The sequence below is a fragment of the Pantherophis guttatus genome, chromosome 3 (genome assembly GCF_059756535.1).
Source record: "Pantherophis guttatus breed Tessera chromosome 3, ASM5975653v1, whole genome shotgun sequence".
NCBI classification, from domain to species: domain Eukaryota; kingdom Metazoa; phylum Chordata; class Lepidosauria; order Squamata; family Colubridae; genus Pantherophis; species Pantherophis guttatus.
The window spans coordinates 1800756-1941186 of record NC_142065.1 but is presented as its reverse complement, the minus strand read 5'-3'; the positions used below and the strand labels follow the sequence as shown (position 1 = coordinate 1941186).

The following is a 140431-nucleotide window of genomic DNA, read 5'->3' as shown; positions in this document are numbered from 1 at the left end:
AGGAAGGAAGATGGATGGTGGAAGGAAGGAAGGAAGAAAACGAAAGGAAGGAAGGGAAGGGAAGGGAAGGGAAGGAAAGGAAAGGAAAGGAAAGGAAAGAAAGGGAGGGAGGGAGGGAGGGAGGAAGGAAGGAAGGAAGATGGATGGTGGAAGGAAGGAAGGAAAGGAAGGAAGGAAGATGGATGGTGGAAGGAAGGAAGGAAGAAAACGAAAGGAAGGAAGGGAAGGGAAGGGAAGGGAAGGGAAGGGAAGGAAAGGAAGGGAGGGAGGGAGGGAGGGAGGAAGGAAGGAGGAAGGAAGGAAGATGGATGGTGGAAGGAAGGGAGGAAGAATGGGAGGGAGGAAGGAAGGAAAATGGATGGTGGGGAGGAAGAAAGGAAGAGGGATGGTGGAAGGAAAGAAGATGGATGGTGGAAGGAAGGAAGGAAAGAAGGAGGGAAAGAAAGAAGGGAGGGAGGAAGGTAGGTGGATGGTGGAAGGAAGGAAGGAAGGAAAGAAGGGAGGGGGAAAGGAGGGAGGAAAAAAGGAAGGAAGGTGGATGGTGGAAGGAAGGGAGGGAGGGAAGGAGGGAGGGAGGAAGAAAGGAAGAAATGGAGGGAGGAAGGAGGAAAAGAAGAAAGGAAGGAAGATGGATGGTGGAAGGAAGGAAGGAAGGAAAAAATGGAGGGAGGGAGGAAAAAGGGAAGGAAGGAATAGCAAGAGTGGAAGGGAGGGAGGGAGGAAGGGAGGAAGAAATGGAGGGAGGGAGGAAAAAGGGAAGGAAGGAATAACAAGAATGGAAGGATGGGAGGGAGGGAGGGAGGGAGGAAGGAAGATGGATGGTAGAAGGAAGGAAGGGAGGAAGGGAGGAAGAAATGGAGGGAGGGAGGAAAAAGGGAAGGAAGGAATAGCAATAGTGAAAGGGAGGGAGGGAGGGAGGAAGGAAGAAAGGAAGGAAGGTGGATGGTGGAAGGAAAGAAGGAAGGAAGAAAGGAAAGAAGAGAGGAAGGGAGGGAGGAAGGAAGTAGGTAAGTAGGTAAGCAAGTAGGTCCCAATATAATCCTTTTTCTTTTTACCCCCCAGCTTTATTGGTGGAAATATGCAGATCACCGTGGTTGCTATACTCAAGGCGGGTGGCACGATTTCAAAATCTCCCGATGGCCATGTGACTTTCAAGGTGAATGAGTGCAAAGTGGTGGTGAAATCCTGTAAAACCAACCTTCCCAGCAGGTGAGAAGTTGCAAGATGTGTTATATTTGAACACGGGGCCCTATCAAACAAAATTAAGTTCTGTGGTGAAAAAAAAAAAGGAAGGTTCTGCATTTAGGCAAGAAAAACCAAAATGCACAGGTACCTTGCTCAATAGTAGTAACTATATGCAAGAGGGATCTTGGAGTCCTGGTGGACAACCATTTAGATAGGAGCCAGCCGTGTGCAGCAGCTGCCAAAAAAGCCAACACAGTTCTTGGCTGCATCAACAATCAAGATCACCTGAAGTGTTAATACCACTTTATAAGGCCTTGGAAAGGCCACACTTGGAATCCTGCGTTCAGTTTTGGTCGCCACGATGTAAAAAAGATGTGGAGACTCTAGAAAGAGCACAGAGAAGAGCAACAAAGATGACTCGGGGACCGGATGAAGAACAGTTGTGGGAACTGGGTATGTCTAGCTTAATGAAAAGAAGCCTAGGGGACCTGGAACGGATACATTTCCTAACAGTTAGAAGAATTGATCAGTGGAACAACTTGCCACCAGAAGTTGTGAATTCTCCAACACTGGAAGTTTTTTTTAAGAAGAGATTGGACAACCATTGAATCTGAAATGGTATGTGGTCTCCTGTTTGAGTAGGAAGTTGGTCTAGAAGACCTCCAAGGTCCCTTCCATCTCGGTTATTCCCTCAAGATGGGAGGTGACCATATTGGTTTGGGGAAAGTTAGCCTTAGGATTCAACCAAGGATTCTGTTGGCTTTCCAGAAAGGGGTCAGAAGGTTGTTGAGAGTGTGGTGGCGTGACAACTTCCCCAGTACCTGAATGAAGCTGTCTTTCTAGATCTATTCCAGTCGGGCTTCAGGCCTGGGTACAGCATGGAAACGGCATTGATGGCATTGGTTGATGATCTCTGGAGGGCTCGGGACAGGGGCTGTTCCTCTGTCCTGGTCCTATTAGACCTCTCAGCGGCTTTTGATACCATCGACCATGGTATCATGCTGCGACAATTTGAGGGGTTGGGAGTGGGGGGCACCGTGTTACGGTGGTTCTCCTCCTTTCTCTCTGACCGGTCGCAGTCCGTGTTGGCAGGGGGACAGAGGTTGACCTCGAGGCGCCTTGTTTGTGGGGTGCCACAAGGGTCAGTCCTCTCCCCCCCTTCTGTTCAATATTTATGTGAAGCCACTGGGTGAGATCATCTGTGGTTTCGGGGTGAAGTTCCACCAGTACGCTGATGACACCCAGCTGTACATCTCCACCCCGGACCACCCCAATGATGCCCCTGACGTGATGTCCCGGTGCCTGGAGGCCGTGCAGATCTGGATGGGGAGAAACAAGCTCAGACTCAACCCTTCCAAGACCGAGTGGCTGTGGTTCCCGGCGTCCTGGTATAGTCAGCTGGTTCCATCGCTGACTATTGGGGGCGAGATCTTGGCCCCCTCAGAGAGAGCTCGCAACTTGGGCATCCTCCTGGATGCACGGCTGTCTTTTGAAGAGCACATGACGGCCGTGGCCAGGGGGGCTTTTTATCAGGTTCGCCTGATACGCCAGTTGCGTCCCTTTCTGGACCGGGATGCCCTGCGCACGGTCACTCATGCCCTCGTCACGTCCTGCCTGGACTACTGTAACGCTCTCTACATGGGGCTCCCCTTGAAGAGCACCCGGAGGCTTCAACTGGTCCAGAATGCGGCCACGCGGGGGATTATGGGGGCGACATGGCGCACCCATGTAACACCTCTCCTGCGCGAGCTGCACTGGCTCCCGGTGGTCTTCCGGGTGCGATTCAAGGTGTTGGTTACCACCTTTAAAGCGCTCCATGGCTTAGGACCTGGGTATATACGAGATCGCCTTCTGCCACCGATAGCCTCCCACCGGGCAATACGTTCCCACAGAGACCGGCTCCTCAGGGTGCCGTCGGCCAAACAATGTCGACTGGCGACACCCAGGGGGAGGGCCTTCTTCGTGGGGGCACCTGCCCTCTGGAATGAGCTGCCCCTAGAGGTCCGTATGATCCCCGACCTGCGTACCTTCCGCTGCGCCCTGAAGACTCTTTTATTCCAACAAGCCGGGCTGGCCTAATAGGAATTTTTAAATTGGGTGTGTGTTAGTTTTAAATTTCATGGGCCAAATTTTATATATTTGTTTTTAAATTGTTCTTAAATTTTGTGGTCTATATGTGTTTTAATATGGCTGTACACCTCCCTGAGTCCTTTGGGAGAAGGGCGGTATAGAAGTTCAATTAATAATAATATTTTCCAAAGTGTCTGAAGGCAGGACAAGAAGCAACAAATGGAAACTAATCAAGGAGAGAAGCAACTTGGAATTGAGGAGGAATTTCCTGACAGTGAGGACAATTAACCAGTGGAAGTTGTAGCTGCTCCAACACTGGAGCTTTTTAAGAAGAGACTGGACAGCCACTTGTCTGAAATGGTAGGGCAGTGTTTCTCAACCTTGGAAGCTTGAAGATGGATGGACTTCAGGGAGTTGAAGTCCACCCATCTTCAAGCTACCAAGGTTGAGAAACACTGTGGTAGGGGGTCCCCGCCTCGAGCAGGGGGTTAGACTAGAAGACCTCTGAGGTCCCTTCCAACTTCTCTTATTCTGTAATTCTGCAAGGGTCTCCTGCCTGAGCAGGGGGTTGGACTAGAAGACCTCCGAGGTCCCTTCCAGCTCTATTCTGATTGACTGATTCCTTGATATTTGGGCCATTTGTCCCACACAAATTGAAATAGTGTTTAATTAATCCAATCAATCAATCAATCAATCAGTCACTAAATGGTTAGGTAATCTTTTTTGGAAAAACAAGGCAAAACTAAAATGGAGATTCTCAGCTTTGAAATGAATAACAGGTAGGCCTCGACTTACAACAGTTCATTTAGTGACCGTTCGAAGTTACAGCCACACTTCCAAAAAGTGATTTATGACAGTTTTTCAGACTTAACGACCGTTGTGGCCACCTCATGGTCAAAAGGTGATCGAAATTCAGATGATTGACAACTGACTCATATTGATGATGATGGCGGTGATCCCCTTTTTGCGACCTTCAGTGGGGAAGCCAGATGTCAGGTTTCGATGCTATCTCAAAATAAATGAACTTCCAAGCTGCCAATCTTTAAGGAAATTTTCTCTTTATTCGAGCACAGCAACCGGACCCTGGCTCTTCGCGGTCAATACTGACCTTTGCCCCCCAATCCCTCCCTTTCCGATCCCCAATTCTCTGCTTCTCATTGGCTATCTTCCAAGTCACTCTCCTGATTCCTTTTCCCGTCAGTTCACAGGAATGTTTCCCCCCTCCTCATCTCTAAGGAGACCGAATCTTCAAAGGGATTTAGCAGGCAAAAGTTCAGGCTTCATCCTCCCTTTTCTATGTCAGCGCTGAGACGCTGACACCAGATTATTATTTTTTTTTAATTTGATTTATATGCTGCCCTTCTCCGGAGACTCAGGATGGCTTACAATGCGCTAAGCAATAGCCTTCATACTTTTGTATATTTATACAAAGTCAGCTTATTGCCCCCACAATCTGGGTCCTCATTTCACCTACCTTAGAAAGGATGGAAGGCTGAGTCAACCTTGAGCCTTGGAGAGATTCGAACCAGCAGAAATTGCAGGCAGCTGGTCTTAATAACCAGCTTAATAACAGGGTGCCTTAAACCCCTGTACTACCAAGGCTCTTGCTTAACAACTGTGTGACTCACTTAAGAACTGCCGTGATCCCCCTTAATGACCGTGGCATGAAAGGTCCAAACTTGCTGAACCACGGTCTCACTTAGCCACAGAAAATTTGGACTGAACGGTGGTAGTCCTTGTCCTTTATAATTCCTTGCGTTTGCTTGTCTTCTCTTTCAGCATGCTGCCGAAGATAGTGAATAAGTTTTTGGATTCTACACTTGGGAAAGTCATGCCTGGTGTGGTAAGTCTGAGGGCTTTAAGATGGTTGAATCATGGACCTGGAAGACGGGGCGGTGGCCAGGATCTTTGAGGGACCTCTTTGAGTCTACCTGTTGTTTTGACCCAGCTCCCCAAACACGGCAAACTCTCTGCAGTTGAAGCAATGATTCCTTTATTAGGAGCGCCAGCAGCCCCGGCAAAAAGTTTCTCTCTCACTGCAGGCTGACAAGGGAGAAGAATAGTTGTCTGCCATATCTATTCATCTCCGCCCGCTGCCTTTTATCCCCAGAGCTTGGGGGGGGGGGCTTCGCTAGCAGCGGTGGCTCTTCCGTCCCAAGGACCGGCCCATAGATTTCCACTGCTCTCCTCTCCTCTGCCTTCTGAGCATCAGGCACTGGACCCAGCTGTTCCTCCTCCTCCTCATCAGCCACCTCCAGACCTGGGGGCTGTTGACTCTCCATCTGAGGGCTGATGGACTGCCCAGGCTCTGCCTCTCTCTCTCTGTCTCTGTCTCTCTCTCTCTCTCTCTCTCTCTGCCAGCTCTTTCCCCTCGGAGCTCTCAGTGTCAACACTTCAACCTGCATTTACTCTAGTGCTGACATAAGAAGGAGAAGAGGGGGCAGCTGGCAAGAGGACGCTTGACTTCTCACCTACTTATTTTCCCTGAAGATAATATCCCCTAGGAGATGAGATGGGAGGGGGGACATTCCTGGGAGCTGAAGTAATAGATATGGGGAGAGTGATTTGGGAAGAGGGCCAATGAGACGCAGAGAATTGGGGAACGGAAAGGGAAGGTTTGGCGTCAGGAAGTCAGAGTTGGCTACGCCACGATCGGGGACAGATTGTCATGCTTAATAAAACGAAAGATTTTACCGAAGACTATTCGTTTGGAAATGCAATTTATTTTATTTGAGATGACATTGAAACCTGACACTCAGATTCCCCTGATGTTGACCCTGACTCCCACGCCGCCTCCTCCTCCTCCTCCACCTCCTCCTCCTCCTCCTCCTCCTCCTCCTCCTCCTCCTCCTCCTCCTCCTCCTCCTCCTCCTCCTCCTCCTCTGATTCAGCTATAGTTCGCTGCAGTCAACAGGCCACAACACCTGTCCCATAGGTTGGGCAGGAGGAACACGCTTCAGATTCCATCTAGTAATTTCAGGCACGTACAACTAGACCCTTGCATGCAGAGTTCAAGCTAAGTACTTTGGTACCACTTGTTAAATAAAACCTCAGTAAGGCCACACCTGGAATCCTGCATCCAGTTTTGATCCCCACATTACAAAAAAGAGGTGGAGACTTTTGAAAAAGCGCAGAGAAGAGCAACTAAGAGGATCAAAGGCCTGGAGACTAAAACATACGAAGAATGGCTGCAGGATTTGGGTTTGGCCAGTCTAGAGAAAAGAAGGACTTTGGGGGGACATGATAGCAGTCTTCCAATATCTCAGGGGCTGCCCCAAAGAAGAGGGAGTCAAGCTATTCTCCAAAGCACCTGAAGGCAGGAGAAGAAGCAACAGATGGAAACTAATCAAGGAGAGAAACAACTTTGAATTAAGGAGAAATTTCCTGACAGTGAGGACAATTAACTGAGAGGAAGGACTTGCCACCAGAAGTTGTAGGTGCTTCATCAGAGGAGGTTTTCAAGAAGAGACTGGACATCTATTTATCCTGGATGGTATAAGGTTTCCTGCTTGAGCAGGAAGTTGGATTAGAAGTCCTCCAAGGTTCCTTCCAGATCTGGTCTGATTGAATTGTTTGAATTGAGTTTACTTTATTGTTTTCGGCCTATAGTACAGGAATCTCCCAAGACTGGCAAGTTCCTCTTGGAAGCCATTAGATGAAGCCCCAAGGAACTTAGTGGTGGTGGTGGGGATTTCTTAGCCCTTTTGTTGTGAGGCAAGTTGTGTGATTCTCAACAAGTAGGGATTGTTAACATCTGGGACCCAGGAGTTGTGTCTGTTCCCAAGTTCTGCCTCCCCCTCCTCCGTGAGGTTCTCTACTCTCTACTCACCACTCCCTACTCACCTTTCAGAAAGGCTTGGAGTCATGGTGGCCAACAGAATACAGGTAGTCCTCGCCTTACGACCACAATCGAGCCCCATCATTTCTGTTGCTAAGCGAGACACTTGCTAAGTGCATTTTGCCTCCCTTTTGCAACTTGTCAGAGTTGCTGAGTGAATCACCCAGTCGTTAAGTGAATCTGGCTTCCCCATTGACTTTGCTAGACCCAAGTTTGCAAAGGGGGAATCACGTGACCTGGGGACGCTGCGACCGTCATAAATACAAGTCAGTTGGCCGAGCTTCCAAATTTGGATCACGTGACCGCTGCTGCACCGGTCGTAAGTGTGAAAAAGGGTCCTAAGTCACTTTTTTCCAGTGTCGTTGCAACTTTGGACACTAAACAAACTGTTGTAAGTCGAGGATTATCTGTAACTGAGCCCAATTGGTGAGCTTAGGTGGCCTTATCAACCCACAGCAGTCAAATAAATCAATACACCTCAGAGGTTACCCATTTCTCTGGGGTCCAGCTGCTGCCTTAATCTTGGGCTCCAAAAATATTGGGGGACTCAATGAGTTTTAGGGGAGATTTGGGTGCTCATCCCCTTCCAATGCTGGCTTGATGCTAGCTTGCTGGCTGATGTGCTGGTGTGCACAGAGGTTGCACAGGGGGAGAGTGGTCGGCCTTAAGGATGTCTACAAGGTAGGTTTTGCCATCCCTATTGTCCCCACCTGCCTCCCGCCAATGAAGATCTGTCTCAAGGCCCCCCTTTGATGCCAGGAATCTGCTGTTCTTGTCCAACAATGTCTCCTTTTTGCCTCCCTTGCCTTCCAGTTGTGCCCAGCAGCCGACATGATGATGGAAAAACAAATGGCAGCATTTAAAAATATGCTGGGTGAGTATCTTTCTTTCCATCCCCAACTTAAACCTCTAAGCAGAAAGGATTCTTGGGACCGTCTTTTGAGAAAGGTATAGTTTCTTAGAGATCGAGTGTGTTGCAAGAGTGCAGAGCCGGAACTGAAAATCGCGTGCCAAAATCCCCACGTTCTACACTTCCTTCCCTATTTATTTATTTTATTTATTTTATTTTATTGAATTTCTATACCGCCCTACTCCCGAAGGACTCAGGGCGGTGAACAGCCACGAAATAAAACACATACATATAAAAATTTAAAATCGAATAAAATGAATTAAATAATTTTGGCTGAATTAATACCCATAATTTAAAATACCCATATTTTAAAACACATTAAAATTTAAAATTTGCACTTAAAAGGGAGAAGATTTAGGCGAGGCCAGCTTGATGAAATAAAAGAGTCTTTAGCTCGCGGCGGAAGGTGCGCAGATCCGGGATCCTCCGTATCTCCGGGGGGAGCTCGTTCCAGATCGTCGGTGCCCCCACAGAGAAGGCTCTCCCCCTAGGGGCCGACAGCCGACATTGTTTGGCCGACGGCACCTGGAGGAGCCCCTCTCTGTGGGAGCGTACTGGCCGGTGGGAGGCTATTGGTGGTAGTAGGCGGTCCCGTAAATAACCAGGTCCTAAGCCATGGAGCGCTCTAAAGGTGGTAACCAGAACTGTCTCTCTTTGCCCACCCCAGTATAACCAATCAGGTCCAGACAAGATGTTTTCATAACAGTCAGCCCAAGTGCAGTTTGGTATGCGCCCCCTCCCCTCCTTCTTCCAGCTGAGTGACTTTGAGGCAGCATCTCAAGGAGATGCAGCACTTACTTTCATTTCCCCAAGCAGTTCCTGGGGAAATGAAAGTAAGTGACTGTAACTCAGGGGCTGCCCCAAAGAAGAGGGAGTCAAGCTCTTCTCCAAAGCCCCTGAGGGCAGAACAAGAAGCAATGGGTGGAAAGTAATCAAGGAGAGAAGCAACTTAGAACTAAGGAGGAATTTCCTGACAGTGAGAACAGTTAAGCAATGGAACAACTTGCCTCCAGAGGTTGTGAATGCTCCAACACTGGAAGTTTTTAAGAAGAGATTGGACACCCATTTGTCTGAAATGGTCTAGGGTATCCTGCTTGAGCAGGGGTTGGACTAGAAGACCTCCAAGGTCCCTTCCAACTCTGTTTTTCTTTTCTTTTCTTTTCTTTTCTTTTCTTTTCTTTTCTATTCTATTCTATTCTATTCTATTCTATTCTATTCTATTCTATTCTATTCTATTCTATTCCCTTCCCTTCCCTTCTCTTCTCTTTTCCTCTCCTCTCCTCTTCTCTTCTCTTCTCTTCTATATTCCTCTTCTCTTCTCTATTCCTCTTCTCTTCTCTTCTCTTCTCTTCTCTTCTCTTCTCTTCTCTTCTCTTCTCTTCTCTTCTCTTCTCTATTCCTCTTCTCTTCTCTATTCCTCTTCTCTTCTCTTCTATATTCCTCTTCTCTTCTTTTCTCTTCTCTTCTCTTCTCTTCTCTTCTCTTCTCTTCTCTTCTCTTCTCTTCTCTTCTCTTCTCTTCTCTTCTTCCTAAACTTTAGAGATGTTGGCTTATTGACTTGGTGGCCAGAGATCTTATTGCACAGAAGTCAGTTTAGGTTCCAGAAAAGCTCACATGGTTGAAACTTTTTTCTTGAATGAAAAATCAGAGAACCAGTAAATTTATTTATTTATTTATTATTTATTAGTTTGATTTATATGCCGCCCTTCTCCGGAGACTCAGGGCGACTTACAATGTGTTAAGCAATAGCCTTCATACTTTTGTATATACCTGCTTAGTAGGGCTTTTGGCATCCTCTAAGCGGTGTTCTTTCTTATACAAAGTCAGCTTATTGCCCCCACAATCCGGGTCCTCATTTTACCTACCTCGGAAGGATGGAAGGCTGAGTCAACCTTGAGCCTGGTGAGATTTGAACTCGCACTAATTGCAGGCAGCTGGCAGCTAAATACTACTTTAACAGTAGTTTAGTCCACTGCACCACTCAAGCTCTTTGTAGGTTCTAAATGAGAACCCACAAAGAACATCATTGGTTCTTTTTCAAAAAAAACTGAAATGAGACCCATATCTCAGAATGTTGTACATGGCGTCCTCCTAGTTTCTCCACATTTCTCCACTGGACAACACGACTCGGTTGCATGCAACCTTGCAACTCCCAATTTGTAGCTGCCAAGATCTCATTGGCAGAAATAGAGTCTTCTGGAAAACACAGTAGTTATATCTGGTTTGAGAAATTGCTGGAAGAAACCCTATTTTAATGCAATGCGTGGACACAATTTCTGTATCTTTCATAGCAAAGAAACCTATTGGGACTGTTGGATATATTATATATGAAGTGGCAGAAAAACCAGTTGTCCATAAATCTGACATCAACATTAATCTCAAGGTAAGAGTGGTTGGATAGGTTATTTATCACATCTCCATATTTTTTTTATTTTTTTTTACCAGGGGGAGTTAATAAGCCACATGACAAAACTCTTTGAAGATAAAGCTGGCAGCAACCCAGACTTTACTCACACAAAACAAAGATTAGACTGCAAGCATTCCGATAAAACAGGCAGAGTGTCAACAATACAAGGATTAATCCAAATGCAGTCCGATAAAGCAGGCAAAGTCCAGTAACACAGAGATCAAGGATTAGTTCTAGTTTTTGCTCGTCACAAACTGAACTGGCCACCACACCCACATTTATACCCTGTGGGGTGTGGTCCAGTGACTCAGCTAATCTCTGGCACGCCTTCCCCTCTGCTGCGCACGCTTCTCCCTGCGCCTCTGCCGAGGGTCCAGCCAGCACTTATCTCCTTCGTCGCTGTCCACCTGTGGCTGCGGGGATGTGCTTGGCTCTGAGCCTATCTTTTGGCCTTCGGTGTCCTCCGGAGGCATTGCCAGAGAGGAGGGTCCTGGAGAGGGAGGCCTTGCCAACTCCTCTCCCTCACTCTCAGAGTCTGATCTGTCGATAGCCCAGGCTCAGGCAACGGAGCCACAACATGGTGTATGAATTTGGTTCTGATGATTAGAACAATTAACCAGTGGAATTGGCTTGCCTTCAGACATGGTGGGGGCTCCATCGCTGGAGGTTTTCAAGAAGAGTTTGGACAGCCATCTGTCTGAAATGGTATAGGGCCATGAGGGCGAACCTATGGCATGGGTGCCACAGGTGGCGCACAGAGCCATATCAGTGGGCATGCGAGCATTGACGTAGCTCAGCTCCAGCACGCATGCGTGCGCCGGCCAGCTGATTTTTGGGCCTTCCGGTCCCACCGGAAGTTGGAAAATGGGCTGTGTTCGGCCTCTGGAAGGCCTCCGTGGGGGTGGGGAAGGCTGTTTTCACCCTCCCCAGGCTCCTAGAAAGCCTTTGGAGCCCGGGGAGGGTGAAAAATGGGCCTACTAGGTCCACTGTGCCATCACATGTTAAAAGTGTGTGGGGGGGTGCGTGCACACATGCGTAGGGCGCATTGAATTATGGGTGTGGGCACGCACGTGGGTGACCTCCCTGCGCTTCCCCCACTTTTGGCACGTGATGGCAAAAAGGTTAACCATCACTGGTATAGGGTCTCCTGCTTGAGCAGGGGGTTGGACTAGAAGACCTCCAAGGTCCTTTCCAACTCCTCTTCTCTTCTCTTCTCTTCTCTTCTCTTCTCTTCTCTTCTCTTCTCTTCTCTTCGCCTCTCCTCTCCTCTCCTCTCCTCTCCTCTCCTCTCCTCTCCTCTCCTCTCCTCTCCTCTCCTCTCCTCTCCTCTCCTCCCTTCCCTTCCCCTCCCCTCCCCTCCCCTCCCCTCCCCTTCCCTTCCCTTTCCCTTCCCTTCCCTTCCCTTCCCTTCCCTTCCCTTCCCTTCCCTTCCCTTCCCTTCCATTCCATTCCATTCCATTCCATTCCATTCCATTCCACTTCATTCCACTTTCTCTTCTCTTCTCTTCTCTTCTCTTCTCTTCTCTTCTCTTCTCTTCTCTTCTCTTCTCTTCTCTTCTCTTCTTTCTCTTCTCTTCTCTTCTCTTCTCTCCTCTCCTCTCCTCTCCTCTCCTCTCTTCCATTCCATTCCACTCTACTCCATTCCACTTTCTCTTCTCTTCTCTTCTGTTCTGAAGTCAAGTTTCTAGGATAGGGGTGTGAAATATATGTTGTCACGGTGGCATCATGTGACTTATTGGGTCTCCCTCCCCCCCTTTGCTAAGCTGGGTGTGGGCATGGCCAGCACATGATGCATCCGGCCTGCAGGCCGGGAGTTTGACAGCCCTCTTCTAGGGCTACTTACTTACTTACTTGCTATACAACACGAAGAGTTCTTCATTAGCTTGGCATGGGGAGTGACCTCAGTTGGTAACTCTTGAAAGCTCTTCCTTTGGACAACTGGGGAATGACCTTCTGTCCTTCTCAAAAGGTCAGGGTAGATGGAGTCAGTTGGGCCTCCTGGTGTCTACAAAGTCCTATTGCATAAGCCTCTTGAGCAGAGGTCTTCAAACTTGGCAGCTTTAAGACTTGTGGACTTCAACTCCCAGAGGAGTTGAAGTCCACAACTCTTAAAGCTGCCAAGTTTGAAGACCTCTGCTCTTGAGCTTCCAATGGAAGTGTGGTTGGATGGGAAGGAAGGTTCCCTTAGAAGATGTTCTCAGAAATGTGGGAGCCAGAAGATCAAAAGCACCAGGTCAAATGTCCAATACCCAGAGCTGATGTCGCAAGACCTGGTCCCCAAACCCCAAACCTCGCTCTCTGAGAAGCAAGAAACAAAATTATGGAAAGAATGATTGCATTGCAGGCTTTGGTCAGAGGTGGAGGGCAGGAGTCCAGAATAAAGTTGGAAGTGGAGATCAGATCTCCAAGTACAGAAAAAAATTGGGGGTGGCCTCCCCACTCCTCCAATCCAATGTGTACTTTGGGGCAAGTTGCAATTGCTGTTGAAATGATGAAATGCTGGTATTTATGCTTCCTTTTCTAGCTGAAAATAGAAAAGAAAAATGGAGAGATAATACCGTACGAATGTGAGGCGCTCCCCAACAACCTGCCACCCGGCAAAGAAAAGATGTCTGTGGTCTACTTGCCTGGAAGTGCTCTCAACGCTTACATGATCTTGATGCAGCCCCACCTCAACAACGTTCCGACCAAAGTTAAGGTGACTGAAGAACTCCATCCTGAACTCTGGATGGACACAAGCCCCCTTGGATGCATAGATATGTGATGGTTGTTGTTGTTAGTCACGAAGTCATGTCCGACCCATCGCGACCCCATGGACAACGTTCCTCCAGGCCTTCCTGTCCTCTACCAGCCTCTGGAGTCCATTGAAGCTCATGCTGACTGCTTCAGTGACTCCATCCAGCCACCTCGTTCTCTGTCGTCCCCTTCTTCTTTTGCCCTCAATCGTTCCCAGCATGAGGCTCTTCTCCAGGGAGTCCTTCCTTCTCATTAGGTGGCCAAAGTATTTGAGTTTCCTCTTCAGGATCTGGCCTTCCACAGAGCAGTCCAGGGTTGATCTCCTCTGGGACTGACCGGTTGGATGGCCTTGCAGTCCAAGGGACTCACAGGAGTCTCCTCCAGCACCAGAATTCAAAGGCCTCCATTCTTTGGCTCTCAGCCTTCCTTATGGTCCAACTTTCACAGGCATTCATTGCAACTGGGAAAACCATCGCCTTGACTATACACACTTTTGTTGGCAGGGTGATGTCTCTGCTTTTTAGTAAGCTGTCTATATTTGCCATAGTTTTCCTCCCCAGGGGCAAGCATCTTTTAATTTCTTGGCTGCAGTCCCCATCTGCGGTGATCTTGGAGCCCAGGAAAATAAAATCTGTCACTACCTCCATTTCTTCCCCATCTATTTGCCAGGAATTGAGAGAACCAAATGCCATGATCTTAGTTTTCTTAATGTTGAGTTGCAAGCCAACTTTTGCACTCTCCTTCTTCACCCGCATCAAGAGGCTCTTTAGTTCCTCTTCACTTTCTGCCACTGGAGTGGTCTCATTGGCATATCTGATATGTGATAGTTCCCTCTTATTCTTTGGCTTCTTTGGGAGGTTGAGTCTTAGTTTGGGGTATGGGAGACAAAACCAAAAAGGGAGGAAGGGAGGAGAGAACAGAGGGAGGAAGGGATGAAAGAAGGAAGTTTGATCTTCAGGAGGGAGAGAAGGGAGGGAGGGAGGGAGGGAGGGAAGGAGGGAAGGAGGAACAGAGGAAGGAAAGAACAGAGGATTGAGGGAGGAAGTAAGTAAATTTGATCTTCAGCAGAAGGGAGGAGGGAGGAACAGAGGAAGGAAGGAAGGGAGGAAGGAAGGTTAGAGAGGAAAGGGAGGGAGGAGGCAGGATAGAGAAGAAAATAAGGAAGGAGGGAGGAAGGTTAGAGAGGAAAGGGAGGGAAGAGGCAGGATAGAGAAGAAAGTAAGGGAGGAGGGAGGAAGGTTAGAGAGGAAAGGGAGGGAGAGAGGGAGGAGGCAGGATAGAGAAAGAAGGAAGGAAAGGAGGGAGGGAGGCAGGAGGGAAGAAGGGAGGGAGGAGGGAGGATAGAGAGGAAGGAAGGAAGAGGTAGGAAGGAAAGGAGGGAGGAAGGTAGGAGGGAAGGTGGGAGGGAAGGAAGGAAGGAAGGGAGGAGGGAGGATAGAGAGGAAATGACGGAAGGAAGGAAGGAAGGAAGGAAGGAAGGAAGGAAGGAAGGAAGGAAGGAAGGAAGGATTTGGAGATAAGACTGTGAAAGCTTCTGCAGCTAACCATTCTCAGGACTCAGCCTAGAGTGCTCCACTCTCAGGGCCACCAACTGTGGACTGTGGTTCCTCTCATTTCAGAGAGATTAAGAAATAAGCATCAGGAAATTTGAGAGATTAGGGCCGGGCTCTCCAACCTTGGCAACGTTAAGACTTGAGGGGGGACAAGGCCTTCTTCGGAAAGATGGGTGGGGAAGAGATAACAGGATGGAGCCCGGGGCATTCCTGATGTGACCCTGATCCCCATGTTGATGCATTTCACCCACTGGCAGAACTCTGAAAGGAAGGATTTACCTTTACTTATGGCAGTTCGTTTAGTGACCGTGCAAAGTCAATTGCTTACGACCGTTGCAGCATCCCTATGGTCACGAGATCAAAATTCAGACACTTGGCCAGTGACTCACAGTTACGACGGTCACAGCATCCTGGGGGTGTGTGTGTGTCACATGATCCCCCGATGGTGACCTTCTGAAAAAGCAAAGACCATGGGGAAGCCAGGTGCACTTAATGACCGTGTGACTCACTTAACAACTGCAGTGGTTCGCTTAACGACGGTGGCAAGGAAGGTCATAGAAAGGACAAAACTCATTTAACAAATGGTTTATTAGCCACGTAAACATTGGGCTAAATTGTGGTCGTAAGTTGAGGACCTCCTGTAGTGGCGTGTCCCGTACAAATCCAGAAAGGAATGGGCGCATGGGTGAGGTCTACGTACGTACCTTCATGGTTGATTTTTATGGGAAATAGAATAAAGTAAAAAAACTTGCCTACCGTGGGGTTTAAGGTCCTTGCTTGCAATTCTTGGCTCATTTTTGTTACTAATGTATTTATCTCTTTTTCTTTCTTTTTTGGTTAGGGTTCCGTTCCAACCTCAGACCAGCTCAAAAAAATATTGCCCAACGTAAGTTCCTTGTGCTTATGGGGTGAAGTTGTTTAGCTTCCCAGGAAGTCGTTCTCGGAAGTGTGAAAATGTTCTCAGGGCTGACGTTGATCTGATCTGACCTCGGATTCCTGAAGCAGAAGTTATCTCTAGAACAAGGAGGGAGTTAGCTTTATGGGAAACAGAGAGAGAGATAGAAGCTTCCCTTTGTTGTGGTCTTTGTACATGCCCTGGTTTTAAACTTGTGTGTGTCTCTCCCCCACCCCCATTTTCTCCAGATCAAGCTGCCTGCTGGGAAAAAGCTCAAAATCAAAATAACTCACAAAGAAAACCCCAAGGTCACCGTGTCGTCTTCCGCCAACTCCATAACCACCAACATCGAAGCTTCCTTCATGGATGTTAAACGTGGCAATCAGCTCCTCTCCATCACGATGGTACATCTTCCCTTCCTCTTTTGCCAGAGACCAGAAGTCTTCACCTGTTCAGGCATCCTCACCTTCCCAAAATCATCTTTACAGGATGAAACTCTGGCTCAGCCAGAGGAAAGGGATGGACTGTGCCCCCACTTTCTAATCCATTCAACTGTACCCCTTCACCAAGGCTTTTGTTTGTTTGTTTGTTTGTTTACTTACTTATTACTTATTTATTTATTTATTTATTTATTTATTCAGGCATGTATAAGATAACAGATAGAAGTTTTCGTAGATTTTCACGGGTAGAGGTATGCAAGTTTTGGTGTATTCGGGTCTTTTCCCGTGTAAGATTGAGAGTATCTTGGCGACGTTTCGACGAGGTCCCACTTGTCATCTTCAGGCTGGTGTCTTCGGCTTCGTGCTTGTGCGAGGAAAGCATGATCAGAGCTGCCGTCTCTCTATAAATACTGGTGGGGAGGTGTGGGGTGCTGGCTTTGTTGCTGTGAGCGGGTTGGTTGCCTGTGTTGTTACATCTTGATTGGTTGATGGAGTTGATGTTTGCAGATTAGTCAGCTGTTTTGTAGCAGATAGAAGTATGTACATGATTATTAATACATGAAATGGATATCAAGAAAAGGGGACATTAGGACAGGGACAGAAGGCACGCTGGTGTGCTTATGCACGCCCCCTTTATGAACCTCTTAGGAATGGGGTGAGGTCTACAGTAGCCAATCTAAGGTTAAAATTTGGGGGGTGTTGGGGAAGAAACCGCAGAATCAGGTAGTGCATTCCAGGGCATTGACCACTCTGTTACTGAAGTCGTATTTTCTGCAATCGAGTTTGGAGCGGTTCACTTTAAGTTTGTCTCTATTGTGTGCTCTTGTATTGTTGTGGTTGAAGCTGAAGTAGTCATTGACAGGAAGGACATTGTAGCAGATAATTTTATGTACTATGCTTAGGTCAGACCGAAGTCAGCGTAGTTCTAAGTTTTCTAAGCCCAAAATTTGGAGTCTGGTGGCATCAGGTATTTTATTGCGGGTAGAGGAATGGAGGACTCTTCTCGTAAAATATCTCTGGACTCTCTCGATTGTATTTATGTCCGATATGCATGCAGGTTCCAGACAGATGAGCTGTATTCAAGAATTGGTCTAGCAAATGTTTTGTATGCTCCAGTTAGCAGTACAACATTACCAGAGAAGAAGCTACGCAAGATTAGGTTAACAACGCTTAATGCCTTTTTGGCAATGTTGTTACAGGGGGCTCGGGCACTTAGATCTTTAGAAATGAGTACTCCAAGGTCCTTGACAGAGTGAGGGTCATCTACTCAGCTTGTACTTTGTGTTCTGATTCCTTTTGCCAATGTGTAAGACAGAACTTTCTTCACGGAGACCTTTAGATTCCTACATAGATAATTTGGGAGCATCTATTTAACTCTTCCTACTCTCCCAAGGGTACCCCCCAGTCTGGAGGAACTGAACCTACAACTCCAGAAATAACCAGCCACGATGGCCAGGGGTTTACGCAGTAGGGACATCCTTCCTGATGTTCTTTGCAATCCCAGTGTCTGAACATAATCTCCAGGAAGTTTAAGGCCTGAAAAGTTGTGGTCGTAACAATGTTGTTTAGTATTGAAAGCTAGCCAAGAGCCTGGGAACGTATCTAAGTCCACAGCCAGGAAAAAAAGAGGATGATTTGAAAATGCAGATGCGGAGAAATGTTAGACGGGCTTCATAAAACATCTGCCACAATCAGTATGAAGTTCTGAGGGCAGAGGAGAACTTTTCAACTTTAGGGCAAGTTGGGGAGGGAGGGAAGGAGGGAGGGAGAAGGAAAGGTGAGAAGGAGGGAGGGAAGAAGAAAGGAAGGAAGGTGAGGAGGAAGGAAGAAGGGAAAGTGGGAAGGAAGGGAAGAAAAGAAGGGAGGAAGAAGGAAGGAAGGAAGAAGAATGGAAAGTGAGAAGGAAGGACAGAAGGGAGAGGGAGGGAGAGAGAAGGAAAGGTGAGAAGGAGGGAGGGAAGAAGAAAGGAAGGAAGATGAGGAGGAAGGAAGAAGGGAAAGTGGGAAGGAAGGGAAGAAAAGGAAGAAGGAAGAAAGGAAGAAGAATGGAAAGTGAGAAGGAAGGACAGAAGGGAGGGAGGGAGGGAGGGAGGGAGAAGGAAAGGTGAGAAGGAGGGAGGGAAGAAGAAAGGAAGGAAGGTGAGGAGGAAGGAAGAAGGGAAAGTGGGAAGGAAGGGAAGAAAAGGAAGAAGGAAGAAAGGAAGAAGAATGGAAAGTGAGAAGGAAGGACAGAAGGGAGAGAGGGAGGGAGGGAGAGAGAAGGAAAGGTGAGAAGGAGGGAGGGAAGAAGAAAGGAAGGAAGATGAGGAGGAAGGAAGAAGGGAAAGTGGGAAGGAAGGGAAGAAAAGGAAGAAGGAAGAAAGGAAGAAGAATGGAAAGTGAGAAGGAAGGACAGAAGGGAGAGAGGGAGGGAGGGAGAAGGAAAGGTGAGAAGGAGGGAGGGAAGAAGAAAGGAAGGAAGATGAGGAGGAAGGAAGAAGGGAAAGTGGGAGGGAAGGAAGGAAAAGAAGGGAGGAAGAAGGGAGGGAGGGAGGAAGAAGAGAGGGAGGGAGGAAAGAAGGAAGGAAGAGGAAGGAAGAAAGAAAGGAAGGAAGAAGGGAAGGTGAAAGGGAGGAAGGGAGGAAGGAAGGAAGAAGGGAAAATGAAAAGGAAGGAAGGAAGGAAGGAAGGAAGGAAGGAAGGAAGGAAGGAAGGAAGGAAGGAAGGAAAACGTAATGCTCCTCCTAGGCCAAAAACCTTCTCAGACCTGAGAGGCCATTTGCTCACTCCCTCTTCTCCCTCTTTTCAATTCCAGAAGCACCAATGCAGTGCCAGTTTTACCATCAAAAAGGAACACCTGGCCATCTCCCTGAAGGCAGGATCTTGCAGGTACGCAACCGTCTGGCTCTAAAGAGCCCAGCTGAAGGAGGGGGCCTTGGGGTCTTCTCAAAGCTCTGGGCTGCTTTCCAAAATGAGGAGCTAAGATACCCCCCCAAACAGGTTAAAAAAAAAGATTATAGTCTTCTTTGGGGGAAGGAATGGATTCTATTGGGGGAAACATAGCAGCAAGTAATATGCATTATGGGAAAAAATGTTAATCTCTGGAGAACGTGTAGATTCAAAGTTTCGTGCATGCAGATCCTTCCCACTCAAAAATCAAATTGGGATGGGAATGGAGGAACGAACAGCTAGGAAAACAGAGAGGAAGGCTTGAATGGGAGAGAAAAATCGAAGAGCTGATCTTTATAGGTTTTTCATTTTTGGGAATAAAGAATACGACGTTTTTAGAAAATAGCTGCCCCTTCCTTCCTTCCTTCCTTCCTTCCTTCCTTCCTTCCTTCCTTCCTTCCTTCCTTCCTTCCTTCCTTCCTTCCTTCCTTCCTTCCTTCCTTCCTTCCCTCCCCTCCCTTCCCTTCCCTTCCCTTCCACTCTCCTTCCACTCCCCTTTTCCTCTCCTCCCTCTCTTTCCTTCCCCCTCCCTCCCCTCCCCTCTCCTTTCCCTTTCCTTCCCCCTTCCCCTCTCCTTTCCCTCCTCTCCCTTCCCTCCCCTTCCCCTCTGCCTCCCCTCTCCTTTCCCTTCCCTCCCTTCCCTCCCTTCCCTTCCCTTCCCCTCTCCCTCCCCTCCCCTTTCCCTCTCCTCCCTCTCTTCCCTTCCCCTCTCCCTCCCCTTTCCTTTCCCTTCCCTCCCTTCCCTTCCCTTCCCCTCTCCCTCCCCTCCCCTTTCTCTCTCCTCCCTCTCTTCCCTTCCCCTCTCCCTCCCCTTTCCTTTCCCTCCCCTCCCTTCCCTTCCCGTCTCCCTCCCCTCCCCTATCCCTCCCCTCCTCACCCTTCCCTTCCCCTCTCCCTCCCCTCCCCTTTCCCTCTCCTCCCTCTCTTGCCTTCCCCTCTCCCTCCCCTCCCTCCCCTCCCTTCCCCTCTCCCTTCCCCTCTCCTTTTCCTTCCCTCCCTCCCCTCCCCTTTCCCTCCCCTCCCTCCCTTCCCTTCCTCTCTCCCTCCCCTCTCCTTTCCCTTCCCTCCCCTCCCTTCCCATCTTCTTCATCTTTGGGGGAATTTAGGAGAGTTGAATCAAAAGGACAACCCAATCATGGGAATTTCCCGTGTTTTGAAAGCCAGCTGGGGGTCCAGGGGAGTTTGTCCAAAGGTCAGGCTGTTGGCACGTCAATTCCCAAGGGTCCTTCTTCCTTCCCGCCCTTCTGGCTGCCATCTTGACTTTTTTTTAAACCCTGATTTGCCGGCCTCTCTGGAAGCAAATCCAATGCTGGTTTGTCAGCAGATGGGGAAAGATAGCAAGACCAGCGAGGTGGCCAGGGTAAAACTGCACATAACAGATATATTCTCTCCTTCTTCTCTTTGCAGGACATTGGAGGTTTCTTCCCCCGCTGGAGATGTAAGCTTGAAGCTATTTAAGATGCTGGGGCAAGGGAATCACACTTTTAAGATGGTCCTCTCCATCCGAGCGATGTGTTACTTTGGGCTGAGACTGGGAGACTTTATTTATTTTTATTTTATTTATTTGATTTGATTTCTATACCGCCCTACTCCCGAAGGACTCAGGGCGGTGCACAGCCAAACAATAAAACATACATACAAAATTTAAAAGTAGAATTAAAATCAAATTAAATAGTTTTGGCCCAGACAAATTAAAACCCCAAACAATTTAAAACCAATTTTAAAATTTGAATATATAAAATACTAAAAGATATTTAAAATTTAAAAATCTTTTATAAAAGAGGGAGAAAGTTAGGCCAGGTCCGCCTGGTGAAATAATACGGTCTTTACAGCGCCGCGGAAGGTGCGCAGATCCGGGATCCTCCGTATCTCCGGGGGGAGCTCGTTCCAGATCGTAGGTGCCCCCACAGAGAAGGCTCTCCCCCTGGGGGCCGCCAGTCGGCATTGTTTGGCCAACGGCACCCGGAGGAATCCCTCTCTGTGAGAGCATACCAGCCGGTGGGAGGCTACTGGTGGTAGTAGGCGGTCCCGCAAGTACCCAGATCCTAAGCCATGGAGCGCTTTAAAGGTGGTAACCAAGACCTTGAAGCGCACCCGGAAGACCACCGGGAGCCAGTGCAGCTCGCGCAGGAGGGGTGTTACGTGGGAGCGCTTCGTCGCTCCCATCACTACCCGCGCGGCCGCACTCTGTGCCAGTTGGAGCCTCCGGGTGCTCCTCAAGGGGAGCCCCATGTAGAGAGTGTTGCAGTAGTCCAGGCGGGAGGGACTGATAGAAATAACTGAATAAATCATTTTGGTTCCCTCCCACCCCCACAAATATTGGACATTGCAAAGAGATGTTGCCCCGTGCAAGCATCCGTTGCCTAGCTGGGAATGGTGGAGGAGAGCAAGGTCCTAGCTTGGAGGCAGCGTTTCTTACCACTGGTTCACTGCGTGCTTCGTGCGAGCGCCTTGCGCATATGCGCCTGGCCTCAGAAACGTCCCTAAACAGGACTTCATAGAGATGGGGTGGGCGCACCTGCGATCTCCGCTACCTGTTGGCTCAAACCGGTATGAACCGGGCTGAATGCCTCCTCTTGCTTGGAGGGAATAATATCCAGGTTATTCCATATATATATATATATATATTTCTTCGTAGGGTTTATGTGTGTTTTTCTTCTAGCCAGGTTTTCCCTACAAAAAACCTTGGTTACGTAGGGAAAACCTGGCTAGAAGAAAAACACACACACACATATATATATGTATATATCCACAGACTACAGGTAGTCCTTGACTTAAAACAATTTGTTTAGCAACCGTTCAAAGTTACAACAGCCTTGAAAAAAAACCTGTCTTATGACCGTTTTTCACACTTACGACAGTTGTGGCATCCCCATGTTCACATCATCAAAATTCAGAGGCTTGGCAACTGACTTATATTTATGACGGTTGCAGCGTCCCAGGCTTGTGTGATCCTTTTTTGCGACCTTCTGACAAACTTAGTCAACGGGAAAGACAAAATTCACTGAACAACCACTTACTAACATCAACTGCAGTGATTCACTTAACAATTGAGGCCAGAAAGGTCATAAAGTGAGGCAAAGCTCAGTTAACACAGGTCCCACTTAGCAATGGACCTCAATTAAGGTCGTATGTTGAGGACTAGCTGTCTAGCGTAACACAAACAAGAGAACTTTCCATAGTCTTCGTGAATAGGAGTAAAGGTCTCTTTTGAGATAAAGTCCACTTTGGTTCAATGTTACATGTTTATAATGCCCTTTTGGGACATTTCATGACTCATGAAATGAGTCAATTCTCATTTCACATCATCAGTTGCAGTTCACTTCTGCAACTGATGATGTTCCCTAGTTGGGTCAGGAAACATCTGCAAGAAAACAGCCAAGCTCAGAGAGCACCGAGGACTCCACAGTTCTCCTCCTCCTCCTCCTCCTCCTCCTCCTCCTCCTCCTCCTCCTCCTCCTCCTCCTCCTCCTCCTCCTCCACCTCCTCTCCTCCCTCCCTCCCTTCCTTCCTCCCTCCCTCCCTCCTTCCTTCCTTCCTTCCTTCCTTCCTTCCTTCCTTCCTTCCTTCCTTCCTTCCTTCCTTCCTTCCTTTCTTCATCTTCTCTGCAAACCCCACTCTCTTCTAGCACTGATGCTGTTCCCTAGTTGGGTCAGGAAACATCGCACCAGTCACATTGGCTGTGGCCTGATTACTGAGTGGTTACTTGAAATGTGATTATATGCCACAAATCTGATGTTGACTACCAATGATGATCTGTCCCTAACCTGGTCTTTCAGCTCTCCCAATAGTGCCTTCATCTCCCCTGTAACTTAGTCCATCCATCTGGTTCCTGGTCCTTTCCTTTCCTTTCCTTTCCTTTCCTTTCCTTTCCTTTCCTTTCCTTTCCTTTCCTTTCCTTTCCTTTCCTTTCCTTTCCTTTCCTCCCCTCCCCTCCCCTTTGTCTATGGTATAGGGTTTCCTGACTGAGCAGGGGGTTGGACTAGAAGACCTCCCAAATCCCTTCCAACTCCTATCCTATCCTATCCTATCCTATCCTATCCTATCCTATCCTATCCTATCCTATCCTATCCTATCCTTCTCTTCTCTTCTCTTCTCTTCTCTTCTCTTCTCTTCTCTTCTCTTCTCTTCTCTTCTCTTCTCTTCTCTTCTCTTCTCTTCTCTTCTCTTCTCTTCCCTTCCCTTCCCTTCCCTTCCCCTCTCCACTCCACTCCACTCCACTCCACTCCACTCCACTCCACTCCACTCTACTCTACTCTACTCTAATTTGTGCTTCAAGGGAGAATTCTGGACCAATTTATTTGATAATCCGTTGGTTTATTCTACAGGAGTACCCAACTTCAAACAAAGCATCAGAAACAGCTGTTCTCCAAAATGGACCTTTCAATTTCTGGCTACATAGGCTGTTTTTCAGAGAGTAAACACCTTTTGGACATAGTTTCTACTTCCATTCTAGTCACCCCCTCATGAGTCTTGGGGATTTCCTATGTTTTCTTGCACCACTTTTGACTTCTTCCTTCTCACTGTTGTAGGTAACAGGAGCAATGCAATACACAGAAACTGTTATGGATAGTTGGATATCACTTGTCACCGGTAAATTTTATTCTTTGGAGATCAAGTTTTGGTAGCTCCCCGGGGTGGGGAAACCATTCAGAAGTATCGCCACCTGCTCAAGAGGCACAGAAAGGAGTGGGGAGTGGGAAAATCTCCCCCCTTCCAAGATTTAAGTAAAGATTCCTCTGATGGTCAAATCGACCTCTGCATTTCATTTTCCTAGCCACAATACGGACAGGTGTGGAATCAAAACGCAGGAGCCAAAACGCAGTAATTAAGACTCACTGCAGTATTTATTTATTCATTTAACCAGTGCACACTGGAAGAATTCCCTCCAGAAAATCAAGGGAGGGTCCCTCCAGAAAAAAAATATATGATGCACTCATAAAGATTTCGGCAAAAGAGGAGAAAATGATAGTCCTTCATATGCATAGATAATTGCTGGTGTAAGCATGAATCGACAGCCTCTTGGGGTTTTGGGGTGGGGATGCCTCTCTTGAAGGAAACGACGGAGGGTCTTGACTGGGAAAAGAAAGATGGATCCAACAGCTGCTTCTTCTGTTGCAGGTGTACTCAACAAGAACCAGATTCCCCTTCCAAGCATCATGAATGCCACAAGTGTCACACATGAGCCCGAACTCAGTTCTTGGGAGGTGAGTAGATGGAACCTCGCATGTTTTCACACGTGGTCCTTGCCTTATTACAGTTCATTTACCGTATTTTTCGGAGTATAAGACGCACCTACCTTTTTTGTTTTGTTTTCTTTTATAAAAAGTTTTTTTTTATTTTTTTATTTTTTTTAGACAAACACGCATACAAACATACAATGTATTTTCTTTGAACAGAGTATTTGGCCGGTTCACAAATTTAAACCGTGTTTAGTCATTTCAATTAAATTTACAATTTCTATATTTCCTTTTTGCCATATTTATTCCTCATCTATTTTTTAAAAAAAAAAACAATATTAGCCTTCATCCTCATCTCTAATCTTAATCAAATTCAATTTTTCCCTTCTATTCTATATTATACCCCTTCCCATTGTCATCTATTTTTATATCCATCCTCACATTGGTTAATTATGTAATATTACAGTTTTTTTTGTTTTTTTTAAATTTGATTTATATGCCGCCCTTCTCCGGAGACTCAGGGTGGCTTACAATGTGCTAAGCAATAACCTTCATCCTTTTGTATATTTATACAAAGTCAGCTTATTGCCCCCACAAACTGGGTCCTGAATTTACCTACCTTAGAAAGGATGGAAGGCTGAGTCAACCTTGAGCCTGGCGAGATTCGAACCTGCAGTAATTGCAGGCAGCTGGTCTTAATAACAGGGTGCTTTAGACCACTGTACTACCAAGGCTCTTTTAATTTAATACAAATTCAACATTTTAATATTATTTATTTATTTATTTATTTTATTTATTTTATTCGATTTCTATTCCGCCCTACTCCCGAAGAACTCAGGGCGGTGCACAGCCAAACAATAAAACACATCCCTACAAAATTTAAAAGTAGAATAAAGTCAAATTAAATAATTTTGGCTCCGACATATAAATCAATTAGTTATATAACTATCTTTTTTGTATATTAATCAATATGAACATGAATATTTCAATTATTTCCATGCAATCCAATTTCTTACAAATCAATTAATTATATTTACCAATAATAATAAACCAAATAATTTTCCCCATATATTCCTCCAAACCACAACTTAACTCTTTCTGCTTTCAACACAATATACAATTAATAGGATCTCAATTATTACAATTCCCTAGCTAAATAGAGCTTTCCCCTTATGTTACTCATTTTCACATCTTAAATTCTCTCAATAACCCAAATAGTTTTGCCCAGATAATCCTCCAAATCACAACTTAATCATTTCTACTTTCATCACAATATGTAATTAAAAATATTTCAGTCGTTACAATTTCCCTAATTAAATTTAAAAATGTTCTAGCTGTTATCCAAGCTACAACTTAATCCTTTTTACTTTCACTACCCTATACCATTAAAGGTATTTCAGTTGTTACAGTTTATACTTATTCATATTTCTAAAAAAAATAAAAAATAAAAACTTATCATTGTCTAGATTTCAAAAATACAAAGACAAATATTCCAATTATTATTCATTTCATTTTTACAATCATGATTTCCCATTTATTTCTTACTACTATTCATATTTCAATTCTAAATATGTATAACATCTTTCTCTTTCATTTCTTTTTCTCCCTTCCCATTTTTATTTTTGCCTTTTTCTTTCTCATTTTTTTCTTTTGTGTTTTAAAATCTTGAACTCTCCTCTTTTGCCCTAAATTTCCCATTGTTTGCACCTACCTTTTTTGGTGAGGAAAAAGAAAAAAAAAAGAAATCTCCCTCTGCCTCTGCCTAATTTTTCCTTGCAGCAAACAGCCTGCTTTACTTTCAGTTTCGTTTTCAGCATAGCTTGATTAGCACAAGGGAAAAAAAATCTGCTCCAGCAATTTACCTCTTTGCAGCAAGCAGCAGAGCCTGCACAAAACAGTTGAGAGCAAATCAACTGAGAGTCGGGAGGCCGATCCAAACAACTTGTGCTAATTAGCCTGTGCTGAAGCTGAAAGGAGCTGTTTTTTTCTTGCTGTTTGCTTGCAAGGAGGTAAATTGCTGCGAGGCAGAGGCCAAAGGGTGGGGGCCAGTGGGTGGGCTGGGCTACATTTGGTGTATAAGACGTACCTAAATTTTCACTCCCTTTTAGAGGGAAAAAAGGTGCCTCTTATACCCCAAAAACTACGGTAGTAACTGTTACAATGGCACGAGGAAAAAGTGGCTTATGACCGTTTTTTTTCACACTTAGGACCATTGTAGCAATCCCAAGATCCCATGATCAAAATTCAGACACTCAGTAACCGACTCATATTTATGATGGTTGCCGTGTCCCGGAGTCACACAATCCCCTTTTGCAATTTTCTGACAAGCAAAGTCTAAAACAGAGAAGCCAGATTCACTTAACAAGTGGGCCACTCGCTTAACAACTGCACTGGTTCCCTTAACAACGGTGGTGAGAAAAGTTGTACAATAGGGCAAAACACACTTAACAATGGTCTCACTTCACAACATAAATGTTGGGCTCAATTGTAGTCGTAACCAGGGTGGATAAAAATCAATGATTTTTTTTTAAAAAATCAGATTTTTTAATTTAAATCAGATTTTTTTGATTTTTATCGAATTTATTTTAATAAAAAACTTTTGGGGTAAAAATCTATCGTAAGATAATTTTCTATTTAAGATACATAAACAATTTAGTTTATTCAGCATGAAATGGAGCTTAGTTATGTAGCACAAGGCTGTATATTCTGCAACACTGGGACTATTGGTGAGTCAACAGTGGGTCAAAGGAGTAGCAGAGATGACAGTTGCTCTTTAAAAATGATGATTTAAATCGAGTTGATTTAAATCAAGCCTTTTTACTAGTGATTTAAATCATGATTTAAATTGTGATTTAAATCAACTCGATTTAAATCAAATCCACCCTGGTCGTAACTCAAGGATGACTTGTATTTGGCTTGAATATACCTGAAGAATACTTGTGTCAGACCTGCCCCAGTCCGATTCCTTGGGAAAGAAAGACCCTCGACTCCATTTGGTTGAAGTGACAGGTTCTTTTACTAAAAGATGCTGATTGCAGTAGAGTCAGACTAGAACTAAATCCCCCATGCTGAAAAGATACGGAAAGTTTCCCCACATCCCAGCTCTCTCCCCACCCTCCATGACCAGCCCGTCTTCAGCCAATAAGAGTCCGTCTAGGTGTTTTGAGAATGCTGAGATGTTTAGAGTAATCCACATTCTTTCTCAGGTTGCATGGCCTTGGGGGCTGGAACAAACTGGTCTTTATCAAGCTGTCATTCCCCACCCCTCCCAATTTCCCATCACGTACCCAGGCAGGACCATTTGCTCCCCCCATGTCCCCCTCCCCCTTTCTAGCCTTTGATGGCAGGATGCCAGCAAGGTGCCAAGTCAAAGGTGGCAGACCTGACGCTGCTCAGATGTTGCAATCCCATTGCCTTCCCAACCCCAAACCATAAAGCAGGGGGTCAAGGGTGGGGAGATTCCCCAAATGTAACCACACCATGCAATTATATCCGTGTCCCTTTTCCACAGGGGCTTTTCGGCTATCCTGCCCTCCCCCACAGACACCCCAACAGGGATGTTAATAGAATAGAATAGAATTCTTTTTTATTGGCCAAGTGTGATTGGACACACAAGGAATTTGTCTTTGGTACATAAGCTCTCAGTGTACATAAAAGAAAAAATACATTCATCAAGAATCATAAGGTACAACACTTAATGATGGTCATAGGGTACAAATCAGCAATCAAATCATATTAGGAAACAGTCAATATAAATCTTAAGGATACCAGCAACAAGGTTACAGTCATGCAGTCATAAGTGGGAGGAAATGGGTGGTGGGAACGATGAGAAGATTAATAGTAGTGCAGACTTAGTGAATAGTTTGACAGTGTTGAGGGAATTAGTTGTTTAGCAGAGTGATGGCATTCGGGAAAAAACTGTTCTTGTGCCTAGTAGTTCTGGTGTGCAGTGCTCTATAGTGTCGTTTTTTGTTTGTTTGTTTTTAATTTTTTTATTTTATACACAAACAAACATTTAATACATCAGTCCTTCCTTCCATGCGACATCTCGGTGTTTTCTCCATGACTTCGTCTTTTTGTTGTTTCTTCTGTCTTCATTTTCACCAAATCTATTGCACCATTTCTCCAAAACTCCAATATTCTAATTATACCATTTTCTTACATAACTATTAGTTTGCTTATCTATATCTCTTTTCTAACCAATGGTAAAGTTGATCCCATATCTTAAAGTATTCCAAATCCTCTCTTTCTTTAATCATTAATCTATTCATTTCTGCACAGTCTACGATTTTTTTAAAATTACTTCTCCTTCCAAAGGTATTTTCTCTGCTTTCCAATTTTGTGCAAAAACAATCCTTGCAGCTGTTATTACACGTATAATCAAATAAATATTTTCTTTACTAATTTTCTCTGGTAGGAGAACAGCTCCAGTTTTAAATCAATACGTTGTTGTATCATTTCTTCCAACCATGTCTTAATTTTATTCCAATAGTTTTTTGCTTCTGGGCACGTCCACCACATTTGATAATAAGATCTTGGTAGCTGGTGACATTTCCAACGTTTAGCTGGTTTATCTTTAAACATTTTTGCCAGTTTCTCAGAGGGCATATGCCATCTGTAAAACATTTTATATTGGTTTTCTATTTATTTATCTATTTATTTATTTATTTATTTATTTATTTATTATTTTTTTATATGCTGCCCTTCTCTGGAGACTCAGGGCGCCTTACAATGCATTAAGCAATAGCCTCCATACTTTTGTATATTTATACAAAGTCAGCTTATTGCCCCCACAAACCGGGTCCTCATTTTACCCACCTTAGAAAGGATGGAAGGCTGAGTCGACCTTGAGCCTGGTGAGAATTGAACTCACAGTAATTGCAGGCAGCTGGATGTTAAATGCTGCCTTAGTAGGAGGCATTAGCCTCCTACGCCACTCAGGCTCCTGGACAGGCAGTGGACATTGTTAGTTTGTAATTCCTTTCCCATAACTGTCTAAATCAATTGAGTATCCAAAATTCTATAGCATTGTTTTGAGGGTAGGAGTAGAGATGCCTCCTTGGTCCATCCATTTAAAGTCCGGTGATCTAGTCCAGCCCCCTCCTCAAGCAAGAGACCCAACATGCCATTTCAGACAAATGGCTGTCCAGTCTCTTCTTAAAAACCTCCAGTGATGGAGCACCCATATCTTCTGGGGACAAGCCGTTCCACTGAATAAAAGAATAACAAGAGTTGGAAGGGACCATGGAGGTCTTATAGTCCAGCCCCCTGCTCAAGCACTATATACCCGTGATGGCAAACCTGTGGCATGCGTGCCACAGGTGGCACATGGAGCCATATTGGTGGGCACGCGAGCATTGCCCTAGCTCAACTGCAGCGCATATGAGCATGCAGGCCAACTGATTTTTGGGCCTTCCGGGCACACCGGAAGTTGGCAAACGGGCCGTTTCCGGCCTCCAGAGGGCCTCCAGCGGGGTGGGGAAGGCTGTTTTCACTTCTAGAAAGCCCCTGGAGCCTGGGGAGGGCGAAAAACGTGCCTACCGGGCCCATCGAGCCATCACGTGCCAAAAACAGGAGGAGCACGGGGAGGAGGTGTGTTGAGTGTGCATGCACAGGGTGGGTGGGGGGTGGGGTGCATTGAATTGTGGGTGTGGACACACATGTGTGCGACCCCCCCCCGCTTTTGGCACGCGACGGCAAAAAGGTTAACCATCACTGGTATATACCATTTCATAAAAATGGTTATCCGCTCTCTTTTTTAAATTCTTCAGTGCTGGAGTACCCACAATTTGTGGAGTCAAGCCCTTCCCCCCCACCCCCCCCAAACACTGGGTTGCGTGAAGGGCCAACGTTGAGTAAGTCTGCCGTTTTTCGGAATGAGATGCTCACGGGAATGTTCTACTGTTCGCAGAACGTGCTGATGCTGCAGACAAACATTCAGCCTTATGCTCCAGCTGAGATGGCACAGGAAGTGAAGAAACAGTGCAGCAAAATCAAGTTATAAAAAGGGAAGGCGTGGAGGTCTCTCCAATCAACACGTCCCTCCCCCCCTTTGCTCATTCAGCGGTTGAATCGATGCCTTGGAATGAAATTGACCGGATTTATGCTCCAACTGAGAGGATAAAGGCAGCCTCCTTGTTAATGTCTCTTCATAATTCATATTTTTTTGGGAAACCACTTTAAGGTGTGACTAATTGGGAAGCAGATCTCAAATTGACAACAATCAATTAATATCTTAAAAACAAACAAAAAACAAACCTTGATTTGTTCCTTTTAGGAACCTGGATGGTTGAGGGACTCTCTTTCCTTCCCTGCCCTGCTGAAACATCTACTCTGCTGTGTCCTACTCTCAATAGTAGCAGCTCACTAGGGAATTAGGGTGACTCTGTCTATGTTTATCAAATAAAATATCACGATTTCTTCTGCATTTCTTGGGTTTGCTTTGGACTTGCATCTCTTGAGGTTCATCAGGACATTATGGGGGTTCTGGAGGGATTCCTGTCCACGGTGCCAGGATGTGGATGGAGAATAGATGACGGGCTGCAACTTGATCAGACGATCTTCAAAGCAGGGCTGCTGAATCAGATCTCAGCGCTTTATGTCAGAAAGTGGCCCCTGAAGAACCAGAGATGGAGGCCTGCTGGATGAAGTTATGGGTCTGTCAGGCCAAAAATTAGTATCTGGAGAGCCAGGGTTGCTAAGGAAGAGGAGGTGGAGCTGTGATATTGAGGAGAATGTAGTCCTTCTGGTTTCTTCTCCTCTTCATGAGATAACAGAATAGCAGAGTTGAAAGGGGCATTAGAGATCTTCTACTCCAACCTCCTGCTCAAACAGGAGACCATATCTCCTTTCAGACAAGCGATTGTCCAGTTTCTTCTTAAACTGATGGAGATGTTTTTAAAATGATGGAGATGCTTTTCAAGGTGCCTGAAAGTCATAAAGAGATTCCATGGTGACTATCGCCACATTCCATCCCTATCCTGGGGTCTTGATTGATGCCAGCCGGCCAAATGTCAGACAGGGCAAGTCAATCCTCCCCTTCACAACTCAAACAGGTCATGCTTGGTCATCTCATCAACGATGACATCATGGACGAGGGAGGATTTACAGCCCAATCTGGCTGTCATGCCCCTGTCAGAGAATGAATCTGTAGAGCAGGAAATAAGCAGGAAATAATCCGTGAGATTGACGAGGTGTACAGAGTGCAGACGAATTACGTAAGAAGAAATAGACTTCCCAGAGAGGTCCATGTGCGCTTCGCTAGAAAAAAAGTTAGGGATATCATGTACAACATAGCCCGGGAGGAAAAAATTACATATGGGGGAAAAGAAATTAATATTTTGAAACAAATTCCGAGAAGAGTGAGGGAAAGGAGGAAAAATTATAGATTCTTAACAAATCAGTTAAACAGGAGAAGTATAATCTTTAGGTGGCTTCTGCCAGAAGGAATGCTAATTTCCTGGCAAGGGAGGAAAATTAGAATTGACTGTTTAAGTGATGCTCAAGACTTCCTAGATCAACTAAGGGGAGGAGAAGAGGAACAAACCAGTAAGGAGGAAAACGAGATAGCAAACACCGAAGAAGAGACATCGCAAGAACAAATTACTAGGGAGGATATAGAAGAGGAGAAGAAAAAGGAGGACACAGAGGAAAAAGGGAAAAAATCTAGACCAGTGAGAGCAGTAACTTTAAAAGGTAAATAAGAACAAGAGACCAGAAACCAACTACAGGAATGTACGATACTAAGATCATATCGGTGAATGTGAACGGCTTAAATGATTACAAAAAAAGAAGGATAATATTGTCGAAATTGGTGAAACAAAATCCCGACATTATCTGCATTCAAGAGGTCCATATAAAAAAAGACGAAGCTGACCATTTAAATTATTGTAAATTCAGTAAAGTATTTTCTTCACTAGCTGAGAAAAGAAAAAGGGGGGTCGCTATATATGTTAAGAAAGGAATAGAGGCAGAATGTAAATATAAAGATAGAAAAGGGAGAATACTTATAGTTGAAATAACGAGAGGTAACTCTAGGGTGCTATTAGTAGGGGTTTATGCCCCGAACAAAAAACAAGGGAATTTTTACAGGAAACTGCATGAACAGCTGGCAAATTGGGCACATCTTGAAATATGTATGCTAGGGGATTTTAATGGAATTGTCGATCCAAAGTATGATTATAAGTGTGATATAACTAAAAAGAATAAAAGATCTCCCTTACCAAAGACCTTCTTTGACCTGGTGGATGAGATAAATTTAATCGACATGTGGCGTACTTTACACCCCCAGGATAGTCAATTTACATTTTATTCAAGCCCACAGAACTCCTGGTCTAGAATTGATATGGTCTGGGTTACCAGAAAATTGGCTATAGAAATTAAAAAAGTTAATATGAACACCAATACTTGGGCAGATCATAAGCTCCTCGAAATTAGCTGGCTCCATAACATTAAGAAAACACAACAGAGATGGAGTTTAAGAACCAATCTCCTAAATGAAAAAGAGTTCACACTTAAATTGAATGAAGAAGTCAAACGCTTCTTCCTAGAAAACGGGAATCGAGAGACAGCCAAAGAAATTGTGTGGGATACTATGAAGGCCTATGTGAGAGGAGTAGCCATCTCATATACTGCCTTTAAAAATAAAGAAAAAAGAAAGATCAGAGAAGAACTCACCCAAAAACTATTACAAACTGAAGATGAACTCCAGCAACGACCGGGAGATGAGGCGACGAAACAACAATGGTTGATGATGAGACATAGAATGAATCTACTGGACCAGGAGGAGATGGCTCAAAAAATAAAGAGATCCAAGCACTATTGTTTTGAGAATGCTAACAAGTCGGGGAGATGGTTGGCGTACAAATTAAAAAAAGAGAAGGAAAAAAACCAAATATTAGTTTTAGAAGACCCACAGGGTACCTTGTTGACGAAGGAAGAAGACAAATTAGAAAGCATAAGAAAATTTTATGAATGTCTATACAAAAACGAAGGAATTGAGTTAAACAAGGTAGAACAGTATTTGTTGGAAGCCAATTTACCTCAAATCTCCGAAGAAGAAAAGGAAATGTTAAATGAAAAGATCACCATAGAGGAGCTAAGAACGGCCCTATCCAAAATAAAAAAGAATAAAACCCCAGGCCCTGATGGTCTCCCCGGGGAACTATATCAAAAATTTGATGATGTCCTGAAATTAGAACTGTTAGAAATTCTAAATGATGCGATTGCTGGCACAAAAATTCCAGACTCTTGGAGGGAAGCGTATTTGACGCTCATTCTGAAAGAAGGTGCCGACCCGAAGCAGATATCCAACTACAGACCCATCTCATTGCTGAACGCAGATTACAAATTATTTATGAATATAATGGCGGAGAGGCTCAAGAAAACTCTAAATCGATGGATACATAAGGATCAAAATGGTTTTCTCCCACGGAGACAGATTAGAGATAATTTGAGAACAGTCCTAAATACTATAGAATACTACGAACAACACCCTGAAAAACAGCTGGCCTTAATGTTTGTCGATGCCCAAAAGGCATTCGACAATTTAAATTGGACTTTCATGATAAACCAAATAGATCTAATGGGATTCGGGACCAACTTTAGGAGGATGATAGAGAACATTTACCAAAATCAGAGGGCAAAAATACTAGTGAATGGAGACAGAACTCAGGCATTTCAGATTCAAAGAGGAGTCAGGCAGGGATGTCCCCTATCTCCCTTACTTTATATCCTGGCACTAGAGGTCCTACTTAGAAAGATCAGAGCCAATAAAGATATTAAAGGCTTAAAGATTAGGAATGAAACATTTAAAACCCAAGCTTTTGCGGACGACGTTGCCCTCATATTAGAAGACCCATTAGAAACTGGTTTAAAATTAATGCAGGAAGTACAGGACTATGGAGAAGTTGCGGGCCTCAAACTTAATAAGAATAAAACTAAAATAATTGTGAAAAATATGACAAATCTACAAATGAAAGAATTAGAAAATCTATTAGGCCTCCAGGCAGTAAAGAAAATAAAATATCTGGGAATATGGATTACTGCGAGACTCTCTTCATTAAAAGATGATAACTATATCTCCTTATTACAGAAAATTTATCAAGACCTTGATAGGTGGAGGAGACTCAAATTGTCCCTGATTGGTAAAATTGCGGCAATCCAAATGAACATCTTACCTAAAATTCTATTTCTATTCCAAAATATACCGATATCACTAGACAAAAAATTCTTCCTGGATTTAAATAAACATATCAGGAACTTTCTATGGGAGGGCAAGAAATCGAGGATCTCTCTTAAGACACTTCAAGGGAAAAGAAATTTGGGAGGGTTCGGGCTCCCTGACTGGGAATTATATCAAAAGGCGGCAAAAATAATTTGGATAAAGGAGTTGATCAAGCTACAAGATGGGAGAACTCTGACACTAGAAGGACACAATCTCCTTGAAGGATGGCATGCTCACCTCTGGGATACAAAGGATAGGAGGAAAACTTATTTTCATAAACATAAAATTAGGGAGACATTGATTTGTACGTGGGTGGAAATCAGACAGAGGATTTATACCAAGGTTCCTAGCTGGTTGTCGATTATGGAAGCTTTAGCGGTCCCAAATAGGAAAGGAAATTATAAATTGGGCACATATAAGGACATCTTGGATGAAGAAGGGAAGCTCAAACCCTTGGAAGTATTGAGGGACCAGGGGTTCAACCTGGATTGGTGGAACTATCTTCAGATAAATTCTAGATTTCAAAAAGATAGAGACAAATGGGGCATTGAAATGAAATATGGATATTTTGATAAAATTATTTGGGGAACAGATAAGAAAATGCTGTCGAAAATCTACAATTTTTTATTAGATGAGGATAGAGCAGAGACCATAGCTAAAAATCAGTTACACATTTGGGAAAAAAATTTAGGATACAGCCTTAATTTCAATGATTGGGAGACAGCTTGGAACAGGAACTATAAAATAACGAAATCGGCAACATTCAGAGAAAATCACTACAAAATGTTGCATAGGTGGTACCTAGCCCCGGACAAGCTGGCAAAAATATTCCCAAACTTCTCTGCTACATGTTGGAAATGTGGAAAAACGGTCGGCACCTTCTATCATCTTTGGTGGACTTGTCCTGAGACCAAAAAGTTTTGGTTAAAGATTCGACTCTGGCTCTCTGAAATAACGGGACAGGAGATAGTCCTGGCCCCGGAATCCTTTCTCTTAGGTATGACTGAAGATGGTCTCAATAACAACAAAACCCAACTTGTAATTCAAATCACAACCGCGGCCAGACTAGCTTTTGCGAAACTCTGGAAAAATAAATCTACGCCCTCAGAGGAAATATTAATAAATAAAATTCTAGAGTGCGCAGAAATGGCTAAATTGACGAGCGAGTTAAAAAATGAGGAGAATTCTAAATTTCATGAAGTATGGGGAAATTGGTATAACTGGTTGAAGAACAAGATAAAAGTATGATAATAGGTTATGATTTGTTAGGCACTAGAATTGGATTTAATTGTATAGAACTGTATAGAATTGTATAGTACATTGTATAGTTATGGATGGAATCCATCCATCGTTTGATTCACCAATTGTGTAAACACTGTACCTCGGATCAAGATAGAGATTGTATATTATCTTTTTAATTTTGGAAAATTCAATAAAGTATTTTTAAAAAAAAAAAGAATCTGTAGAGCAGTGTTTCTCAACCTTGAAAGCTTGAAGATGGGTGGACTTCAACTCCCAGAATCCCCCAGCCAGTGCTTCTGGCTGGGGGATTCTGGGAGTTGAAGTCCACCCATTTTCAAGCTACCAAAGTTGAGTAACGCTGCTGTAGAGGAAGATGAGCTGGAACTGGATCCCATGGAAATCGAGGGGGTGGCTTCGTTGGCTTCGGAGGAAAATGGGGAGGAGCAGGCCCAATCAGGCCAGGGCCTTTCCTGAATGTCTCCCTGTCTACAAGGGATGGCTTGTAGACAGGGAGGAATGGGAGGCAGGATGACCAAGAGAAGCTAAACAGTGAACATGAGAGACTGAGCTCAGGCGATGAGCAAGAACCACCCGCTCCTGATCCTCGATCACGGAGAGTGGAGAGGAGGTGGTAACAGTGCAGACTGAGCTGACTACTCAAGAGGAGAGTGCCCCGCCCCTCTTCACAAGGCACACCTGGGAATTGAGCCTTAAGGAGACACTGAGGGGAGGGGCATTTGTCAGGAACCAATGCTGAATTCCTGGAGTGTTGAATTCCGACGTTTGAACTTTCCTGGATTCCTTGCATTCTTTCTGGACTTCTGAATTACTTGCCTTGCTCCTTTGCTTCCTGGACTCTTCAGCTTGCCCTGCTGGATTTCTTGCTGTGCAGCCATGGTGCTCACAGCGTTGGGCTGGACTATTTGCAGCTTGTAGAGGCTGCTTGAGGTGTGTGCGCCATCACTTTGCTCTGGGACTTGCCAAAAACGTGGGAGCGTTTGGGGAAATTCAGAGCAATAAAGGGGTGGGTTTGAACTGCCAGCTGCCTGTGTTACCTGTGTGCCCTCCCCCGGCTCACCACACTGGCATTCAGTAGCAGCAGATGGAGGACGGGGCCATTTAAGGTCTACTGATAGGACGATGGAGCCGAGATGAAGAGAACGAATGTGGGACAGTTCCATGGTTCCTGAAGGTGGCCCACTCCCTGTCTTTGGTTATATCTTCTCCTGCCTGACACCTCCATATAGTTATGGCCTGCATCTACCCACCGCCCCAAGAATAGCCCCCTACCCAAAACCAAATGCCGGGACCAGGAACATCTCAATGTCTTCATGACACGTCCCTAGGATTAGAAACTGGCCACCTGCAGCTCTTTAGTGTCATCAGCTCTCAGGGCCAACACACTACCTCACCTAGAGACACATTAGGACACATTCAGATATAGAAACACACACCCCAGCTCCCTCCCCTGTCACTACTCACACCAATTCCCCTCCCTAGCTCTCGCTCAGAAAGGGCCATCGGATCCTTCACTAAGGCCCTGAATACAGGTGGAGCCACCTTTCTCCCCTCTTTTCTCCTCCTCCTCTCCCCCTCCCCTCCCCTTTCCTTTCTGCTCCTCCCCTCCCTCTCCCCTTCTCCTCCTCTCCTCCTCTCTCCTCTCTCCTTCCCTCCCATTTCCTTTCCCTTCTGCTCCTCCCTTCCCTCTCCCCTTCCCCTCTTCCCTTCTGATCCCCTCCTCCTTTCTCCTCTTTTCCTCTCCCCTTCTCCTCCTCTCCTCCTCTCTCCTCTCTCCTTCCCTCCCATTTCCTTTCCCTTCTGCTCCTCCCTTCCTTCTCCTCTTTTCCCCTCCTCCTACCTTCCCTCTCCCCTTCCCCTCTTGCCTTCTGATCCCCTCCTCCTTTCTCCTCCTTTCCCCTCCTCCTCCCTTCCCTCTCCCCCTTCCCTTCCTCTCCTCCTTCTTTCCCCTCCTCCTTCTCCTCCCCTCCCCTGGCCCAGCTGCCCCTTTGCCCTGCCAGGTCTCACCCTCTGCAGAAGATCTTTTTCAGAGCCGGGTTTGTTGACCTGGGCTTCCTTCTGGTTACGCGATCTTGGCTCAGAGCTGATCCCAGATCCTGATAACACGATACGGCACTGTGTTCACTGTCCCTATTGTGTGTCCGAAGGCACGCTGTTTGCGCACTTGCTCCCTCTGGCCCCCACACCAGCTCAGCTAGGGTTGAGTGGCAGGTTGCCTTACGCAGCAGGGACGAAGGCCACGTGGAGGAGAAGGCCCTGGAAGCTTCGGTGGGTCGTCTGCAGGGGGACAGAAGGGGTCTTCCCCCATTGGAGACCAGACCATACACCCTTGGGGGATCCGGCTGCTTTCAGTGCTGAGGGCAGACCCCCTCCTCCCCCCTGATCGGTGCCAAATTCAAGTCAAAGAACCTGCTGGTGAGAAAATGCACACAGGTTCTCCCCCATGTCCCTGACTCAGACAACGCAGTAAATTTAGGGGAACGTTTCCCTTTCCTCTGGTGGTCTCCATTTCAGCTTCATTTCTCTCTTTATTAAAAAAAAAAAGACTGATTTTATTAGGTTCCTATAAGAGATAAAATGCAAAGTAACAAAAAGGAGAAAAGATTAAAATGGCAGGGAGAGGATGGGAGGGAGGGAGGGAGGAAGGAAAAAGGAAGAAAGAAGAGAGGAAGAAGGGAGGGAAAGAAAGAGGGATGTTGGAAAGAAGGAAGAAAGAGGGAGTAAAGAGGGAAAGAGGGACAGGTAAGAGGGACGAAGGAAATGGAATGGAATGGAAGAGAACGGAACGGAACAGAACAGAACAGAATAGAATGGAATAGAATTCTTTATTGGCCAAGTGTGTTTGGACACACAAGGAATTTGTCTTTGGTGCATAAGCTCTCAGTGTACATAAAAGAAAAGATACATAAAAGAAAAAGGATGGAGGGAAGGAGGAAGGACAGAGGGTGGAAGGAAGGAAAAAGGGAGAGGGGACAGAAGGGGGCAGGGATGGAGGGATGGAGGGAAGGAAGGAAGGAAAAAGGAAGGAAAAGAGGAAGAGGGAGAGAAGGAAGGAGGGATAAAGGAAGGAAGGAAAGAAGGTAGGAAGAAAGGAAGAAAAAGAAGAGAGGAAGGAAGGTTGGGAGGGAGGGAGGGAGGGAGGGTCAGGGCGTAATCTTGGGATCCGTTCTCTGGAACCAAAGTGAACTAGGGATCTCTTCTCCTGAGTTGATCTCCTGCTCAGCACCATCAACCTGAACCTTGCTGATGATGCTCTTAACGCCCTTGATGTAAGAGCTTGATTGTTCTTTTCCTTAAAAAAAAAAAAAGGATTTTCTTCAGCTCTGCCAGCCATTGTTTGCAAGTAATCAGCCACTGAGCTCCTCTGACGAAAGAAATGCAGGAGACTCACCACCACGTTGGAGAGAAAATTTCCCTGCATTTAACTCCCCACCCCCTCAAAAAAACTCTCTAGAATTTAAATGTCAGGATTTTGAAAATTCTGTCTGGAGCAGGGGTCCCCAACCTTGGCAACTTTAAGACTTGTGGACTTCGACTCCCAGCTGGGTGACCTTGGACCCATCACCAGGAGACAATGAGTTCTAGTCTCACCTTAAATATGAAAGCCATCTGGGTAACTTTGGGCCAATCACCAGGAGACAGTGAGTTCTAGTCTCGCCTTAAATATGAAAACCATCTGGGTAACTTTGGGCCAATCACCAGGAGACGGTGAATTCTAGTCTCGTCTTAAATATGAAAACCATCTGGGTAACTTTGGGCCAATCACCTGGAGATGGTGAGTTCTAGTCTCATCTTAAATATGAAAACCATCTGGGTGACTTAGTACCAATCACCTGGAGACGGAGAGTTCTAGTCCTGTTTTAGGCATGAAAGTTGACCACAACCTACTTCTTGATAAGATAGAAAAAATGTGGGCTAGATAGCATCACCATAAAGGGGGATTTGCAATTAGCTGACAAACTCTATTCAGCTGTGTAGTCCATAATGGAACTTCATCTATATGGAGGTACCTCAAGTGAGAACAATTAACCCGTGAAACCCCTGCCCTCCAGAAGTTGTGGGTGCTCCATCATTGGAGGTTTTTCAGAAGAGATTGGACAACCATCTGTCAGAAATGCTTTAGAGCCTCCTGTTTCTGCAGGGGTTGGACTAGAAGACCTCCATGGTCCCTTCCAACTCTGTTATTCTGTTATTTTGAACCATGGATAGTCTAGTGAAAAGAAGGATGTGGGGGTGACATGATAGTAGTGTTCCAATATTTGAGGTGTGTGGGGGGGTTAACTTATTGTCCAAAGCGCCAGAAGGCAAGACAAGAAACAATGGATGGAAACTGAACAAGGAGAGAAGCAACCTGAAAATGTGGAGAAACTTCCTAACAGTTAGAACAATTAATCAGTGGGATGAGTTGCCTCCAGAAGTTGTGGGTTTTAAGAAGAGATTGGACAGCCACTTGTCCGAAAAGGTATAGGGCCGTGATGGCGAACCTATGGCATGTGTGCCACAGGTTGCACGCGGAGTCATATCGGTGGGCAATGCAAGCTCAGCTCCGGTGCGCATGTGCGTGCTGGGGCAGCTGATTTTCAGGCCTTCTGGGTCTACCAGAAGTGGGGAAACGGGCTATTTCCAGCCTCTAGAGGGCCTCCAGGGGGTGGGGAAGGCCGTTTTCGCCCTCCCCAAGCTCCTAGAAAGTCTCTGGAGCCTGGGGAGGGCGAAAAATGGGCCTACCGCCCCCCCGTGCCATTATGTGCCAAAAGTGGGGGGAGCATAGGTGTGTCATGCGTGCATACATGGTGTGTGTGTGTGTGTGGGTGTGTGTGTGTGTGTGTACATAGAATTATGGGTGTGGGCACGTGTGCAGGCGACCCCCGCCCCTGTACTTCCCCTGATTTTGGCACACAATGGCAAAAAGGTTAGCCATCACTGGTATAGGGTCTCCTTGTTTGAGCAGGGGGTTTCAAGGTCCCACACTTTGGCAGAAAGAAGCAGCTGCTTTAAAGAGTCGCAAGAGCTCACCAAATTGTTTTGCCCGCACACTTTGGGAGACAAAAGCTCGGCACAAAAGCTGGGATGCATGAACAACTTAGTCACAAGGGATCGAAATCGAGAGAGTTAAGTGGGAATGAAGCCGGCGCCTTATCATCCGCTGAGAAGTCGTTGTGCTTTCACACAGAGGAGCTTTATCCTTCCAATGAGGATATTGGTGAGGGGATCGTTTTACCAGCCATGAAAGCATCTTCCGTTTGCCTCTTGAGGGTTCTTAAAATCCCGCTAATGCTAAAATCCTCCCTCCAGATCAGATAAAAGCTGCTAAGCCCTCCAAAATGGAATTTAAGCTGGTTGTCAGACAACTGCTAAGAGAAAGCTTTGAGTATTCTTGCTCAGGACTTGGGAAAACGGACACTGAGATAGAACAGGAAGGTCTGCCTCAAATGTCTACAGTTCATTTGCTGCCACAAAGAAGAGTGAGTCCAGCTCTTCTCCAAGGCACCTGAGGGCAGGACAAGAAGCAACGGATGGAGACTAACCAAGGAGAGAAGCAACCTAGAACTAAGGAGAAATTTCCTGACAGTGAGAACAATTAACCAGTGGAACAGCTTGTCTCCAGAAGTTGTGAATGCTCCATCACTGGAGGTTTTCAAGAAGATATTGGCCAACCATTTGTCTGAAGTGGTGTAGGGTTTCCTGCCTAAGCAGGGGGTTGGATTAGAGCAGGGGTCCCCAACCTTTCGGACCTCAGGGATCACTAAATTAATAATTTTAAATCCCACGGACCATTAATACGATCTGCCTAATGACTGGCTGGGTGGGTGTGGCTAGGTGGTCATATGACTGGGTGGGTGTGGCCAACCCAATGTCACTCACGTCAAGGGGCACCTTGCCAGCCTCTACTCGCCCCTCCCTTCCCAGCCACTCCTCACCTGCCCACCTGGGCTCCTTAGGGCCCCCATAGGAAGCAGTGGTTGGAGCTAAGCAGCCACCAGGAGAAAGTTGGCAAAACAGTTCAGTTCAAATTGGATCTGACCGAGAAGGAGGCTCAGCAGAAGCACCTCACTGAGGACTAGGAGCATAGGCTTTCCAAGCAGAGGGAAGATCTGCGGGAGTGCAAGGCCAGGTACCGGCGCCTGGAGGCTCAGCGGGCTGAGATGGTCAGCCAGTTTCAGGCCCTGATGCAGTCCCACTGGAACGAGGCCCTCCGGCTCTTTGCCACCAGCGGCTCTTCCCTCCAGCCTTCGCCCAAAGCCCCCCACCAGGAGGCCGAAGCAGACCCCAAGTCGGAATTTCTGCCCCCCTCCGACCTGCACAAAAAGACCCCGAAGGGGGAGACTCTCTGCAGCAACACAAACATTCATTGCACGTATCCGTCCCAGGGGCCGTAGTTTGAGGACCCCAGATTTAGTGCAATATAAAAAATGCAAATAATTTTTCTGCAGACCACCAAAATTTTCTCATGGACCACCAGTGGGTGACCTCTGGACTAGAAGACCTCCAAGGTCCCTTCCAACTCTGTTATTCTATTCTATTTAGTGCCCAAAGTTACAAGGACATTGAAAGAAGTGATTTATGACTGTTTATCACATTTATATCCTGTAGTAAACCTTCCCCCCTTCACAGATTAAAATATTCTGTATTCTTAATATTAAAAAGAGGCAGGATAGAATATTTCTCCAAAGGAAGGGGGGGGAAAGGGGGGCTAAAATGGAAGTAGAAATATGAGGGGGAAAACAGTAAAAATAGATATTAAGAGGATATGAAGTATGATAGAATTATGAGAAGATTTAGAGTTGAAAGATGACAGCGGAAACTATATGTTAGTAAATTCAAAAATGAAACTGGACTGCAATTATTAAGAATAAAAATGTTATGATTATATATGTTGGAATGTATGAAACCTGGTAATCAAACTCATTCACAATGAGATGTATAAAAATAAAAAAAAAAATATTCCAAAAAAAAAAGAAAAAAGAAGAAGAATATTTCACCAAAGGAGAAATGGAGAAAAATCTTTTCTTTTTTAAGGTTTAAAAGATTTTTATTAAACGTAAAAAAAATTCAGTCTCTACATAGGCAGTGTGTTGACTGGGTACAATGAATTTTAAGAAATAGTAATCATACTAGTAACGATAATATTCATAACATTAATAATGATCACGTAACAAAATAGTATTTGCTCATCCATTTTAGTGAATCCTTCCTTATGTAATGAATCATTCTTTTAGGCTTTTACATTTCTAACTTCTGTTTCTGCTAGTTGGAGAAAAATCTTAAGGAAGGCAGAAAGCAGCTCCAGTTCTCCTGCCCTAGGAAAATAGCTTCAGGCTAAGAAACTTGAAAAGGACTTCAGGAATACAGATTGTGCACCCATTCAGAAAGGCTGGTCCAATCTATTCATAAACAAAATGCCTTCGCCACAGCTCCCAGGTCCCTTCCATTCTGATTCTGATACTTGCTGATGGGTTACATAACACACTAAGCCAAATCCTAATTAACCATGATTTGATGTAGCACAGTGTTTCTCAACCTTGGCACTGTAGGAAGTTAGTACCCACCCCTTTCCTAGAAGAATGAAATATTTTGGGAAATATTAAAAAGGCAGAATATTATGTTTCCCTGGATGAGAAATGGAGAAGCATGTTTTAAAGACAAAGCATCTCCCACCTTCCTGCCCCCCACTCTTTGTCAATGGGCCAGAGGCAGAAACTCAATCTTTGTCAATGGACCATCATCTGCAACACAATAGGACCCATCTAGCAACAGAAACTCACCACATGGCACCTGGGAAGATTACATCAGCCAGCAAGGCTAGCTAAGACCCCCCACCCCCTGGGAGTCTGACAACCAATCAGGATACTCTTTCAGGCCCCCAGGAAGTTCAAAGCCAGAGAGAGCATAAAACCCGGGGACTCGCTGTATCTTGCCCCTTTTCTGTTCAGGAACTCAAGCCATGTGATCCTGTCCACCATTAAACCATCTTTCCAAGCAATCTCCATGTTTCCAGTGTCTTTTTCCCCACTTGGAGCTGAACCCAGAAGGATATTTCTTCCTACAGCACCTTGAAGATATGTAAACTTCAATTCCCAGAATTATGGGATTTGAAGTCCACGTCTCTTCAAGGTGCCAGGGTTGCCAACATTGTTGAATTTTTTCCTCTTTTTTCCTTTTCTCTCTCATTCTGGGTGGACAACCAACATTCTCGAAGCCAAGGTGTTGATTGAGTAGATCTTTGGAAGAGTCACATAACCTGGCACTGAAGAATGCCTCTAAGCTTCAAGATGTTCGTGAAAAATATTTATCTTGGAAGATCTCCTTGTGAGTTTGTATCACATCTCCGTGGTTATCAAAGCTCTGAATTGGTTCTTTCATTCACGGGCAACTATATAACTGGCAGCCCAAGAGAAGATTAGTGAGGGAAGATCTGAGCACACCGAGGAAGTTCCATCCAGCCAGACATGTAAGTCAACTGTGTGATGGCCCAAAGATAACCCAGATGGTGGAAGAGGCCCCTCCTGGGAAAGTTGATGGATATGTAAGATTTGGGTTGCATTGTTATGACCCTCTCCAGCCATTCCCGCATCTGTAGCTCCAGAGTTTGGGGTGCAACTATGACGTGTTCCAGCAGGTTTAGAAGGGGCCACCCATGTCTTCTCCTGCAGAGTTGTAAACTGAGGTTCTCACTCTTTTTTTAAAATTTGATTTATATGCCGCCCTTCTCCGGAGACTCAGGGCGGCTTACAGTGCGTTAAGCAATAGCCTTCATACTTTTGTATATATTTATACAAAGTCAGCTTATTGCCCCCACAAACCGGGTCCTCATTTCACCTACCTTAGAAAGGATGGAAGGCTGAGTCGATCTTGAGCCTTGGAGAGATTCGAACCAGCAGTAATTGCAGGCAGCTGTGTTAATAACAGGGTGCTTAGACCACTGTGCTATCAAGGCTCTTTTAAAAATTGTTCAGTCAGTTTCCTCCAGTTGCCTTTTCTATGGACAGTCATTCAATACTTCTGGGCTCTGTCCCTTGAGTTGGGGTACCTATCAAGTATTTGGCTCTGTCCTTCTAGAAGATGAATGGTTGCAAGTACTAGTAGTTGCAAGTACTAGGCATGGCTAGTCTAGTGAAGAGAAGGACCAGGGGAGACAGGAGAGCAGCCTTCCAATATCTGAGGGGCTGCCAGAGAGAGGAGGAAGGGGGGTCAAGCTATTCTCCAAAGCACCTGAAGGCCAGACAAGGAACAATGGATGGAAACTGAATAATGTGATTATTTATTTGAGGATGGCTTTAATTTGAGGCTAAATGGCTCCCCTTCCCCTCTTCCCCTCAGCTCTGAAACCCTGAATGTAAATATTGCTGTTCTTATTCCACTTTTTCACAGCCAAGGATTCGTTTCTGACTCTCTCTCAGCCTGTTGCTTAGAAGGAGCTCAGCCACCATGGATGAAGCCCTCAAGAGACTCTGGGTTGGGTTGCTGGTCTTCTTCTGTGTTGGGATGATCCAGTCGGAAACCGGAGAGACATACGGGCCTCAGCTAAAAATTGACCCCAAAGCAATCACACACAGTAAGTAAAAGAGCAAACTTTTTCAGAACAAAGCTTGCATAGGTTGGCGTAATGTTGGGTTGACTAGTTTATTCAGGGATGGATCTAACTTGAGAGTAGCCTGCGTGGAACCATAGAGACATCCAGGAGGGACCACAGGAAATGATTTATGATATTTTGTTTGATGTCATCAATGGCTTTATTATAATATTTGTCATTAAATGTTGGATGCAACTTGCCAAATTTTAATCCCACAAAAGTTGTAGGTCCCAGACTTTGGATACATTTTCTAAGTTAGCTCATTTGGGGCACCTTAATTTAAAAAAATGCCCTTCGGTCAATTAGGTTACTCATAGACAAACAGAGGCAGTTTAGTAGTATATAGGTGCAGATAGAAAAGTCTTCCTTCCTTCCTTCCTTCCTTCCTTCCTTCCTTCCTTCCTTCCTTCCTTCCTTCCTTCCTTCCTTCCTTCCTTCCTTTCTTCTTTATTTATTGTTTATTTATTGGTTCGATTTATATGCCGCCCTTCTCCGGAGACTCAGGGCGGCTTACAATGCGTTAAGCAATAGCCTTCATACTTTTGTATATACCTGCTTAATAGGGCTTTTGGCATCCTCTAAGCGGTGTTCTTTTTTTATACAAAGTCAGCTTATTGCCCCCTCATTTTACCTACCTCGGAAGGATGGAAGGCTGAGTCAACCTTCAGCCTGGTGAGATTTGAACTCACAGTAATTGCAGGCAGCTGGCAGCTAAGTGCTACTTTAATAGCACTTTAGTCCTCTGCACCACCAAGGCTCCTCCTTCCTTCCTTCCTTCCTTCCTTCCTTCCTTCCTTCCTTCCTTCCTTCCTTCCTTCCTTCCTTCCTTCCTTCTTTTCCATCCATCCATCCATCCATCCATCCATCCATCATCTATCCATCCATCCATCTGGTTTCTTGAACATACAATCTTGTTCATTTAACAGTTTTATTATATAATAAATTTATTTACACCTCTGTTTTTTTCTTCTCTTCCCCCAAGTGGAAGATAGCAATAGCAATAGCACTTAGACTTGTATACTGCTTCACAGTGCTTTCCAGCCCTCTCTAAACGGTTTACAGAGTCAGCCTCTGGCCCCCCAACAATCCGGGTCCTCATTTTACCCACCTCGGAAGGAAGGAAGGCTGAGTCAACCTTTAGGAAGAAGGAAGGAAGGAAGGAAGGAAGGAAGGAAGGAAGGAAGGAAGGAAGGAAGGAAGGAAGGAAAATATAACAATAGCAGTTATATACCACTTCACCGTGCTTTCCAGCCCTCTCTAAGCAGTTTACAGAGTCAGCCTATTTGCCCCCAACAATCTGGGTCCTCATTTTACCCACCTCGGAAGGAAGGAAGGCTGAGTCAACCTTTAGGAAGAAGGAAGGAAGGAAGGAAGGAAGGAAGGAAGGAAGGAAGGAAGGAAGGAAGGAAGGAAAATATAGCAATAGCACTTATATACCACTTCACCGTGCTTTCCTGCCCTCTCTAAGCAGTTTACAGAGTCAGCCTATTTGCCCCCAACAATCTGGGTCCTCATTTTACTGACCTCAGAAGGACCAAAGGCTGAGTCAACCTTGAGCCGGGCAGGATCGAACTGCTGGCAGTCGGCAGAATTAGCCCACAATGCTGCATTCCAACCACTGCGCCACCAGGGCTCTAAGTAGTAGAGTCTTCGCTTCCAGTGTTAGTGGTGATGGAAAAGGGATCCAGGAGCTGTGATGGGAGATGGGGTGCCCTCCCTCTAGTCCTGGGGTGGGCCTCCTCATGTTACAAAGTCTCTTGGCTTTGGTTGAGCATCGGTGCTTTGTGTCTGTGTTTTAGTCCTCCAGATGGCCATGACAGACAAACAGAACTTGGATGGAATGGCAAAAATGGCAAGCAAGAATAAGGCCATAAAAGGCGTCAAAGGGTGAGTTGATTCATTTCCTCTGTGGTAGTAAAGGAGGAGTCTGGCTTTTGACCCCAGCAGGCTTCTAGAGATCTTGGGGTGGAGATCCCCAATTTTCCAGCCAATGGTTGAAGACCCAACAGATCTGGATGGAGGGCAAGACCTCGGTTCCTAGTCAGAATGCCTGTCTGCAATGTCAGACTTCGATGCTATCTCAAAATAAATGAATTTCCAAACTGCCAATCTTTAAGGAAATCTTTTCTTTAATTGAGCACAGCCACCGGATCATGACTCGATGCGGACAAGACTGACCTTTTGCCCCCCAATCCCTCCCTTTCCGATCCCCAAATCTCTGCTTCTCATTGGCTATCTTCCAAGTCATTCTTCAGACTTCTTGTCTCGTCATTTCCCAGGAATGTCCCCCCTCCTCATTTCCACGACAACCCGACTTCAAAGAGATTTAGCAGGCAAAAGTTCAGAGCTTATCTCGCTCTCCTCTGCTCTCTATGCCAGCGTTGAAGCGCTGACATGCAACAGCAGAATCAATGAAGAACGGGAAGGTTTAATCTTGTATTTAAACTTGTCTGTACAGCCATTTGTTGGGATGGTATGAGGTCTCCTGCCTTGGAGAAGAGGTTGGACTAGAAGAACTCCAAGGTCCTTTCCATCTCTGACTGTCTGTATTCTGCAAACCATAGATGACAGTCCATCCACAAAGGCATAAGATTAGTGACCATCTGAAAGGACATTGAGAATCAGGAGTCACTCGAGATGGTACTCATCATCTTATCATTCCCCTGATTAGAAAGTTAGTGATGAGAGCATGATTGAAACACAGCTCAGAGAAGCCAAAAATATATTTTGTTGAGTTCGTGATCTTCCTAAGAACATGTACAAAACTCTTACCCCAACGATGCCCTTGAAGTAATGTCCCGGTGCCTGGAGGCTGTGCGGATCTGGATGGGGAGAAACCGGCTCAGACTCAACCCTTCCAAGACTGAGTGGCTGTGGTTCCCGGCATCCCGATATAGTCAGCTGGTGCCATCGCTGACTATTGGGGGCGAAGCATTGGCCCCCACGGAAGGGGCTCGCAATCTGGGTGTCCTTCTGGATACGCAGCTGTCCTTGGAAGAACATCTGATGGCTGTAGCCAGGGGGACCTTTTTGTCAGGTTCGCCTGATACGCCAGTTGCGGCCCTTTCTTGATCGGGATGCCCTGCGCATAGTCACTCATGCCCTTGTCACCTCTCGCCTGGACTACTGCAATGCTCTCTACATGGGGCTCCCCTTGAGGGGCACCTGGAGGCTCCAACTGGTCCAGAATGCGGCCGCACGGGTAGTTACGGGAGCTGCATGGCGCTCCCATACAACATCTCTCCTGCGTGAGCTGCACTAGCTCCCGGTGGTCTTCCGGGTGTGCTTCAAGGTGTTGGTTATCACCTTTAAAGCGCTCCATGGCATAGGGCCTAGCTATCTTCGAGACCGCCTGCTGCTACCGACTGCCTCCCATTGACCTGTGCGCTCCCACAGAGAGGGCCTCCTCGGGGTGCCATCAGCCAAACAATGCAGGCTGGTGACCCCCAGGGGGAGGGCCTTCTCTGTGGGGGCTCCCACCCTCTGGAATCAGCTGCCCCCAGAGATAAGGAGAATCCAAGACCTCGGTGCCTTCCTCCGTGCCCTTAAAACCCACTTTTTCCAGCAAGCCGTGCTGGCCTAACACTTTTAAATGTTTTTAATTGGTTTGTTATTGTTTTTAATTATAGGGCCAAATTTATATATATCTTTTTAATAGTATTTTAATGTTTGTAGTTTATGTTTTCATTTGGCTGTACACCGCCCTGAGTCCTCAGGGAGAAGGGAGGTATATAAATCAGATAAAATAAAATAATTTTATTGGATAAAATAATAAAATAAAATAAAATAAATAAAATTACTACTTAGTATTTGTAGGCAACTTCTAAGCATCTAACCAGGTCCTCACCCAGTTCACCCCATCATCAAACATGCCTTCCTTTGTCCCAAAAGTGCTTTTTCAAGAAGAACTGGACTTTCTGGATTTTCTTAGAAGAGGTTTCGCTTCCCATCCAAGAAGCTTCTTCAGCTCTGACCGGATGGTGGGGAATGGAAGGATTTATACTCCTTGCAGACAGTTGGTCATTTGCACTCATTTAGAGGGTCTTTGAGGCCACCTGGAGGTTTGTCTGTGTCCTCAGGGTCACCTGAGTAGTGGGTGTGGTGCCTCATTGGAACTGCTGAAAGATCAGTGTTGGAGACTGGAGATAGATGATGTTGTATTCCTCCCCCTCTGTTCAGAGAGGGCTGTTCAATTTTGACACAGATGGCTTCTTTGACCCCTCTTTCAATCCAGCAGTCCTCTCTGTCCAAAATATGGACTTTGCTGTCTTCAAAAGAGTGGCATTTGTCTTTTAAATGCAGATGGACTGCTGAATCTCGTCCTGATGGATTTGTTCTCCTTTGTTCTCCTATGTTGTGCCATGGATTTGTGAAGTGACTGTTTTGTTTCCCCAATGTACAAATCTGTCTTCAAAGAAAAACCAGAAAGTCCAGTTGCCTCTTGAAAAAGCACCTTTGGGACAACCATGACCTGGTTGACTGAGAATCTCTATAGATGCCTTCCTTTTCTATTTTTCATGCTATCATTCTTTAATTCATAGGATGAAACTTAAAGATCTGAAACCCCCAGAAATTTGCACAAAGTTAATTCCACCCCAGAATATTGAGGCATCCGTGATTACTACCCTCACAGTTGGTGGGAAAAGGTGAGTGGGAAGCTTGTTTTGTTCTTGGTCAAGGACCTGGAAGATAGAGGTGGTCCACGATGGCTTTGAGATGTTTGGGGGACTTATTCACCCAACTGAATGGAGAATCCTGCCTAGAACATAAGGAAATATGCTGTTCTAAGGGTAAATATAAAAACCTGGACATTAGACCACTTGTAGATTGGACATTGGACCTCTGTTAGACTGACTCTCTTGTCTTTTGTGCAGTATGGTTGGCAATTTGGATATCACCCTGCATTCCAAAATGAACATCATGATTAAGATGACAAAGCACCCCACGAAGTACATCGGGATAGAGAAAACTGGATGTGAAGTGCATCTGTTGTCCTACAAAACCAGCATTCCCAGCAAGTGAGAAGAAACAAGACGCGCCAACAAGGGAGGCAACCAAATTGGTTTGGGGGAAGTTGGTTTGTGGGATTCAGCCAAGGATTTAGGAATCTGCATCTACTTAGAAACAAAGGGGTTCGAATGATATATGAAGGAGGAGGAAGGTGTCGCTGAGGAGCCATCACAGAAGTGGAGAATTACAATGCAGGTGACCTCCAGGAAGTCTGAGGGACAAGAGTCTCCACTCTTTGGTTGTGTGGTGGCCTGTTTCTCCTCATCTTGATCCCCAGTTCTTGGAAATCAGACTGTTCCACTATTATCCAATGTCCAAGAAGATCCAAAAGCAGGAATTTCATAATAGGCAGAATAGCCTTAAGGAAGGAAGTGGGATCCTCTTCCTCCTCTCTTGTCTCTTCCTCCTGGTCCTCCTCCTCCTCTCTTCTTTCTTGTTCTTCCTCCTCGTCCTTGTCCTCCTCTTCATCTTCTACTTCCTCCTCCTCCTCCTCTTCCCCACTGCAAATCCACACCCTTCTAGCATTAATGATGACTTGGGAAATGAAACATCTGCAAGAAAACTACCAAGCTTAGGGATCAACAACAGCCCCACAGTCGTTGTCATCCTCCCCTCTCCTCCTCCATCATTCTGCAAACCACACTCCCTTCTAACATTGATGACGTTCCCTAGATGAGTAATGAAACGTCTGCAAGAAAACAGCCAAGCTCAGAGAGCACCAAGGAATCCACAGTCCTCCTCCTCCTCCTCCTCCTCCTCCTCCTCCTCCTCCTCCTCCTCCTCCTCCTCCTCCTCCTCCTCCTCCTCCTCCTCCTCCTCCTCCTCCTCCTTTCTTACAAACAGACCTGGACTTTAGAAAGGTTGTAACACAGTTTTGAACAGCATAGACACCTCAGTACAAATATTTAAAAATGTGCATGTTGTTGCAAATCCATATTGACATCTGGGGATGAGAAGGAGTCACTCTCACAAGTACAATGTATGAAGATTCTTTGTTTTCCAAGGCCTGGACATAACATAGCGTAGAGCAGAGCTGCACCAAAGGCTTAATTGTAGCACACACTTTTCCTAACAATAGGCTGTTGCCCTGGTTCACGCCATCCTCCCAGGGTTTGCAAGTTGATGTAGCTACGTAAATAAGTCTTTGATGCTCAGTCCTGATAAGAAAGAAAAGACTTGACAACGTAACAGCTAACATGCAGGCAGGTTTGACAGTAAATAATAGCCATAGCCCTTAGACTTATATGCTGCTTCCCAGTGTTTTACAGCCCTCTCTAAACGGTTTACAGAGTCAGCCTCTTGCCCCCCAACAATCTGGGGTCCTCATTTTCCCACCTCAGAAGGACGGAAGGCTGAGTCGATCTTGAGCCTGGTGGGATTTGAAGTGCCAAATTGCAGGCAGCCAGCAGTCAGCAGAAGTAGGCTGCAGTACTACACTCTAACCACTGCGGCACCATGGCTCAGGGAGAGTAAAGAAGGAGGGAGGGAGGAAGAAAGGAGATGGAGGGATGGAAGGAGGAGGCAGGAAGGAAGGAGAACGGAGGGTGGATAAACAGAGGAAGAAAGGAAGGAGTGGAGGGAGAGAAGGAAGAAAGAAGGAAGGAAGGAGGAGGGGAGAGAAGGGAGAGAGGGAGGAAGGGAAGGAAGGAAGGAAGGAAGGAAGGAAGGAAGGAAGGAAGGAAGGAAGGAAGGAAGGAAGGAAGGAAGGAGAAGCATATCTTCATGCTTCTCACAGTCCATGTTCCTCCTGTAATTTTATCCTTGCAGATAATGTTTTCTTTTCCTATGTGGGTTTGATCTACCAGCGTCATAAACCTTCTTCTTCATAATATCTTGAGAGGCCCATCATTCAGCACTGTATCATCAATCATTTTATATTTTCTATTTATGTAGTTTCCTTGGTAAAATTACCAGAGTGGTTTAATATTGCTTCATCTCAGTCAGACGCAAATTAAACCAGATATTTAATTAATCCCTCCATTCCTCATCTCTCATTACTCCATCCTTCCATTCTGTTATCTCTCCATCCTCTGTCCCCCATCCCTCCATTCCTCCATCCTTTTATTCTTCCATCCCTCCATCTCTCAATCCCTCCATCCCCCCTCATCCCTCCATGCAATGAAATTTCATTTTAACGTATGCCAATTAGTGTACATTTAAAATGAGAATAAAGTTATTGTAAATTATTCTCTCCATCCCTCCATCCCTTTATCCATCCATCCCTCCACCCACCCGCCCATCCATCCATCATTAATGCCTCAACAGTCTTTGAGACAAAACTAAAACAGAGATTTGGGGCCTTGAAAAACAAATTGCATTGCGTTGCCCTCAAATGAATAACTTTACTAATTTCTTGGGTTTGCTTCTCTTCTCTTTCAGGATGCTTCCAAAGGTAGCGATTAGATTTTTGAATTCTACACTTGGGAAACTCTTGCCTGGCATGGTAAGTTTTGGGACATTGAGTTTATAGAGTCATGAAGGATGCGGCTGGGGCCGTTTGAGGGAAGGTCTCCTTGCTTACCTAGATTCTGCCTGCCCCATTAGGTTTGGGCAGGAGGGGCACACTCCCGATCCCATCTAGCTGGGATTGTTAACCTACGCATGGGACTCTGGAGTTGGGCTTGCCCCATGGAAGACCCTCCTGCCTGAGATTCAGCTGGCCCCATCTCTGCTCACCTTTCAGAAGTTAGGTGACCAGCAGAGTCAATGAGCCTCGTTGGTGAGCTGGATGGCCATATCAATTGATACGTTTTCAATTTCTTATTTTATTCATTAAAATTGTTTGCCGTTCATCTTTTTTTTTTTAATTTGATTTATATGCCGCCCTTCTCCAAAGACTCAGGGCGGCTTACAATGTGCTCAGCAATAGCCTTCATACTTTTGTATATTTATACAAAGTCAGCTTATTGCCCCCACAAACTGGGTCCTCAATTTACCTACCTTAGAAAGGATGGAAGGCTGAGTCAACCTTGAGCCTTGGCGAGATTCGAACCCTGCAGTAATTGCAGGCAGCTGGTCTTAATAACCAGCTTAATAACAGGGTGCCTTAAACCACTGTACTACCAAGGATCTTGCCACAAGGATCGTTTGCAGGAATTGGGTATGCTTTGTTTAATGAAAAGGAGGACTAGGGGTGATATAATAGCAGCCCTCCAATGTTTGAGGGGCTGCTACAAAGAAGAGGGGACCAACCTATTCTCCAAAAAACCTGAGGGCAGAACAAGAAACAATAGATGGAAACTAATCAAGAAGAGAAGCAACCTAGAACCATGAAGAAAATTTCCCAACAGGGTGGACAATTAAATAGTGGAAGGACTTGCCTCCAGACATTGTGGGTGCTCCATCACTGGAGGTCTTCAAGAAGAGATTGGACAGCCATTTGTCTGAAATGGTCTAGGTTCTCCTGCTTCAACTAGAAGATCTCCAAATTCCCTTCCAACTCTGTTATTCTGCATTCTGGTATTAATAAAATAAATCAATCTGCATCGAAGGTTGCATCCAGGCCCCACCTCTTGGGGGGTCCAGCTGCAACCACATCTGCTGTTCTTGTCCAACCATCTCTCCTTTCTCTCTTTCCCTTGCCTTCCAGATATGCCCAGCCTCAGACAATGTGATTGCATTTATGGAAACAAAAATAGAAGCCATGTTTGGTGAGTGACTTTGTTGCAGGAACTGGGCCTGGCTAGTCTCATGAAGAGAAGGACCAGGGGAGACAGGATAGCATCTTCCAATATCTGAGGGGCTACCACAGAGAGGGGAGGAAGGGGGTCAAGCTATTTTCCAAAGCACCTGTAGGCAGGAGAAGGTGCAACGAATGGAAACTGACCAAGGAGAGATTCAACCTGGAAATAAGGAGGAATTTCCTGACAGTGAGAACAATCAGCCAAATGGAACAGAAGTTGCCTTCAGAAGTTGTGGGAGCTTCATCACTGGAGGCTTCCAAGAAGAGACTGGACTGCCAACTATCAGAAATGGCGTAGGGTCTCCCTCTTGGGCAGTGGGTTGGACTAGATGACCTACAAGGTCCCTTTCAACTCTGTTCATCTGTTAATCTGATTGAGCTGTTCTCTCCCATCATGCCAGCACAGTGGGCCCCATTGCCTCTGATCTCAAGGGCAACCAGAGCCCTGTGATGAGGAAGGCGAGAAAGGAACCAACGTTGCCAAGAGAATAGGGACAGGTGTCCAAAGCTGGGGGCTACAGCTTGGTTCCTTGACTACCTGGAGGGCTGCAGGAGACACTTTGAGGATACGATAGTGCACCCCAGAGACCGACCTTTGAGTTTTTCCTACCACTTTTGGGAGGAGACAATCAGAAGACCCCACTCCTCCAGTCAACTGTTCAGTTGACCTTTGCTCTTTGCAATTGGTGGGGCCATTGGTGAAATGTAAAATTTGTTACTACTGGTTCTGTGGGCGTGGCTTGGTGGTGGTGGTGGTGGGTAATGTGACTGAGTGGGCATGGCCAACTTTTTTTTTTTTAACTTTTAAAACCATTTTTTCTACAACCTCTTCGGCCAAAGAGGTCGTTTAAAAAATGCTTTTAGAAGCCTCTGTTGATCCCAGCTGAGCCGCACGATCATCAGGGGGCTTTTTAAAAATATTTCTTTCGGATGAAGAGGTTGTAGAAAAAATGCTTTTAAAAGTAAACAAAAAAAGCCTCTAATGATTGCGTGGCTCAGCTGGGCATGGGGGCGGCGGGGTGGGGGGCAGGGATTTTTGCTACCAGTTCTCTGAACCACACGCCGCCATCGCTACCAGATCGGATATGGATCTGGTCAACTTTAGACAAAGGCTTTGCTTTACTGTGTTTCTGTGAAGAAACTTTGGAAAAGCAACCAAGAAGAAAAACTCCATTATTATTTATTGAATTTATATACCGCCCTTCTCCCCGAAGGGACTCAGGGCGGTGAACAGTCGAAAATTAAAATAACATACAATATAAAAGTTAAGGTAACTAAAAATAAATTAAATTAATCGGCCTCCCAATTTAAAACCCCAAGCTATACAATTAAAAAACTAACCCATAAAACCTATTCAGGCCAGGCAATGTTGGCTTATTGACTTGGTTGCCAGAGATCTTATCACACAGAATTCAGCTTGTGTTCCAGAAAAGCTCACATGGTTGAAATGTTTTTCTCGAACGAAAAGAATCAGAATCACAGCATCAGTAACGGAGAGTCCACAAAGAACCTTTCTCCACTGGAACATTTCTCCTGGTCATTTGGGGATGATCTGGGTTTGTTGTGGTTTGCAAGCCATGATTTGTGCCTGGTGTGGACCACTTATGAGCTCTTGCAGGTCCCATTTCGTGGCTCCCCGAGATCCATGAGGGGCTCCAATGAGCCACATCAATTGTACCTGGTTTGAGAAAGGCTGTCTGAATGCAGACGCAACTCCTGTATCTTTTCATAGAAAAGAAACCGTTTGGGGACAGCAGCACAATGTGGTACGAAGTGGTAGAAGAACCAGGAATCTTCCCAGATTACAACTTAATTCAGCTCAAGGTAAGAGTGGTCGGCTATATCGTTCGTCATTTTCACCCCACATTGTCACCAGCCAGCATTAATTTGGTTCTTCGTTAGCTTGGCATGGGGAGTGACCTCAGCTGGTAACTCTTGACAGCTCTTCCTTTCCATAGTTTGAACATGAAACTCAGAAGCTTCTGTCCTTCTCAAAGGGTCAAGGTAGTATGGAATCAGCTGGGCCTCCTAAAGTCCTATTGCATGAGCCTCTTGAGCTTCCAATGGAAGCGTGGCTGGATGGGAAGGAAGGTTCCCTTAGATAAGGGGTGAAATGCTCCCGGTTCGGACCGGATCGCCCAATCCGGTAGTGATGGGGACAGGTGGTTCAGAGAACCGGTAGCAAAAATCCCTGCCCCACCCCCCATGCCCAGCTGAGCCGCACGATCATCAGAGGCTTTTTTTTTTTCCTTTTAAAAGCATTTTTTCTACAACCTCTTCGGCTGAAAAAATGCTTTTAAAAGTAAAAAAAAAAAGCCTCTGATGATCGTGCGGCTCAGCTGGGATCGTCAACGCCTTTTAAAAGAAAAAAAAAAGGTTTTTTTTCTTTTAAATGCCTCTGATGATCCAAGCTGAGTTGTCTGACCGGCAGAGGCTTTTAAAAGATAGATTGATTATATTCAAGGCAAATATCGGACTAAAAAATTTCAAATAGCTTATGAATGATCAAAGAGATTTTGTAAAGTACTTAAATTTAGTTTAGTAAAAGGGGAGTTAAAAGTTCAAGAGGGGGATAAGAGGCTATAGATAATTAGCTTATGTTAGCTTATGATTGTCAAATGTTATACCCTGTATTTTGCTCTGGGAAGTGGGGAGGGGGAGGGAGGGGAAGGGGAGGGCTGGAAGGGGAGGAGGGAGGGGAAAGGGGAAATGTCTGTAAAACTTTTTAAAACTTTTCAATAAAAAAAAAAAAGAAAAGAAAAAAAAGCCTCTGCCGATCAGGCAACTCAGCTGGGATCATTGAAAGCATTTTTTTACAACCTCTTCGCCGAAGAGGTTGTAGAAAAAATGGTTTTAAAAGTAAAAAAAAAAAAAATTGGCCACGCCCACCCAGTCACATTACCCCTGCCTCCCACCAAGCCACGCCCACAGAACCGGTAGTAACCAATTTTAGATTTCACCACTGCCTTAGATGATTTTGGGAACGTGGGAGCCAGATGATCAAAGGCACCTGGTCAAATGTCCAGTACCAGGAGCTGGTGTCCCAAGACTTGCTCCCCAAACCCGAAACCTCACCCTGCATAGCAAGAGGTAGAGAAGCAACACATAGAATTATGCAGGGATGAGATTCTGGCTTCTGACGGTTCCTTGGTGCTCTCTGAGCTTGATTGTCCTCTTGCAGATGTCTCATTACCCAACTAGATAACATCGTCAGTGCTAGAAGGGAGTGGGGTTTGTGAAGGGAAGCAGGAGGAGAAGGGGGGAGGAGGAGGAAGAGGAGGAGGAGGAGGACTGTGGGGCCCTTGGTGCTATCTGAGCTTGGTGTTTCTCTTGCATTTATAAAAATGAGAGTGAACCCTTCTAACACTGATGATGTAACCTAGTTGGGTAATGAAACATCTGCAAGAGAAGAACCAAGCTCCGAGAACACCAGGGACCCCTCATTTCAATCCTGAGCTACAAATATTCTCCAGAATAGAATAGAATAGAATAGAATGGAATGGAATGGAATGGAATGGAATAGAATAGAATAGAATAGAATAGAATAGAATAGAATAGAATAGAATAGAATAGAATAGAATAGAATATGAATATGAATATGAATATAATAAGAATAGAGTAGAATAAGAATAGGGTAGAGTAGAGTGAATAGAATAGAATAGAATAGAATAGAATAGAATAGAATAGAATAGAATAGAATAGAATAGAAATTAGACTAGACTAGACTAGACTAGACTAGACAAGAATTCTTTATTGGTCAAGGGTGATTGGACACACAAGGAATTTGTCTTGGTGCATAAGCTCTCAGTGTACATAAAAGAAAAGATACATTCGTCAAGAATCATAAGGTACAACACTTAATGATAGTCATAGATAGATAGATAGATAGATAGACAGACAGACAGACAGACAGACAGACAGACAGACAGACAGACAGACAGACAGACAGACAGACAGAATTCTTTATTGGCCAAGTGTGATTGGACACATAAGGAATTTGTGTTTAGTGCATACGCTCTCGGTGTACATAAAAGAATGTCAAGAATCACAAGGTACAACACTTAAGGATAGTCATAGGGAACAAATAAGCAATCAAATCATATTAAGAAACAGTCAATATAAATCTTAAGGATACCAGCAACAAGGTTACAGTCATACAGTCGTCAGTGGGAGGAGATGGGTGATAGTTTATTTATTTATTGGTTTATTTATTTATTTATTGGTATTCTGGCTTCTTTCCAGCCATCAAGGTAGGACTGCATTGCAGACTTTGGTCTGAGGTGGAGGGAGCAGGAGCCCAGAATAAAGTTAGAAATGGAGATCAGATGCCCAAGAACAGGACCTAAGTTGGAAGTGGCCTCTGCACCCATCCAATCCAATGTATATCTTGGAGCAAGTTTCACTCGCTTTTGAAATGACAACGCTGGTATTTATGCTTCGTTTTCTAGGTTAAATTCCAACCCAATAACGGTGAAGTCATAGAAGTCACACCTGATCCGGTCCCTGAAGACCTGCCACCAAAAGAGGAAGGGAAAAATGCTGTCTACATACCTGTGTCTGTCATCAATGTTGCAATGACATTGATGGATGGCTCGTTCAACTCTGTTATTGCCGAAATTGAGGTGACTAGAGAATCGATTCCTTGATTCTGGATGCAAAAGCTGCTTTTGATTCCTTGATATTCTCCCTAGATCTCTATAATTCCTTCACAAGGGCATCTCCTTCACAAATCCCGATTCTAAACAAAGGAATCGATGCGTTGGCGATATTGATCTACCCAGCTGATTTCCATGGGAAATAAACCTTGCCTACCTTGGGGTGAAAGGTCATTGCTTGCAATTCTTGGCTCAGCTCTTTCATTTTCATTACTAACCTGAGTATTTCTCCCCCCCTCTTTTTTTGGTCAGGGTTCTGCTCCTACGACTGACCAGCTAAAAGAAATATTGCCAGATGTAAGTTTTTTGTGTGTTTTGGGGTTACCTTGCAAGAACTGACAAGTTTTCAGAAGGATAAAACAGCATGAGAGATTTGTTTGGCACTGCAAGACGATGGAGGATAGGTAAATGAGACAGAGAAATAGGAAATAGAGACATAAAGATAAATAGATAGATGATAGATAAGAGAGAAAGAGAGATGATAGGTAGATAGATAGGTAGGTAGAGATAGATAGATAGATGATAGACAGATTGACAGACACATAGATAGATAGGTGATGGATGGATGGATGGATGGATGGGTACAGAAGATGGTAGATATTAGATAGATAGATAGATAGATAGATAGATAGATAGATAGATAGATAGATGGATAGATAGATAGATAGATAGATATAATCCCCTGGCCACGCGGGGGATTATGGGAGCGATGGGGCGCTCCCATGTGACTCCTTTCCTGCGCGAGCTGCATTGGCTTCCGGTGGACTTCCGGGTGCGCTTCAAGGTGTTGGTGACCACTTTTAAAGCGCTCCGTGGCTTAGGGCCGGGGTACTTACGGGACCACCTCCTGCCACCAATTGCCTCCCACCGGCCAGTTCGCTCCCACAGAGAGGGCCTCCTCAGGGTGCCATCGGCCAGACAATGTCAGCTGGCGACCCCCAGGGGGAGAGCCTTCTCTGTGGTGGCACCTACCCTATGGAACAATCTACCCCCAGAGATACAAGTGATCTCCGACCTCCGGACTTTTTGTCGGGCCCTAAAAACTTATTTTTTTCAGTTAGCCGGGCTGTCCTGATTTTATGGTTGGTTTTAAAATTTGATATGGATTTTAACTGAAAAGTTTTAAATTATGGGCCAAATTTATTTAATTATTTTAAATCTATTTTTAACTTTTGTGTATAAATGTTTTTATCTTGGCTGTTCACCGCCCTGAGTCCGAAAGGAGAAGGGCGGTATAGAAATCTGAAAAATAAAAAATAAAAATAAAAAAGACAGACAGACAGACAGACAGACAGACAGACAGACACAGAGATAGATAGACAGACAGGCAGGCAGAGAGATAGAGAAAGATAGGTAGGTAGGTAGGTAGGTAGGTAGGTAGGTAGGTAGGTAGGTAGGTAGATAGATAGATAGATAGATAGATAGATAGATAGATAGATAGGAGATCTGTGTAGCCCAGACTCTATAGGATGAGCCACATCCTACTGGAGGTAGTCTACAGATGTGCCCCCTGCAGCTGCCAAGGATGGAGGTCACCTCCGATGAGCAGCCCCTTAGAGAAAGTGAAACACCAAGGTGGGGAGGGGTCTCTGCACCCAAACAGTGAACTCGGTAAAGGTAGTTTGTTCGAAAACTTGTTTGTAGTTTACAGCCCTCTGATTTTAAGGATGTTTCATTTTCTCCAGGCTGATCTACCTGCTGGAAAAGAAATGAAAATTGAAATATCTCAGAAAGTGAATGTCACGTTTACCGTGTCGCCCACCAGAAGCCACATGACAGCCAGAATCAAAGCCTCATTCTTGTCTGTTGAAGATGGCGCTGAGCTCCTCTCCGTAGACACGGTAGATCATCATTTCATACGAATCCCTTTGCCAGAGGCCAATAGTCTCAACCTGTTTTGGCTCCCTCGCCTTCCCAAAATAACCTATACGATGACACTCTTGTTAAGGTAGAGGGGGGCGAGATAAATTCAGCCATACCTCTCAGAGGTCATTCCGTCAACATTGTATTACTGAGGCTCTCAAACACCTACAAAGATAATTAGGGAGCATCTACAGCAGGGGTCAGCAACCTGCGGCTCTGGAGCCGCATGTGGCTCTTTCATCCCTCTGCTGCGGCTCCCTGTCACTCAAAATATGCGTCACAACCGTTAATGTGTGACACCCGCCGGCACGTGATTTATTGAGCTTTTCAACCCCCCGATAGGCCAACCATGGATAAATCCAAGAAAAGAAAAGTTTCAGAAGAAAACAGAAGGTTTAATTCAATTACATCTGCTAGTTTTGTGGCCGCTCAAGAAATAGTCAGGCACGGGAAGGGTTTTGTGGCTCCCGGTGTTTTCTTTTCTGTGGGAAAGGGGTCCAAAGGGCTCTTTTGAGTGTTTAAGGTTGCAGATCCCTGATCTACAGGAAGGAAGGGAGGGAGGGAGGGATGGGAAGGAAGAGATAGGAAGGAGGGAGAGAGGGGAAAGCCTGACTAGGTATCTCAGTGGCTAAGACACTGAGCTTGTCGATCAGAAAGGTCAATGGTTTGGCGGTTCGAATCCCTAGTACAGGCCTCCTGCATGAGCAGGGGGTTGGACTAGATGACCTCCAAGGTCCCTTCCAACTCCGTTACTGTTAAAATCATGAGCCAGTTGTGTGCAGCCGCTGCCAAAATCCTGAGTTGTATAAACAGAGGCATAGAATCATGTGAAGCACTAGTAACCGCTTTATAAAACCCTAGTAAGACCACATCTGGAATACTGCAATCGATTTTGGTCACCATATTACAAAAAGGATGTTGAGACTTTGGAAAAAGTGCAGAGAAGAGCAACTAAGAAAGTGATGGCTAACCTTTTTGCCAAAAGCGGGGGGAGCCCGGTGGGGTCACACATACACATGCCCACATCCATAATTCTATGTGCCCCTCCCCTCCCCCTATGTTCCCCCCTCTTTTGGCACACAATGACACGGTGGGCCCAGTAGGCCCGTTTTTCGCTCGACCCAGGCTCCAGAGCCTTTCTAGGAGCCTGGGGAGGGCGAAAACGGCCTTCCCCACCCCCACCAGAGGCCCTCCGGAGGCTGGAAACAGTGTGTTTCCTGACTTCTGGTGGGCCCAGAAGGCCCGAAAATCAGCTGGCCGGCGCACGCATGGGTGCCGGAGCTGAGCTCGTGTGCCCACCAATATGGCTCCACGTGTCACATCAGTGGGCACACGGGTTCGCCATCACGGAACTAAGATGATCAAAAGACTGGAGATGTAAACATATGAAGAATGGCTGCAGTCTAAAGAAAAGAAGGACTAGGGGAGACATGATAGCAGGATTCCAGTATTTGAGGGGCTGCCCCAAAGAAGAGGAGTCAACCGATTCTCCAAAGCACCAGAAGTCCCTTCCAGCTCTCTTCTCTATTTCTATTTCTATTTCTATTTCTATTTCTATTTCTATTTCTATTTCTATTTCTATTTCTATTTCTATTTCTATTTCTATTTCTATTTCTATTTCTATTATTTCTATTTCTATTCTTCTATTTCTGTTCTATTCTAGTCTAGCCTAGGATGTTTTCTCCCATGGAGCGATTCCATGCTGGCACGTCCCTTAAATTACTCTTCTCCTTGAGCCAGCGATTCCACCATAGTCCTGAGGGCCATCTCCATCTCCATCTTCTTTCTGTGAACTGTAGGTGCAGGAATGCAGTGCCGGTTTTGGCATAAAAGAGGAACGGCTGGCCATCTCCCTGGAATCAGGATCATGCAGGTACTAAACCGAGGAGGAGGGTCCTCTTGCCCTAAAGACCCCAGCCAAAGGAGGTGGCCTTGAGGTCTCCTTAAAGGCCAATTTCAGTCACGATGTCAATGTCCAAACTGATGAACCCAACTAAAGCAAGCATACTCAAGACTGTCAATGTCTAAATGCAAAACTTTATTGAGTACATCCTTTTGGCACCACTGAAGGCAAAAACCAGCTCTACCCAATTCCCGTGCAAACCCACATAATTACAATATAGAATTCCCCTCTCCCCACTATTAATGCAGGCCACATTGTCCGATTGAGTGCCATTCTATTATTATGAGAAAAAGTCTCTGGTCTTTGGCGGACGCCTGCAGAGGTGTTCTTGGTTCCCACGGCTCTCCTCCTTGAAGTCTGGAGCCTGCATTCCTTCTCACCCTTCCCTCCCCCATTATCCTTTTGTAAGTTGAGAAGCGACAATGGTTGCAACAGCATAAATGCGCTTCAAGCTTGACGCACACCCTTGTGGTTGCCAAGGTCAAGGGTTTTTTTTGACTATGGAGACTCGGTTGCAGACCGCTCTGAGAGCAAATGTGAAGCTGGTGTGTCAGCAGATGGAGCAGATAAAGAGACAAAAATGGACATGATGAAATTGCAAAGTAGTTATGTTCTCTCCTTCCTCCTCCTTTTTTTTCTTACAGGTCAACGGAGATTTCTTCTCCTGCTGGAGACGTAAGTCTGAAGTTATTTGAGGGTAGTGGGCATCACACATTTAAGAGTAGACTTATCCACCTGGCTGTTGATGGGCTTTGGGCTAAGACAGGGAAACGAATTAATAACCTGAAGAGATGATGGATCTTGTCGGTCACCGGGACCAAAAGTTTATTCTTCCAAGCTTTTGAGCTCATGCTGGAACCCATCATCATGGAACTTCTCTCTCTCCAGTGGGCTGTTCCACATATGGTTTCTAGTTGCGTGTAGCTTTTAGTTATTAATTAGGCTGCTATTAATTGTGTTGTTTCTTGTGGCGCTCACATGCTCAGATCCAAAGTACCTGATAGGCTGGTGGTAAATTAGCATTCCTGTTTTTTTTTTTTTAATTTGATTTATATGCCGCCCTTCTCCGGAGACTCAGGGCGGTTTACAATGCGTTAAGCAATAGCCTTCATTCTTTTGTATATTTATACAAAGTCAGCTTATTGCCCCCACAATCCGGGTCCTCATTTTACCTACCTTTGAAAGGATGGAAGGCTGAGTCAACCTTGAGCCTGGCAAGATTCGAACCTGCAGTAATTGCAGGCAGCTGGTCTTAATAACAGGGTGCTTTAGACCACTGTACTACCAAGGCTCCTTGGCTTGACTGACAAGGAGCCTTGCTCCCCAGGCTTCAATCATTTCCCTGGCTGTTTTTGTCCCTGCTCGGCCAACAATCGTAGTAGCTATGAAATTGAATGCCACGTCTTTGTCCATTACATGAAATCTTGGAAGAATAAACCTTTGGGTCCTGGCAACCGACTCAGATTGGATCCTGCAATATTATTCTGAGACCCCTGTATTTACCTTCATTCGTGAAGAGGTCATTTTGCTTCCCCTTGAAATATTAGACATTTGCAAAGAGCTTTGTGGACGAGAGCAGGTCCTAGCTTGGAGTGAAATAATATCCAGTTCGTTCCATTTATATCAGCAAACTGATTCCTCTTTTATCATTTTAATTGCCTGTCTAGCATAAGAGAGCTTTTTATAGTCTTTGTAAATAAGAGTAGAGGTCTCTTTTGAGTTAAGGTCCACTTTGGGTTCAATGTCATATGTTTCAAGGTGATATTTTTGCCCACTCTGTTAGAAGATGTTTCTTTTCTTTGGGGACATTGTCGCTACTTCCATTCTGGCGCCCCCCCAGCCATGGAATTTCCTGATGTTCTTTTGCTCCAATTTTGACTGGTTCTTTCTCGCTGTTATAGGTAGAACCAGCAAAAGATTTTATGAAAAGCATCATGGATAGTTGGATCCCACATGCCAATGGTAAGTGTTTGAGGCCCTAGAAAGAGTGCAGAGAAGAGCAACGAAGAGGATTAGGGGACTGGAGACTAAAACATATGAAGAACGTTTGCAGAAACTGGGTATGTCTAGTTTAATGAAGAGAAGGACTAGGGGAGACATGAGAGGAGTCTTCCAATATTTGAGGGGCTGCCCCAAAGAAGAGGGGGTCAACTTATTTTCCAAAGCACTTGAAGACAGGACAGGAAGCAATGGGTGGAAACTAATCAAGGAGAGATACAGTCTAGAATTAAGGAGAAACTTCCAGACTGTGAGAATTAATCAGTGCTCCAAGTGGAGGTTTTTAAGAAAATGCTGGATAGCCCCTTGTCTGGTATATCATAGGGTCACCTCTTAAGCAGGGGGCTGGACTAGAAGGCCTCCAAGGTCTCTTCCAACTCTGCTACAGTGTTGATAGCAATAACTCGCTCGAAGGAAATGGCAGAAATTCCTGGATTGGAATCCCAAAAAGTCCTTTTGCAAAAGAAATCAGACTTCTTGGTTTTTTTTTTCCTTGAAAACATTTTGCTTCTCACCCAAGAAGCTTCTTCAGTTCTAGAAGAACTGAACTGAACTTAGAACTGGAGAAGCTTCTTGGGTGAGAAGTGAAACGTTTTCAAGGGGAAAAACTCAAAAAAAAGTCCACTTGACTTTTGGAAAAGCACTTTTGGCACAATGATGTCCTGGATGATGGAGAATCTCCACAGACATCCTGGATGGGAAAGAAGAGACGGGGCCAACAGTTGCTTCCTCTTTTGCAGATGTCCTGAGTAAGAATCAGGTTCCTCTTCCAAGCCTGTTGGGGCTGATGTACAGCGAAGGCCAAACCACGCTCCATTTTGGAGAGGTCAGTTGATGAACCCCAATTTTGAGGCCTTTGGGTTGCTTAGAGCTGAAGAACATTTGCTGTCCAGATGGTCCAACCCCATTGCCTTCCTGGCCTCAAACCAGGTCTATGATGCAGGAGCCGTGGCAGGGGTCTCAAAAGACAGTCATAGAGTGCAATTGTATCTCCGCCCCTTTTTTTACTTGGGCCATTTTGACAATCCTCCAATTCCTGCAGAGACCCCAGCAGGGGTGCAGAAGGGGCTGCACTGATGATGTTATCTAGCTGGGTCATGAAACCCGCAAGAAAACAACCCAGATCAGAGAGCACCAAGGACCCCAAAGCCCGCCTTCTCCTTCTCCTTCTCCTTCTCCTTCTCCTTCTCCTTCTCCTTCTCCCTCTCCTTCTCCTTCTCCTTCTCCTCCTTCTCCTTCTGTTTCTGTTTCTCCTTCTCTTCTCCTTTTCCTCCTTCTCCTTCTCCTTCTCCTTCTGTTTCTCTTTCTCTTTCTCTTTCTCTTTCTCCTTCTCCTTCTCTTCTCCTTCCACTCCTTCTCTTTCTCCTTCTCCTTCTCCTTCTCCTTCTCCTTCTCCTTCTCCTTCTCCTTCTCCCTCTCCTTCTCCTTCTCCTTCTCCTCCTTCTCCTTCTGTTTCTGTTTCTCCTTCTCTTCTCCTTTTCCTCCTTCTCCTTCTCCTTCTGTTTCTCTTTCTCTTTCTCTTTCTCCTTCTCCTTCTCTTCTCCTTCCACTCCTTCTCTTTCTCCTTCTCCTTCTCCTTCTCCTTCTCCTTCTCCCTCTCCTTCTCCTTCTCCTTCTCCTTCTCCTCCTTCTCCTTCTGTTTCTGTTTCTCCTTCTCTTCTCCTTTTCCTCCTTCTCCTTCTCCTTCTCCTTCTCCTTCTGTTTCTCTTTCTCTTTCTCTTTCTCTTTCTCCTTCTCCTTCTCTTCTCCTTCCACTCCTTCTCCTTCTCCTTCTCCTTCTCCTTCTCCTTCTCCTTCTCCTTCTCCTTCTCCCTCTCCTTCTCCTTCTCCTTCTCCTCCTTCTCCTTCTGTTTCTGTTTCTCCTTCTCTTCTCCTTTTCCTCCTTCTCCTTCTCCTTCTGTTTCTGTTTCTCTTTCTCTTTCTCTTTCTCTTTCTCCTTCTCCTTCTCTTCTCCTTCCACTCCTTCTCTTTCTCCTTCTGTTTCTGTTTCTCTTTCTGTTTCTCCTTCTTCTTCTCCATCTCCTTCTCCTTCTGTTTCTCTTTCTGTTTCTGTTTCTCCTTCTTCTTCTCCATCTCCTTCTCCTTCTCCTCCTCTTTCTGTTTCTGTTTCTCCTTCTCCTTCTCTTCTCCTTCCCCTCCTTCTCCTTCTCCTTCTCCTTCTGTTTCTCTTTCCGTTTCTGTTTCTCCTTCTTCTTCTCCATCTCCTCCTCCTCCTCCTCCTCCTCCTCCTCCTCCTTCTCTGTTTCTGTTTCTCCTTCTCCTTCTCTTCTCCTTCCCCTCCTTCTCCTTCTCCTTCTCCTTCTCCTTCTCCTTCTCCTTCTCCTTCTCCTTCTGTTTCTTTTTCTGTTTCTGTTTCTCCTCCTTCTCCTCTTCCTCCTCCTCCTCTCCTTTCCTCTCCACAAAGCCCACTCTCTTCTATCACTGATTATGTTCCCTAGTTGGGTCATGAAACGTCTGCAAGAAAAAAACCCAATGTTAGAGAGCACCAAGGACCCAGTTCAACCCTGAGCTTCAAAAATTCTCTTCTGTCAGTGCTAAGGTGTGGCTTCCTCCTTGGGCTATGTCCATTTCTCCTCTGGTGGTCCCAGTAGAGTCACTGTTTGGGACGTGCAAGGAGGACAACCCGCTGATAGGAGGAGTGCGAGAAAGTGGGGTGTGCAAATGAGAAATAATGGCTGTAATTTTCCAATCTTCACAGAACGTGCTGGTCTTTCACGTGATGATAGAGGCTTACGATGAAAATGAGTTGGCGGAGCGAATAAGACTTAACCAAGAGAAGCCCAAGACCACGTAAAAAGGGAAGGCGTGGAGGTCTCCCTGATCATCCCCTCCCCACTTTGCTCATTCAGATGTTGAATCGATGCCTTGGAACGAAACTGACCGAATTCACACACCAACCGAGAAGATAAAGGCAGCCTCCTTGTTAATGTCTCTTAATAATTCACATTTATTTGTAAACCATTTTGAGGTGTGGTTAATTGGGAAGAAGAACACAGATTTATACAATGAATGAATACCTTAAAAAACCTTCCCAATTTGGTGCTTCCAGGAACCTGTATGGTTGAGGGACTCTCTTTCCTTCCCTGCCCTGCTGAAACTTCTACTCTGCTGTGTCCTACTCTCAATAGTAGCAGCTCACTAGGGAATTAGGGTGACTCTGTCTATGTTTATCAAATAAAATATCCCAATTTCCTCTTCTGCATTTCTTGGGTTTGCTTTGGACTTGCATCTCTTGAGGTTCATCAGGACATTATGGGGGTTCTGGAGGGACTCCTGTCCAGGGCGCCAGGATGTGGATGGAGAATAGATGATGGGCTGCAACTTGATCAGACGATCTTCAAAGCAGGGTTGCTGAATCAGATCTCAGCGCTTTATGTCAGAAAGTGGCCCCTGAAGAACCAGAGATGGAGGCCTGCTGGATGAAGTTATGGGTCTGTCAGGCCAAAAATTAGCATCTTGAGAGCCAGGGATGCTAAGGAAGAGGAGGTGGAGCTGTGATGTTGGAGAGAGCATGGTCCTCCTGGTTTCTTCTCCTCTTCATGGGAAGGGGGATGCTCCATGACCCATAAAGAGACAATGTGTGCTCATTTCTGATAGGGGAGAGATGATACCAAAAGTTCTAGTGCCGTGATGGCAAACCTATGGCACGCGTGCCAGAGGTGGCATGCAGAACCCTCTCTGTGGGCATGCGTGCCATCACCAGCTGCTCTTCTGATTTCCAGCGTGCATGTGCCAGCTAGCTGATCTTTGTGGGTGCTGGAGTGCCAGAAAATGGCCTGAAAACAGCCTGAAAATGCCCCCAAAACAGCCTGAAAATGGCCCAAAAAACAGCCAAAAACAGCCAAAAACAGGCACGAGCGTGGTGGCCAGCTGATCTTTGGGTTTCCAGCACTCCGGTGCATGTACATGTATACACATGCATCCGTGTTCCGGTTTGGGCGCTCGGTGCCGAAAAGGTTCACCATCACAGTTCTAGTGAGATGTTTTCAAAATGCTGAAGCTAGAACAGAGTGAGGTCATTCCTGATATGGCATCAACATGAGCTCATGGTGGGTTTTCACCACATGCTTAACTAGGTCAGGTAAACCCTGGTGGATGAATGCACTAGATACATATGGCCTGTGGGTTAGTTCAGGGCTTAATGTATCTTAAGAACTAACATCTGCTGCCTGCAATTACTGCAAGTTCAAATCTCAGCAGGCTCAAGGTTGACTCAGCCTTCCATCCTTTCTAAGGTAGGTGAAATGAGGACCCAGTTTGTGGGGGCAATAAGCTGACTTTGTATAAATATACAAAAGTATGAAGGCTATTGCTTAACGCATTGTAAGCCGCCCTGAGTCTCTGGAGGAGGGCGGCATATAAATTAAAAAGCAAAAAACCAAAAACAAAAAACAAAAACAAAACCTGAGATCATGGGTTAATTCTGAACCCAGGTTAAACCCAGGTTCCAAAAGTGCTTTTTTTCAAGAGGCAAGTGCACTTTCTGGTTTTTCTTTGAAGATGTTTCTCTTCTCATTCAAGAAGCTTCTTCAGCTCTGACCGGATGTTGGGGAATGGAAGGATTTATACCCCTTGCAGATTTCCATTCCCACCATCCAGTCAGAGCTGAAGAAGCTTCTTGAATGAGAAGTGAAACTTCTTCAAAGAAAAACAGAAAGTCCAGTTACCTTTTGAAAAAAAGCACCTTTGGGACCTGGATGACGGAGAATCTCCATAGAAATAGGGTGAAGTTAGATTTCTGACCTTTTTTTCTGGATAGCGTCTCCACTTGATGGGCTTCACCATCCAGGATGGAGAAGACCTGGACTTCCCTTGGCCAAAAGGCCCCCAAACATCCGCATGAGCCTCCCTCTTGCCCAGAATAGCAGTCTTGCAAGGCTGAGAACCTCCATAGACATAAACCCAGCTTAAGTTTCATGGGGATGGAGTCCAGGTACTATAGGCAAGATCCATACAGTATCATTAGAGCCTTGGTGGCGCAGCAGACTAAAGTGCTGTTAAGTAGCACCAGCTGCCTGCAATTTCTGCAGGTTCAAATCTCACCAGGCTCAAGGTTGACTCAGCCTTCCATCCTTCCGAGGTAGGTAAAATGAGGACCCGGTTTGTGGGGGCAATAAGCTGACTTTGTATAAAATATACAAAAGTATGAAGGCTATTGCTTAACGCATTGTAAGCCGCCCTGAGTCTCCGGAGAACGGCGGCATATAAATCAAACCAATAAATAATAAATTACAGCTTTTTGAATAGTTTTTTTAACCCAGAGCTATAATTGCACTCAACAATGAACTAAAGGGCCACCATCAATGAGCTGTTGGACAGCATTACTTGGTCTGCTGTGTGGATGTTTGGGTGGTTTAGGGGCAGGGATGGGTGGGTGGGGGGGGGTGTTTGGGGATTGTTATGTGTGTTGGGCCTGGTCTTTGGGCGTTAAGTGAATTTCATTGTATGGGTATACTGTGTATACACATACAATGACAATAAAGTTATTAACTAAAGGGACCCAAAGAAATGTGTTTTCTTGAGCTATCCATAATCATGTCCCGTTCCATGATGGGAAAAGCAAAGAGGATGATCTGGATGGAGAAAGGGAAGCTCCATTAGACTAACAACAACAACAAAAAAAGTGAAATTAAACTCTGTTATTTATTCTCTGCAGAAGATCTTTTTCAGAGCTGAGTTTGTTGACCTGGGCTTCCTTCTGGTTACGCGATCTTGGCTCAAAGCTGATCCCAGATCCTGATAACACGATACGGCACTGTGTTCACTGTCCCTATTGTGTGTCCGAAGGCACGCTGTTTGCGCACTTGCTCCCTCTGGCCCCCACACCAGCTCAGCTAGGGTTGTGTGGCAGGTTGCCTTACGCAGCAGGGACGAAGGCCACGTGGAGGAGAAGGCCCTGGAAGCTTCGGTGGGTCGTCTGCAGGGGGACAGAAGGGGTCTTCCCCTATCGGAGACCACCCACCCTTGGGGGATCAGGCTGCTTTCAGTGCTGAGGGCACTCTGACACATAAGAAAAACTTGCTGGTGAGAAAGTTTCTTCAGGACAAGAAACAATGGATGGAAATTAGTCAAGGAGAGAAGCAACCTGGAATTAAGGAGAAACTTCCTGACAGCGAGGACAATTAGCCAGTGGAACTGCTTGCCACTAGAAGTTCTGGGTGCTCCATCATTGTCTGAAATGGTCCTGTTTGAGCAGGGGGCTGGACTAGAAGACCTCCAAGGTCCCTTCCAGCTCTATTCTGATGAAAGAAGGTCACTCCCTCCAGATCTCTGCATCTCAACTCCTAAATTGACGCACGAAGGGATCAGAGCCTTGGTGGCGCAGCAGACTAAAGTGCTGTTAAGTAGCACCAGCTGCCTGCAATTACTGCAAGTTCGAATCTCACCAGGCTCAAGGTTGACTCAGCCTTCCAGCCTTCCGAGGTAGGTAAAATGAGGACCCAGATTGTGGGGGCAATAAGCTGACTTTGTATAAAAAAGAACCCCGCTTGGGGGGGGGCCCAAAGCCCTACTAAGCAGGTATATACAAAAGTATGAAGGCTATTGCTTAACGCATTGTAAGCCACCCTGAGTCTCTGGAGAAGGGCGGCATATAAATCAAACCAATAAATAAATAAATAAATTAAGGAGAGACTTCCTGACAGCGAGGACAATTAACCAGTGGAACTGCTTGCCACTAGAATTTCTGGGTGCTCCATCATTGGAGGTTTTTAAGAAGAGACTGGACAGCCACTTGTCTGGGATGGTCTGGGGTCTCCTGCTTGAGGAGGGGGCTGGACTAGAAGACCTCCAAGGTCCCTTCCAGTTCTATTCTGACGAAAGAAGGTCACTCCCTCCAGATCTCTGCATCTCAACTCCTAAATTGACACACGAAGGGACCAAAGCATTTCCCTTTGTTGTCTTTTAATAATTTGCATTTTTATTCTGAAATCATGTTGAGATATGACCAGAAATCCATTCATTCAATCAATCAATATTTCAAGAAATGGCTGTTTCCAATAACCTGGGTGGCTGGTATCAGATTTTTTTTTTTCCTTGTCTGTCTGAGAAAACTTTGAGAACAATAATTTTGAAAGGGACCTTAGAGATCTTGTAGTCCAACCCCCTGCTCAAGCAGGAGAATCTCTACTACTCCAGACATATGGCGGTCCAGTTTCTTCTTAAACCTGTGGTGGACCCTCACAACACAGATAAGTTGACTTCAGTAAACAGGTTACATTTTGTGTGAATGGAATCCAAGTATTGCAAGCAAGATCCGTGCAGTGTCATAAACGATCAAGGGACTCAAGGAAATATGTCTTCTGGAAGGACCCAGACTCACCTTCAGTATCATAATACAGAGAATAAAGAGGATGACCTCGGTGGAGGAAGGGAAGATCTGGTAGCAAAGCAACAAAAAGGGAAAAAAACTTTCAGGTTTGCATGGAGTTTATGCCTTGGTCTCCACTCTGCAAACCCCACACCCCTTTCTAGTATGGATGATGTTATCTAGTTGGGTAATAAAAAGTCTGCAAGAAAACAACCGAGTTCAGAGCGCATCAAGGAGCCCACTGTCCTCCTCCTTCCTCTTCCTCCTCCTCCTCTCTAGCACTGATAATGTTATCTGGTTTGGGTAATGAAACGTCTACAAGAAAATAACGAAGCCAGACGTCACCAAGTATCCCATAGTCCTCTTCCTCCTCCTCCTCCTCTCCATAAACCCCACTCCCTTCTAGCACTGATGATGTTACCTAATTTGGTAATGAAACATCTTCAAGAAAACAACCAAGTTCAGAGAGCACCAAGGAACCTAGACTTCTCGTTCTTGTGCTCATTTGCCTCCTCCTCCTCCTCCTCCTCCTCCTCCTCCTCCTCCTCCTCCTCCTCCTCTCTGCAAACCCCACTCCCTTGTAGCACGGATAATGTTACTTAGTTGAGTAATGAAATGTTTGCAAGAAAGCAACAAAGCTCAGAGAACACCAAGGACCCCAGAGTTTTCCTCCTCTCCCTCCTCCTCCTCCTCCTCTCCACAAACCCCACTCCCTTCTAGCACTGATACTGTTTCCTAGTTGGCTCATGAAATTTCTGCCAAAAAAATAACCAAGCTCAGAGAGACCAAGGACCCCACAGTCCTCCTCCTCCTCTCCTCAATCCCCACTCCCTTCTAGCACTAATGATGTTTTTTTTTTTTTTAATTTGATTTATATGCCGCCCTTCTCCGAAGACTCAGGGCGGTTTACAATGTGCTCAGCAATAGCCTTCATACTTTTTGTATATTTATACAAAGTCAGCTTATTGCCCCCACAAACTGGGTCCTCAATTTCCCTACCTTAGAAAGGACGGAAGGCTGAGTCAACCTTGAGCCTTGGAGAGATTCGAACCCTGCAGTAATTGCAGGCAGCTGGTCTTAATAATCAGCTTAATAACAGGGTGCCTGTTACCCAGTTGGGTAATGAAATGTCTGCAAGAAAATAACCAAGAGCCTCTCTATCAAGAGCCTTGGTGGCGCAGCAGATTAAAGCACTGTTAAGTAACACCAGCTGCCTGCAATTACTGCAAGTTCGAATCTCACCAGGCTCAAGGTTGACTCAGCCTTCCATCCTTTCGAGGTAGGTAAAATGAGGACCCGGATTGAGGGGGCAATAAACTGACTTTGTATTAAAAAAAAAAACACCGCTTAGGGGGGGCCCCGAAAGCCCTACTAAGCAAGTATATACAAAAGTATGAAGGCTATTGCTTAACGCATTGTAAGCCACCCTGAGTCTCCGGAGAAGAGCGGCATATAAATCGAACCAATAAATTGAACCAATAAAACCAAGCCCAAAGACCACCAAGGACCCTACACTACAAGCCTGTTCATATCCCTCTACACTACAGCCAGAGATTGAAGCGAAATCGCCCTTCCGTGAAATTCCAGAGACGAGAGCCACACTTTCACCCAGGATATCTGGAGGTCACTGGACCGGAGATGGCTGTGAAACAAGATCTCGGCTTTCCTGGTTAGGTTTGGGGGTGTGTGTGCGTGTGTCAAAATTGGAAATCGGCATCCCCATTCAAGTTGGATCAAATGCACCTGCTGTGATGTTCCACGCACATTGTTCAACTGACCCATTTTAAAGATTTCTAAAGGTATATTTGCCTTGGAAATAATCGCTTGCTATTTTACACCAAAGCAAATATCACGGCTTTTCCCCAAAGAGGCTCTTTTCCTCATTGCTGACACAGATATTTGCTATAAAAGGACCATCGGTTTTGGGTCCACGACATCCTCCTTGGTGACGGACGGGAACTGGGCAACCCCTTGTAAACCCTCTAGTTGACGAAGGTAAGGTTTGCTCTTTCCGAATGGGTACCAAATCGAGAAGGTAAGGACGATTCTTGAGGCTCGTCTTTACTTCATCTTTGAAGAGATGGTCTGGGGTCTCCTGCTTGAGCAGGGGGTTGGACTAGAAGACCTCCGAGGTCCCTTCCAGCTCTATTCTGATTGATTGATTGAAACTTTGATGGTTAGAACCATAGAATCCTAGGGCTTGGAGATCTTCTAGTCCAACCAAGGCAGGAGTCTTTATTCTATTCTGGACAAATGGTTGTCCCATCTTTTCTTGAAGACCTCCAGTGATGGTGTACCTACAACTTTCGGAGGTAAGGTATTCCATTGATTAATTGATCTCACCCTCAGGAGTTTCCTCCTAAATTCCAGGCTGAGTCTCCTTTCTGAGGAGATTCCATCCCTTCATTGAGCACTTGTACAGGTAGTCCTCCCTCAATGTCCAGTTGCTTAGCAACCAATTGAAGTTGCAACAGATCACCCCTACCCCAAAATGTATTTACTACTCGATTCTGGAGTTCTGACGGCAGTACACATACATACACCATAGTCACGTGACTGTAGAAGACCATAGAATCATAGAATCCCTGAATCCTAGAATCATAAGGCTGGAAGATCTTGGAGATCTTCTAGTCCAACCATCTGCTCAAGACAGGAATCCCATCCCAGACAGATGGTTGTCCAATCTGATCTTAAAAACCTCCAGTGATGGAGCACCCACAACTCCAGGAGGCAGGCTGTTCCATTATTCATTGTCCTCACCATCAGGAAATTCCTCCTTATTTCTAGCTTGGATCACCCTCTGACCAACCTCCACCCATTGCTTCTTCTACCGCACTGTTTTCGAAGTAGCTGAGAAATTCAGCTGACCAATCAGCTTGGAGTCCTCTCTGATGTGAGGGATTATAACTCTAAGGCAATCTTGTTGCTTCCTAGATAGGACCTTCACCCCACATCTACCATCTGACCATGTTTGAGTCACACGGTTCACAGGACCCCAGTGGTGGGATTCTTGGATTAAGATTACAGATTAAGATAAGCAGAGTTGGAAGGGACCTTGTAGGTCATCTAGTCCAACCCTCTGCCCAAGCAGGAGATATTTCTACACCATTTCTGACAGATGGCAGTCCAGTCTCTTCTTGAAAGCCTCCAGTGATGAAGCTTCCCACAACTTCTGAAGGCAACTTCTGTTCCATTGGTTGATTGTTCTCACTGTCAGAAAATGTCTCCTTATTAGGTTGAATCTCTCCTTGATCAGTTTCCATCCATTATTCAATGTCTGGCCTTCAGTTGCTTTGGAAAACAGGTGGACCCCTTCCTCTCTGTGGCAGCCCCTCAAATATTGGAAGGCTGCTAACATGTCTCCCCTGGTCCTTCTCTTCACTAGACTAGCCAGGCCCAGTTCCTGCAACCGTTCATCCTATGTTTTAGCCTCCAGTCCCCTCATCATCCTGGTTGCTCTTCTCTGCACTCTTTCTAGAGTCTCAACATCTTTTTTATGGTATGGGGATCAAAACTGGATGCAGTACTCTAGGTGTGGTCTTACTAAGGCTTTGTAGAGTGGTAGTAGTACCTCACCTGATCTTGATTGCATCCCTCTGTTGATGCAGTTTAGGATTGCGTTGGCTTTTTTGGCTGCCGCTGCACACGGCTGGCTCCTATTTAGCTGGTTGTCCACTAAGACTCCAAGGTCCCTCTCACTGCTATTAAGCCTGGTTTCACCCAGTCTATATGTGTCCTTTGGGTTTTTCTTGACCCAGTCCACCATGAGGTAGAAATGAAGAGAGCCAACCAAGGTGGCAGAGGCTGCGGAGGGGCAGAGACCTCCTTTCTACTTTCAACACCAGTTCCTCTTTGTTGGTACTGCTGAAGATGGACTTCCATGGTTCAAGTAGGACTCAAAAGCATGTTGCCAAGGTCGGGAAAAAAAACCTGACCTCGTCCAATCCCCCCACTTGCCCACTGCAGGAATTTATTAGTATGTCATAATTAGCCCCAGGCCTTTGCAGAACCAATCCATGCTTCAGAAAAACATCTCATGGTCCTTCAACGTTCTGCTCTCTGAAGACCTGTTGATGAACTTGCATTCCTATCAGAGGTGGGTTTCAGCAGGTTCTGACTAGCTTTGGAGAACCAGTAGCGGAAATTTTGATTAGTTCGGAGAACCGGTAAATACCACATCTAACTGGCCCTGACCCCCTCTATTCTCTGCCAGTCCCAGCTGATCAGGAGGAAATGGAGATTTTGCAGTAACCTTCCCCTATCACGCCCACCAAGCCACGCCCACAGAACCGGTAGTAAAAAAATTTGAATCCCACCACTGATTCCTATGCTATCCTATTTTTCCCCCCAGGCACCAGAATCAACATGCTGAAGGCTTCAGCCCTTCTTCTCCTTTGTGGCCTCCTGCCCATCTGCCAAGGTGGAGCAGAAAACTTGTTATCTGTGGCCCAGGTGGACAAGGCTGTTCTGGAGAACTGTGAGTCTTCATTTTCCTTCTGTGTTTGCAAACCAAAACTTTGGAAAGGAGATTCCATGGCTGTGTTCTGAAGCATTTAACTCCTGAATGATTATTACGGAATCCCAAAGGTGATTTTTCCAAAAGGCAAATGGCCTCTCTTGGAGTTTTTTTTCCCCTTTGGAAACGTTTCACTTCTAATCCAAGATGCTTCTATAGTTCACAACTGAAGAAATGGGTCTTGGGTGAGAAGTGAAACATTTTCAAAGACCAGTTGCCTTTTGGAAAAAGATCCTTTGGGGCAACCATGACCTGGATGGTTGAGAATCTCCATAGATGACTATTATGGAGATGTTCTGTGGGAGATCACAGAGAATGGAAGGGTCTATTATAGCAACATACGTCAAACGTTCTGGCTTTACTACATTAATAAAGGTGAATTTGGCCAAAGACAGAGAAAAAGCATGTGGGATGGAAGTCTAAGAAAAATCAAGAATAACTCTAGTAACTCAGCTAAACTATACTTCAGCTGCTAATAACAATAAACTCAGTTTCAGCTCAGAAACTGAGTTTAAATTTAATTAATCTCCTGTAATAATTGCTCTCCACCCTCTACAGTACTCTCAAATGTCCTGGCCAAAGATGACCTGCTTCAAGGACTTGCTGGAGGAGTGAGTAAAAATGTCCTAGGAGGGTTGAATGGAGGCCAAAATGGAGGACCACTTGATGGTGTCCTTGGAGGGCAAGATGGAGGACTTCTTGGTGGTGTCCTTGGAGGCAAAGATGGAGGTCTGCTTGGTGGTGTTCTTGGAGGCCAAAATGGAGGACCGCTTGATGGTGTTCTTGGAGGCCAAGATGGAGGACTTCTTGGTGGTGTCCTTGGAGGCAAAGATGGAGGTCTGCTTGGTGGTGTTCTTGGAGGTCAAGATGGAGGTCCACTTGGTGGTGTCCTTGGAGGCCAAGGTGGAGGACTTCTTGGTGGTGTCCTTGGAGGCCAAGGTGGAGGTCCATTAGGTGGTGTCCTTGGAGGCCAAGGTGGAGGACTGCTTGGTGGTGTCCTCGGAGGTCCAAATGGAGGACTTCTTGGTGGTGTCCTTGGACATGAAGGTCTCCTGGGGTGAGTTACCTATTGTCAGACTTTATACCTAGACCTGATGTTAAATTAGATCTTCAGTTCTTTAGGTCTTGATTTGATTCAATGGAAGACTCCAACATGATAGAAACTTGCAGACATGTTCCAGACATGACTTAAGCCTCTAAGGCAACACCTGGTTGTCTTCTGCAGAGGAAACACTTTAGATAATTACATTTCTGAGTTCTTACACCTAAATTCTGGGTTTCTTTCTTCTTCCTTCTGAACTGGTTAGCCTTGGAAAACCTCATCTGGTCACTTAATGCTCGTTTTCATGCTTTTTTGGGGGGTACTGCCTACTTTACATTGAGTAGATAGAGATGAAGATCATTCTCCTGTCCTAGTTCTCTCTCTGTCCCACGCTTTGTACACAGACACACACGGACATGCACGCACACAGTCCATTACATACATAGACCCCAAATGTCGATCAGCAAAATCTAAATCCCATGGAAAAAGTTAGATTTAAGATGTCTAGGGTTATGACATTGAATCATCATCATCATTCAATGACCCCATAATCCCTCGCAGGGTGGAGTCTGGGCAACTGAATGGAGCTAGCAGAGTGTTTTAATGGCCGGATGCCCTTCCTGTCACCAATGCGGAGTTTTTTTCAGCAGAGATATTCTCATTGTGCCCAGAGAGAGAAATATCTGCCTCTACCTAGGATTGAACTCACAGCCTCCTGATTGTGAGGTGAGACCTCCACCTCTAGGCCACTGCACCACTCAGGTTATGATGTGAAATGTCCTTCATAATTTTAGTTTCTGTTCCTAACCATGAAGCTCACTTTTATCTCCAGGTTGAAACTTGTGGATATCATCCTTCCTAAAGTCACCCTGAAGCTTTTTCCAGTTGGACTTGGATTGAACATTTACACCAAAATAGCCCTCAAGGGCAACACGTGAGTTGGCTTCCTTGGGAAATAGTAAATCTTGCTACCTTTCTTGGCTGACATTTCCACAGGTAGCATTTCCCAGTCTCCTTCTTCCTTCCAGCTTTAGTTTTGACGTAGTCGGAGATAGAGTAGAGTAGAGTAGAGTAGAGTAGAGTAGAGTAGAGTAGAGTAGGGTAGGGTAGGGTAGGGTAGGGAAGGGAAGGGGAGGGGAGGGGAGGGGAGGGGAGCGTAGAGTAGAGTAGAGTAGAGTAGAGGAGTGGAGTGGAGTAGAGTAGAGTAGAGTAGAGTAGAGGTAGCCATTTTGTAGAGAAAGAGAAACCATTGAGTTGTGTGTTGTGGTTAGTTAAAACAATGGCCATCACAATCCAATACCTGCCACTTTTCTAAGTTCCTTGTTGTCACACACAGAAAGAGGCAAGACTTGGATGACAACACTGCCTCTGCCATCTTGCCTGGTTTAGTCCCCAGGAACTGCTGCTGTCATGAGGAGCTTCCTAACTTTCAACCATGGTTGATTCAAAAATAAGATCTGTAGGACATGGGATTTTCAGGAAAGGGAGGTCTTCTGACCACAGTGGCCCAGTGTTTAGAGTGCAGTACTGCAGGCTACTTCTGCTGATCACTGGCTGCCAGCAGTTGGGCAGATCGAATCTCACCAGGCTCAAGGTTGACTCAGCCTTCCGTCCTTCTGAGGTGGGTAAAATGAGGACCCAGATTGCTGGGGACAAGAGGCTGACTCTGTAAACCGCTAAGAGAAGGCTGTAAAGCACTATGAAGCGGTATATAAGTCTAAGGGCTATTGCTATTCTGATTATCTGTCCTCCATTAGAAAAAAATGTATTATCTTCAAATAGTAAATCAGGATTTGGTTTTGTAGGAATAATAGTTAGGAGATATGCCTTTAAGAAGCCAAAAAACATCCGTGTAAGTCAGGAAACCAAAGAAGGAAAATCACTAGTGTCATATGGAAAGTGTTGGTCAGGGATCACTGAGTTTCACCTTCAAATCTACTCTTAATTTTGGATTTTGAGCTTGTCACACTTTCTCTGGAGCTAGAATTGAAGAAGGAACCCTTAGTTGAATGTTCTTGAGCTCCTAGGCTAAATGTTTGGGATATAAACCTAATAAATAAATATTTGTGTTGGATGGGAAAAGCCAGCTGTCAGACTTCGATGCTATCTCAAAATAAATGAATTTCCAAACTGCCAATCTTTAAGGAAATCTTTTCCTTAATTGAGCACAGCCACCGGATCATGACTCGATGCGGACAAGACTGACCTTTTGCCCCCCAATCCCTCCCTTTCCGATCCCCAAATCTCTGCTTCTCATTGGCTATCTTCCAAGTCATTCTTCAGACTTCTTGTCTCGTCATTTCCCAGGAATGTCCCCCCCCTCATTTCCACGACAACCCGACTTCAAAGGGATTTAGCAGGCAAAAGTTCAGAGCTTATCTCTCTCTCTCTCCTCTGCTCTCTATGCCAGCGTTGAAGCGTTGACACCAGCACTGTCTCCAAACTTAGAAGATTCTTTGGAGAACTTTTGGCTGTTGGTCCAATAAACAGCCTCATGTCGATTTCCTTGGGATTCTTTCAGGATTCTGGGGGGCCCGTTGACTCTCCTGGTAGAAGTGAACATCACAGCCAAAGCCCGGCTGGTCCAGGACAGGATGGGATCTCCCAAGCTTCTCCTTGAGAATTGCAGAACCAATCTTGGTGGCATTCGGATCTTGTCTGGGTGAGTCTTTGTACATCACAAATAGACACTTAACCTATGTGGGGGGACAGCTTTTGAATGGATGGGTCAGGGACGCTAAACCGTCCAATGAGGTCAGTCTATGGAGCAACGTCACCCTCCAGATGGGTAAAGAGACTACAAATCCTAGACTTCCCAGCCACCGTGAGATGGAAAAACTGAATTTGGCGAATTTATAATTTCCTCCATTGAATCAAAACAAAAGGTTCTCTCACCAAGGAAATCATTGGCCCAGTCAAGGAAGGTCTTCAGAAAGAGGTTAAAAAAAAAAGAATATTCAAGATGGCAGCCCCAATGGTGTGATCCAAGCCTTGTCCCACTTTAACAGGTGTTGCAAAAAGTGATAGGACTTGGATCGCACAGATGTGGCTGTCATCCATCTTGAACAGTGTTTCTCAACCTTGGTAGCTTGAAGATGGGTGGACTTCAACTCCCAGAATCCCCCAGCCAGCAGCGCTGGCTGGGGGATTCTGAGAGTTGAAGTCCACCCATCTTCAAGCTTCCAAGGTTGAGAAACACTGATCTTGAATGTCTTGACTTCTCCTTGGCGACATTCTTGACTGAGCACCAAGTGGTTGCAGATAATCCTGGACTTACAACCATTTAGTGAACTTGGAAGTTAAATAGCATTGAAAAAAAGTGGCCATTTTTCACACTTACGACAGTTGTCCCATAATTATGTGATCAAAATTCAAATGCTTGGCAGCTGGTTCATATTTATGCATCCCAACATCCCGTGATTTCCCTTTTGCGACCTTCTGGCAAACAAAGCAATGGGGAAGCCAGATTCACTTAACAACCGTGCTACTAACTTAACCACTGCAGTGATTCACTTAACAACGGTGGCAAGAAAAGTCGTAAAATGGGGCGAAATTCACTTCATAAACTTTTCGTTTAGCAACAGAAATTTGAGGCTCAATTGTGGTCGTAAGTCCAGGACTAGCTGTAGTAGGAAGCTGTGGGATTGGTCCCAGCGTTGTCCTAGGATGAAGCTTGATTTTTCACTTGTGGGCCAACAGAAGCTTTTATGTGGCAAAGGATGATAGATAGAGCGGAGAGATTATTAACTTTTTAATAATTTTTAATAATTCCACTCATTTTTCAGGCTCCTTCCATTGTCCTTGGACAACGTTCTGAGTGATCTTTTGAATAAAGTTGTTCCTGGTTTGGTGAGTCCTCCTACTGAATTATATAGCCTGTCCCTCTTTTAGTACCGTAGCTTCAATGAACACAAATTCAGAATCTGGGCCATCAATCAGAGAGAACCACACCAGAATAGTCTTGCAGGGTCAAGAAATGCATTCGATTCTGCTGGACTCAGAGGAGACCACCAAATTGATTGACTGGAGTGAGATGAGATGATTCAGGGGCCTGACCAGATAGAAAGAATTACAAGAATAATGAATAACTAGATTGGAAGGGACCTTGGAGGTCCTCCAGTCCAGCCCCTTGCTCAAGCAGGAGACCTTATACCATTTGAGACAGATAGCTGTCCAGTCTCTTCTTAAAAACCTCCAGTGATGGAGAATTCACAACTTCTGGTGGCAAGCTGTTCCACTTGTTAATTGTCCTCATTGTTAGGAAATTTCTCCTTAATTCCAGGTTGCTCCTCTCCTTGGTTAGTTTCCATCCGTTGCTTCTTGTCCTGCCTTCAGGGGCTTTGGAAAATAAGTCAACCCCCTCTTCTTTGTGGCGGCCCCTCAAATATTGGAATACTGCTAGAATCCAACAATTATACTATGAACTTTTGGAAAGTGGTGATAAGGGAATAGGAGAACTTCCAATGTAATTTGAATCTTGACCGAGATATCTTGGTGTTCCCAAGCAACATTGGTGATGCCATCAGGGATTTATACCTGAGGTTCAGCTTTGAAATGGATTTTGAAGATTCAAAAGAAGGCTCAATGGCCTCTTCAGGCGTATTCTGAAGCCATGAAGCATCCCATCAACAGTAGTCCTCTTGGAGAAGACTATAATCAGTGGAACAGCCTTCCTCCAGAAGTTCTCCTCATGTACTGGAATTGCCCCTAATTCTTCTTTTCTCAGTGGTGGGATTCAACCGGTTCGCACCCCTTCAGCGGAACCAGTTGTTAAATTACTGGCTGGCCCCACCCCTCCCCTTCCAGAAGTCCCCCGCGTCCCGCTTTGGTTCCCAGGAGGCTGCAGGGAGGCCTACTAGGCTCAAAACAGGGTGTGGGAGGTACCCCCCCCGGTGGCCTTTTTTTTGCTCCCAGGGGGTGCAAGAGGCCAAGTGCTGCCTGTCATACCCCCTGGCCACGCCCACCATGGCCACGCCCATCCAGCCGGTCATTAGGGCAGAGAACCGGTTGTTAAATTATTTGAACCCCACCACTGCGACTGGCCAAAAACATTCTTCATATGTTTTAGTCTCCAGCCCTTTAATCATCTTAGTTGCTCTCCTCTGCACTTTGTCTAAAGTCTTCACATCTTTTTTGTAGTAAAGTGACCAAAACTGGATGCAGGATTCCAGGTGTAGCCTTACTAGGGATTTACAACGCGGTACGAACACTTCACCTGATTTTGATTCTATGCCTCTGTTTTCTTCTCTGCTACAGCTGTGTCCAGTTGTCGATGTTGTCCTGAACCTTCTCAACACTGTTCTTGGCACAGTCAACAGTAAGGATTTTTTCTTATGGTCGGGAAGTATTCTGCCTTATTTATTTTATTTATTTTAATTTTTTATTCAGGAGCCATCTACCCGACGTCTGACCATCAGGGAAGTAGCTTAGATGCCTCCATTAAATTTGTCATCTTTTCGGTGTGCAAAGCAAACTTGTTCTGGCATGTACAGTACTGTGACTGCAAAGCCTTACATGCACACACACACAAAATCCCTTGAACACAGAACATCATAGAAAACAGAGTTGGAAGGGACCTTGGAGGTCTTCTAGTCCAACCTCCCGCCCAGTCGGGAGACCCTACACTATTTTTTTAAAAAAAATTGATTTATATGCCGCCCTTCTCCGGAGACTCAGGGTGGCTTACAATGCGTTAAGCAATAGCCTTCATATTTTTGTATATTTTATACAAAGTCAGCTTATTGCCCCCACAAACTGGGTTCTCATTTTACCTACCTTAGAAAGGATGGAAGGCTGAATCAACCTTGAGCCTGGTGGGATTTGGACTTGCAGTAATTGCAGGCAGCTGGTCTTAATCACAATGCTTTTAGTCTGCTGCGCTACCAGGGCTCCTATCCTCCTCCTCCTCCTCCTCCTCCTCCTCCTCCTCCTCCTCCTCCTCCTCCTCCTCCTCCTCCTCTCTTCTTCTTCTTTTAAATTTGATTTATATGCCGCCCTTCTCCGGAGACTCAGGGCGGCTTACAATGCGTTAAGCAATAGCCTTCATACTTTTGTATATTTTTACAAAGTCAGCTTATTGCCCCCACAAACTGGGTCCTCATTTCACCTACCTTAGAAAGGATGGAAGGCTGAGTCAACCTTGAGCCTTAGAGAGATTTGAACCCGCATTTCATCAGCCGAGAGCTCAGGGCAGGGGCGGGGGGGTGGCGGTCATTTTAAAAGAAGGTCTTGATCCGAGGGAGACCACTGTACCTCAGATAGCCGGATGTGAGTCCCTTTTTGTGAAGTGGGGTCGTGGGGTGCAGATGGGTCTGTTGATCACGTACCTGGCTCCCTGCCACGTGGCAGCGACCCTGCCCGAACTCCTCAATGTTATAGCCGAGGTGGTGGCTGATACCCCCAGACTTGTGGTCATGGGGGATTTCAACCTGCCATCCATCGGTGAGACATCTGAGGTAGCTCGGGAGTTCATGGCTTCCATGACGGCCATGGACCTGACCCAAGTAATTCACGGCCCTACTCATATGGGGGGACACACTCTGGACTTAGTTTTTATCTCTGGTCAGTGGTTGAGTGGCCTTGATATAGGGGATGTAGTTATTGAACCCTTGTCATGGTCTGACCACTCGCTCCTTCGACTTGACTTTCTGACCGCCGTACCCCGTCGCAGGGAGGCGGAACCGACCAGGTGGTTCCGCCCCAGGCGCCTGATGGACCCTGATAGGTTCCAGATGGAGCTTGGGCCATTTCCTGAGACTCTAGCTCATGACTCGGCTGACGACCTGGTGGCCGCCTGGGATAGGGCGGCTGCCGGGGCTTTGGACCGGGTCGTGCCTTTGCGGCCTCTGACCCAGCTCCGAACTCACTTAGCTCCTTGGTTTTCCGAGGAGCTGAGGGTGATGAAGCGCCGGAAAAGACGCCTAGAGAGCGGTTGGAGGGCCAGTCGTTCCGAGTCTGACTTGACACTGGTAAGGTCTCATATTAAGACCTACCTAGTGGCGATAAAAGCGGCGAAATCTAGCTATTTTGCTGCTCTTATTGCGTCATCAGATAACCGCCCAGCTGCCCTGTTTAGGGTGACCCCCTCCCTCCTCCATCTGGGAGCGCGGGAGGACCCCTTGCAGGGCCGAGCTGAGGATTTTGTACAGTATCTGGATGATAAAATAACTCAGATTCGGGAAGACTTGGCCGCCGACTGGGTTAGTTCAGACGAGATGACTGAGGCAGGCCTTGAGAGTGTTATCTGGGAGGAGTTCGATCCTGTGGCTCCCGAGGACGTGGACAGGATCTTGGGGCGGCTGAACGCCACCACATGTTTATTGGACCCGTGTCCCTCCTGGTTGGTGCTGGCTTCCCGGGAGGTTACACGAGGCTGGCTCCAGGGAATTATCAACGCTTCTTTGAGCGAGGGTGTCCTGCCGGCCGCCTTGAAAGAGGCGGTGGTGAGGCCTCTCCTCAAGAAGCCATCCCTGGACCCGGCTGTTTTGGCTAACTATCGTCCAGTCTCCAACCTTCGCTTTATTGCGAAGGTTGTTGAGAGTGTGGTGGCGCGACAGCTTCCCCAGTACCTGGATGAAGCTGTCTATCTGGATCCGCTCCAGTCCGGCTTCAGACCTGGGTACAGCACGGAAACGGCATTGGTCGCGTTGGTGGATGATCTCTGGAGAGCCCGGGATAGGGGTTCTTCCTCTATCCTGGTCCTATTAGACCTCTCAGCGGCTTTTGATACCATCGACCATGGTATCATGTTGCGCCGGCTGGAGGGACTGGGAGTGGGGGGCACCGTTTTGCGGTGGTTCTCCTCCTATCTCTCCGACCGGTCGCAATCCGTGTTGACAGGGGGGCAGCGGTCGACCCCAAGGCGCCTTGTTTGTGGGGTGCCGCAAGGGTCGGTCCTCTCGCCCCTCCTGTTCAACATTTATGTGAAGCCGCTGGGTGAGATCATCCGTGGTTTTGGGGTGGAGTTCCATCAGTACGCTGATGATACTCAGCTGTACATTTCCACCCCAGACCATCCCAATGATGCCTTGGAAGTGATGTCCCAGTGCCTGGAGGCCGTGCGGGTCTGGATGGGGAGAAACAGGCTTCGACTCAACCCTTCCAAGACCGAGTGGCTGTGGCTGCCGGCGTCCCGGTATAGCCAGCTGACGCCATCGCTGGTTATTGGGGGCGAATCATTGGCCCCCACGGAGAGGGCCCGCAACTTGGGTGTCCTCCTGGATGCGCGGCTGTCTTTAGAAGGGCATATGACAGCCGTGGCCAGGGGGGCTTTTTGTCAGGTTCGCCTGATACGCCAGTTGCGCCCCTTTCTGGACCGGGACTCCCTACGCACGGTCACTCAAGCACTCGTCACTTCTCGTCTGGACTATTGTAACGCTCTCTACATGGGGCTCCCCTTGAGGAGCACCCGGAGGCTCCAACTGGTGCAGAATGCGGCTGCGCGGGGGATTATGGGAGCGACGGGGCGCTCCCATGTGACTCCTCTCCTGCGCGAGCTGCATTGGCTTCCGGTGGACTTCCGGGTGCGCTTCAAGGTGTTGGTGATCACCTTTAAAGCGCTCCATGGCTTAGGGCCAGGGTACTTACGGGACCGCCTTCTGCCACCAATAGCCTCCCACCGGCCGGTTCGCTCCCACAGAGAGGGCCTCCTCAGGGTGCCGTCGGCCAGACAATGCCGGCTGACGACCCCCAGGGGGAGAGCCTTCTCTGTGGTGGCACCTACCCTATGGAACAATCTACCCCCAGAGATACGAGTGATCTCCGACCTTCGGATTTTTCGTCGGGCCCTAAAAACTTATTTTTTCCAGTTAGCCGGTCTGTCTTGATTTTAGGGTTAGTTTTAAAATTTTAATATTGATTTTAAATTGACAAGTTTTAAATTATGGGCCAAATTTATAAATTATTTTAACTTTATTTTTTAACTGTGATGTTTTGTATAGATGTTTTTATCTTGGCTGTTCACCGCCCTGAGTCCGAAAGGAGAAGGGCGGTATAGAAATTTGAATAAAGTAAAGTAAAGTAAAGTAATTGCAGGCAGCTGGTCTTAATAACAGGGTGCTTTAGACCACTGTACTACCAAGGCTCAGACAAATGGTATAGGGCAGGGGTGGGTTCCACTTACCTTTACTACCAGTTCGCAGCGGGAGCACTTGAGATGTGATAGAACCTAGAAACTTAAAGGTTGGTCGTAAATTGAGGACTAGCCATATCCTCGCAGCTGGAGCATGTACAACACTGGCCCTCTAAGAGACTTCCTATAGGCTTGGCGGTTGTGTTTTTTCCCCCTCTCAGTCCCTTTTTGCCTCATCCCTGACAGGTGTGTGTCCGTTCGGCATTCTTGGACATCTGCATTACACTCTGGCTGGCTTGCCACTGTTCAAGGATCAGCACATCGTTCTGAATCTAAACGTAAGGCCTGTTTCCTGCTTGTCTCCAACATCTGAACTTCTTCTTCCTCCGATTGCAATCCTGGACCAATTTCGATGGGGTCCACAATAAGTTCAAATTAACTCATTTATTTGCAAAACCGTCTACGTCCAGGAATCTTCTCAACAAACGGTTGGCCTTTGCTCAGATTTAGATAAGGGTCCATGGAATTCAAGGAGGGCTGGCTTTAGATTGCTTGTGACTATGGAGGGATTCTAGGCGGATTCTCTTTTGACGCTGCCTGCAGTTTCTGCCACTCCTTCTCCGACAGTTTTCCTGAAAATAAAAATTCCTCAACCTAGCGAGATTTGCTTTTTGGTGGACATGTTTAAGGTTGCACTGTTGAGTGTGCCTTAACCCACATAATTAAGCCCACATTTGGAGTTAATTAATCCAACAGCCCTGGGATTAACTAATTAGTTACTAACTAGTTTATTTTATTAAATTTAAAATTTAAATTTAATTAATTTAGTTAATTTAATCCAATTAACTAATTGAACTAATCTAACTTCCCCAGTCAATCATGTTTTGTGAACTACTGTTTTTGTTTTTTTTTATTTTTAAACAAAACTTAAAACATAAAACAATTATCAGCCATTTCAATTACAGAAAGTGTATTGATCGGTTACAAATCTTTTGTGCTTAATCCTCTATCCAACATTTTCTTATTTAACAGTTTATTACAGTATTATTCTCATTTACCAATTATTTACCAGTAAATTGTCCTCTATAAGGGGGGGAAAAAAACCCTTTATATGTTTTATTATCTTATCCATTTCATATTTCATTTCCATTCTTTCTTGTCTAACCATTGATAAAATAAATCCCATATCAAATAATATTGTTTATCTTCTTGTTCCCTAATTTCAAATGTCAATTTACTCATTTCAGCACACTCCAAAATTTTCTTGATAATGTCGTCATCCGTGGGTATCTTCTCACCTTTCCAGTTTCTAGCAAATACAATTCAATTTTGTGAACTACTGTTGTAGCCTGTCAGCCATCGGCCCCTCCAGCAGCCGAATCAGATGAGGATCAGGGACAGCATTAAGGCAACCTGAGGGGGAAGAGGGAATGGAGCTGGCAGAGAGAGAGAGACAGAGACAGAGACAGAGACAGAGACAGAGACAGAGAGAGAGACAGAGACAGAGACAGAGACACACAGAGAGAGAGAAAGAAAGAGAGAGAGAGTGAGAGAGAGAGAGAGACAGAGACAGAGAGAGAGAGACAGAGAGAGACACAGAGAGAGAGAGAAAGAAAGAGAGAGTGAGAGAGAGTGAGAGAGACAGAGAGAGAGAGAGAGAGAGACAGAGAGACAGAGAGAGAGAGAGACAGAGAGAGACAGAGAGAGAGAGACAGAGAGACAGAGACAGAGAGACAGAGACAGAGAGACAGAGACAGAGAGACAGAGAGAGACACAGAGAGAGAGAGAAAGAAAGAGAGTGAGAGAGTGAGAGAGAGAGAGAGAGACAGAGACACAGAGAGACACAGAGAGAGAGAGAGAAAGAAAGAGAGAGAGAGTGAGTGAGAGAGAGACAGAGACAGAGAGAGAGAGACAGAGAGACAGAGAGAGACACAGAGAGAGAGAGAAAGAAAGAGAGAGAGAGTGAGAGAGAGTGAGAGAGACAGAGAGAGAGAGAGACACACAGAGAGAGAGAAAGAAAGAGAGTGAGAGTGAGAGAGAGTGAGAGAGACAGAGAGAGACAGAGAGACACAGAGAGAGAGAGAAAGAAAGAGAGAGAGAGTGAGACAGAGAGAGAGAGAGAGACAGAGAGAGACACAGAGAGAGAGAGAAAGAAAGAAAGAGAGAGAGAGTGAGAGAGACAGAGAGAGAGAGAGAGAGAGACAGAGAGACAGAGAGAGAGAGAGAGACACACAGAGAGAGAGACAGAGAGAGACAGAGAGACAGAGACAGAGAGAGAGAGACAGAGAGACAGAGAGAGACACACAGAGAGAGAGAAAGAAAGAGTGAGAGAGTGAGAGAGAGAGACAGAGACAGAGAGAGACACAGAGAGAGAGAGAAAGAAAGAGAGAGAGAGTGAGAGAGTGAGAGAGAGAGAGAGACAGAGACACAGAGAGACACAGAGAGAGAGAGAAAGAAAGAGAGAGAGAGTGAGAGACAGAGAGACAGAGACAGAGAGAGAGAGACAGAGAGACAGAGAGAGACACAGAGAGAGAGAGAAAGAAAGAGAGAGAGAGTGAGAGAGAGAGAGAGAGAGAGATAGACAGAGAGAGAGAGAGAGAGACAGAGAGAGAGACAGAGCCTAGGCAGTCCATCAGCCCTCAGTTGGACAGTCAACAGCCCCCAGGAGGTCTGGAGGTGGCTGATGAGGAGGAGGAGGAACAGCTGGGTCCAGTGCCTGATGCTCAGAAGGCAAAGGAGAGGAGAGCAGTGGAAATCTATGGGCCGGTCCTTGGGATGGAAGAGCCACCGCTGCTAGAGAAGCCCCCCCTTTTATTTGGGGATAAAAGGCAGGGGGCAGAGATGGATAGATGTGGCAAACAACTATTCATCTCCCTGATGGACAGATTTGTTAGCCTGCGGTGAGAGAGAAACTTTTTGCCGGGGCTGCCGGGCACCTAATAAAAGAATCTTTTGAGTTCACTTCAGAGGGTTTGTCGTGTTTGGGGAAGCTGGGTCAGAACAACTAGCCAGCTTGGAGATGGAGACCTAAAGGGAATAAACATGTCAAAAATGGGTGTGTGTCCTTTCCGCCTTTTGCCTCTGGGGTAGAGAAGGAGCTTTTCAGGTAGACCAGGCAGGAAGCACAACCAGATACAGGTAGTCCTTGACATACAACTATAATGACTGTCCTGATTTTACAATACTTTTAGGAGCTCATTAAGTGAATGCGGTGGTCTTCGAACAAAAGTGACAGTCATTAAATGAAATCCACAGTTGTTAAGTGAATCCACTGGCCATTAAGCTGTGGTTTTGCTGAAAACCAGAAGTAACTTCCAGTTTGGGGCTAAATTGTCGTAAAAATACAGTCACCTGACCAGGGGACACTGCAAACAGCCGTAAATGTAGCCGTGTTGCTGATGTCTGATGAAATGAAATAAAATGAAAATGAAATGTCTGAGGTGCAGCCACATGACCAGGGAGTGACCATCGGAACTGGGTCGCAACTCTCTTATTCCAGCAGGTCGTAACTTTGAATAGTTTCTGTGCAACCCAGTTCTAAGTCACGGACTATCTGTAAATGAATTATCCTTGATTGCAAAGCTACATTAACAGAATCTTGAAAATCTGAAAGTATAAATCTCTCACCGTCTCCTTTACAGCTTGAGAAACTAGGGGTGGGGGTCCCTTCTTAGCCTCTTCCCCCCCCACCCATTGTGCAACTACGGGCTGTGACCTTTCTTTGTGACTGTTCCCTAAAGCTCCATTAACAGAATCTTCCACGTCTGAAAGTACAAATCTCCCACGGTCTCCTTTACAACCTGAGTAACTCAGGGTTTCTCCTGAGCCTCTTTTTCCCACACCCGTTATACATCTATGGGCTGTGCAGTCTCTTATCTGATGGTTGGTTTTGTGCTCGCCAATAAATTCTCTCTTGACCTTTGATCTTTTTACAGCTTATGATGACCAACCACAATGGCCAACCTGTGGATCTTCCTGGAGCCCAAAACGCCTCTTTGCCTCTGCCTCCTGCGATGGACCGTACTTCTCAGCTGATGCTTCCCCTCGACCTCCTTTCCTCGGTGCTCCAGATGCTCGTATCAAAAGGAGGGTTCAACGTGGACCTCACTGAAGTGGCGGTGAGCCACCTTGACAAGAAACTAAGCTATTTCTGCCCCCTATTTGTGGACCATAGATATGAGAGGAGTGGTAGCTAGTGAGGAAGACTCTCGCCTCCAACCTGGAAGTTGAGAGTTCAATCCTAGGTAGCAACAGATGTTTCTCTATCAGGGTACAAAGAGAATATATCTGCTGTGAACCCTGTGTAGGCATCAGGAAGGGCATCTGGCCAGTAAATGCTCAGCAACATCCAGTTGCTCCAACTCCACCCCAAACTAAAGGATTACAAGGTCATAAAAAGGGAATTTATTCGTGGGGCAGAGACTTCTGGGTTATTCTATTTTGTCATCTCCTTTGCTTTCACCAAGAAAAATCCTTGGAAACATCTCAATTGTCTCGTTGACCTTTTTCTCTAGTCTTTAGGCAACTTCCTTTTTTAATTATTCCTTTTTCTAATGGCAACTCTTGGAAACCACGAATGGAAGAGAAAGTAACTTCAACTGAATGTCCAGATGGGTAATTCCTAGTTCTACCTATCAAAAGACATTGTGTAGTTTTTCCAACTTTTAGAATAGATTAGGAGCTGGAAGGGACCTTGGAGGTCTTCTAGTCCAGCCCACTGCTCAAGCAGGAGAACCTATGCCATTTCAGACAAGGGGCTTTCCAGTCTCTTCTTTAAAACCTCCAGTGATGAAGCACCTACAACTTCTGAAGGCAACTTCTGTTCCACTGGTTGATTGTCCTCACTGATAGGAAGTTTCTCCTTACTTTTAGGTTGCTTCTCTGCTTGATTGGTTTCCATCCATTGCTTCTTGTCTTGACTTCTGGTGCTTTGGAGAATAGGTTGACCCCCTCTTCTTTGTAGGAGCCCCTCAGATCCTGGAAGGCTGCTCAAGACAAGACATGGAAACCAGGTTACCTTAGAACAAGTATCCAAGGAAGAAGCACAGAAGGATCCCATCTGATCATTTAGGGGGGCTATGGTCTCCCAGATAAACCCTTAAGAGACAGACTCCCATCTCTCCTCCTTTCTGCTGGAGGAGGAGGCAGCTTGATGGTAAAAACAGCCACAAAATTCTGCCCTTCCTTCCTTCCTTCCTTCCTTCCTTCCTTCCTTCCTTCCTTCCTTCCTTCCTTCCTTCCTTCCTTCCTTCTATCCCTCTCTCCCTCCCTCCCTCCTTTTCCTTCCTGTCTTCCTTCTTTTTACCATCTTCCTTCCCTCCCTCCTTTCCCTTCCTTCCTTCCCTCCTCTCCCTTCCTTCCTTCCTTACCTCCCTCTCACCCTCCCTCTCTCCCTCCTTCCTTCACTCCTTCACTCCTTCCTTCCCTCCCACTCTCCCTCCCTTTCCCTTCCTTCCTTCTCTTCCTTCCTCCCTCCCTCCCTTTCTTTCCCTTCCTTCTCTTCCTCCCTCCCTCCCTTTCTTTCCCTTCCTTTTTCCCTTCCTTTCTTCCCTCCTTCTCTTCCCACCTTCCTCCCTTTCTCCCTTTCTTTCCCTTCCATCCTTCCTTCCTTTCTCTTTCTTTCTCTCTCTCTTTCTCTCTCCTTCCTTCCTTCCTTCCATCCATCCATCCTCTTTCTTTCTTTCTTTCTTTCTTTCCCTTCCTTCTCTTCCTCCCTCCCTCCCTTTCTTTCTTTCTTTCTCTCTTTCTCTCTCCTTCCTTCCTTCCTTTTCCTTCCATCCATCCATCCTCTTTCTTTCTTTCTTTCTTTCTTTCTTTCCTTCCTTCCTTCCTTCCTTCCTTCCTTCCTTCCTTCCTTCCTTCCTTCCTTCCTTCCTTCCTTTCTCTGAAGGCAAGTTGTCCTCACTGTCAGGAAGTTTCTCCTTAATTCCAGGTTTCTTCTCTCCTTGATTAGTTTCCAACCATTGTTCTTTGTCCTGCCTTCAGGTGCTTTGGAGAATAATTTGACTCCTTCCTCCTCTTTGGGGCAGCCCCTCAAATACTGGAAGACTGCTACCCTGTCAGTCTTAGTCCTTCTCTTCTCTAGACTGGCCAAACCCAAATCCTACAATCGTTCTTCATATATTTTAGTCTCCAGGCCTTCGATCATCTTAGTTGCTCTGAACTTTTTCCAAAGTCTCATCATCTTTTTTGTAACGTGGTGACCAAAACTGTTTGCAGTATTCCAGGTGTGCTCTTACTAGAATTTTCTAAAACGGCACTAATACTTCACGTGATCTTGATTCTATGCCTCTGTTTTATATGCCCATTTTGTGCCTCTGTTTTCTTGCTTAACATGTAATTTTTTTTCTGGGGAAATGAGTGAAAACGATTAATCTTCTGGCGTGGCAGTCGGAAGCCAATGCCATCCAAAGAAATCACCACACCAGCTAGAAAAAAACTTGGATCAACTGCCAATAAGACATTTCAGGAGTTGCGTTGTCTGACTATCCTGTGTCGTTGTTGTTTCTTTTAGCTCCGTGGCTCTGTTCCAATGACAACATCGGCTCTGCAGTCTGTGCTACCTGAGGTAAAATCTTTCTACAACAGATCATAACTGGCTTTTTTTCCCTCTAAGCTCTGGGATAAGATCAGGTGTTTGACTTTTTTGTACAAGTATTCCTCGACTTACGATCACAATTGAGCCCAAACTTTCTGCTGCTAAGTGAGTCGGTTGTTAAGTGAGTTTGGCCCCATTTTATGGCTTTTCTTGCCCCAGGGATCGCACGACTCTGGGACACTGTGACCGTCGTAAAGACGAATCAGTTGCCAAGTGTCTGAATTTTGATCACATGATCATGGAGATGCTGCAACGGTCATAAGTGTGGGAAATGGCCATAAGTCACATGTGTTTTGGTTTACAGTTATGGTTTTAATGCTTTTTTAAACTTTTGGTTGGGAGCTGCCCAGAGTTGGTTAGAAAATGGGCATCTATATAAATGTTTTAAATAAATCAATAAATAATGACCAAGAAATGTCTATGGAGATTCTCTATCATCCAGGTTCCTGGTTGTCTCAAAGGGGCTTTTTCCAAAAAGGCAACTGGACTTCCTTGGTTTTTATTTTGAAAATGTTTCGCTTCTCATCCAAGAACTGAAAAAGCTCCTTGGATGAGGGGAAAAAAAAATGTGTTCAAGGAAAAATACTGTAATACAGTAGTGGCCAAAATTGTGGAAACCTTTTGGGAAAAGTGTATTTTTTGAGGTTTGATGGCTAATAACACTCCCTTTTTTTTGGTGTTTCAAGATCATCCTATTCCACTGCTGGAATGGCCTGGGAATAGCCTAGATCTTAACCCAATTGAAAATTTATGAAGCCGACTAAAGAAACTTGTTAGTCAGAAGCGACCCAGCAATAAAACCCAGTTAATAGAAGCCATCATTCCATCTTGGTTTCATATTATAACAGCTGCAGAACTCAAAGACTTGGTTCACTCCATGGGAAGACGTTGTAAGGCCGTCATTCATGCTAAAGGTTACCCCCAACTAAGGATTAACTGACATGGGGATCATTTTTGTACATCTCGTTTTTTCTACGTGTTTCACTTTCCTTCTCTATACTGTCACTGCTATTCTAATAGCAAATCCTTCATAAAAGTTATTGCATTGCATTCTTGACTAAATTATCTTTCCATTGATATATAACTTTATGGTACCACTCCAAAAAAAAGTGGTGTTATTACGATTAGCTAGTTTTAGAAAGTACACTTTTCCCAAAATGTTTCCACAATTTTGGCCACTACTGTATGCCAAGAAAATCCAGTTGCCCTTTGTAGGGGGGGTGGGAAGCATCTTTGGGATAATGGCCGGGGAAGCTTTCTGCCCCTCCTGATGGGTCCTAACCATTCCTTCTGTCTGATTGTCCACAGTTGTCTCAACTTGGGACCGAAGATCTACCCTTGGTGGTCAAGATTAGAGTCCGTGGCCTTCCAGTGGTGTCTTTGCAAAATGGGAAAGTCAAGATCCTCTTGGATGCTGGCCTCCAAGTGCTCTCCCAGTCAAACTCTAGTCTCACCCCGCTCTTTACCGTGAACACGGTGAGTAAGAAGAGAAGCAACAGGTTCCTGATGCTGGTTGGGTGATCCTTGACTTGGAAAGGCCACCAGACGAATTTGCAAGTCTCAACCCCTGAGACTCCTGTTTCTAATCTCTCAGCTTCCTTGTCTCTAATTACTAGCAGCTTTAATTCGGTTTATCCCTGATAAAGAGTAGCTGTTGCAGCCAGCGGGTCTTTGCAGCTTCTAAACCCTGCCACCTTATCAGAAGTAGGTCTTCTGCTCCTTGGCAAGCTCTGTCCAAGCACAATGGGGCTTTCATGGACTGCCAGCATGAGGGGCCCTACTCAGGTGTTCCATCTCCAAGAGAAACCATTCATCGAGCAGCACAAGATGTGATTTTCTCTATTACTCAAATGGCTTCCTTCCTGTTGAGTTGGGTTGTGGACTGTAGAGAAATGAAGCTTTCTACTCTCTGAGTAGCTAACGTTGGGGAGTTAGTGGGCTGGGTAGTTAGGCACCAATTGAGTAGATATTGGAAGGGATCACCAAATACAAAGGGGTAAGCCAAGGTCTCTGAATAAGAGCACGGGATCTACAAAAGGCAGACAGTGGCAGTTGTAAGTTGTAGGGACAAGAAAGTTGTAAGGGAGAGAGACAGTTTGGTCTACTGGTTAAGGCACCAGGCTAGAAAGAAAGAGACTGTGAGTTCTAGTCCTGCCTTAGGCATGAAAGTCAGTTGGTGAATTTGGATCAATCACCAGGAGAGGGTGAGTTCTAGTCCTGCCTTAGGCACGAAACCCAGCTAGGTGACTTTGGGCCAGTCACCAGGAGACGGTGAGTTCTAGTCCCCTTTTAGACACAAAAGTCAGCTGGATTTTTATTCTTAGCATGATCTTGTCAATGACAAATTAAATATTCAGGAGGTGTGGCTTTTACATTTTAACAAGTTTACAATTGATTAAACTTCAGCGTCCTTCTCTAGCAAGACTGAGCTGGATCTTATCAGAATTTCACATTCTTGAATGTTGCTTCAAAGAAACTAGAAACATTAATCAAAAGTGCTCCTTGTTGCTAAAGACATTACTCAGAGAGTAATTACCTTTCTCCTCCTGTAATCAAAACCTGGAGCTAATAGAGAGCCATCCGGAGTAAGAGCTACTATCAGCCTTATCCTCTATGATGTTAGTTACTACTAGGGACCAAAGTCATGCAGATGATGTTATGATTACAGGGAATCCACCTGAGTGGAAGTTTCAGTGTTACACGAACCACGCTGGGCATCTCTCTGGCCTTAGAAAGGTAAGCAAACTCCAAATCACCTATGGGATCATTCTTAGACCTTTGGACTAACAGGGCCTCTTATTTATAGATGTGTGTTGCTCATTTGAGGATGGTGTGCCCTTCATCCCAATTCAGAACAACAGAAGTTGGAAGGGACCTTGGAGGTCTTCTAGTCTAACCCTCCACTCAGGCAGGAGATCCTATTACCATTTCAGATAAATGGTTGTCCAATCTCTTCTTAAAAACCTCCAGTGTTGGAGCCCCTACAACTTATTCAGTTTGGATAGGAGAATTTCCAACTGGTAGTGCCCTCCTCCTGGCATTGCCATCCTGGAGAGATACCTGATCTTGCTTCTTAGACCACCTTGGAGTAAATTGAGAAGATCCACAAGCTAGTTAGGGAAATGGAGGGTGAAACATATGAAGAACGATTGCAGCAATCGGAGATGTCTATAAGGAAAATAAGAACTAGGGATGACATGATAACATCTTCCAATATTTGAGGGGCTGCCATCCAGTTTTGGTCCCCACACTATAAAAAAGATGTGGAGACTCTGGAAAGAGTGCAGAGAAGAGCAACAAAGATGATGAGGGGACTGGAGGCTAAAGCATACGAAGAACAGTTGCAGGAACTGGGCCTGGCTAGTCTAGGGAAGAGAAGGACCAGGGGAGACAGGATAGCAGTCTTCCAAGATTTGAGGGGCTGCCCCAGAGAGGAGGAAGGGGGTCAACCTCTCTTCCAAAGTACCCGAAGGCCAGACAAGGATGGAAACTGATCCAGGAGAGATTCAACCTAGAAATAAGGAGGAATTCTCTGACAGGGAGAACCATCAACTGATGGAAGAGAAGTTGCCTTCGGAAGTTGTGGGAGCTTCATCACTGGAGGCTTCCAAGAAGAGCCTGGACTGCCATCGGTCAGAAATGGTGTAGGGTCTCCTGCTTGGATGGGGGGTTGGACTAGATGACCTCCAAGGTCCCTTCCAACTCAGTTAATCTGCCACAAAGAAGGGGGGAGAGGGAAATGATGAACCTATTTTCCAAAGAAGGCCTGGAGTCCACAAGTCTTAAATTTGCCAAGTTTGGAGATCCCTGACCTGGATATAGCAGACAGCAGAGTCCTGAAATGTTCTGGTCAGATGCTTCTGACCACCATACTGGACCTCTGTGGCCTGTTCAGACATATCAGATGTTTCTACAAATGTCTTCATTTTCGTATTTCTTTTCACAGCGTCTCACTCAGTGTCTCCGGCGTGGGCTCCTTTGATGTAAGTCTGTCTCCTGTAATGCATTTGCAACACAGGGAAAAGAAATAATTTCATTGATCAGGTGAATTAGAAATAGCTGGGTGGATGATTCAGGCTCTTATTAGAGAGAGTGAGTTCAAGTCCCGCCTTAGGCCATGAAGGCCAGGTGGGTGTCTTTGGGCCAGTCCCTCCCTCTCAGCCCAACCGGCCTCGCAAGATTGTTGTTCTGGAGAAAATAGGATGAGGAAAGTGTGTTTGTGCCTTGAGTTATTTATAAAGTAATAAAGACAGAATATAAAATAAGTCACTTTTTTCAGTGCTTCAGTGCTTCAGTGCTTTTTTCAGAACAGTCGCTAATTGAATGGTCGTAAGTCGAGGACTCCCCCTATGTGAATAAATAAGTTTCCCTTCAGGGAATCAGACCATTTCATTAGCTAATTATGACTTTCCAGGATCTCCAGAGATGGGGCAGCTCTCTACGGGGGTTTTGTTTTATTTATTTAATTTAATTTAATTTTATTTTATTATTTATTTTATTTTATTTTATTTTATTTTATTTTATTTTATTTTATTTTATTTTATATATTCTATTCTATTCTATTATTTTTTATTTTATTTTATTTTATTATTCTACTCTACTCTAAGTCATATTTTATTTCATGTGTACATGCATTAAATGTATTGGCTGTCCATCCTGCCACGGGGTAACTCTGTGCCACTTACAATATTAAAAAGATAAAACTATGCAAATAAAATGCTACAAAAATACAACACCCAGCTCTATATGTGGGTCAGCAGCTAAAACCTTGAAATGCAGCACGTGTGCCACTAATTGCAAAATCCTGTTGCAAAGGATAGGAATCATTCTTTCTCACCTTTAATTTGGTTTTTTTTTTTTTGCAGGAAAATGCCCTTAAGAACTGGATCACAAACATCCTTCAGATCGGATACCTGCCTCTGATGAACGGTAGGGTCTCCTGGTTGCTGTTACTGTAGAGAAGCCGAATTGCATTGCGACAAACTTTGTGTCTTGAGGAGGGGCCTTTGTCAGGGAAGGGGCCACATGCGGGATGCATTTTATACAGCAGTGGCATTGTGCAAATGACACATATGAAGGGATTTGCAAAAAGTACAGTACGTGACCTCATGTTCGCTTTGAACAAACACCTGTGATTTGGACCTAATTCTGTGGTTTCATTGCTTTTCTTTAGTTGGCCTGAACTTCGGAATTCCACTCCCGAATATTTTCAACCTGAACTTTGCCGATGGCGTGGTGAAAACCCTGGATGTAAGAGCCTGATTGGCTATTTCCTAAACAAAACATTCCTTCAAAGCTGCTGGCCATTGCATTCAAGAAATGAGTCATCAGTTGCTGAGAACTCTGAAGGGAGAAATGCAATATTTTTACCTTCACATCCAAGAGGAAACTTACCTTCGCTTTACAACGTCCAGGATTTAGATGTTGCAGGGAAGGAAGGAAGGAAGGAAGGAAGGAAGGAAGAAAGGAAGGAAGGAAGGAAGGAAGGAAGGAAGGAAGGAAGGAAGGAAGGAAGGAAAAGGTGGGAGGGAGGGAAGGAGGGAAGGAAGGAAGATGGTAAAAAGAAGGGAGGAAGGGACAGAGGGAAAGAAGGAAGGAAGGAAGGAAGATGGATGGCTGAAGGAAGGAAGATGGATGGTAAAAGAAGGAAAGAAGGGAACAGGGAGGGAGGGAAGGAAGGAAGGAAGGAAAGGAAAGGAGGGAGGGAGGGAAGGAAGGAAGAAGGATGGTAAAAAGAAGGAAGGAAGGAAGGGAAAGGAGGAAGGAAGGGAAAGGAGGGAGAGAGGGAAGGAGGGAAAGAAGGAAGGAAGGAAGATGGATGGTAAAAGAAGGAAAGAAGGGAAAGCAGGGAGGGAGGGAAGGAAGGAAGGAAGAGAAAGGAGGGAGGGGAGGAAGGAAGATGGATGGTAAAAAGAAGGAAGGAAGGAAGAGAAAGGAAGAAGGAAGGAAGGAAAGGAAAGGAGGGTGGGAGGGAAGGAGGGAAAGAAGGAAGGAAGCAAGGAAGATGGATGGTAAAAGAAGGAAGGAAGGGAAAGCAGGGAGGGAGGGAGGGAGGGAAGGAAGGAAGGGAAAGGAGAGAGGTAGGGGAGGAAGGAGGAAAGATGGATGGTATAAAGAAGGAAGGAAGGAAGGAAAATTGATGGTGAAAAGAAAGAAGGAAGGAAGGAAGGAAAGGCAGGGAGAGAGAGAGAGAGAGAAAGAAAGAAAGAAAGAAAGAAAGAAAGAAAGAAAGAAAGAAAGAAAGAAAGAAAGAAAGAAAGAAAGAGTATTATTTGATTCAGATCAAGGCCGAAGCCAGCCAGACTTTTCTTCACCCTATTCTAGAAGGAAGTCATAGAGGTGGACAATAGGATTCCCCTACTTGAAGTCCTGGAGACGACAATAATCCCACGAAAGTTGCCCTCATAGCTAGTAGCCATTGCCCTCCATGAATCTGTAGTTGAGACCCCTTTGTCTGGCTGACCGTTTTTGAGTGCCCCTCTTTTCTGCTTTCCAGGAGATGGTGGTGATCAATAAGACCTCTAAATAAGACCCCGAAGGAAGAAGACTCCACGGCAGAAGAATGAGCCCCCTTCCCTCAAGCCCTTCTCCATCCTCGAAGCGAGTGAATCTCAGCCCAGCCTCACTTTCCCCTCAATTGCTTCAGCCCAATTGAGATTCCACTTTCCTTTGTCCGCCATGGACAACCTTATTACCTAACATTGTAGAGATCTACCGTCCTCTCTGAGAATTCATGATTTGCTTGCCCAATAAAGGTGTTTACAATATATATGTCTGCCTGGGGTTTCCTCTCTCATACCAAGTCCTTTAAATCGGGGGCTAAAACACACAATGAACGGTTGCAGGAACTGGGCCTGGCTAGTCTAGTGAAGAGAAGGACCAGGGGAGACAGGATAAAATCTTCCAATATTTGAGGGGCTGCCATCCAGTTTTGGTCCCCACACTATAAAAAAGAGGTTGAGACTCTGGAAAGAGTGCAGAGAAGAGCAACCAAGAGGATGAGGGGACTGGAGGCTAAAACGTATGATGAACGGTTGCAGGAAGTGGGCCTGGTTAGTCTAGTGAAGAGAAGGACCAGGGGAGACAGGAGAGCAGCCTTCCAATATTTGAGGGGCTGCCACAGAGAGGAGGAAGGGGGTCAAGCTATTTTCCAAGGCACCCAAAGACCAGATAAGGAACAATGGATGGAAACTGGCCAAGGAGAGATTCAACCTGGAAATAAGGAGAAAATTTCTGACAGGGAGAACCATCAACCCATGGAACAGACGTTGCCTTCAGAAGTTGTGGGAGCTTCATCACTGGAGGCTTTCAAGAAGAGACTGGACTGCCATCTGTCAGCAATAGTGTAAGGTCTCCTGCTTGGGTGGGGGGGGGGTTGGACTAGATGACCTACAAGGTCCCTTCCAACTCTGTCATTCTGTAAAAAAGATGTGGAGACTCTAGAAAAAGTGCAGAGAAGAGCAACCAGGATGATGACGGGACTGGAGGCTGAAACATATGATGAACGGTTGCAGGAATTGGGCCTGGCTAGTCTAGGGAAGAGAAGGACCAGGGGAGACAGGAGAGCATCTTCTAATATCTCAGGGGCTGCCACAGAGAGGAGGAAGGGGGTCAAGCTATTCTCCAAGGCACCCGAAGGCCAGGCAGTAGTTAACAGTAAGAGCAAACTGCACTCCCTTCTAGCACTGATCATGTTACCTAGCTGGATAATGAAATGTCTCTCCCATCACCACCACCAAAAAAACCCTCCCAAGCTCAGAGGGCACCAAGGACCTCATGGGCCCTCTATGCCATGACTCTGCCACCTGTAATCTTGCACCTGGCTTAGTCGTGTGGACGGAACAGGTGTGCGAGGCGAGCATCATGGAATAGCCAACCCTTCTTTAAGGGGGAAGGGGATGATGGCTATCTTGAAAGGCGTCGTGATGGCAAGAAGTTCCATTTGGATTCCTGCCTAAATTTTAAGACTTTCAGGCTCAGAACTGAGGCCAATATCGCTGATTACTCCCCCGGTGTTATACACAGAGTCCTCTACTTATAGCGGTTCATTTAGGGACTGTTTGAAGTTACAACAGCAAATGAAAAAAATGACTTCTGTCCAGTTTTCACACGACCGTTGCTGCCTCCCCATGGTTATGTGATCAAAACTCATATACTTGGCAACCGATTCATATTTATGACGGTTGCCATGTCCTGGGGTTACACGATCCCCTTTTGCGACCTTCATAAAAGCAAAGTGCCCGGGGAAGCCGTATTCAACAACTATCCGAACCATTCAGTGATTCACTTAAGAACTGTGGCTAGAAAAGTTGTAAAAGAAGTCAAAACTCACTCAACAGCTGTCTCGCTTAGCAACATAAATTTTTTGGGGTCAGTTGTGGTCGTGAGTTGAGGATTACCTCAACCTAATGCGATTTTACGGGAAAGAGATTACATGTTTTTCTGGGTTGAATCTGGAAAGTGAGCTAATGAGCTTCGAGATTGCGTTTGGCTTTAATCCCCCTTCTTATGCAAAGACGGAAGCGTTCAGAAGTTTTATCTCGCCCGAGGTCTTAACTGTTCAGTTTAGAAGGACAAAGATGCCTTTTGTGGCACGGAAAGAGCTGAATGAGAAGCTGACATGAATCCCAACAGTCTAGCATCTCTTGGAGAAACCCAAAGGTGTCAAAAATCAGCCCTCCATTAACTCAGTATCAAGTGGGAGGGCCACCACGCATTTCTCAAAATAATGCTCACATTAAGCGACAGGAAATCTGGGCTAAATCAGACTTTGTGGTGCCTAGAATGGACCGCCCTGTCTAGAGAAAGCTTTGATTGACTTCAAATCAAGACCATATTTTGAAATCCTGGGCTGGCTCCCAAGGCACCTCAGTCGATCAGTGGAACAGAAGTTGCCTCCAGAAGTTCTGGGTGCTCCATCACTGGAGGTTTTTAAGAAGAGAATGGAGAGCTGTTTGTCCGGAATGGTATAGGACAGTGATGGCTAACCTTTTTGCCATCACGTGCCAGGAATGGCGGGGTGGGGGGCGGGAGAGGTTCACATGCATGCGTACCCACACCCATAATTCTATGCACCCCGCCCCACGCATGCGAAACCCCCTCCACTCCACTCCTAGCACGTGATGGCCCGGTAGGCCTGTTTTTCTTTCTCATCTGGCTCCAGATCCTCTCTATGCATCTGGGGAGGGCGAAAACAGCCTTCCCCACTCCCTCAGAGGCCCACCGGAGGCCCAAAAGAGCCCGTTTCCCAACTTCTGGTTGGACAGGAAGTGACCTTTTTGCTGTCCCCAGCCTCCAGAGATTCGGATGCATGAACGCTGGAGCTGAGCTGGTATGCCAGGTGACATGGCACTGCGTGCCGCCTGTGGCACGCGTGCCATAGGTTCACCATCATGGGTATAGGATCTTTTACTCGAGAAGCGGCTTGAACTAGAAGACCTTCAAGGTCCCTTCAGAATAACACTGTTTTGTTTTGTTTTGTTTTGTTTGATTTATATGCCGCCCTTCTCCGGAGACTCAGGGCGGCTTACAGTGCGTTAAGCAATAGCCTTCATCCTTTTCTATATTTATACAAAGTCAGCTTATTGCCCCCACAATCCAGGTCCTCAATTTACCTACCTTAGAAAGGATGGAAGGCTGAGTCAACCTTGAGCCTGGCCAGATTCGAACCTGCAGTAATTGCAGACAGCTGGAGTTAAATTACAATGCATTAGACTGCTGAGCTATCCAGGCTTCTGGTTATTCTGTAATAACCAGAAATGGACACAGTATTATACATATGAAAAATGGTTAGAGGAATTGGGTATGCTTCGTCTAGTGAAGAGAAGGACCAGGGGAGGGAACAATGATAGCATTGTTCCAATATTTGAGGCATTCCTACAAAGGTGAGAGGGTCAAACTATTTTCCAAAGCACCAAAAAGGCAAGATGCGAAACAATGGATGGAAACTAACCAAGGAGAAAAGCAACCCTGAATTAAGGACAAATTTCCTAATGGTGAGAGCCATCCACCAATGGAAGAGCTTCCCTTCGGAGATTGTGGGTGCTCCATCACGGGAGGCTTTCAAAACGAGAGTGGACAATCATTTATCAGAAATGATACAGGATCTCCTGGTCAAGCAGGGGATTGAATTTGAAGACCTCCAAGGTTTCACCTATTTATTTATTTATTTATTTATTTATTTATTTATTTTATCGGTCTTATATGCCACCCTTTCTCCACAAGGACTCAGCGCGGCTCACAGCAACGACAAGTCCAAATTAAAATTCAAACAATAAAAGAATCTAGAATTCCCATTAAAACCCCATTCAGTCCAGGCCAGCCTGGCGAAACAACCATGTTTTAAGGTCACGGCGGAAAGAGCGAAGGTCGGGGGTCACCCGGAGCTCCAAGCGGAGCTGATTCCAGAGGGTAGGTGCGCCTACAGAGAAGGTTCGCTCTTTAGGGGCCGTCAGCCGACATTGCTTGCCCGACGGAACCCCAAGTAGGCCCTCTCTGTGTGAAAAAAAAAGCAGTACTAGAACTTCACATGACCTTGATTTTATCCCTCTGTTGTTGCAGTTTAGGATTGCATTGGCCTTTTTGGCAGCTGCAACACACACCTGGCTCATATTTAAGGGATTGTACACTAGGACTCCTACATACTGTAGACAGATAGATGATAAAGAAAGAGAGAGAATGAGAGACCGAGATACCACTCTATAAAGCCTTAGTAAAGCCACACCTAGAGTACTGCATCCAGTTTTGGTCACCACACTATACATAAAGATGTTGTGACTCTAGAAAGAGTGCAGAGAAGAGCAACCAGGATGATGGGGGAACTAGAGGCTAAAAGATATGAAGAACGGTTGCAGGAACTGGGCCTGGCTAGTCTAGTGAAGAGAAGGACCAGGGGAGACAGGAGAGCATCTTCCAAGATTTGAGGGGCTGCCACAGAGAAGAGGAAGGGGGTCAAGCTGTTTTCCAAAGCTCCTGAAGGGCAGACAAGGAATAATGGATGGAAACTGACCAAGGAGAGATTCAACCTAGGAATAAGGAGAGATTTTCTGACAGTGAGAACAATCAACCGATGGACCAGAAGTTGCCTTCAGAAGTTGTGGGAGCTTCATCACTGGAGGCTTTCAAGAAGAGACTGGACTACCATTGGTCAGAAATGGTGTAGGGTCTCCTGTTTGAGTGGAGGGTTGGACTAGATGACCTACAAGGTCCCTTCCAACTCTGTTAATCTGTATCTTCCAAATTTTTGTAAGTGTGAAAAAAACAACACTTCCCTCCCTCCTGTTAGAGCAGTGTTTCTCAACCTTGGTAGCTTGAAGATGGGTGGACTTCAACTCCCAGAATCCCCCAGCCAGCGTTGCTGGCTGGGGGATTCTGGGAGTTGAAATCCACCCATCTTCAAGCTACCAAGGTTGAGAAATACTGCGTTAGAGACAATGGATCTCTGATTGTGGAACTGGCTTGGGCATTTGATCCCTCTGGCTTAACACCCCGTTCCAGAATTACAACTCATTACAAAGACTGGGAAATCAGATAAAAAGAGAAGACTGAGCCCATTATCAACATATCCCTGGCACCCAATCCATGACCACCCACACTGCCTGCCATTGATATAAATGATGGTGCCACTTCTATAGTTCTAGAACCTGGAGAAGGAGGAGGAGGAGGAGGTGAGGTGGCTACGAACAGCCTAAACTGAGCAGACTGAAAATTAGCAGGTCGAAAGCCAAGATTCTCCAATCGCAATTAGCCTGAGAAGTAAAAACCCAGGTAAAAGAGAGTAAGGTGGCTGGCTGGATGAAGTTCTTTGGCTTTATTTCTTTGATTTATTAATTAAATTTTTCTACTGCCCATCTCCTTGATGAGTTGATTTTGAGCAGCTCACAGAACAATCAATCAGAATAGAGCTGGAAGGGACCTCGGAGGTCTTCTAGTCCAACCCCCTGTTCAAGCAGGAGAACCTGTACCATTACAGACAAGAGGCTGTCCGTAAATCCCATCATAAAAAGATGAAGAGAAAAAGAGTAGAAAATTTTAAACTATGTAAGTTGAAACATTTTTAAACTATGCAGAAAACCAGGAACCCAGAGATGGACAGTAACAGATTTAACAGATTAACAGAGTTGGGAGGGACCTTGGAGGTCATCTAGGTACAATTTTAATAATTTTAATATTTTTAATACTCAAAGTTTAACTTTGTTTTAAATTGATTGGGGTTTTAATTTTAATTTTAATTTGTCTGGGCCAAACTATTTAATTCAATTTTATTTCTGTTTTTTAAATTTTGTATATATGTATTTTATTGTTGGCTGTTCACCGCCCTGAGTCCTTCGGGAGTAGGGCGGTATATAAATCAAATAAAAGTAAAAGTAAAAGTAAAGTAAAGTAGGTAGGAGACTCCACACCATTTCTGACAAACAGATGAGGTCTTTTTACCCTGTCAATCACCGCTTCATCAAACTTTCCCAAATTATAATTTCGAATAGGAACGAGAGAAATCCTAATAACACAGTGTATTTTGCTCAGGGATCATCCGGAACCCAGAGTTCAGAATTACAGACTAACAGAGTTGGAAGGGACTTTGGAGGTCTTCTAGTCCAACCCCCTGCTCAGACAGGAGACCCTATGCCATTCTGGACAAACGACTCTCCTGTCTCTTCTTGAAAACCTCCAGTGTTGAATGGAGGTTGAATGGAATCCAGGGTTGAATTCCAACTTCTGGAATTCAACCCTAAGCAACAAATATTCTATTGGTAGAATGTACGTGAATTCCAAATTCAAGTCGCAACCAATCATTTGTGGGTTTTGTCCTTAACTTGCATTTTTTTGGCAGGGGATGCAAATGCCCCAGACATGTTAGAACAAGACTAGTTGGGTCAATGGACCCCAGATTGATGCCGTCAGGATCTCTGAGGATTAATGTCTGAAGAGTGTGCCAGTTGACTCTTCTTTTTGTTCAGGATTGATTAATTTTAGGAGTTGATACAGTCCTTCTAACAATCTTTTCTCCTTTTCTCAATTCCCACTGAGAAAGTATACGGTACCAAAAGGTTGATCTACTAGCAATTGTAACTCAGTTTCAGGAAAAGGTTCTTAACGGAGGTACAAAAAATTATCAGAGGACTTTTCACCAGTGGATCTGATGTTCTTGGCCACAGCAGTGAGGTGGCCAAGGAGTGCTCAGGTGATCGACTGTCCTATCTTTCAATGCACAATTTGTTATGTGTCTATGGAGGTTCTCCATCATCCAAGACATGGTTGTCCCAAAGGTGCTTTTCCAAAAGGCAACTAGACTTTCTTGGGGTTTTTTTTTTTCTTCTTGAAAACTCTTCACTTCTCATCCAAGAACCTCCTTCAGTTTTGAAGTTCTTCAGTTCTTGGATGAGAAGTGAAAAGTTTTCAAGGAAAAACAAAAACAAGGAAGTCCACTTGCCTTATGGAAAAACCACCTTTGGGGATAATTTGCTATGGTTTGCCACCTCTGGAGACTTCCGGTCTTCCATTCAATCCCCAGGGAAGATCTCAAGAAGAAGTTCTCCTGGTGGCCTTTTTCAGAAACATCTTTTTTTTTTGCTGGAGCTCCTCAAAATTGGTCGGCCAAGTTCCCCTTCAGAGAAATCTTCCACTCAGTTTCTCTCCCCGCTAATTAGATGGAGAGAAATTTTGAGAGGACGTCTGTACTCAGCTCCAGTTGCATCTCAGCAGGTCCTACTTGACCAAAGATGTTAGCGGCCTGGGGCGTCCTCGTGGTCTGTGCTTTGCTGACTCCCTCCCAAAGTCAACTCCTTCCAACCGACGCGGTCATCCGAGTCAACCAAGGCGTCTTGCATAATGGTAAGTCCGAGAGAGCAAGCAAGGAACAAGGAGTTCCTTGTTCAAATAAGTCTATTTATGGGGCGGAGGCGGGGTGGGGGCTCAGCTCTAGAAATGACCTCCTCAGGCAAATGAAAGAGAAAAGATGTTGACCTGGTGTTCATTAGATGCATGGCTGCTTCCATAATTTAACTCCAGCTAAACTAAATTAGGACCTTTGGTAGTAGATCCTCCTCTTTGGGGAGTACACTACCCCTAGAGATGCACATGGTCTTCAGTGTTCTGACATTCCAGAAGACACTTAAGTCTATAAGGGGTCCCTGGTGCTCTCTGAGCTTGGCTGTTTTCTTGTAGATGTTTTATGACCCAACATCAATGCTAGGAGGGAGTGAGATTTGTGGAGAGGAAGAGGAGGAGGAGGAAGAGGAGGAGGATTGTGGGGCCCTTGGTGCTCTCTGAGCTGGGCTCTGTCAAGGTTCTGACGGATGCTCTAATTAAATCATGAGCCTCGAGCCAAGCTTCAAAAGAAATCCAGTTATTTATTAGGAGTTTCATGTCGGCATGTTCAAAAATGAAGACAACTCTGAACCCACATAATTTACGGCCCCAATCATGACCCTGTTTTCCCCCTCCCCCCAGGGTGTGTCACCAATCACATTCACCAACGGAGCAATTTTGCAGGTTGTAGAGATCACTCCCCTCCGGCCGGTGTGAGTAACCCTGGGAGACAGCCCTGAGAAAGATATGTCTGGAATGTGCTCCTGTCTTTGGCTGCCATGGTGTTTCGATGGTTTCCCATCCCCCTCGCCTATGGCAACTGGAGTGCAGACTAGGGATGCTTTGCAAGTTGACAGGCTGTTTTCTTGCAGACATTTCATGACCCAACTAGGTAACATCATCAGTGCAAACCCTCCTCCCTTCTAGTACTGACGATGTTTCTTAGTTGGGTCATGAAACGTCTGCAAGGTAAAACCACCAACTCAGGGAGCACCAAGGACCCATCATTTCAACCCTGAGCTACAGATATGTTACTTTATTGGTATGTAAGACTATCTTTCTTCAGGATTGCTAAGGGATGGAGATCTGAGTGGACATCCACCACTGTTTAGCAACTGCCTCCTATGATTTTAATTGTTTCCTGTACTTGTCTATTGCTCAAGGTCTGGACTAAGACAAACCAGAACTATGCCAAAACAAATTCAAAGGAATTAAATTAAAATTAATAAATTAAAATCATCTCCCTACAACATGAGCAAGAAACACAAGTGTTTCCGACATTCCAGAAGACACTTAAAAAATATCTTTCTTCAGGAATGATCAGGCTTTGAGTGGACGTCCAGTTTTTAATGTTCCCATGATTTTAATTGGTTCCTAGACTTGCCTACTGGCTCAGGAACTGAGTAACTGGGACAAACCATAAATATGCTAAAATAAAATTGCTCCAGAAGACTGTCTTTCTTCCAAGATTGTCAGGGATCAGGGGTGAAATCCAGCAGGTTCTGACAGGTTCTGGAGAACCGGTAGTGGAAATTTTGAGTAGTTCAGAGAACCGGCAAATACCATCTCTGGCTGGCCCCAGAGTGGGGTGGGAATGGAGATTTTGCAATATCCTTCCCCCAGGAGTAGAGAGGGAATGGGGATTTTGCAGTATCCTTCCCCTGAAGTGGGGAGGGAATGGAGATTTTGCAGTATCCTTCCCCTGCCACGTCCACCAAGCCACGCCTACCAAGCCACGCCCACAGAACCGGTAGTAAAAAAATTTGGATTTCACCACTGTCAGGGATGGTGATTTTGAATGGACATCCAGCTTTTTCACATTTTTTATGGTTTCTCTTATTTGTTTACCTCCCACCACCAAACACTGGATGCTCAACTGCATCAAATCGTTGTTCCATCTGGTACTGTCTACTCTGCTTTTTCTAACACCCATTGATGCAAGCTGGTGGACTATCAATGGTCTTCAGGAGTAGAGAAGGTCCCTATTTTTTTTTTTTTTTAATTTGATTTATATGCCGCCCTTCTCCGGAGACTCAGGGCGGCTTATTTGGAAATGCTGGGGGTTGAACCTGAGATCTTTGCATGTAAAGCAAGTGCTCAACCTCAAAGTCACTCTGGTAGGACCTTCCAAGGCTGTTCTGCCCCAGCTCTGGATTCCCGAGGATATTGACACACACCAACGGTCCTTATCAAATTTATTAAGTAGCAAGAATAAACCAAAATCCGGCAAAGGTTGGCAACCAGCCCAGAAAACAAGATACGATAAGACTTTTCCAAAAATGCTCTGATGGTAATTACAAGTTGTTTCCAGCAAGAAACTTACTAACGGCGTGTGATTTAAATAGGCTAAGGGAGTGGCCAATTATCCTCAAGCCTTACTCTCGAGGAGACCTCCTCCTCCTGAGTAGCCACTCCTGCCTTTTGGCAGCCCTGAGTGCTCGAGCATTGAGAAGAGGCTCCTCCACTTCACTCTCTCAACTTGAAGGAGCCTCTGGAGGTTCTGAAGGCCCTGGCTGAGTCTCGGCCTCTGGCACCACATCCTCTTCGGCCTCCTCGCTGTCCGACGCGAGCGCTGGCTGCGCCGGCTGCTGGTGCAACACCACACCAGCCTCCTCGTTGTCGGGATCAGCCACGATCCGTGCATGCCGCTGGTGGGCCACAACAAAGGGTTCCATCCAAGAGAGGAAAGCGATGGATAGCGATGGAAGGTGTTCCACTGCTCTTGAAATAAAAACTAGGCCTTATTTACAAAAATGTGGAACTTGCTAATCCCCAAAGAGCCAAATAGGAACAGGAGGGAGGTTGTCTTGTCCATCCCTGTTGTTATGTACAACCTCCTTGTTCTTTTGTTTTCCAGCTGTCAGCAACTCGATGGCCCAAAGCAACGCCCTTCAAGGCGCCATGAGAGAAGTGCCCCTTGGCAATGGAGGTGGTGGAGACGGTGGTCTGCTAGGAGGCCTCCTGGGGGGCAGCGGGGGTGGAGGCCTTCTGGGAGGCTTACTCGGAGGAGGAGGAGGTGGTGGAGGAGGAGGTCTTCTCGGAGGTGTGCTTGGTGGTGGTGGAGGAGGGGGACTTCTTGGAGGTCTGCTTGGTGGTGGAGGACTTCTTGGAGGTCTGCTTGGTGGTGGTGGTGGAGGAGGAGGAGGTGGTGGTGGAGGAGGAGGACTTCTTGGAGGTGTGCTTGGTGGTGGTGGAAGAGGAGGAGGTGGAGGAAGAGATGGATTTCCTGGAGGTGTGTTTGGTGGTGGTGGAGGAGAAGGAGGTGGTGGAGGAGGAGGAGGACTTCGTGGAGGTGTGCTTGGTGGTGGTAGAAGAGGAGGAGGTGGTGGAGGACTTCTTGGAAGTGTGCTTGGTGCTGGAGGAGAAGAAGGAGGTAGAAGAGGAGATGGACTTCCTGGAGGTGTGCTTGGTGGCGCTGGAGGAGAAGGAGGTGGAGGAGGACTTCTTGGTGGTGTGCTTGGTGGTGGTGGTGCAGGAGGAGGTGGTGGAGGACTTCTTGGAGGTGTGCTTGGTGGTGGTGGAAGAGGAGGAGGTGGAGGACGAGGTATGCTTGATGGTGGAGGAGGAGAAGGAGGTGGTGGTGGAGAAGGACTTCTTGGAGGTGTGCTTGGTGGTGGTGGTGGTGGAGGAGGAGGTGGTGGAGGACTTCTTGGAGGTGTGCTTGGTGGGGGTGGAAGAGGAGGAGGTGGAGGATGGGGGATGCTTGGTGGGGGAGGAGGAGAAGGAGGTGGTGGTGGAGAAGGACTTCTTGGAGGTGTGCTTGGTGGTGGCAGAGGAGAAGGAGGTGGTGGACTTCTTGGAGGTGTGCTTGGTGGTGGAGGAAGAGAAGGAGGTGGTGGTGGAGAAGGACTTCTTGGAGGTGTGCTTGGTGGTGGCAGAGGAGAAGGAGGTGGTGGACTTCTTGGAGGTGTGCTTGGTGGTGGAGGAAGAGAAGGAGGTAGTGGTGGAAGAAGGCTTTCTAGAAGTGTGCTTGGTGATGGCAGAGGAAGAGGAGGTGGAAGAGGAGAAGGACTTCCTGGAGATGTGCTTGGTGGTGGTGGAGCAGGAGAAAGGGTACCTCTTGGTGGGATCCCTGGAGGCATGTTTAGAGGGAGGAGCGTCAATGCTGCTGTGGGTGGCAATGGTGGAGGTCCAGGTGCTGGAGGTCTGCTGGGCCAAGGAGGCTTGCTGGGTGATGGAGGTCTGCTTGGCACTGCAGGAATTCTTGGTGGCGGTGGGGGCCTCCTCGGCAATGGAGGCCTGCTGGGCAACGGAGGCCTACTTGGTGGAGGTGGAGTCCTTGGCATCCTTGGGGAAGGAGGTATTCTCAGCACAGTCCAAGGACTGACAGGGTAAGAACCTCTTGTTGATTTATTCTCTTCATAGGGACCCCAGCTATAAAAATTGTATCCTTGGGCAAGTAAAAGAATGATCTTCTGGTGACTGATCACTGTGACATGCTTCTCATGTCTCTTGGTGATCATTAGATGTGTAGATGCAGCTTCCAAAATTTAACTCAAATTGAGAGTGCTAGAACTTTTTCTAGCGGACTTCCTCATTGTCTGTCCCCAGAGGTACACTTGGTCCTGAGTGTCCCAACGTTCCAGAAGATACTTAAGACTATCTTCTTCATCAGTTTTGGTCGGAGATGAAGGTTTTGAGTGGTCATTCACCATTTGATGGACTGTTGTCTTGATTTTAATTGTTTCCTGTACTGGTCCCTTGCTCGGGATTTGAGTAATTGGGACATAGGGTAAAACAAACATATAAATTAACATTATCTAATTGTAACATGAAACATAATTTGGGATTGGATGGTGGACATCAAAACTGATGTGCATTTAGCTAGGAGCCTTTCTGATTTCCAGTCTAAACTGGTTCCTCTACAGCTGATGTCATTGCTTCTACTTGCAGATTACGAATTGTGGAACTGACCCTTCCCAAGATCAACCTGAGGCTTCTACCTGGCATTGGGGTTCACCTGGATTTGTACACCAGAGTGGCACTTAATGGGAAGAGGTAAGCAGAATGTATGGTGAATGGTTGAGAGAGCTACATTAACATCATCTGTGATAGAAGGAAGTGGGGTTTGTGGGGAGGAGGAGGAGGAGGGAGGGAGGGAAGGAGGGAGGGAGGGAAGAAGGAAGGAAGGAAGAGAGGGAGGGAGGGAGGGAGGGAGGGAAGGAAGGAGAAGGTGGGACTGTGGGGCCCTTTGTGTTGAGCTTGGTTGTTTCATGACCCAAACTAGATAACATCATCAATGCTAGAAGGGAGTGGGATTTGTGGAGAGGAGGAGGAGGAGGAGGAGGAGGAGGAGGAGGAGGAGGAGGAGGAGGAGGAGGAGGAGGAGGAGGAGGAGGAGGAGGAGGAGGAGGCTTGTCCTTGGTGCTTTCTGAGCTGGGTTGTTTTCTTGTAGATGTTTTATGACCCAACTAGGGAACATCATCAGTGGTAGAAGGGAGTGGGATTTGGGAAGATGAGGAGGAGGAGGGGGGGATAGTGAGGTCCTTGGGTCTTTATGAGCTGGGTTGTTTTCTTGCAGATGTTTCACATGTTGTTCATGAAACATCTGTAACAAAACCACCAAACTCAGAGAACACCAAGGACCCCACAGATCAAACCATGGGTGACCTGGACATCGTTTTCTTTTCCCTTCTGTTTCAGCCTCCTCGGTTTCCTTGACATTGCAGTGGAGGTGAACATCACAGCCATTGTCCGTCTGACAATGGACAACATTGGCTACCCTACGTTGGTGATTGATCACTGTGACACACTCCTGGGAGGCATTAAAATTAGACTTCTTAGAGGGTGAGCATCATCAGTCCCTCCTGTGCCACCACCTTCCTGGCCACCTTCGCATTTCCATTTGTAACATTTGTTCGTGCTTATTATAGCTTGTGATATAAATACAGGTTGCTCTCACAACAACCACTCCTGCAGCAATCGTTCAAAATAACAAAAGTGCTGAACGAGTGCGATTTGTGTCTGACCTTCATAGTTGCAGCTGTCACAGTGTCCCTGTGGTCACCAGATCACAATTTATGCACTCTTTGACCAACTCGCAATTATGACGTTGCGGCGTTCCACACTCATGTGATTTCCATTTGCGACCTTTCCTGCCGGCTTCCCCCAAGCAGAGTCACTGGGGAAGCCGGCAGGATATCGCAAGTCACAGATCCTCACTTAACAGCCCCTGGTGATGCGCTTAACAAAAATAACCGGGATTGCTGGAACTGCCTTTGCAGTTGTGTTAAGTCACGCTTAATGACCACATTGTTTAACAGTAGAGTTTTCAATCCCAGTTACCATCGTTAAATAAGGACTCCTATAAGGACAATTATTTTTATTTTAGCCAACTTGAAGGCCATCTACTTATTCTGTAAAAAATTGCATATGTGCCAACAATAACTCTTCTACTGACTTCGTTACCCAACAAAACATAGTTAAAAGTGGTTTTGAATATTTAATTTAATTACTTTTATTTAATTTTTTTTTAAATTTGATTTATATGCCGCCCTTCTCCGAAGACTCAGGGCGGCTTACAATGTGCTCAGCAATAGCAAATTTTATTCGCATTTCTATGCTGCCCAATTCCCAAGGGACTCTTTAGCAACCTCTTGTGTGTTTTCACAGCTTTGTAAAGTGGCATAAAATTAGGGAAAGATTATCTGAAGCGCTCAGTTGGAGAAGGTCTTCTTGGACCACACACGGACAGCTTCCATGTGCCCCTGAAACTCTTGTCCCCTCCAAGAAGAGCTGAAGGCCATCCTCAAGGCTATCTCTCTTGGTCTTCTGAACATCAGGTCCACCATAACTTAGAGGAGGGAAATCAAGAGCCTGGAAACGCTTGTCAATTTGATGTTTCTTTCTTGGTGAGAAACCTTGAAGGTTTGTTGGAGCTAAAATGAGAAGATCTGACTCAATCAGAGTCAGCAGCTGTGCTAACGGAGATGTCACTTTGTTCCCCAAATGTTCTTCTGCCAATTTGTTAAACCGGAGATGTTTCTCACGTCCTTGTTTCATTCTTCTCTGCAGCCTTCTTCCAATTGTGGACAACTTATTAGCTCGTGTCCTTAACAGGCTCCTTCCTAATCTGGTAAGTGAGGTGATCGGTCTGGACAGGCAAGTAGCTCAGAACCATAAACCCAACAAGACTTGTGCAGCGACAAAGGCCCCAACAGGACACAAAGGCTTCCAATCACAAAACATAATGTCTATGGAGATTCTTAACCACCCAGGTCATGATTGTCCCAAAGGTGCTTTTTCAAGATACTTTCTTGTTTTTCTTTGAAGACAGATCTTACACTGGGGAAACAAAACAGCCACTTCACAAATCCATGACACAACATAGGAGAACAAACCCACCAGGACTAGATTCAGCAGTCCATCTGCATTTAAAAGACACAGGGCACTCTTTTGAAGATTAAAGGGAACATAAGGACAGGGACGGTAGACACACTGGTGCTCTTATGCACACCCCTACAGACTTCTTAGGAATGGGGTGAGATCAACAGTAGACAGTTTTAGGTTAAAGTTTTGGGGATTTGGGGATGAGACCACAGGGTCTGGTAGTGCATTCCAGGCATTAACAACTCTGTTGCTGAAGTCATATTTTCTGCAATCGAGTTTGGATTGGTTTACCATGAGTTTGTATCTATTGTGTGCTCTTGTATTGTTGTGGTTGAAGCCGAAGTAGTCATCGACAGGAAGGACATCGTAGCAGATAATTTTATGAGCTATGCTTAGGTCAGACTAAAGACGGCGAAGTTCTAAATTGTCTAAGGCCAAAATTTCAAGTCTGGTGGCATAAGGTATTTTTTTGCGAGTGGAGGAGTGGAGGACTCTTCTTGTGAAATATTTCTGGATGCGCTTAATTGTATTAATTTCATTTTATTTTTTTATTTTTTTATTTTTTATTTATATGCCGCCCTTCTCCGGAGACTCAGGGCGGCTTACAATGCGTTAAGCAATAGCCTCCATACTTTTGTATATTTATACAAAGTCAGTTTATTGCCCCCACAAACTGGGTCCTCATTTTACCTACCTTAGAAAGGAGGGAAGGCTGAGTCAACCTTGAGCCTGGTGAGAATTGAACTCGCAGTAATTGCAGGCAGCTGGAAGCTAAATACTACTTTAACAGTAGCATTAGTCTGCTGCGCCACTCAGGCTCCTTAATGTCCAATATGCAGTGAGGGTTCCAGACAGATGATCTGTATTTGAGAATTGGTCTAGCAAATGTTTTGTATGCTCTGGTTAGTAGATAGCAAATAGTTAGTAGATAGCAAAGTCCACAATTTGGATAGAGAGGACCGCTTGTTTGGAAGAGGGGTCAAAGAGGCCATCTAGGTCCAAACTGAACATCCCACTCTCAACAGATATGACATCATCTATCTCCAGTCTCCAACACAGTCCTTTCAGCAGTTCCAAGAAGGCTCCACCCCCATTTGCACCACTCAGGTGACCCTAAGGGCACAGGTAAACCCCCAAGTGGCCTCAACGACCCTCTAAAAGGATGCAAAGGACCAGCTGTCTGCAAGGAGTAGAACTCCTTCCCTTCCCCCCACCATCCAGTCAGAGCTGAAGAAGCTTCTTGGATGAGAAGTGAAATGTCTTCAAAGAAAAAATAGAAAGTTTGATTGCCTCTTGAAAAAGCACCTTTGGGACAATCACAAAACCAGGTGTGCCTGTGACCTTGACTGTCTTCTTCCATACAATGAAGAAACTAGCAAGGACAGAAGAGATGGAGATAACCATGAATAGGATGTTTTCTTTATCTCTTTTGCTAACTTTTTTCCTGACATTTGTTGCAAGAAAGTCACACACATTTTACATTTTCCAGCTTTGTCCCGTCCTTGATGTTGCCCTGGGCCTTGTTAATGACCAGCTTGGACTTGTGAATTGTGAGTTTTTGCTTTCTTCTTCCTCTATATTTAAAGACTTTTCTTCATGGTAGAGAGACTGAAAACAGACCAGGATGTGGTGCAACATTTTTTCTCAGTTCTATATCTTTCAAACATTGGCTTCTTCTTCTTCTTCTTCTTCTTCTTCTTCTTCTTCTTCTTCTTCTTCTTCTTCTTCTTCTTCTTCTTCTTCTTCTTCTTCTTCTTCTTCTTCTTCTTCTTCTTCTTCTTCTTCTTCTTCTTCTTCTTCTTCTTCTTCTTCTTCTTCTTCTTCTTCTTCTTCTCCTCCTCCTCCTCCTCCTCCTCCTCCTCCTCCTCCTCCTCCTCCTCCTCCTTCTTCTTCTTCTCTTCCTCCTCCTCCTGTTCTCCTTCTCTTCTCCTGCTCCTCTTTCTCCTCCTTTCCTCCTTCTTTCTCCTTCTCCTTCTCCTCTTCTCCTCCTTCTCTTCCCCTTCTCTCCTTTTCTTTCTCCTCCTTTCCTCCTTCTTCTCTTCTTCTCCTTCCCCCTCCTCCTCCTTCTCCTTCTCCTCCTCTTTCTCCTCCTCTTCCTCTTCCCCTTCTCTTTCTCCTTTTCCCCTTCTCTTTCTCCTCTCCTCCTCCTCTTTCTCTTCCTTTCCTCCTCCTTCTTCTCTTTTTCCCCCTTCTCCTGCTCCTTCTCCTCCTTCTCCTCTTCCTTTTCCTCCTTCTCCTCCTCCTCCACTTCAGAAGAGAAATGTAGCTATAGATGGCACCTGCAAGGGCCAGACCACCTTGCTCTAAGGATAAGCAACTTGATAATGCCAGTATAAGGAGCTGTCAAGTGATGGCACCTGTTCCATGGTACCTGTTGACCTTCTTGTTCTCTACAGCTCTGGTTCCTCTGGGCATACTGGGAAGCGTCCAGTATACAGTCTCCAGCCTGCCATTGGTCACAGGACATTTCCTGGAGATTGATTTAAATGTAAGTCTTCAATGTGAGTTTGCTCTGCTGCATTGCTTCAATTGCCTTCTGGTGCCACCAACAAGGCCCAGGAAGAACTGGTCTTGTGAATTACAAAATCAACTCTCATTGTAGTTTCAGGGATATTGGGGTCTGCATTTTGGACTCATTAGGTAGCACTTTCAATGGAGAAAATGGCACGATGGTAATTCTAGTTCCAATAGAATTAGGCTAGTAGTAGTTCTCTTAGTAATTCTAGTTCTTTACAGCACGGCAAACCATAAAAACAACTAACCAAGATTCATCATCATTTAACGACCCCATAATCCCTTGTGGGGTGGAGCCTGGGCAACCGAATGGAGCTAGCAGAGGGTTTAATGGCTGGCTGCCCTTCCTGTCACCAATGTGGAGTTTTGTTCAGCAGATATATTCTCAGTGTGCCCAGAGAGAGAAATATCTGCCTCTACCTAGGATTGAACTCACAACCTCCTGATAGTGAGGTGAGAGCGCCACCTCTAGGCCACCGCACCACTGCTCAAAAACAACTAACCAAGACTGATACTAACAAATTAACAAATTGTATGACTGCAATTATGGTGGTAAGTCAAGTACTCCTTGACTTATGACCGCAATTGAGCCCAAAATTTCTGTTGCAAAGCGAGACATTTCTTAAATGAATTTTCCCCCATTTCACGACCTTCCTTGCTACCATTGTTAAGTGAGTCACATAGTTGTTAAGTGAATCCAGCTTCCCCATTGACTTTGCTTGTCAGAAGGCTGCAAAAGAGGGATCACGTAACCCTTGCAACTGTCATAAATATGAGTCAGTTGCCAAGCGTCTGAATTTGGATCACGTGACCTTGGGGATGTTGCAACGGTCATAAGTGTGAAAAATGGTCATCAGTCATTTTTTTCAGTGCCGTTGTAACTTTGGTCACTAAATGAACTGTTGTAAATCAAGGACTACCTATACTAGATTTCTAACTACTGACCCAATTAAGCTGATTGTGCAAATGCAGCCAGGGAATTTTAAACTCCTGGGCAAGATTTGCAGGTGTGGTGACAATGGCAAAAAACCAACTATCTGACAAAGTTCTCCAAGTAGGATGTCAGCAGATTACACCAATGGTAACTACAAAGAAGATTTTTATGTTGATATTTGAGAGAAGGGGAAGCCGTGCTAGATGGCGGGAGACAGAAATATTTATTTTCTTTTTTTGCAATCCAAAATAGAAGCCAAGATCACATTACTGAGAACGGGGATGTGGTTTGCTTTGGGCAGGGCAGGTGTCCTAAATAAAAGTCCCCACCCAGGTGAGTCTCCTCCTCTCATCTCTCCTGCCAGGAGGACAGCAACTTCACCTGATCGAACAAAATTTCACGAGGAGGATTGTTGCAAATTAGGAAGTCTGGCCGAAGTCTTTCTGCTTCTGCGGGGAACATGGGATCTTTTTATTTATTTGTCTGTTTGTTTGGATCCCACCTTTATTATTTTTAGAAATAACTCAAGGCGGTGAATATAGCCAATGCACCTTCCTACTTTCTTCACAACAACAGCTCTGTAAGGGGTTATATTGAGAGAGAGGGACAGGCCCAAAGTCACCCAGCTGGCTTTCATGCCTAAGGCAGAACTAGAACTCACCGTCTCCTGGTGATTGGCCCAAAGTCACCCAGCCAGCTTTCATGCCTAAGGCAGAACTAGAACTCACCGTCTCCTGGTGATTGGCCCAAAGTCACCCAGCCAGCTTTCATGTCTAAGGCAGGACTAGAACTCACCATCTCCTGGTGATTGGCCCAAAATCACCCAGCCAGCTTTCATGCCTAAGGCGGGACTAGAACTCACAGTCTCCTGGTGATTAGCTCAAAGTCACCCAGCCAGCTTTCACGCAAATGTGGGACTAGAACTTTTCACCTCCTGGTAAAGGACATCAGAGCAACCGTTGGAACTCAGAATCAGAGAGGTCCATTGTAACTTTGAACAGTCGCTAAGTGAGCAGTCATACATCAAGGACCACCCACATTGTGAGTTGTGTGGGTTTGGTCAGAATAGTGCCAAAAAAGAACCAAATGTGTATAATAAATATATGTAATTTTTTTTAAAAAAAATCTGTTTAAATCAGTGGTGAAATGTAAAATTTGTTACTACTGGTTCTGTGGGCGTGGCTTGGTGGGGGGTGTAATATGACTGAGTGGGCGTGGCCAACTTTTTTTTTTACTTTGAAAACCATTTTTTCTACAACCTCTTCGGCTGAAGAGGTTATTTAAAAAAATGCTTTTAAAGCCTCTGACGATCCCAGCTGACTTGCCTGATCAGCAGAGGCTTTCTTCTTTTTTTTTTTTAAGCCTCTGACGATCCCAGCTGAGCTGCGCAATCATCAGAGGCTTTTTTTTTTACTTTTAAAAGCATTTTTTCAGCCAAAGAGGTTGTAGAAAAAATGCTTTTAAAAGTAAAAAAAAAAAAGCCTCTGATGATTGTGCAGCTCAGCTGGGCAATTGGGGGGGGAGCAGGGATTTTTGCTACCAGTTCTCCGAACCACCGGCTGCCATCGCTACCGGATCGGGAGATCTGGTCCGAACCGGAAGCATTTCACCCCTGTTTAAATCAATCATGGTTTAACACATCTGTCATCTCTACTGTGATTTCCACCACGACGTCAATAAAACCAAAGGAGAAAATAAGGTAGTCCTTGAATTACGACCACAACTGAGCCCCAAATTTCTGTTGCCAGACCATTGTCAAATGAATTCCCCCCCCCCATTTTACGCCTTTCTTGCTGCGGTTGCTAAGTGAATCACTGCAGTTGTGAAGTTAATCTCACAGTCATTAAGTGAATCTGGCTCCCCCATGGACTATGTTGGTCAGAAGGTCACAAAAGGGGATCGCATGACCCCAGGACACTGCGACGGTCATAAATACGAGTCAGTGGCCAAGCATCTGAATTTTGATCACATGACCTTGAGGAGGCTGCAACGGTCACTAAGTGTGAAAAACGGTCAGAAGTCACCTTTTTCAGTGCCGTTGCAACTTTGGTCACTAAATGAACTGTTGTAAGTCGAGGACTACCTGAAACATGGAAATGCTTCTCCATCATTTTCTGGGGTTGATCATGGTTTTATCTCTTCCTCCTAGACTGTGGTTGGGAACGTCGTCGGCCCCCTCATCGACTACCCTCTGGGCAAGCCGGAATCCCCCCGTATGCCAGCGAGGGTGCCCATGCCACCTATGCCACCCATGGAAGACACAACCAACTCTCAGCTGGGACTGTCGGTCAACTTCCTCAGCTCCGTGTTGAGCGTCCTGCAGAAACAAGGGGCCCTGAACCTTGACCTCTCCGATGGGATGGTGAGTTCGCTTGGCTCTCGATGTGTTTCAAGAATCGATAGAGCAGCCTTTACCAATGACATTGGGCAGGAGGTCCAAGATCTTGGTAACCTTCAAGCCACCCACAGAAGAAGGTGGCTTCTTGGAGCGCTGAGAAATCCAGAACTTCAGCCAATTAGATCCTTGGTTTCTAAAGAGGGTATGTCTATGGACCTTCTCAGTCATCCAGGTCATGGTTGTCCCAAAGGCAACTGAATGTTCTGGTTTTTCTTTGAAGACATTTAGCTTCTCATCCAAGAAGCTTCTTCAGCAATTCTTCAGCTGAAGAAACTTCTTGGATGAGAAGCTAAACGTCTTCCAAGAAAAATCAGAAGGTCCAACTAGTTGCCTCTTGAAAAAGCGCCTTTAGGACTAAAGAGGGGTTCTTATGACCTCTGAATCCTGTAATCTGGATCCCATTTTAGTTACCTCCAAATAGTTGAGTATGTCTAGTCTAACAAAGAGAAGGATTAGGAGTGACAAGATAGCATCTTCCAATATTTGAGGGGCTGCCCCAAAGAAGAGGGAGGGTCAACCTATTCTCCAAAGCCTCTGAAGGCAGGACAAGAAGCAATGGATGGAAACCAGCCAAGGAGAGAAGCAACCTGGAACTAAGGAGAAACTTCCTAACAGTGAGGACAATTAACCAATGGAACAGCTTGCCACCAGAAGTTGTGGGTGCTTCATCATGGAGGTTTTCAAGAACAGATTGGACAACCATTTGTCTGAGGGCCTCTGGCTTGAGCAGGAGTTAGAATAGAAGATGTCCAAGGTCCCTTCCGAATCCATTATTCTGTTGTTTTTTTTAATTTGATTTATATGCCGCCCTTCTCCGGAGACTCAGGGCGGCTTACAATGCGTTAAGCAACAGCCTTCATCCTTTTGTATATTTATACAAAGTCAGCTTATTGCCCCCACAAACTGGGTCCTCATTTCACCTACCTTAGAAAGGATGGAAAGCTGAGTCAACCTTGAGCCTGGTGAGATTCGAACTTACTAATTGCAGACAGCTGGAGTTAAATTACAATGCATTAGTCTGCTGAGCTATCCAGGCTCCTATTCAGTGGAAGGGCTGGCCTCCAGAAGATGTGGACACTCCATCACTGGAGGCTTTCAAAAAGAAACGGCCATTTGTCTGAAACGGTATAGGGCCGTGATGGCAAACCTATGACACGTGTGCCAGAGATGACACACAGCGCCCTCTCTGATGGTACGTGAGCCATCACCTCAATTCAGCTCTGCTGCGCATGATGGGTGGGACCGGAAGTCAGCAACTGGACCATTTCTGGCCTCTGGAGGGCCTCTCGAGAGGGGAGGCTGTTTTTGCCCTCCCCAGGCTCCTAGAAAGCTTCTGGAGCCTGGGGAGGGCGAAAAATGGGCCTATCGGGCCCACCATGCCATCACGTGCCAAAAGCGGGGGGAGTGGGGGGGGATCACGTGGGCATGCGTGGGGGAGTGGCGCATAGAATTATGGGTGTGTGCGACCCCCCCCATGGCTCCCCACGCTTTTGGCACACAATGGCAAAAAGGTTAGCCATCACTAGTATAGGGTCTCCTGCTATAGCAGGGGGTTGGACTAGAAGACCTCCAAGGTCCCTTCCAAGCAAATCGTATTCTACCTCTGGTAGAGAAGGGTCCTCAGAGAAAGATGGGGTTAATTCTAAAATATTACACCCCTCACTCTTCTGTCCCTAACTGAAAAGGCTGGTAATTAAATATGCAAAACGTTCTAGCTAATTTATGAGCAAGAAGACAAGGGACGTTCGTCCTGAATCCACCCCTGGCCTGGTTGAGTTCCCGGATGAGGCTCTCCGGTAATCTTCCTGGAATTTTAGGGAAGGACGTGAGTCCCAAAGGAAAAACATTTAAAAGGGGCCTGGTGGCTCAGCAGACTGATAGCATTGTGATTAACACCAGCTGCCTGCAATTACTGCAGGTTCGAATCTCGCCAGGCTCAAGGTTGACTCAGCCTTCCATCCTTTCTAAGGTAGGTAAATTGAGGACCCAGATTGTGGGGGCAATAAGCTGACTTTGCATAAATATACAAAAGGATGAAGGCTATTACTTAACGCATTGTAAGCCGCCCTGAGTCTCCGGAGAAGGGCGGCATATAAATCAAATTAAAAAAAAAAAAAAAAGCAAAATGAAGGGCATTTTTGTTTTTTACTGAAATGATGGTTCTTTGGCTAAAATGAACTCTACCAGTCTTACAATAGGTTCTACCCTGAGCCTTATCAGAGGAAAGAGGCTAAATTTTGGAACACTTTTAACACTTTAGTACACATATAAACTGGGTGAAACCAGACTTAATAGCAGGAACTGTAGAGAGGCATCTTGGAGTCTTCGTGGACAACCAGCTAAATACGAGCCAGCCGTTTGTGGAAGCAGCCAAAAAAGCCAACGCAATCCTAAAATGCATTAACAGAGGGATTCAATCAAGATCAAGGGAAGTACTAATACCACTCTATAAAGCCTTAGTAAGACCACACTTAGAGTCCTGCATCCAGTTTTGGTCACCACACTATAAAAAAAGATGTTGAGACTCTAGAAAGAGTGCAAAGAAGAGCAACCAGGATGATGAGGGGACTGGAGGCTCAAACATAGGATGAACCGTTGCAGGAACTGGGCATGGCTAGTCTAGTGAAGAGAAGAGAAGGACCAGGGGAGACAGGAGAGCATCTTCCAATATTGGAGGGGCTGCCCCAGAGAGGAGGAAGGGGGTCAGGCTATTCTCCAAAGCACCAGATAAAGCCAGACAAGGAACAATGGATGGTAACTGACCAAGGAGAGATTCAACCTGGAAATAAGGAGAAATTTTCTGACAGTGAGAACCATCAACCCATGGAACAGAAGTTGCCTTCAGAAGTTGTGGGAGCTTCATCACTGGAGGCTTTCAAGAAGAGACTGGACTGCCCTCGGTCAGCAATGATGCAGGGTCTCCTGCTTGGGTGGGGGGTTGGACTAGATGACCTACAAGGTCCCTCCCAACTCTGTCAATCTGTTCGTTCACTTTGAAGGAGGCCAAAGCCCTTGTAGCAAGAAATAAATAATACACCACAACTATTTATGTACACTTATGGCTTATCTAGGACCAGAGTGTTTAGTATATTTTAATTGGTTTTTTTTTATTAACGTTTGTATTACATGTATTTTTATCGTTCGCTGTTCACCGCCCTGAGTCCCTTAGGAATAGGGCGGTATATAAATTTAATAAATAAAATAAATAATAAATAAATTGTGTTTCCTTCTCCCAGTATCCTGAGCTTCCTCCTCTCGTGACCTCGACTCTTGGGGCACTGATTCCAGCGGTAAGTCTCCTCGGCTTTGGGAAATAAATAAATAAAACGATGCCTTTCAGAACTCGGCTGAGCTTTGATGTGCATGGATTGCTTGCACCCAGTGTCCTTCTGGTTGTACCTCCTAACGTCTGGCTCAGCAGTTGCGCCTGTGAGACCGTGTTTGTGTGTGCGGGGGGGGGTGCTTGGTGTTGGGCACTTGGATATATAAACAGAGAGTAGATCCCTTCCCTTTTAGCACTGATGATGTTACTTAGCTAGGTCATGAAACGTCTGTAAGCAAACAATGAAGCTCCTCCTCCTCCCAACCCACCCTCCCTTCTTGCGCTGATGTTGTTACCTAATTGGGTAATGAAAGGTCTGCAGGAAAACCACCAAGCTCAGAGAACACTGAACGCCCCATAGCCATTGTCTTCCTTCTCCTCCTCCTCTCCACAACTCCCGTATCCTGCTAGCACTGAGGATGTTACCTAGTTGGGCACTGAAATGTATACAAGAAAACCCAAAAATCCCCCTCCTCCTTCTCCTCCTACTCCTCTTCCTCTTCTGCCCTAGCCCCACCCTTTCCTTTTCCTTCTCCTTCTCCTCTGCAACCCCGCCTCCCTTCTAGCACTGATGATGTTAGCTAGTTGGGTCATGAAACGTCTGCAAGAAAACAACCAAGCTCATAGAGCAGCAAGGACCCCAAAATCCTTCTCTTCTTCCTCCTCCCCCCCTCCCTCTCCTTCTCCTTCTCCACAACCCCCCATTCCTTCTAGCACTGAGGATGTTATACAGTTCGCACCAGTTCGCAAGAACCGGTAGTAAAAATTTTTAGTAGTTGGGAGAACATTGGCTGGCCACGCCCCCGAACTGGTCCCGGCCCGGTCGCCGCTCGCTTACCCTGCCCACCTCATCAGAGGCTTTTTTTTTTTTTTTACTTTTAAAAGCATTTTTTCTACAACCTCTTCGGCTGAAAAAATGCTTTTAAAAGTTTAAAAAAAGCCTCTGATGATCGCACAGCTCAGCTGGGATCTCAGAGGCTTCTAAAAGCATTTTTTTCTGCAACCTCTTCAGCCGATGAGGTTGTAGGGAAAAAAAATGCCTTTAAAAGCCTCTGGCGATCCCAGCTGATTTGCCTGATCGTCAGAGGCTTCTAAGAGCTTTTTTTTTTTTGCAACCTCTTAAGGTTGTAGAAAAAATGCTTTTAAAAGTAAAAAAAAAAAAAAAAGTTGGCCACGCCCACCCAGTCACATTAACCCCCCCCCAAACACAAGCCATGCCCACAAAATAAGCCACGTTGTAGCCAGGTTGTAGGGAAAAAAATGCCTTTAAAAGCCTCTGGCGATCCCAGCTGACTTGCCTGATCGTCAGAGGCTTCTAAGAGCATTTTTTCTGCAACCTCTTAAGGTTGTAGAAAAAATGCTTTTAAAAGTAAAAAAAAAAAAAGCCTCTGATGATCATATGGCTCAGCTGGGAATGTCAGAGGCTTTTAAAAGCATTTTTTTCTGCAACCTCTTCGGCTGAAAAAAAAAATGTAGAAAAGGTTGTAGGAAAAAAAATGCCTTTAAAAGCCTCTGGTGATCCCAGCTGAGTTGCCTGATTGTCAGAAGCTTCTAAAAGCATTTTTTTCTGCAACTTCTTAAGGTTGTAGAAAAAATGCTTTTAAAAGTAAAAAAAAAAAATTGGCCACGCCCACCCAGTCACATCACCCCCCCCATACACACACACAAGCCATGCCCACAAAATAAGCCACGCCCACAGAACCGGTAGTAAAAAAATTTTAGAACCCAGCCCTGATGTTACCTATCTGGATCATGAAACATCTGTAAGACCCCCACCCAGCTCAGAGACCCCAGATTCAATCCCGAGCTGCAAAGATCCTCTCGTAACGGTATATCTTTTCTCCGGGGGGATCCACAGATCTTCCAGAAGTTTCCCGAGCCTCGGCCCCTCCTGCTGAAGGTCTCGGTGCCCGAGGCTCCCACGGTGAAGCTGCAGAAGGACATGGGGTTGATTCAAATTCAAGCCACTGCAGAAATCGTGGCCATAGAGTCCGGTGGTGAGGAGGTGCCTCTCTGCACTGTGAAGATCGTGAGTATGAAACGATGACGGGGAGATCCTACAAACCGTTTTTTCCCGACCGTCCCTTTTCCTTGGTAACGTTGGGAGCAAGAGTGACAGGCAGAGATTTGATCCCGGACCCATCAAAAGTTGACTTTCAATCGTCCGAGTCATGTTCCAGGTAGTCCTCGACTTATGACGGTTCGCTTAGTGACCGCTCGAGGTCCCAGTGGATCTACTCGGGGAATGAGCCGAGAGTCAAAGATCCAGCGGTCAGGCCCCTCCCCCCCTCCCCCACCTAGTCATGCGGGCACGTAATCTGGGCACTGGCAGCCTCCTGGAGTCCCGTGGCTGCATTTTTAGGTTTTATGGGTTAGTTTTTAATTGTATAGCTAGGGGTTTTAAATCGGGGCGGCCGTTTAATTTAATTTATTTTTAATTATTTTAACTTTTATATTGTATGTTATTTTAATTCTCGGCTGTTCACCGCCCTGAGTCCCTTCGGGGAGAAGGGCGGGATATACATTTAATAAATAAATAAATAAATAAATAAATAAATAAATAAATAAATAAATAAATAAATAAATTTATTTTACTACATATTCTTTATAAAATCATTTTTTTATCAAATTTATTGGCTAGCCCATTTCAGTTCATAGAATATTATTCGGGTTTTTTTTGCTGAAAACAAAACTTAAAAGACCTCAGCACGTTAAAGGATTGCTATAAAAAATTAAAATTAAAATTTCTGAGCATCGTGAGTTATGACCACGATGGGCAAACTCCATTATGGCCATAACATGAGGACTAGTACAGCATTCCGGTCTGCCTAAATTTGACAGCTAGCCTGATCATCGTCCAAAGCCTTGCTTCTGTGTATAACTGGTCCTCGACTTACGACTAGGATCGAGCCCAAAATCTCCGTGGCTAAGTGAGACGGCTATCCCGTTTTACGACTTTTCTCACCACAGTTGTTAAGTGAATCGCTGTGGTGGTTAAGTTTGTCACATGGTCGTTAATTGAATCTGGCTTCCCCCCCCCCCATGGACTCGGCTTGTCAGAAGGTCTCAAAAGGGGATCACGTGACCCTGGGACACTGCAACCGTCATAAATATGAGTCGGTTGCTAAGCGTCTCAATTTTGATCCCATGAATGTGGGGATGCTGCAACGGTCCATATAATTTGATTTATATACCTTTATATGCCTTAACTTTGAATGGTCACTAAACAAAGCACTACCTGTATATCTTATTCCTGCACACTTAGGACAAAATTGCAGACTTTAGGGGAAAAACACACACAAGAAAGGTGGTTTTTTTGGGGGGGGGAAAAGCACCTTTGCGATATTGTCAGAATGCGTCCGTTTTTGTCCTTCTAGGATGCGTCTTTGCTGGCCAAATTTTCTGTCGAAGACAACAAGCTGAAAATCAGCACTCAGCTGGACAAGTAAGTCGAGGCCCTTATAACTTCCCATTCTCTATGCCTTTTTAAAGAAATGTTCGGTGGTTTTAATTGGATTTTCTCCGGCAGCTGTTTAAACCCTGATCTTCTTCTTTTTTTATAAAATAGTGGCCCCTCTGAGGATGACTTTGGGGGAGGGGGTCCAGCTTCTCCCCTTCCCCGTTACTTCTAGGTTGGAGAGAAGCAACCTGGAACATTTCCAGCCTCCCAGGTGCAGGGCAAGACGGCCTTGACTTTCGGAGAAAGGAATGTTATTATGACTACCTGCTCCATACAATCCCCCCTCCCTGTTTCCCACAGCAGTAAATGTGGCAGGCCTGAAGGCCCAGATGCAAAAGATGGCTACCTGGTCTGACACCTTCCTTCCTTCTATCTACTTACCTTACTTCATTTCCTCTCTATCCCCCTCCCTCCCTCCTTCCCTCTTTCTTTCTTTCTTTCTTTTTTCTTTCTTTCCTTTCTTCCTTCCTTCCTACTTGCCTTCCTTAATTTCCTCTCTATCCTCCCTCTCTCCCTCCTTCCTCCTTCCTTCCTTCCTACTACTTACCTTACTTCATTTCCTCTCTATCCCCCTCCCTCCCTCCCTCTTTCTTTCTTTCTTCTTTCTTTCTTTCTTTCTTTCTTTCTTTCTTTCCTTCCTTCCTTCCTTCCTTCCTTCTTGCCTTACTTCATTTCCTCTCTATCCTCCCTCTCTCTCTCCCTCCTCCTTCCTTCCTTCCTACTACTTACCTTACTTCATTTCCTCTCTATCCCCCTCCCTCCCTCTTTCTTTCTTTCTTTCTTTCTTTCTTTCTTCTTTCTCTCTTTCTTTCCTTCCTTCCTTCCTTCCTTCCTTCCTTCTTGCCTTACTTCATTTCCTCTCTATCCTCCCTCTCTCTCTCCCTCCTCCTTCCTTCCTTCCTACTACTTAGCTTACTTCATTTCCTCTCTATCCCCCTCCCTCCCTCTTTCTTTCTTTCTTTCTTTCTTTTTTCTTTCTTTCCTTCCTTCCTTCCTTCCTTCCTACTTGCCTTATTTCATTTCCTCTCTATCCTCCCTCCCTCCCTCCCTCCTTCCTTCCTTCCTTCCTTCCTTCCTTCTACTTGCCTTCCTTCATTTCCTCTCTATCCTCCCTCCAGCCCAACCATCTCAAAGGTTCCCTGTAGATCCCTCCGTCTTCTCATCCCCCTTTTCTTTTGTTCCTGCAGGGCCCGTGTTGCGCTGGTTTCCTCCAACGTTGGGAAATTTGACGTAAGGATAAACTTTGGCTCTTTGCTGGGATGGGGGGAAGGCAGTGCCTCTTTCAGGCAGAAGCAGGATGGAAGAGACCAACTCAACCTTCATCCTTCTTCTCCATCCCCCCTTGGATGAGTTGAGGACTCTAAAATGTTTTTCCTCTGGACACAGGTCTCCCTGATGGAGGCACTGGTGAGCAAGATCTTTGAACTGGCCTTCCTTCCTTCCATGAACGGTAAGAGAATTCCAGACTCAACTCAGCGTTTCTCAACCTGGACAACTGGCAGAGGTGTGGACTTCAACTCCCAGAATTCTCTGGGAAAGCAAATATGGCTAGAGAATTCTGGGAGCAGATGTCCACACCTCTGGAAGCTACCAGGTTGACCAACAGGGTTCTGGATACTTTGTGGAGGATGGAGGGATAATGGTCTAGTGAAGAGAAGGACCAGGGGAGACAGGAGAGCAGTCTTTCAATATTGGAGGGGCTGCCACAGAGAGGAGGAGGGGGGTCAAGTTATTTTCCAAAGCACCAGATAAGGCCAGACAAGGAACAATGGATGGAAACTGAACAAGGAGAAATTCAACCTAGAAATAAGAATTTTTCTGACATTGAGAACCATCAACCGATGGAAGAGAAGTTGCCTTCAGAAGTTGTGGGAGCTTCATCACTGGAAGCTTTCAAGAAGAGACTGGGCTGCCATTTGTCAGAAATGGTGTAGGGTCTCCTGCTTGGATGGGGGGTTGGACTAGATGATCTACAAGACCCCTTTCAACTCTATTATTCTGTATTGATCTGTTTTCACCAAACTAGATGCTAGATGATGAACAGGCCATGTTGCTCACAAAAGATCTCTTCTCTGTGCCTCTCACTCCAAATATATGGTTGAATTTAAGAAAAGGTCCCATTAAAATGGCTAAAAATAATAATAATAAACCAATAGAAGGGAATATTTGTAACTCAGGGTTAATTCTTGGTGGTCTCTGAGCGTGATTGTCTTCTTGCAGATGTTTCATGACCCAGTTAGATCACATCATCAGTGCTAGAAGGGAGAGGGGTTTGTGGAGTGGAGAAGGAGAAGGAGAGAAGATGGAGAAGGAGAAGGAAAGAAGATGGAGACAGCAGGAGGAGGAGGAGGAGGGAGGAGGAGAAGAAGAAGGGAGGAGAAGGAGAAGGAAGATGGAGATTGGAGAAGGAAGATGGAGATTGGAGAAGGAGGAGAAGGAGGAGGAGGAGAAGGAGAAGGAGAAGGACGAGGAGGAGGAGGAGAAGGAGAAGGAGGAGGAGGAGAAGGAGGAGGAGGAGGAGAAGGAGAAGGAGAAGGAGAAGGAGAAGGAAGGAAGATGGAGATTGGAGGAGGAGGAGGAGGAGGAGAAGGAGGAGAAGGAAAAGGAAGGAAGATGGAGATTGGAGAAGGAGGAGAAGGAGAAGGAGGAGAAGGAGAAGGAGAAGGAAGATGGAGATTGGAGAAGGAGAAGGAGAAGGAGAAAAACTGTGAGGTCTTTGGCACTCTCTGAATTTGATTGTTTTCATGCAGATATTTCATGACCCAACTAGGTAACATCATCTGTGCGAGAAGAGTTTGGGGTATGCGCTCTGTTTATGTCACTTTCTCTATCAGTCTTGGTGGTTCCTTGGTTGAGGTTTAATACTAGCCCAACAATCAAGAAGTAAACAATACCCCAATCAAGCAAGTACCAACTCAAATCAACAAGTTAACAAATCAAGAAACCACCAAGAAGAAGACAACACTCCCACCAACACTGACATAAGAAACCACTTGAATATGAACACAGAGCAAACCCCACTCCTTCTACCACTGATGATGTTACCTAGTTGGGTCGTGAAATGCCTGCAAGAAAACCACCAACCTTGGAGAGCATCAAGGACCCCACAGTTCTCCTCCTCCTCCTCCTCCTCCTCCTCCTCCTCCTCCTCCTCCTCCTCCTCCTCCTCCTCCTCCTCCTCCTCTCTGCAAACCCCACTCCCTTCTAGCACTGATGATGTTATCTAATTGGGTCATGAAACGCCTGCAAGAAAACCACCCAGCTCGGAGGGCACCAAGGACCCCCAATAATAACCTAATTAAATGGACCCTCCATGGACTTATCTACATGAAAATGCCTTCAGGTGAACAGAAAGGGCGTTTTAAAGACTTTGGGTTGTGTTGGTGGCTTTCCTGAGCTTCCTGGGAAGGGGAGAAGAACAAGATTTAAAATCCCCTCTTCTGAAAATGTAAATTTCAGCCGTTGACGCTGAAGCTGTTGCCGTAAATCCTTCGGCTGATAGAAAATAAGAACAGGATCCAGACAGTGAATGCTGGAGATCGTTATTAATGTTCAATAGGTAGCAAAGTCGTGGCATTTCTCCTTGGGGAAAGGACCTTAAATTGATGGGCCTTCGAGAGGACCACAAAAAAACCGGCTGCGATTTTCAGGTTGCAAAGAAAAGTGTCTCCTTGGCAGCTTAGGGAGAACTGCCCGAGTCACCAATGAAAGCCTGGCCTGTTTGCCACAAGAGATATTGCAAAAGGCAGATTTCTTTGAGGCACAGCCGAGACCCGGGGGGGGGAAGGGGGGAGGAGAAGGAAGCAAAAACTCCCAAATTTGCCTGTGAGCTTAGAAACCTGATCCGTTTTGTTTCTGCCTGCAGAGGTCTTAGGCGGAGGGGTTCCTCTCCCCAAACTGCTGAACATCGATTTCAACAACGCTTCAGTCGATGTCATCGAAGTAAGTGCTACAGAAGGACGTTGGTAATGTATGCGTAGGAGAGGGGGGGGAGGGAGGCAGGGAGAAGGAGAGGGAGGGAGGGGAGGGGGGAGGGCAGAGGGAGAGAGGGGGAGGAGAAGAGAGAGAAAGGGAGGGAGGGGGAGGAAGGGAGGGAAGGAGGGAGAGGGAGGGAGAGAGGGAGGGAGGGAGAGGGAGGGAAGGGAGCGGGGAAGAGAGGGGGGAGGGGGAGGGAGGGGAGAGAGAGAAAGGGAGGGAGGGTGAGATAGGGAGGAAGGGAGGGAAGGAGGGAGAGGGAGGGAGAGAGGGAGGGAGGGAGAGGGGAGGGAAGGGAGAGGGGAAGAGAGGGGGAAGGGGGAGGGAGGGGAGAGAGAGAAAGGGAGGGAGGGCGAGATAGGGAGGAAGGGAGGGAAGGAGGGAGAGGGAGGGAGAGAGGGAGGGAGGGAGAGGGGAGGGGAGAGGAGAGGAGGGAGGGAGAGGGAGGGAGAGAGGAAGAAGGAGGGAGGAAGAGAGGGAGACAGAAGAAGTGAGTGGTGAGAAGAGTTAAAGAGTCAAGATGTCACATTTTCAAGACCTTTTAATGCTTTCTGGAAGACTTAATTGGACAAAGGCCTTGGTGCATTTTGGCCACCATCATTGGTCCATTTGTGGTCACCACTATTTGTGCATTTGTGGCCATCATTATTGATGCGGTGGCCTAGAGGTGGAGCTCTGGCCGCACAATCAAGAGGCTGTGAGTTCGATCCTAGCTAGAGGCAGATATTTCTCTCTCTGGGCACACTGAGAATATACCTGCTGAACTAAACTCAGCACTGGCGACAGGGAAAGGCATCCGGCCATTTAAAAAACACTCTGCTAGCTCCATTCAGTTGCCCAGACTCCACCCCGCAAGGGATTATGAGGTCATTAAAAGATGATGATTATTGGTGCACTATGTGATTGCCACTAGTGGTGCTTTGTGGTCACCACCATTGGTGCATTTCTGGTCACCAGTATTCGTGCATTTGTGGGCACCACCATCGGTGCATCTGTGGTTGGGGTCCAACAAGCAAAGTCAATGGGGGAAGCCAGATTCGCTTAAAAACCACGTGATTCACTTAACTTCAGTGATTCAATGAACGACTGGGGGTGAAAAAAGGTGAAGAAGAATCAGGTGTGTCTCATTTAACGACTGCCTTGCTTAACGATGGAAACTCTGGTCCCAATTGTAGGCATCCGTTGAGGGCTACCTATTCTCTCAGCATTGCTCAATAAACAAGGAAGCCCACAAATTTTATGAGCCAATCTTCTAAACTTTTCACCGAATGGTAGGATGATTGAGAGGGCCACCATACCAGAGGTGGGATTCAGCCAGTTCGTGCTGGTTCGGGCGAATCCGTAGTTAAATTGCTGGCTGGCCCAGCCCTTCCTCGCCCCTTCCAGGAGTCCTCATGCTCCCCATTTTGGCTCCCAGGTAAGTGCAGGGAGGCCTACTAGGCCCAAAATGGGGTGTGGGGAAGGGGGTGTGGCACTCCCCCACCCCCGAGGCCCATTTTCACTCCCAGGAGGTTTCAGTGAGGCTTCCTAGGCCCAAAACAGGGCTTGGGGAAGGGGGGTGCAGCGCCCGCGCCCGCAATCTGTTTTTGCTCCCAGGGGGGGTGCAGGAGGCCGAGTGCTGCCTGTCACACCCCCTAACCACGCCTATCATGGCCACACCCACCCAGCTGGTCATTAGGGCAGAGAACCGGTTGTTAAATTATTTGAATCCCACCACTGGCCTAAACCCCATGTTCTTGAGATTCTTCCTTCCCAGATTTTGGTGATGTGGGGTGCGGCGGGAAAGGATCAGGGGTGAAATGCTCCCGGTTTGGACCGGATCGCCTGATCCGGTAGTGATGGTGGCGGGTGGTTAGGAGAACCGGTAACAAAAATCCCTGCCCCCCCCCATGCCCAGCTGAGCCACACAATCATCAGAGACTTTTTTTTTTTTTACTTTTAAAAGCATTTTTTCTACAACCTCTTCGGCTGAAAAAATGCCTTTAAAAGTAAAAAAAAAAAGCCTCTGATGATTGCACGGCTCAGCTGGGATCGTCGAAGGCTTTTAAAAGAAAAAAAACCTCTTTTTTTCTTTTAAAGGCCTCTGACGATCCAAGCTGAGTTGCCTGATCGGCAGAGGCTTTTTAAAAAAACTCAGCTTGGATCGTCAGAGGCATTTAAAAGAAAAAAAAAAAACTATTTTTCTTTTAAATGCCTCTGACGATCCCAGCTGAGTGGCAATTCAGCTGGGATCACCAGAGCCTTTTTTTACAACCTCTTCCCCAAAGAGGTTGCCCACAGAACCGGTAGTAATAAATTTTAGATTTCACCACTGGAAAGCATCACAAACTTCCTGGGTGGTGTCAGAAGACCCCTCCTCCAAATTCCTAGGCAGGAGGAATGATATCCCCACCCCGTGAAAGTCGCAAGAAGACAGGTCCACCCTACGGGAATTCATCAACTGGGTCTCTTTTGCTCAGGATCTGCTGGTGTTGTCTGCATAAGAGGAGACCTCGGTGGAGGACAACAATGGAGAAGAAGGAGAAGAAGGAGAAGAAGAAGAAGAAGAAGAAAGTTTCTTGCAGCAGGATCCATCCTTCCCCTTCCTCATCACACACAGCTTTGAGTTTCTCCTTCTTTCTGGGCAAAAGAAAGCCACACAACTCCTCACTTCGTAGGCAGGAAGACAAGGAGTCGGTTCTCCAGAAGGGACAAGGGTGGCCTTTTGGGCTGTCCTCACCAGGCTTCCATACAGCTTTGTCGTTTCCAAGCGGGTTGTGAGCCAGGCCCTCCCTGCACCAACACACACACACATACACACACACACACACAGAGCCAACGAAGTTGCGTTTCTCGCCTGACCCGTTTTAATAAAAGCTTCTGATTTCATTGCACTTTTGAGTCTGTAGACATGCGAAAGAACGTTGGCCATTGGGAAAGAGGGTGGAGAAAATGTCCTTGCAGGCAGTTCTCAACTTACGACAGTTCACTTCGAAGTTACGACGGCGCCGGAAAAAGTGACTTAGGACTGTTTTTTTTCACCCTTGTGACCGTTGCAGCACCCCCGTGGTCAGGATTCAGGCAACTGACTCGTATTTATGATGGTTGCTGTGTCCAGGGAGGCGGGGTGTGTGTGTGTGTGTCACGTGATCCCCTTTTGCAACCTTTTGACAAGCAAACTGAATGGGGATTCACTGAACAACCCTAAGTGCTATTACTATTTTCCTTCCTAATTTCCGCTATGGGTTCGCCAGAACCTGTCAGAACCTGCTGGATTTCACCCGTGGTGCAGTTGTTTGGGTTCTCAAAATCACCCTTTAGACATCTGGCCTAAAAAGCTATTCGGCAGCTCATGAAGACAGAAAAGGGCACCAAAGGGCCTATGTACCCTATTTACATCCATTAGCTTAAAAAAAAAAAGGGCAGAGATCGAAGAGTAAACAGGGCATGGACTACACATTCCTTCTGCTCCAGTTTCCTGGAGGAAGGAACAGAGCCTTCCCACCCCGGTGCCAACTTCTGATGTCTTTTCTGAAACTCGGCACCAAATCAAACAAAGGAAAGATTCAAGCCTTTCCCACCAAACTCCTCCTGTGGGCTTAGGTGGAATTTTTGGGGCCCTACGAGAATCCTCTTGATTTTTGCATTTAATTCTTCCGCTTCCTGAAAACTGGGCGGCGAGGTTTTGCGCTGCCTTAATTGTCTCTTGTGTCCTTCGAGAGATCAAATATTTGCCCACGTATCTTTGTCTTCTCAAGAGGGTTTGCACCTGACTCCCAGGGTTGCATCAGAGCAACTTTCAACTTGGGATAGAGTTGTGGGTTGAGTCTCTAAGGCCCCAAGGTTTAAGACGAGGTCAATCAGAATAGAGCTGGAAGGGACCTTGGAGGTCTTCTAGTCCAGCCCACTGCTCAAGCAGGAGAACCTATGCCATTTCAGACAAGGGGCTTCCCAGTCTCTTCTTGAAAACCTCCAGTGATGAAGCACCTACAACTTCTGAAGGCAACGTCTGTTCCACTGGTTGATTGTCCTCACTGATAGGAAGTTTCTCCTTACTTTTAGGTTGCTTCTCTGCTTGATTGGTTTCCACCCATTGCTTCTTGTCTTGACTCCTGGTGCTTTGGAGAATAGGTTGACCCCCTCTTCTTTGTAGGAGCCCCTCAGATCCTGGAAGGCTGCTCAAGACAAGACATGGAAACCAGGTTACCTTAGAACAAGTATCCAAGGAAGAAGCACAGAAGGATCCCATCTGATCATTTAGGGGGGCTATGGTCTCCCAGATAAACCCTCAAGAGATAGATCCTCATCTTGCCTCCTTTCTGCTGGTCTATCTTGGAGGCAGCTTGATGGTAAAAACAGCCACAAGATTCTCCCCTTCCTTCCTTCCTTCCTTCCTTCCTTCCTTCCTTCCTTCCTTCCTTCCTTCCTTCCTCCCTCCCTCCCTCCCTCCCTCCCTCCCTTCTTTCCTTCCTCCCTCCCTCCCTCCCTTTCCCTTCCTTCCTTCTCTTCCTTCCTCCCTCCCTCCCTTTCTTTCCCTTCCTTCCTTCCCTTCCTTCCTTCATTTCTTCCTTCCTTCTCTTCCTTCCTTCCTCCCTTTCTCCCTCCCTCCCTTTCTTTCCCATCCTTCCTTCCTTCCTTTCTCTTTCTTTCTTTCTTTCTTTCTCTCTCTCCTTCCTTCCTTCCATCTTCTTTCTTTCTTTCTTTCTTTCTTTCTTTCTTTCTTTCTTTCTTTTTTCTTTATTGGCCAAGTGTGTTTGGACACACAAGGAATTTGTCTCCGCTGCATAAATTCCCAGTGTACCTATAAACAGCAGGTAAATCGGCCATAGATCATAAATCATCATTACAATCATTAATCATAAGTTATGATTGTATCTTACAATTAATGATTAATGTACATTTGGTAAATCAAAAGAAACCAACAGGAGATGGTAGTAGGAAAGATGAGAAGATGATAAAAGATGAGAAATGAAACAGTGCTGGGGGAATTAGTTGTTTAGCAGAGTGATGGCGTTGGGGAAAAAACTGTCCTTGTGTCTAGTTGTTCTGGTGTGCAATGCTCTATAGCGTCATTTGGAGGGTAGGAGTTGAAACAGTTTATGTCCAGGATGTGAGGGGTCTGTAGATATTTTCACAACCCTCTTTTTGACTCGTGCAGTAGACAGATCCTCCATGGAAGGCAGGTTGGTAGCCATGGTTTTTTCTGAAGTTCTAATGATCCTCTGAAGTCTGTGTCTGTCTTGTTGGGTTGCAGAACCAAACCAGACAGTTATGGAGGTGCAGATGACAGACTCAATAATTCCTCTGTAGAACTGGATCAGCAGCTCCTTGGGCAGTTTGAGCTTTCTGAGTTGACGCAGGAACAATGCTCTTTGTTGCACCTTTTTAACAATGGTTCTAATGTTAGTTGTCCATTTCAAGTCCTGGGAGATTATAGAATTTAGAAACGTGAAGATCTCTACTGTTGATCCCATGTTGCCTTTTAAGGATCAGCGTGAGGTCACCAGATGAGCAGTGATGTTCATGTCCAGAATAACACTCCAAAACAAGAGCATGTGGAAGAAGAAGAAGAAGAAGAAGAAGAAGAAGAAGAAGAAGAAGAAGAAGAAGAAGAAGAAGAAGAAGAAGAAGAAGAAGAAGAAGAAGAAGAAGAAGAAGAAGAGGAGGAGGAGGAGGAGGAGGAGGAGGAGGAGGAGGAGGAGGAGGAGGAGGAGGAGGAGGAGGAGGAGGAGGAGGAGAGGTATGTGATGTTGAAAAGCCAGATCCCAGGATTCCTAGTCCTTTCCTGGTCCACCATTCTGCACATTACAGAGTTGGAAGGGACCTTGGAGGTCTTCTAGTCCAACCTTCTGCCCAAGCAGGAAAGCCTATACCATTCTGAACAAATGGCTGTCCAATCTCTTCTTAGAAACTTCCAATAATGGAGCGCCTACAACTTTTGGAGGCAAGCCGTTCCACTGATTATAGCCTTCTCCAAGTAGACTACCGTTGATCGGTTGCTTTCATGGCTTCTGAGTATCTGAAGAGGCCCTTGAACCTTTGTCTTTTGAATCTTCAAAATCCATTTCAAAACCCAACCTCACATGCATTTCTGAGATGACAATACCAATGTTGCTTGAGAACTTGGAATACTGCATCCAGCATTGGTCGTCACAATGTAAAAGGATGTGGAGACTCTGGAAAGAGTGCAGAGAAGAGCAACAAAGATGATGAGGGGACTGGAGGCTAAAACATATGAAGAATGGGTGAAGGAATTGGATGTGTCTAGTCTAATGAACAGAAGAACTAGGGGAGACAGGAGAGCAGTCTTCCAATATATCAGGGGTTGCCACAAAGAAGAGGAAGTCCACCTATTCTCCAAAGCACCTGAAGGCAGGAGAAGAAGCAACAGGTGGAAACCAATCAAGGAGAGAAGCAATTTAGAACTAAGGAGAAATTTCCTGATAGTGAGAACAATTAATCAGTGGAACATCTTGCCTCCAGATGTTGTGGGTGCTCCATCACTGGAGATCTTCCAGAAGAGACTGGGCAGCCATTTGTCTGAAATGGTAATAGGGTTTCCTGTCTCAGCAGGGAGTTGAACTACTAGAAGATCTCCAAGATCCCTTCCAACTCTGTTATTCTGTTCTGGTCTCTACTGAGATACTTCAGACAGGACCTAAATTATATGGGAAGTTCTTCTGCTGATATCTCAGCCTCCTTCCCTATTCCTTCCCCCCACAAAAGTTGGGTTCCTATTATGGTTGTTGGATTCGACTTAGAATAAACTTTATGGTCACTTTGAATAAACTTGATGGTCACTAATCGGCATACATTAAAATGAAATCACGTTGCATACAGCTCTCAAAGGGTCTCCACCTCTAATATACACATAAACAGGACAAGATAAATAAATAGTAAGTAAATAAATAAACAAAATTATGCATGTGTGATCCTTGCCCATCATGCTGCTTCCTTGGTGGAAACACCCCCCTCTGCACCAGTGGGAGAGTTGAGGAGAAGCCCAGCTGCCACCCAGCCTGATTCTCAGCCCAACCCAAAATTGGTCAAAGTGGTTTCCTGACTCAGGATTGTGACCATGTGGATCCAGAGGTCTTCAAACATGGCAGCTTTAAGACTTGTGGACTTCAACTCCCAGAACTGAAGTCCACAAGTCTTAAAGCTGCCATGTTTGGGGACCTCTGGGATAGACAGACAGATAGGGAGGTAAGGCTTTGGAGTTAGAATCAACCCCTTCCCACCCATTTGACTGATCGTGATGTTGAGTCCATCGGCAGAAGGTCTCCCAAGGTCATCTTCCCTACCTACCATAAATGCATCTGTCAGCCCTGAAGCCATTTTTGGGGAGCATCTAACCTCCCTTTGATTTTCTCTTGCCAGGAGATCCTCCTCAACTGAGGGGGGCAGCCTGTCAGCCGTGAAGCCATCTTTTGGGAGCATCTTCAGGGCTGCCACAGCGAGGCCAGGTGGAGCTGTGGGAACGTAAGGAGGGAGGTAGAGCTAGCTGGGGGATGTGTAGCCAAAATAACATTCTTTCTCGTGGGAGCCAAGGACGCTCTACCAGATGTTGGAAGGATATGGACCAAAGCCAGCTAGAGCTGGGACTACAGCCTGATTGGGGCCATGTGATGGACATGTGACCTGGGGCCCCCCAAGAACATTGGGTTTTGATGAACCTGGGTCCTTCAGAGTCGGGTTTTCATCAGCTGTGCCAATATGACAACCCAAATAAAATTATGCTTTGAGAAAACTGTAGGCCTCAGGGTTTTGATTGCTTTGGGGTTATTACTTGGAAGCCTGACAGCATTTCTTAATTTTAAAAAAAAATCCCACTTGCTTGATTGGTCAATGAAGATATAGCACTGAATATTCCAGCACAGAATGTTCCAGAAGTCATTCAAGTTGAGCCATCCATAAATATCAACGACTTGCCATGCCAACCAAGAGAGGGTGTTTCCATCCATCCCTCGCTTCTTCTCCTGCCTTCTTATGGACTCAGACAGATACATTTGAGTGTGCCGGCGATTGCGTCTTCTCCGGTCTTGTCCCCCCATATTTTAGTGACTTCTCTGGTGAAGCCCCCTCGTTTGGTGGCATCCACATTGCATTTGCATAGCACCAAAGGCTGCTGGGAAGAGCCCCTCACTGTGAGTTCAGGAGGACCGAGACGAAGTCCAGGGGACCCACGCGCCTAACGGCGCCCAAATCATATAACTCGAAATTTAAATCAGCAGTAGTTCATCCTTGGTAAGTCCTTCTGTGATTGCAATTTGATTTTAGAATGTCTGGCTTAGCTTAATGCAACACTTTGTTTTGCAGATTACAGATTAACAGAGTTGGAAGGGGTCTTGTAGTTCATCTAGTCCAACCCTCCTGCCCCGCCCAAACAGGAGACCCTACACCATTGCAAATTTGGTAAATTCCCCTTTTATTCCCTCATCTAAGTCGTTTATGAAGATATTGAAGAGTCCTGGACCTAAGACGGAAGCTTGTGGTATCCCACTGCTTACTTTGCTCCATGTAGACGTAGATCCATTAAGAACTACTCGTTGAGTACTGTTTGTCAGCCAGTTTGTTTGTTTGTTTTATTAAATTTATATACCGCCCTACTCCCGAAGGACTCAGGGCGGTGAACAGGCACAGAATAAAATACATAAATACAAAAGTTAGAAACATAATTAAAACCAAATTAAATAATTTAGCCCAAGACAATTAAAAATCCCAATAATTTAAAAACAAATTAAAATTCCAATTTAAAAATTTAAAAGAAAGGGGAGAAAATTAGGCCAGGCCGGCTTGCTGGAATAGGAGGGTCTTAAGAGCATAGCGGAAAGTGCGCAGATCCGGGATCCTCCGTATCTCCGGGGGGAGCTCGTTCCAGATAGTGGGTGCCCCCACAGAGAAGGCCCTCCACCTGGGGGATGCCAGTCGACACTGCTTGGCTGACGGCACCCGGAGGAGCCCCTTTCTATGAGAGCGTACCGGCCGGTGGGAGGCTGTTTGTGGTAGTAGGCGGTCCCGTAAATAACCAGGTCCTAAGCCATGGAGCGCTCTAAAGGTGGTAACCAAAACCTTGAAGTTATGAATCCATCTGGTGGTGAAGCCATCTATCCCACTTTTTTCTAGCTTACGAAGAAAATGTTTTGTGGTCTACTTTGTCGAATGCCTTGCTGAAATCTAAGTATACTATATCCACAGTATTTTGCTACTAATTTAGTCACTATGTTGCAGCTGTCTTTCGTGTGCTCTGTTTGGATACTGTCCTATTTGTAAACAAATTGCGAGTCTACCTGGACAGATTGCTAGAGTTCCCCAATCTCTCCGCCTTTGTGGACCGGTGGGGGGAGGGGCAGAAGGAATGGTTCCATGTAAGTGGCAGGCAAGTGTACACTAACACACACCTCCATTTGCACGAGCGGCAGGCACGTGTACCCCCTGCTCACACAAATGGAGCACAAGTGCTCACTCACTGCCTGAAGTGGGGATGCGCACATGCGTTCACCCACCACTTCCTGTGGCCTGGTTCCGAACAGCTCAAGGCCCTGTAATGGACCGCGGCCTGGAGCTTGGGGACCCCTGATCTAGAGTCTCTAGTCTGTGCTCTCCAGGCTGAAATTAGTTGTCCTGCTCAGCCACTCTGTTCCATGGAGATGTCCCATTATGCGCCCCCTCTACCAAAAAGATCCTGCAGGAGAAGAGCAGTAAGGACATCTCCAGGGTGAGAGCTGTGAACCACAAACCCAAAGCTTTTGGTGTGTCCCTGCCTAAGAGACACAGCTGACCTTAATCGAGATACTAAGGTGGCAGGACCAGCTGTTTGCAATGATGACCATAACTCACCTGAGCAGGAGGTTGTGGTCCGAGAGGAAG

General features: G+C 45.8%; 5 protein-coding genes across 9 annotated transcripts in view; all 5 read left to right on the top strand.

Annotated features, from left to right (window-relative positions):
- Nucleotides 1-30569, top strand: part of LOC117666650 (BPI fold-containing family B member 6-like) — a 39635-nt gene extending 9066 nt beyond the window's left edge. The window contains exons 5-16 of the mRNA XM_087888937.1: nt 1063-1209; nt 5035-5098; nt 7907-7967; nt 10295-10386; nt 12935-13108; nt 15541-15585; nt 15843-15998; nt 18829-18902; nt 20370-20400; nt 23495-23555; nt 24084-24169; nt 30054-30569. Of these exons, the coding sequence (XP_087745063.1) occupies nt 1063-1209; nt 5035-5098; nt 7907-7967; nt 10295-10386; nt 12935-13108; nt 15541-15585; nt 15843-15998; nt 18829-18902; nt 20370-20400; nt 23495-23555; nt 24084-24169; nt 30054-30146 (1084 nt within the window). The 3' untranslated portion in view covers nt 30147-30569. The remainder of the gene's footprint in view (nt 1-1062; nt 1210-5034; nt 5099-7906; nt 7968-10294; nt 10387-12934; nt 13109-15540; nt 15586-15842; nt 15999-18828; nt 18903-20369; nt 20401-23494; nt 23556-24083; nt 24170-30053) is intronic.
- A 13411-nt stretch (nt 30570-43980) lies between these two features.
- LOC132712158 (BPI fold-containing family B member 6-like) lies at nt 43981-67511 on the top strand. Its single transcript, XM_060692711.2, has 16 exons — nt 43981-44076; nt 44997-45180; nt 46998-47085; nt 49740-49844; nt 50073-50216; nt 52588-52651; nt 53798-53858; nt 55623-55714; nt 58339-58512; nt 58798-58842; nt 60231-60386; nt 62208-62281; nt 62956-62986; nt 64213-64273; nt 65050-65135; nt 67008-67511. Exons 2-16 carry the CDS (start codon nt 45054-45056, stop codon nt 67101-67103), a joined length of 1404 nt encoding a protein of 467 aa, XP_060548694.2. The 5' UTR covers nt 43981-44076; nt 44997-45053; the 3' UTR covers nt 67104-67511.
- A 6023-nt stretch (nt 67512-73534) lies between these two features.
- LOC117666657 (BPI fold-containing family B member 3-like) lies at nt 73535-99613 on the top strand. Of its 2 annotated transcripts, XM_087888936.1 has the most exons (17): nt 73535-73613; nt 75970-76095; nt 76693-77079; nt 77116-77191; nt 78009-78110; nt 79698-79838; nt 80962-81025; nt 82433-82493; nt 86493-86584; nt 90182-90364; nt 92761-92814; nt 94153-94320; nt 95513-95580; nt 96791-96827; nt 97710-97773; nt 98018-98094; nt 99341-99613. In XM_087888936.1, the coding sequence occupies exons 2-17, from the start codon at nt 75984-75986 to the stop codon at nt 99371-99373; spliced, it is 1719 nt and encodes a 572-aa protein (XP_087745062.1). In that variant the 5' UTR covers nt 73535-73613; nt 75970-75983; the 3' UTR covers nt 99374-99613. The 2 variants fall into 2 exon arrangements, with proteins under 2 accessions (XP_087745062.1, XP_060548698.2); XM_060692715.2 differs by having other exon boundaries at nt 76693-77191.
- A 4849-nt stretch (nt 99614-104462) lies between these two features.
- Nucleotides 104463-133455, top strand: LOC117666656 (BPI fold-containing family B member 4-like). Of its 4 annotated transcripts, none has more exons than XM_087888933.1 (17): nt 104463-104610; nt 106546-106674; nt 109508-109693; nt 110849-110981; nt 111544-111648; nt 112294-112437; nt 113665-113725; nt 115469-115529; nt 116376-116467; nt 119577-119789; nt 123062-123115; nt 125006-125176; nt 126525-126592; nt 127795-127837; nt 127994-128057; nt 130473-130549; nt 133042-133455. In XM_087888933.1, the coding sequence occupies exons 2-17, from the start codon at nt 106563-106565 to the stop codon at nt 133063-133065; spliced, it is 1608 nt and encodes a 535-aa protein (XP_087745059.1). In that variant the 5' UTR covers nt 104463-104610; nt 106546-106562; the 3' UTR covers nt 133066-133455. The 4 variants fall into 4 exon arrangements, with proteins under 4 accessions (XP_087745059.1, XP_087745061.1, XP_087745058.1 ...); XM_087888935.1 differs by having other exon boundaries at nt 106543-106674; nt 109508-109579; XM_087888932.1 differs by having other exon boundaries at nt 106543-106674.
- A 5131-nt stretch (nt 133456-138586) lies between these two features.
- LOC117666649 (uncharacterized) overlaps nt 138587-140431 on the top strand; it is a 37781-nt gene continuing 35936 nt past the window's right edge. Inside the window, exon 1 of the mRNA XM_087888931.1 lies at nt 138587-138808. The gene's annotated coding sequence lies outside the window, so the exon portion shown is untranslated. The remainder of the gene's footprint in view (nt 138809-140431) is intronic.

Excerpts from the sequence above, each read along its gene's own strand:
- LOC132712158 (XM_060692711.2), top strand. The coding sequence starts at position 45,054 with ATGGATGAAGCCCTCAAGAGACTCTGGGTTGGGTTGCTGGTCTTCTTC. Across the intron at positions 45,181-46,997 it reads CCCCAAAGCAATCACACACA|TCCTCCAGATGGCCATGACA; the intron begins GTAAGTAAAAGA and ends TCTGTGTTTTAG. Across the intron at positions 62,987-64,212 it reads TTTCTTCTCCTGCTGGAGAC|GTAGAACCAGCAAAAGATTT; the intron begins GTAAGTCTGAAG and ends TCGCTGTTATAG.
- LOC117666657 (XM_060692715.2), top strand. The coding sequence starts at position 75,984 with ATGCTGAAGGCTTCAGCCCTTCTTCTCCTTTGTGGCCTCCTGCCCATC. Across the intron at positions 82,494-86,492 it reads TGTTCTTGGCACAGTCAACA|GTGTGTGTCCGTTCGGCATT; the intron begins GTAAGGATTTTT and ends CATCCCTGACAG. Across the intron at positions 97,774-98,017 it reads ATACCTGCCTCTGATGAACG|TTGGCCTGAACTTCGGAATT; the intron begins GTAGGGTCTCCT and ends GCTTTTCTTTAG.
- LOC117666656 (XM_087888933.1), top strand. The coding sequence starts at position 106,563 with ATGTTAGCGGCCTGGGGCGTCCTCGTGGTCTGTGCTTTGCTGACTCCC. Across the intron at positions 106,675-109,507 it reads CCAAGGCGTCTTGCATAATG|CTGTCAGCAACTCGATGGCC; the intron begins GTAAGTCCGAGA and ends TTTGTTTTCCAG. Across the intron at positions 111,649-112,293 it reads GTGGCACTTAATGGGAAGAG|CCTCCTCGGTTTCCTTGACA; the intron begins GTAAGCAGAATG and ends CTTCTGTTTCAG.